This window comes from Xenopus laevis, chromosome 1S (assembly GCF_017654675.1).
Source record: "Xenopus laevis strain J_2021 chromosome 1S, Xenopus_laevis_v10.1, whole genome shotgun sequence".
NCBI classification, from domain to species: domain Eukaryota; kingdom Metazoa; phylum Chordata; class Amphibia; order Anura; family Pipidae; genus Xenopus; species Xenopus laevis.
Genome location: NC_054372.1, coordinates 3330239 through 3474417, shown reverse-complemented (window position 1 = coordinate 3474417; position 144179 = coordinate 3330239). Strand labels below are relative to the sequence as shown.

At 43.2% G+C, this 144179-nt stretch overlaps 1 protein-coding gene across 2 annotated transcripts; it reads left to right on the top strand.

The window, feature by feature from the left end:
* The first annotated feature begins 52727 nt into the window (after positions 1-52727).
* On the top strand, positions 52728-120314 carry coe3l.S (COE3-like S homeolog). 2 transcript variants are annotated; one of them, XM_041579342.1, is made up of 16 exons: positions 52728-53081; positions 72489-72645; positions 72816-72879; positions 76540-76595; positions 79100-79173; positions 82742-82810; positions 93858-93939; positions 96533-96650; positions 96756-96886; positions 97810-97936; positions 104514-104602; positions 108670-108735; positions 108988-109165; positions 111047-111232; positions 116830-117033; positions 117818-120314. In XM_041579342.1, exons 1-16 carry the CDS (start codon positions 52948-52950, stop codon positions 117847-117849), a joined length of 1767 nt encoding a protein of 588 aa, XP_041435276.1. In that variant the 5' UTR covers positions 52728-52947; the 3' UTR covers positions 117850-120314. The 2 variants fall into 2 exon arrangements, with proteins under 2 accessions (XP_041435276.1, XP_041435275.1); XM_041579341.1 differs by having other exon boundaries at positions 96753-96886.
* The last annotated feature ends 23865 nt before the right edge of the window (positions 120315-144179 follow it).

Genomic DNA, 144179 nt, shown 5'->3' with positions numbered 1-144179 from the left:
GTGACTGTGGGATAGCAGGTATAGTAGGGAGAGATGTGTCCTATAGTAACAGTGGATAATAGTCTCTGGGAAGGGAGTGTGACTGTGGGATAGCAGGTATAGTAGGGAGAGATGGTGCCTATAGTAACAGTGGATAATAGTCTCTGGGAAGGGAGTGTGACTGTGGCGATAGCAGGTATAGTAGGGAGAGATGGTGCATTATAGTAACAGTGGATAATAGTCTCTGGGAAGGGAGTGTGACTGTGGGATAGCAGGTATAGTAGGGAGAGATGGTGCCTATAGTAACAGTGGATAATAGTCTCTGGGAAGGGAGTGTGACTGTGGGATAGCAGGTATAGTAGGGAGATGTGTCCTATAGTAACAGTGGATAATAATCTCTGGGAAGGGAGTGTGACTGTGGGATAGCAGGTATAGTAGGGAGAGATGGTGCCTATAGTAACAGTGGGTAATAGTCTCTGGGAAGGGAGTGTGACTGTGGGATAGCAGGTATAGTAGGGAGAGATGGTGCCTATAGTAACAGTGGGTAATAGTCTCTGGGAAGGGAGTGTGACTGTGGGATAGCAGGTATAGTAGGGAGAGATGGTGCCTATAGTAACAGTGGATAATAGTCTCTGGGAAGGGAGTGTGACTGTGGGATAGCAGGTATAGTAGGGAGAGATGGTGTCTATAGTAACAGTGGATAATAGTCTCTGGGAGGGGAGTGTGACTTTTGGAATTGTTACAAATGTATCTAATTGCAGGTGCTGAGTAATATAATTTAATTTTCTGGCATCAGTGCAGAAGATCAAAGAGAAACTCGGGACTAAAAATCAGAGAACTGCTGAGTTGTCAAAATTAGGACTCTCCCAGTCCCACAGATAACAGTTGGGAGGTATAATATATGCACTGCTGGTTGTACAAGTTTTTATACCGCTATAAAGTGAAATGAATTACTAATCAGCACCAACTATTACTTATAGACATCTATTCACTCTATATTTGATATTTTCTAATGTGCCACTTGCGCTAAAGTCATAACATCTTAATAAGATACAGTTTTGTCTCATTTTTGGTTTCATCTGAATTAAGACCGTTACATTATTTTCTACAGTCAAACTCTCCTAATTATTCAAGTTTGCAGGCGTCAGACTCCCAGGTCTGATCCAGGGGCAGCAGAGACAGAGATGTTACATTTCATAATGACTCAGAGGAAGACAATTTTCTGTTCATTAGTAGCCGGGAATTCTCCGAGTTGTGTGACCCCGGGGCCCCGCTTAGATTCTTTACTGATCAGCCGAGCTCCGGCCACTGAGAGATCAGGAATAAATTGGCGAGATGTGCGGCACCAAATTGCACAATGTTTGTCTCCTTGGTCACGTTTCAGCTCTTGTCTGATAACTGGGGGGTCTGGGAAATATTGGGGTCACTCGAAAGACAGTGGGAGAGAGTGTTAGTTGCACTACTCTATGTAATCCAGCATTGGAGAGGTTTGTGGCTCGTCTATAGAAATAACATGTATAAGCGCAGCAGAAACAGCTGGAGCCTCTGGCCATGACTTTAAGCCCCCGCCAAGGAATTGCAAGTCATTTGCCCTAATGCCCAGAGATCTGAGAAGCTTTGGCTCAGAGAGAATTAAACACGTCTGGGCTCCTAATCCTCTTTGCTCTAATAAAGCCATTTGTATGGAACGTGCCACTCCAGGGATGATACAGCCCAGCACTTCCACTTATTCTTATATCCATGGGCCCAGACACGGCAGCAATTCTCAGCCACAGAACTGACACTTCGCAGCTTCAATTCTCAATCTGGTTTGTTAATGTTGCACATCCAGCTGGTGATTTACACCAAGGAGCCCGAGTTGCTCATTGGATCAATAGAGGGAAAGAAGTACCTGGGCCCCCCGGCTCCGACTGACAATTTGTGGAGATTTTTGTGGACCAGACCCTTCAGTGATTTTAAACTTCAACTCCCTTGCACTTGCATACCTCCCAACTGTCCCGTTTTGAGCGGGACAGTCCCGCTTTTGACAGCTCATCCCGGGTTTCTCTTTGATCTGCTGCACTGAACAGCCAGAAACAGACACACAGTTTCTAACTTAATTATGTCTTGGCAGAGAGCCCAGAATAGATACTTGACATTCTTTTGTGACAGTTTGATAAAATAAGAAGGAAGACTCACAGCTTTAGGGTAAGGGCACACTGGGCGTTTTGGGGAGATTTGGTCGCCTGGCGACTAATCGCCTCGTCTTTGCGCGCGACCAATCTCCCCAAACGCCTTCCCTCACTCTGCGCTGGCTAAAATTAAAAAACGCCGGCGCGAATCACACGCGGCGATTCGTTTTCTGAAGTTGCCCGAAGTGGCAACTTTGTGTGGCCTTACCCTAAAGGGCAATTTACCTTCATTAGCAAAACTGTAATAACACATAAAAACCACAGAAATGTGTTCAAACTTCAAACCACAGAAATGTGTTCATAACCTGCCAAATTATGCAAAATGAACATGGTAATTAGGGGGTGTGTCCAGAAAAAGAATGTGGTCAAAAAAATTTTGGCGCTCTACATGCTCCAAATCTTTTTGTCCCTCTTTCTGTTTCCTAAATGTTGGGAGGTGTGTACTTGTAACTTGTAACGGGAGCGGACGTTTAAATACACTGCAGGCAAGGTCAGACTGGGGGGCCCGGGGTCCACCATGGCTGCTTTTTCAGGGGCCCCCGTCCCTGCCGCAACACCCCTTCAGTAAATTCTTTTGCTGCTTTTGGGGCAGCAAGGGCAGGTAGTCAGTCCAACTCTGACTGGACGGTCTGGTCCATTGTTTGGCTTCAATATATAACCGCACCCTTGCACAGAGGTGGTATGGACCTAATTCATCCCTAATATCTGTGATTCAATGTCCCACAGCTGTAAATTGCACTGCTAACTACCCAGGGTCTTTTTTTAACTTTACCCGAGGCTCCGCCAATTATACATTATCCTCCTCCATGAATGGCTGCCTATTTGGCTTTGTTCACCAATAGGGAAAAACCACCCCTTCTGCGAGAATATCATTATTATCCCTTATTTATATAGATTAAGAATCCACTTCTTAATCGATATAAGAATATCTGTGAGATCTACTTTCTTGCACTGATCAAATCAAAGGAATACCTGGAACCTTGTGATGAACTAGGGGGTTCGAACTTCAAGGGTGGCCTCAGCCAAAAAAAAGTCTGACAACCATTGCCTTAAGGTGGCCATACACGGGCCCATAAAAGCTACCGACAGACCGAGTCAGCAGCTTATTGGCCCGTGTATGGGGCCCCCCGATGGGCTTCCCCGATCTCGATCGGATGGGACTAAAAATCCCGTCGGATCGTGGCCACATCTGTTCGCTGATGCGGTCCCGCGATCCGACCGCCCGTTCCCATTCGTTAGGATCCGATCATTGGGCCCTAGGGCCCATGATAGGATCAGCCCGATATTGACCATCTCAAGGTGGGCATATCGGAGAGAGATCCCCTCGTTTGGCGACTTCGTGTATGGCCACCTTTAGACAGTGTCATACGGAAGAAGCCAAAATAAACAGGAATAAAAACTCACAGAGCTGGTGATCCCTGTTATCAAGGAAATCAGCCTTGTAATAAATGGAGAAATAGTTATAGGTAAGTGCCAGCTTCCCAGGAATGACATTTAGAATCAGCAGGCAGAGCTTACAATCAAGAGGAAAGCAGGTTCCCTGAATCGTGCAATCAGCAGAGGAACAGTATGTTTCAGTATAGGAATAGATTCACCAGGAAGGACAGTTATACACAATTTGTATAAGGTTCATGGGAGAAATATCACAGCTCTCGGCCTGGCCAAAGACAATAGGATCCGTTAGCTGATGAATTTATATCTGCTCAAACATATGCCCCTGTGTAAGGTCCTTAATGTTCAATCTCTGGGGTAGTGCCCTAAAACTGCTACTGAGTATGTAATAGTAACACTGGCAGATTCCTTCCATTCCTCTATTGAGCGCTGGTCTTCCAGTCATTCCCTATTCTCATTATACAGGGGACTCTACTAACTGTCAGCTCCATTAATGGGGGATGATGGGACATTACCAAGCAATTAGCACCCACTTACCTTCCCTGCCTGATTCCACCTCATTTGCTTTATCCTCATCTCCTGTAATTACTCTCTTCTCTTCCCTTGTTCTAATGATTGATTTATAGTGATAATGTGTCCTTGCTCATCTCTATCAGCGGCTCAAGCAACTAGGGGTGATTTTTTAGGGTTGCCTTCATATCCCTTCTAGAAGCGTCTGCTCAAATTCCTAATCAAACACTGCACAGATTTAATTATAAACCTGCCAAGCAATGGAAGATTAAGGATTGGGGTGAGCAGGGGGCTGTGCAGTGCGATTGGCCAGGGCCATGTTGATCAGCCATCCACCCCAATCTGTATCTAAACATTCACATCAGATATTGATCAGGAAAGTGGTGAGTTTAAATGCTTGGGGAAGCTTTTGTGCCAAAATTTGGGCCCTCATTTTTGCCTCTGGGAAGGCTCACCAAGATAGGGAGCACTGCCAGCTTTTATGAAATAGTCCAGACTCTGAGGGAGTTAGCAGAGCAGTCAGAGCCCCCCAACATGAAGAGAAAAGGGGTTAGAGCCCCAGGCAAAACACTATAAGTGGTCTCCCACCTACGACCCTTTGTACATTGTCATCCATTTGGATCTAAAAGATCCCTGAAGTCCCTATATTTCATTACAAAATGGCACCAACTGCAAACATTTGTCCATATTATACACTCTTTGGACTGCAAGGGGGTAGACCAGTCAACATTACCTTCTCCCTGCCATGCTAGTGTCAGACTGGGCCACCATAGAACCAACCTGATATGAAACATCTACATTGCAACAATATCATGTAAACAGTGTTACATGTAATATATGGGCCCATGGTGGAATAATTGTCCTTGGCTGGAGCCTACCAGAAGATCCAAGCCTACTGTGTGCCATTCCATATAACACGATGAACCATTAGATTATAATGAACACTAAACCAATTAAAACATAACATGTAATTTAATCAAAATCTGCACCAGCAGTGTCTCACTGGGATGTCAGGGACTCGCCAGAAAACCTGAAACCAGAGGCCCATCCTTCAAACTAGTTTTCCTCCTCTCTTCATCGAGCTTCTCCATTCTCCTGGTCTCTCTTCTTTACATACAATAATCTATTCTTCCAACTGTTTTTCCTCTTGGAGCCCATGCAGAAATAGGGTAAAGCTCTGACATAGGCCCAGAAGTTAGAAGTAGAACCTCTGACAAATGGAATCCTACCTGCTGATTGGTTGCACTACAAGTGATCCCCAACCAGTAACATGTTTCTCTCCAACCCCTTGGATGTTGCTCCCAGTGGCCTCAAAGCAGGTGATTATTTTCAATTCTTTGCTTGGAGGCAAATTTTGGTTCCATAAAAAACAGTTGTACTGCCAAACAGTCCTGTAGGCTGCCAGTCCCTACAGAGGCCACCAAATAGCCAATCACAGCCCTTATTCTGCACCCCAAGAACTTTTTTATGCTTGTGTTACTCCCCAATTCTTTTTACATTTGAATGTGGCTCACAGGTCAAAAAGGTTGGGGATCCAACAAGACCGTTGAGACTTTTATTCTAATAACGAGGAAGCAGATAATCATGTGGAAAGACCAGGGGACAATTGATTTGAGAGACAGAAAATGTGGCTGTGGCTGTGGGGGAGATGCTGGAAATTGTACTTTATCACCAATTCATGTTTTTAATCTTCAGACTGTCCCAAATAATCTCAAATCAGTGCCCCCTATGCCAGGCTGTAGTGATATTACACTCGGGGTTTAGCACGGATCAGAAACATTTCAGAAGATGGTTAAAAGTCTGAATTTAGCCGCACGTTAGCAGCTGCTCCTTATTATGTCCCGGATTAACATGGAGATTTTATAAGACTTTATACCAATGTATTTTATGCCCCCGCTCGGAGGGCAGGGGACTCATTGCTGGATCTTATTCCAATACAAACACTTTCTATCAAACAGATGTGACGAGACTCCTCATCCTCATTATAGAGGCACATTATGCAGCCGCCAATATAATTCCACTCTAAGGGCTCTTACTCACTGGCGTTTTGACCTGCGCTCCCCTGCGTTCCGTTTTTTGGCGTTCAGCCGCAGGGGAGCGCAGGAATAGACGCAAGTCATTATTTCCAATGGGGCTGTACTCACTCAGGCGCATGTAGGCGCCGAACGCAGGAAAAATGCAGCATGTTGCGTCTGAACCTGCGTTCAGTACAGCCCCATTTGAAATAATGACTTGTGTCTATTCCTGCGCTCCCCTGCAGCTGAACGCAGAAAAACGGAACGCAGGGGAGCACAGGTAAAAACGCCAGTGAGTAAGAGCCCTAATGAATAGAATGCCCGCCCTTCTCCCCAAGTCCGTGTATCCGAAAACTCGTTATCTGTTGTATCAGGGAGGATTAAAGGGAAACAGAAACTTTGTCTGGCACAAATATACTGTATATACTGATAGGAAGGCAAAATACAGCATTCCCTGTTACACATAGAAAAGCCCTTGAGAAGAGCAATATGTCTAATATCCCAATATAAACCATGGGCTCTATTCTGCTTCTTGTGCAGAGAAAAGGGACCCTGGGAAACGAATCCGAAGGGTTAAGTGGGAGGGTCATCACTGGGGGACAAATAGAGCCCTGTACAAACGGTGTTGGATTATGGGGGTTGTAGTAAGAAACAGGAGCCAGGTACTTAACCCCTTCCTCCTCTGAAACTTGTATCCTTAAAGGAAAACTAAACCCTAAAAGTGAATGTGGCTTAAATGGCCTATTTTCTATAGTGAACTTATTGCACGAGGCTAAAGTTTGAGCTTGTCAATAGCAGCAATGATCCAGGACTTCAAACTTGACACAGGGGGTCACCATCTTGGAAAGTGTCTGTGACACTCACATGCTCAGTGGGCTCTGATTGGCTGTTGAGAAGCTAAGCTTAGGGCTCGTCACTAATTATCCAGCAGAAAATGAGCTTCCCTGTCTGTAATATAAGCTGATGCTACAGGTTTGCTGATTATTCAATTCTGATGCTAATTGCACTGGTTTCTGTGCTGCCATGTAGTAATTATGTGTATTAATTACTAATCAGCCTTATATTGTGACATTTCTATTCTATGTGTACTGTATATTGTGAGTGGCTCCCTAAGCTCAGTAAGTGACAGCAGCACAGAGCATGTGAATCAGTGAATCAGCAGAAAAGAAGATGGGGAGCTACTGGGGCATCTTTGGCGACACAGATCTTTACTGCTAAAGGGCTGTGGTTGCCTTGGGCTGTTACAGAAGCACAAAACATCATGTGCAACATTTCTACCTACTTCTTCAGTTAGGCTTTAGTTCTCCTTTAAAGGGGTGGTTCACCATTACGATAACATCCGATATGTTATAGAATGGCCAGTTCCAAGCAACTTTTCAAATGCCCTTCATTATTTATTTTTTATAGTTTTTTAATTACTTGTCTTCTTTTTCTGACTCTTTCCAGCGTTCAAATGGGGGTCACTGACCCCATCCATGTAAAAAACAAATGCAATTTTTTGTTATTGCTACATTTTATTACTCTTCTTTCTATTCAGTTCCTCCCCTATTCATATTCCAGTCTCATCTTCAAATCAACGTATGGTTGCCAGGGTAGTTTGGACCCTAGCAACCAGATGACTGAAACTGCAAGCTGCTGAATAAAAAATCGAAATAACTCAAAAAACACAAATAATAAAAAATGGAAACCAATTGCAAATTTTCTCAGAATATCACTCTGTACTTAAAAGTTACTTATTACCAGGGCCGAAACTAGGGGTAGGCAGAGTAGGCACGTGCCTAGGGCGCAAAGCTGAGGAGGGGCCAGGCACGTACCTGCTCTGTCGCCTACCCCGTGTCTGTTCCTGTCTCTCCCCGACTTCTTGCACATAATGGTCTTGCGCATGCGCGGTGGAGCCAAATTTCGCGCATGCGCAGTCGAGTGCGCACAGAGCCGACGCCATGGCCTGCCAGGTTGCCTAGGGCGCCTGGCCGGGTTGGCCCGGCTCTGCTTATTACTCTAAAAAAAGTTAATTATTTAAAGGGAAACAGCCCCTTTAATGATGATCCAGGTAGTCGGCCAGGGCACAGCTAGATCCCACTCGAACCTGTCCATATTTATTCTGCTGTCACTATATACAGAAACCAGCCCAACTCATTGTGCTTTATGTAGTTAATACCCTAGGATTAAAAGGGTTCTCCACATTTAAATTAACTTTTGGTATGGGGTAGACAGTGATATTTTGAAAACATTTCCAATTGGTCTTAATTTTTTTTTTTTTGTTTGCTTTTTTATTATTTAGCATTTTAGTTCAGCACCTCTCCAGTTTGCAATTTCAGCAATGTGGTTGCCAGGGTCCAAATGACCCTAGCAACATGTATTGATTTGAATAAGAGACTGGAATATGAATAGGAGAGGCCTTACAGAGCATTTGTTTTCTTCAGATGGGGTCAGTGACCCCCATTTGAAAGCTGGAAAGAGTCAGAAGAAGAAGGCAAATAATTCAAAAAGGATAAAAAAAGAAAAAATAGTCAATTGAGAAGTTGTTTCAAATTAGCGATTCTATAACATTATAAAAATGAGGTGAACTACCCTAAGTGCCATTGATGAGGGGTCATGACTCCGCCCATTAATTTTAATATTTTTCTAATTCAACTGAATTATATTAACATATATAAATAATTAGCTATTCTGGTGTATGGAGCCTATATAGGAGTGTGGCTATGGCTGGCTGCGGGGGTCAAACTCAGGAACCAAACCAAACCAAAGAGGCGTTTAAACTTCATTATGGGGTTTGGATTCTTATTGATATATTTGAGGCCCCTGCTGCTACGCCATGTATAAATAATGGTTCATATATGCCCTGTTGTACTGTATTCTCTGCGCTTCTCATTCTCTTCTCCATTAGTCCAAAAGCCGGTGTAAGAGACTCAGCTCTTGGGACAAAGGTTCCCTATGCTGCGTATGAAACACACACGGAGGAATCTCCTGGGAGTTATATGTGACTAATGCACCCACACAGGCAGCGGCGCAGCCACAACAAAGCAGGGAGAGACGGGGCCTGCGTGGGTTAAGACTGACTAGTCCTTCAATGAAATCGCCTCTCTAAATGTCAGGTGAGAGGGTTGTACAACTAGTGGGTAATGGGACAGGTGAGAGGGTTGTACAACTAGTGGGTAATGGGACAGGTGAGAGGGTTGTACAACTAGTGGGTAATGGGACAGGTGAGAGGGTTGTACAACTAGTGGGTAGGAAGTGAGAGGTTGCACTAGTGGTATGGACAGGTGAGGGTTGTACAACTAGTGGGTAATGGACAGGTGAGAGAGTTGTACAACTAGTGGGTAATGGGACAGGTGAGAGGTTGTACAACTAGTGGGTAATGGGACAGGTGAGAGGGTTGTACAACTAGTGGGTAATGGGACAGGTGAGAGGGTTGTACAACTAGTGGGTAATGGGACAGGTGAGAGGGTTGAACAACAAGTGGGTAATGGGACAGGTGAGCGGGTTGTACAACTAGTGGGTAATGGGACAGGTGAGAGAGTTGTACAACTAGTGGGTAATGGGACAGGTGAGAGAGTTGTACAACTAGTGGGTAATGGGACAGGTGAGAGGGTTGCACAACTAGTGGGTAATGGGACAGGTGAGAGGGTTGTACAACTAGTGGGTAATGGGACAGGTGAGAGGGTTGTACAACTAGTGGGTAATGGGACAGGTGAGAGGGTTGTACAACTAGTGGATAATGGGACAGGTGAGCGGGTTGTACAACTAGTGGGTAATGGGACAGGTGAGCGGGTTGTACAACTAGTGGGTAATGGGACAGGTGAGAGGGTTGCACAACTAGTGGGTTATGGGACAGGTGAGAGGGTTGTAAAACTAGTGGGTAATGGGACAGGTGAGAGAGTTGTACAACTAGTGGGTAATGGGACAGGTGAGAGAGTTGCACAACTAGTGGGTAATGGGACAGGTGAGAGGGTTGCACAACTAGTGGGTAATGGGACAGGTGAGAGGGTTGTACAACTAGTGGATAATGGGACAGGTGAGCGGGTTGTACAACTAGTGGGTAATGGGACAGGTGAGAGGGTTGACAACTAGTGGGTAATGGGACAGGTGAGAGGGTTGTACAACTAGTGGGTAATGGGACAGGTGAGCGGGTTGTACAACTAGTGGGTAATGGGACAGGTGAGAGGGTTCTACAACTAGTGGGTAATGGGACAGGTGAGAGGGTTGTACAACTAGTGGGTAATGGGACAGGTGAGAGGGTTGTACAACTAGTGGGTAATGGGACAGGTGAGCGGGTTGTACAACTAGTGGGTAATAGGACAGGTGAGAGGGTTGTACAACTAGAGGGTAATGGGACAGGTGAGAGGGTTGTACAGGTGACTTCATACAGTATCATTCTAATTCACTTTCATTTCAATTCATGGCCCCTCCCGGCCTGTAGAAATCCTAATATCCCCCCGGTTAGAATGTCTGTTGGTCGCTGGTGAGATTCCCACACACATAAAAAGGACAAGATGGAACAGGTAACGCAGGAAGCAGGTGGCTGAGACTGTTCTGTTTCTATGGAAACTGTCTGACTGCCACCAGTTGTTGTTGACAGATTAATGACATGTTTTCTCTCTTAAAATATGAAATTTTACTCAGCAGGTGAGGACCCCCCCCCCCAACAAACATGTTCAGTTCCTGCTGCCTCCTCACCCACCTGTGCCCATGGCAGGTTGCCCACCTCTTATCTAACAACCTGCAACTTATCCAGAAATACCTATTTGCACTGCTTATATCCGGCTATATACTGACTCTATGCTGGATATACTCAATCTATACCCCAACTATACATTGTATATACCCCACCTGTACCCTGACTATACATTGTAGATACCCAACCTGTATCCTGACTATACATTGTATATACCCCACCTATACCCTGACTAGGCTCCTGGTACTACAGAGAGATGTACAATAGGGTATTTATGGCTGAGCCCATCCTGGCGCTTGTAGTAAAGCCACAGCTGCTCTGAACTTCCATGGTGGGAGAACAAGTATAAAATGGTTCATTAGCAGTTTCCATGGAGAGCAATTAATTACCCCCTTAGATGATATTTGGCTAAGTGATATTCATCCCCAGGCCTCTAGACCAAATCTCCTGCAGGCATGAAAGGGTTATAACACAATAGTAGGGCTATGGGAGGTGATACGGTTGAGCCCAGACAGCCTGAAACAATGGCAGCCCAGGCAAAACAGAAACTATTAGCTAAAGGGACAACAAACAGTCCAAAAATGCTCCATTGGGCTGAAATAAACGGCAGTGATTATGGCAGGACAAAAAGAGACATCACCCACCAACCGAGTCTGTTCTACAATCTCAGCAGCATTGGTTCTTCTAGATTACATGTTAATGTGAGGCCAGGATTGTTATGATAAAAGAGTTTTATAAAGAGTGCCGTGCAACAGGTCTCCAGTGAAGGCTTGATCATGTGCAATAAGCCTGGGCCTTGTCTGGGAAACCCTCCCTTACAAATGGCACCTGTATTAATGAGACGTCTGATTAAACTAATTAACCAGGAATAGAAGTGCATATCAGCAGCTCTGGGAGGCCTGGTCCTTAATAGCATTTAAATTACAGTCGGCTCCTGATAGAGACACATTGTTTGGGGACAGGAGTGGCCCCTCAGCAAAGAATAAATCACTTCACTGATGTCCATTTACAGAGGTGTGGGGCCCTTAGGTGTCGATGCCAGTCGAGATCCCAAGATACACCCCTACTGGGCACATTTTTAGCCCCAATTTGTAACCCAGAATTAGGACATTGGATTAGCTGTACCTAGGATTTCAGGCTGCTCTCTTCCCCATGGAAAGGCAGAGGGCGGAGCCTGCACAACTGAAACAGCTAACTGGGCCTTTATCGCCTTTACTCTGAGGATCAGCCTTCTTTGCAGATACAACAGGAATATATATTGATTCTTAGTTGGGCCAGAAAGGATCATGGGATGGAGAGCAGCTCAGGAGCAGAAGGAGTAGAGAATTGGGACCTGGGGAGTGTTAATATCACTTACCCAATGGTAGATTCCTAAAGGGTGTCAGGATTAAAGGGCAGGTTTATCAAGGGTCATATTGAAAAATCTATTTTTTAAATTTGAATTTCGAGCTAATTTTAGGGAATAGTCCAGAATTTGAAAAAAATTCGGAATTCGAATATCGAAATTTATCATGTACTGTCTCTTTAAAAATGTGACGTCGCCTATTCGCCATCTAAAACTTGCCGAATTGCTGTTTTAGCCTATGGGGGACCTCCTAGAACCTATTTGCAGTCATTTGGTGGACTTTCAAAAATCAAAGTTTATTTTTAAATACTTTGAATCGAATTCGATCGAATACAGCCTATTCAGTTAAAATTTCAGTTGGTCTTTTTTTATTCGAATTTCGAGATGATGGGAGTTTAAAAAAAACTCCTATCACCTCAAAATTCAACCCTTGATTTCATATCAGGCTGATTTACTCATTATTTGCCCACTGACACCCACAGGCATTCTGGGAGTTGTAGTTCATAATTGGTGTGTTGCGTTGGGCACATTTTGGAATGACGTTGGGCTGCTGGATGACTGGCATCCAATAAATAACTATAATAATGTTCTCTCCTGTGTGCCAAGCCTTAGGTGATGCCCACATGTGAACTCCTATGCCTTCTGCAGAGAGACAGACGAGTCAAGCAGGAGCCGACCAGCTTCCCTCATTTTCCATTTAATCAAAAACCTGGGGTCTTGATTAAATGGAGATTGCTGCTGTCTGGCTTGGCACGAGGTGAGGCGCAGCATCTGTTTCCAAATCTCACAACTCATTCCATTGAATCCAACGCTGAATCCAACGCTTAATGCCCAATCAGGAGGGGCAGTCACCCCTGCAGTTGCCCCTCGGCACAGACCCAATCATTAATCAATCAGTAATAGATCACAGCTGCTGGGAACCTTAGTAGATGTTGGATCAATGGGGTATTGGATGAGTAATGACAGGCGTGTAATATGGCGCCATAAAGCAAACATGCTGTGCATTCCAATGGGGTTTCAAGGTTCATAAAAACGCCCTAAGCAGCATAATAGTGTCCTGTTCTCTATCTGTAACTGAATGTATACAATGTACCCTCGCCAGGGGAATCTACATAGTGGCACCAGCCTGATGTGCCAACCTACAGCAACACAAAGGATCCTTCATACATGTTGTTGCAGCTCCTGTTTGCCACTGACATTGGGTTGGTCTAACCATGAGAACATTTGTCTAGAGCAGTGATCCCCAACCAGTGACTCATGAGAAACATGTTCCAACCCCTTGGATGTTGCTCCCAGTGGCCTCAAAACAGATGCTTATTTTTGAATTCCAGACTTGGAGGCAAGTTTTGGTGCATAAAAAACAAGTTTACTGGCAATCAGAACTTACCCTACTGTCACCATCTTGCCCTACTGTCCCAGTCTTGCCCTACTCTATATTATTCTAATGTCTCTATCTTGCCCCACTTTCTCATTCATGTTGTATAGCCTTCATCTACCCTACTGTTGCCATCTAGCCCTACTATTTCCATGTTGCCTACAGTTGTCATCTTTCACTACTGTCTTTATAAAACCATCTCTTACTGTTTCCATCATGACCTGCTGCCTTAGTCTTGCTCTTTCATACTATCTTGCCCTACTGTCTCCAACTTGCCCTACTGTTGCCATCTTGTCTGTCTGTTGGTATCCTGGTCTGCCTTTGGCATTTCCTTTTGTCATTCCTTTGCCATCTTGTCCTACTGTCTCCATATTTCACTAGTATTCCCATCTTGTCCTACTGTCTCCATATTTTCCCAGTATCTCCATTGTGTCCTACTGTCTCTATCTTCCAATAGTATTTTCATCTTGTCCTACTCTCGCCATATTTCCCTAGTATTTCCATCTTGTCCTACTGTCTCCATATTTTTCCAGTATCTCCATTTTGTCCTACTGTCTCCATATTTCCCTAGTATCTCCATCATGTCCTACTGTCTCCATATTTCCATAGTATCTCCATCTTGCCCTACTGTCTCCATATTTCCCTAGTATCTCCATCTTGTCCTACTGACTGCATATTCCCTAGTACATCCATTGTGTCCTACTGTCTCCATATTTTCCCAGTATCTCCATCTTGTCCTAATGTCTCCATCTTTCCATAGCATCTCCATCTTGTCCTACTGTCTCCATATTTCCATAGTATCTCCATCTGGTCCTACTGTCTCCATATTTCCCTAGTATCTCCATCTTGTCCTACTGTCTCCATATTTCCCTAGTATCTCCATCTTGTCCTACTGTCTCCATATTTCCCTAGTATCTCCATCTTGTCCTACTGTCTCCATATTTCCCAAGTATCTCCATCTTGTCCTACTGTCTCCAAATGTCCCTAGTATCTCCATCTTTTCCTACTGTCTCCATATTTTCCTAGTATCTCAATCTTGTCCTACTGATGCCATATTTCCATAGTATCTCCATATTGCCCTACGGTCTTCATATTTCCCTAGTACATCCATCTTGTCCTACTGTCTCCATATTTTCCCATTATCTACATCTTGTCCTACTGTCTCCATATTTTCCCACTATCTTGTTGTACTGTCTTCATATTTCCCTTGCATCTCCATTTTATCCTGCTGTCTCCGTCTTCCCCTAACATCTCCAACTTTACCTACTGTCTCCATATATCCCTAGCATCCTATCTTGTCCTACTGTCTCACTCTTTCCCTAGTACATCCACTGTGTCCCACTATCTCCATCTTTCCCTAGTGCATCCATCTTGTCCTACTGTCTCCATATTTCCCAAGAATCTCCTTCTAGCCCTACTGTCTCCATCTTACCCTAGCACATACATTTTCCTATTATCTAGCTGTTGTCTCCATCTTTGTCTACTGTCTCCATCTTTATCTAGCATCTCCATCTTGGCCTACTGTCTTCACCTTTTCCTAGAATATCCACCTTTTTGTACTATACTTGATACCCCCCTTCCTATCTCCATCTTGTCCTACTGACTGCATATTCCCTAGTACATCCATTGTGTCCTACTGTCTCCATATTTTCCCAGTATCTCCATCTTGTCCTAATGTCTCCATCTTTCCATAGCATCTCCATCTTGTCCTACTGTCTCCATATTTCCATAGTATCTCCATCTGGTCCTACTGTCTCCATATTTCCCTAGTATCTCCATCTTGTCCTACTGTCTCCATATTTCCCTAGTATCTCCATCTTGTCCTACTGTCTCCATATTTCCCTAGTATCTCCATCTTGTCCTACTGTCTCCATATTTCCCAAGTATCTCCAACTTGTCCTACTGTCTCCAAATGTCCCTAGTATCTCCATCTTTTCCTACTGTCTCCATATTTTCCTAGTATCTCAATCTTGTCCTACTGATGCCATATTTCCATAGTATCTCCATATTGCCCTACGGTCTTCATATTTCCCTAGTACATCCATCTTGTCCTACTGTCTCCATATTTTCCCATTATCTACATCTTGTCCTACTGTCTCCATATTTTCCCACTATCTTGTTGTACTGTCTTCATATTTCCCTTGCATCTCCATTTTATCCTGCTGTCTCCGTCTTCCCCTAACATCTCCAACTTTACCTACTGTCTCCATATATCCCTAGAATCCTATCTTGTCCTACTGTCTCACTCTTTCCCTAGTACATCCACTGTGTCCCACTATCTCCATCTTTCCCTAGTGCATCCATCTTGTCCTACTGTCTCCATATTTCCCAAGAATCTCCTTCTAGCCCTACTGTCTCCATCTTACCCTAGCACATACATTTTCCTATTATCTAGCTGTTGTCTCCATCTTTGTCTACTGTCTCCATCTTTATCTAGCATCTCCATCTTGGCCTACTGTCTTCACCTTTTCCTAGTATATCCACCTTTTTGTACTATACTTGATACCCCCCCTTCCTATCTACAGCTTCTGCTACAAAGGACCTTACTATGTGCAGTGTCAAGCTTAGCTCTACCTATTAGCTCAGCACTATGGATCCTAGATCTATCCATCTCAAGCTGTTTGAATGGACTGGAAAGAAAAAGTCAAAACAGTATTGTAACTATTACACCAAAGACTGGAGTCTGAAGAAACCGATGCCCAATCCCACTGCATAACAATTCCTAGGGGTATTTAAAGTGGAAATCCACCTGTAAACTTTTAGCATTTTGTGGCGGGGTCTATAATAAGCATCTTTTTGGCTGGTCTTCATTTTTTATTTCTTCTGTTTGTCTAATTTGGGACCTGAGAACAGCAATTACTTCACAGAGGTTGACATATATAATTTCTTTTGAGTTTATCCTAGAGCAAGCTCATGTATAACGAGTCTCCTGAATAAAACACAATGTTGCAGCAGGTGACACTGCCTTCTACCCACGCCGGGCTCATTTGTTACAAAGGTGATTAAATATGGGGAATGTCCTGCCCCTGTGCATGGTTTGTGCCACTGGCCATTATTATGTGCTGCCAGCTGGCAAAGGTGTTTAAAGGGCATATAAAGTCTAAAATAGAATAAGGCTAGAAATTCTGTATTTTGTATACTAAATATAAACATGAACTTACTGCACCACAAGCCTAAACAAACAAATGATTTATGCTTTGGCCACAGGGGGTCACCATCTTGTAACTTTGTTATCTTTGCAAGACCAAGACTGTGCACATGCTCAGTGTGGACTGGGCTGCTTAGGGATTGTCATAAACAAAGCTGCTTGAGTTCTGCATGGCTCCCCCTGCTGTACATAAGTATGATTGTTTCCCTGCAGAGCAGTTAGGGACCGTCTGACAATTCCTATCCACAGCAGTAAATGAAGGGAGAATTTAACTGCATACAGGCAAGTTTCTTATAAAAATGGTACACATTTTTTAATTAAAGTATATTGGAGATAGGTTTCTTTTTCATTAAAGAAAATAAAAATGGGATTTTATTTTTTTGCCTTAACGTGCCCTTTAAATCACATTAGCTTTCCTTTTTTTTCCTTTTGAATGCCATGCCAGGGGCTAATTCCACACAACAAATGTGCCTCTGAGCATTTTTGCCAATTCCCTTCACTTTTGAGGATTGTATTGCAGTGCAAATCCTTGAGGTTCAACACTAATCACACAAAGCTCCGTGCCGCAATCATCATGCGCCCAGCAGTAGAGTCCTGCATTGGGTCGGGAACCTGCAAAGTGGTCGGGTTTCGGGCAAAAAGTCCCCTATTCCTTGGCCGTGCGTGCAGTCCGCGGGTAACCCAACCGGGTACCCAACAAAGGTGCAGGCTTGATGGCTTCCACCCACCCTTGTGGATCTTACAGTTTTTAAATTTTTACGGAAAAATTTGACGGCAAATTTGACGTCACTTGCAGGTTTCGCTTGCCCCCCGGGTAAGACGGTCAGTTGTCCTCTTGCGGTCGGGTAGTGGGAACATGAGGGTAAAATTAGGGGTTGTAGGTTTGTGTTGCTGGTACAGGTCGGGTAAAGGTTTCAAAAAATGGACCCGGGCAAGACTCTACCCAGCAGGTTGTTGAGCGTTAGTAGCAGGTGTTGGCCGACCCATTGCGCTTTATTGTCTGGGGGTGAGTAGCGGAATTCTGATCTCTGGTACCGGTATTGACAAACAGACTGTGCCGTAGCCCCTGAAGTGTTTCCGTAATGAGAATTCTAATATTGCTCAGTTGGCTGCGCTAGTGAATTTCTCTCGTAGCTAAAATTAACTTTATCTTGCGGATGAAAGAGCAGACCCCTGAAGTAATGATTTGCCATAAATAAATCAGCAGCACAGCAATTAGTTTGCTCACTCAGGTATGTGTCATGGAAGATTTCCACCAGGCCGGCACGATAAAGACGCGGCTCACAGACAGGGGTATCCATTTACTATTTCCCTGGACGAAAGAAGGATCTGCATGAGGGTGGGACATGGGCACTTACTTCAACCCCCTTTAAGTGCATGTGATTCAACTGCTGCTAAACACAAATGGAACTTACTGACTTGCACCTAATGCTCTTACCACTGTACAATCAAGTAGGTGCAACCAATCAGTGCTGATATACATGGGTGCAAGTAGGTGCAACTAGTCAGTGCTGATATAAATGGGTGCAAGTAGGTGCATCCAATCAGTGCTAATATACATGGGTGCAAGTAGGTGCAACCAATCAGTGCTAATATACATAGGTGCAAGTAGGTGCAACCAGCCAGTGGGTGCAAGTAGGTGAAACCAGTCAGTGCTAATATACATGGGTGTAAGTAGTTGCAACTAGTCAGTGCTGATATACATGGGTGCAAGTAGGTGCAACCAGTCAGTGCTAATATAAATGGGTGCAAGTAGGTGCAACCAGTCGGTGCTAGAATTCATAGGCAAAAGTAAGTGCCGTATACATGGGCACACATAGGTGCAAGCAACGAGTGCTAGTATAGATGGGTGCAAGTAGGTGCACCTTCAGTCAGGGCACTGACTCCTAGTAGTTTTACATGTTCCCCTATGTCTGTGCTATTTACCCCAGGGCCGGGAGCTATTAGAGGTGTAATTTCTTGTTTACAGATGTTCCATCTCCTGCAGGTTGGACCGGGGGAACGAGACTCCTCGGATTCCTTCAGCCCCCTGCTGCAAAGACTCTTGTTCTCATGGAAGCAGCAAAAGTAGATTTAATTAGAATTCAGGTTTTTCCACCCCCGGCTGTTTCCTTTCTCCTGTACTTTCCCCTGTTTCCTTGGCAGCCTCTCAGTCAGAACACAAGGTAAGTGCTGGGGCTGCTGCTTCCCAAGGCCTCCGGGTGCAGAGGGGGTCACAGCCACGTGAGAAATCCTCGTCTCAACATTTATGTTATTTCTATAAATAGGAACAAACCATCAATAACCCCCCCTCTTGTACCGCAGCACAATGAATGGAAGTCGTAATGGTCACACTGTCTATAGTGGCAGAGGGATAGAAACACTATCAGGTTGTTTGGTTGCCACACACACTGTCAGATCTGGCTGCCACATCCACAGATTTGAATTTCCAGGCTATTTAATTCAAGACATGCCGCAGTGGGGCAACACCAAATGCACCGGGCAGCAAAAGGGTTAAATTAAATATAGCAAATATAATAGAAAATAATGGCTTAAGAAGCATTTCCTGAATAAACAACCCAAAGTGTACCAATATGCACACACACAGCCCCACCCTGTGGTCTTTGAAAGTGTTGCCATGTAAAAATATATTCTACCTTTACATATATGCAGCTAGGGAAAAAAAACAAGTTGTTTAATAGGAACGAAGAGAAAGGTGTTAAATAACTACAGGCCTGTGGGGACAGAAGCTGAATTTAAAGAATATAAACACTATAATAAATATAGTATATAATAAATGTTGTAAAACTGCAATACGGAAAGCAAAGATAGGAAATGAGGAGCACATTGTGGCAGAGGCTAAGACTAACTCCAAAAAGTTTTTTAAGTATATTAATAGTAAAAAGATGCAGGTTGAGAGTGTTGTTCTTTTAACTAATTGTACCAGTATGGTTGTAATAGATATAGAAAAGGCAAATGTGCTAAATAAATTCTTTTCTTCAGTGTATACAATAGAGAAATCTGAATTCCCAGGCTCACTTCATAGCTGCACTGATGGCTCAGCTCAATATAGTCAGTGTCTGACTCAGGATATGATTCATAAAGCTTTAATAAAAATTAATTGAAACAAGGCTCCAGGGCCTGATGGCATACACCCCTGGGTTCTAAGAGAGCTTAGTTTAAGACCAACCTCTATTTCTGATTTTTAAAGACTTTCATCTGTTATGGTACCTGAGGATTGTAGGAAAGCTGATGTCATTCCAATATTTAAAAAGGGATTACAATCTCAGACAGGCGATTATAGGCCAGTAATTTGACATCTGTGGAGGGCAAATTATTTGAAGGCTTGTTAAGGGATTCAAAATGTTGTCCTAGTGAATGTCCTGTGGCAGATTATGGCACACACAGGAATAGGACAGGGAACATAAGGAAGGAAGAGTATGACACACAGAGAGTATAGGACAGGAAGAAAATGACACACACAGGGAGCATAGGGCAGGCTGAATACAGCAGGAGACAGGGAAACCTATCAGGTCTCTAAGATGAACAGTTCATACTCTTCTACATACAGTGACACAGCGCTGGTGCCCCATTAGCATTTTGTATAAAGTGTGAACAGGTTTACCAATGTGGCAGTTTCAGTCTGGGTCTTAGGTGTGAACTGTACAGGAGCTGACAGTCTGAATTTCAGATGTAAACAATGCAGGAGCTCAGTACTGATACCAGGCAGACTTTTATGTGGGGGCCACACAAGGGGCCGTCAGTTGGACAGCACTGCCCTTATACCAACCCATGAGCTCTTGGGACCCAACCAATAGGACATGACCTACCCATCCATATAACTGGGCCGCTCCATCAATCATCCCTGGAATAATAACTGAACTGAAGGTTCTATCCTTATCCCTGACAATAAAGGGCTGAGCTATTGGGCTGGGTCTGACTCCCGGCAGCTCTGAGCTCCATTTAGCAGCACAGAATGAGAGCCCCTAATAAATGTCTCAATACTCTATTGCTGCCTTTTTTGGAAAGTCATTAATTCTTATTTATACAGGAAAATGCATCTTACCTTCCCAACTGTGAAACAAAAATATACATTTCTTTAAGTATCGGTAAGGCAACAGCAACTCACTTAAAGGGGAACCTGATTTAGTGATAAAGAACATACACCCCATGGAGTTATATATACAGATATAGCCTCACAGTGATGTACACCTATTCTTATGTGACACAAACATCATAATAATAATCACAGAAACTATGATAGACCTATCAATGAAGGAGGCTGTTCCTGCTGAATTGTGCTTAGTACAGGGAATACCTATGCTGCCATCGTTTTATGGGATCTCTCTCTGTACAGACTATAAGCAAACATATGGGACTGTTCCTGCTGAATTGTGCTTAGTACAGGGAATACCTATGCTGTCATAGTTTTATGGGATCTCTCTGTACAGACTATGAGCAAACTTAGGGACTGTTCCTGCTGAATTGTGCTTAGTACAGGGAATACCTATGCTGCCACAGTTTATGGGATCTCTCTGTACAGACTATGAGCAAATTTAGGGACTGTTCCTGCTGAATTGTGCTTAGTACAGGGAATACCTATGTGCCATAGTTTTATGGGATCTCTCTGTACAGACTATGAGCAAACTTAGGGGACTGTTCCTGCTGAATTGTGCTTAGTACAGAGGAATACCTATGTACCATAGTTTTATGGGATCTCTCTGTACAGACTATGAGCAAACTTAGGGGACTGTTCCTGCTGAATTGTGCTTAGTACAGGGAATACCTATGCTGCCATAGTTTTATGGGATCTCTCTGTACAGACTATGAGCAAACTTAGGGGACTGTTCCTGCTGAATTGTGCTTAGTACAGGGGAATACCTATGCTGCCATAGTATTATGGGATCTCTCTGTACAGACTATGAGCAAACGTAGGGACTGTTCCTGCTGAATTGTGCTTAGTACAGGGAATACCTATGTACCATAGTTTTATGGGATCTCTCTGTACAGACTATGAGCAAACTTAGGGGACTGTTCCTGCTGAATTGTGCTTAGTACAGGGAATACCTATGCTGCCATAGTTTTATGGGATCTCTCTGTACAGACTATGAGTGAAAATGCGGTTTAGGGGTTTGTGTTTCTAAAATTTGACTTTGCCTTGGGGCATCTAAAAGAAGAAGAAGGGGCAGCCGGTGTTTGTAGACTAATGGATCTTGCCGGGGAAAAGTCAATCTAGTTGCATAAAGCCAAGTACAGAATTGGGTAGAAATGATCCCAAACTCAGACAATCAGGGCTCCTCCATAATAATTGCTTTTTGGAATGAGATTCTGATATGAATTTCGGAGCATTTTAGCAGCTGATGGGAACAAGCTGGAAACACGAGGATCCACCACATGGCTCATTTATATTCCTCTCTTGTTGGACTGGGGTGACGATTCGCTAATTAATAGTCATGAACCAATGGAATGGAAATAACCCTGTAACGAGCTGATCTCCACATAACAAATAATTGGAGCTGCTGTTACAGGCTAAACTATGAACACTGTACCTTTACCAATAAAGAAATCCATAGGTTCTACAACTGAGGTGCCCAATATTACTGCAACTCACATTTTTGGTTTTTATGTGTTATTATAGTTTTGCTAATAAAGCTGAAATTGCCCTTTAAGCTGCAAGTCCCAGTTTCCGCAAGAGAATGGCTTATCATAAATAGTTACAGTTGTTTCTTTACTTATCTTAAATCATTACAAACGTATGCAAGTGCAGCTGTTGAGTGTTCTGGGCTCTCTGACAAAAAGCCTCTTATTTTAATTAAGTTTCAGAGACTTCGTATCGAGTCAGTGCAGGAGATCAAAGAGAAAGTCGGGACATTTCAGTAAGTAACCTGGGGCTGCAGGATGAGCTGTGGAAATCAGGACTGTCCAGCAGAAAACAGCACAGTTGGGAGGTATATAGATGATATATAGATTATACACCATATAGACTCCTAAATAGATTAAGGCAACAGTTTGATGGAACATGAGTTGTAATAGACACAGGAATGTTGATGCTGGAGGGTGTCAGGAAGGAAAGGCCTGTATATCCCTGAGTTACAGGGAGTGGGCCATGGGTTATAACTCAATAGAGCATACAAGCATGGGAACATGAGGTTAGTTCCCCTTTAACAGAAGTATGGGCTCAGGCTTCTACTTAGACTCCCTGCTCACCAAAGTGGGCATTTAATTAGGGGCTAGTGATCTCCCAAGGGGCCACAGGAAAAATGACCAATTTCACCAGTGAGCACTGTATCCATGGGGCTCTGGCAGCTGCTGATTCTAAACTGTCACCCCATGGGTGCTGCTAAATTGACACTATAAATTGTTCTGTATCTGCATAGCCCTGAGATATTGTAATCACTGACCAAGGGGAGCTTACAATCTAATTTCAGCCAATTATGTGTAGGAACAGACCAGAACCCAAAGGAACAAAGAATAAACTCAACAAAGACGATGGTCTGGCCAAAATCCATCTGAAGATCCAGGTGCCCCAGGCCCTATATAAAAGCAGCTGGAAATTATAGGGAATGTTTCATGTTATGGCACCAGTCTGTCCCCCCAGTACCACTGATTGGGGTCCATTTAACCAAACTGGAATTAAAGGCAACTTCATCTTTTTACTTTCATTGTGATGTAGAACATTTTATTTCTGTCACTTATCCATCCATTCAGCTTGTCTCTCATTCATCCTGCAACCCTAGTTGCTAAGGTAAGTGGGACCCTAACAACCAGGTAATTTAAAACTCCACACTGAAGCTACTGGAAAATATGAGTACTCTCTGTACAGAAGGTTGGCTCGAGCCCCCCTGATACTCTGAAAAGATTACACAGTGTTTTACATTCACGAGTCGCTGAAATATAAATGTCAGAGAACTCCCACAGCCCCCTGACACTGTCTGATCCTCCCGACCCCCCAGAGCTACAGCTTTAATCTTATATCCAAGTCTACAGATATGCTGCTTACAATGGGGAATGCTCTGTTATACAGATAGCTAGAACGTCAATACTGTATATAGATGTTTACTCCAGTGGAACACACGTGAATTGATTGAAGGCAGTTGGATGTATAGAGAAGAAGAGAAGAGAGAATGTTCGGCAGAATGACAAGCGTTTTTGTGCCTTGACATGAAAGTGGAAAGTGACAAGAAGACAAAGCTCTCGCCTGGAGGGAACTGCGGGTGCGATTATTTCTGCAGGGAAGAAGCTGCGCCGCATGTCAGGGAAATTGTAGAAAAGTAACTTTGAGGCGACGTCTCTCCTTCCCTGGCACATGGGCTTTGTATATAAATATATATATATATATAGCAGCTCAGTACCAGCAATGATAATACCTGAACTCATATTCTCTCCATAATTATCACTGGCCAATAAGCCTCATATAACCCAAGAGAAGTCATTAAACCATCATGTTACTCTCCTGCCACCAGCCTTATACTCTAAGGACTTATACACGTGCATTGCTCCAGTCATTTCATACAGCTCCCAGCATGCTCCACCAGCCCATGCTCAGTATTAAATACAGGGTCTCTGGCACCCCCAGTGCTGTACAAGGTGCAGACAGATCCAGCAGAAGGTGCCGAGTGTAGTCTGGTGCTCTGCTCATGAGATCTAGGGGTGCAGTTTGCTCAAGCCCTTGTGTCAAGGAAAATGTTAAATGATATCCCTGAATAAGTCAGATAAATTATTTTGAATCAAAACTAAGAATTTTACTCTGGTACACACTCCCCTGTCCTATTTCCCCAACTCCTCTATTCACTCCCCTGTTCTACTTACGATTCTCCTCTACTCACTCCTGTGTCCTATTTCCCCATCTCCTCTACTCACTCCCATGTCCGATTTCCCCAACTCCTCTACTCACTCCCTGTCCCATTTCCCCAGCTCCTCTACTCACTCTCCTGTCCCGTTTTCCCAAATCCTCTACTCAAGCTCCTGTCCTACTTACCCAACTATTCTACTCACTGTCCTGTCCTACTTACCCAACTCCTCTACTCATTTCTCTGTCCCATTTCCCCAACTCCTCTACTCACTCTCCTGTCCTATTTACCCAACTATTCTACTCACTGTCCTGTCCTACTTACCCAACTCCTCTACTCATTTCTCTGTCCCATTTCCCCAACTCCTCTACTCACTCACCTGTACTATTTACCCAACTCCTCTACTCACTCCCCTGTCCTATTTCGCCAACTCCTCTACTTCACTCCCCTGTCCCTTTCCCAACTCCTCTACTCAATCCCCTGTCCTATTTCCCAACTCCTCTACTCACTTCCCTGTCCTATTTCCCCAAATCATCTACTTACTCCCCTGTCCCGTTTCCCAACTCCTCTACTCACTCCCCTGTCCTTTTTCCCCAACTCCTCTACTCACTCCCCTGTCCTATTTCCCCAACTCCTCTACTCAATCCCCTGTCCTATTTCCCCATTTCCTCTACACACTCCCCTGTCCTATTTCCCCAGCTCCTCTACTCACTCTCCTGTCCTTTTTCCCCAACTCCTCTACTCAAACTCCTGTCCTATTTACCCAACTCTCTACTCACTTCCCTGTCCATTTCCCACTCCTCTACTCACTCTCCTGTCCTATTTCCCAATCCTCTACTCAACTCCTGTCCTACTTACCCCAACATCTATCACTCGTCACTTACATCCCACTATCCCTGTTATTTCCCAACTCCTCTACTCACTTCCCTGTCCTATTTCCCCAAATCTCTACTTACTCCCTGTCCTGATTTCCCAACTCCTCTACTCAATCCCCTGTCATATTTCCCCATTTCCTCTACTCACTCCCCTGTCCTATTTCCCCAACTCCTCTACTCACTCCCCTGTCCTTTTTCCCCAACTCCTCTACTCACTCCCGTGTCCTATTTCCCCAACTCCTCTACTCACTCCCCTGTCCCATTTCCCCAGCTCCTCTACTCACTCCCTGTCCCTATTTTCCCAAATCCTCTACTCAAACTCCTGTCCATTTACCCAGCTACTCTACTCACTACCTGTCCATTACCAATCCTCTACTCAAACTCCTGTCCTACTTACCCAACTATTCTACTCACTGAACTGTCCTACTTAACCAACTCCTCTACTCATTTCTCTGTCCCATTTCCACAACTCCTCTACTCACTCTCCTGTCCTACTTAACCAACTCCTCTACTCATTTCTCTGTCCCATTTCCCCAACTCCTCTACTCACTCCCCTGTCCTATTTCCCCAACTCCTCTATTCACTCCCCTGTTCTTTTTCCCCAACTCCTCTACTCACTCCCGTGTCCTATTTCCCCAATCCTCTACTCAACTCCCTGTCCTATTCCCAAGCTCTCTACTCACTTCCTGTCCTTTTACCCAATCCTCTACTCAATCTCCTGTCCTACTTACCCAACTATTCTACTCACTGTCCTGTCCTACTTACCCAACTCCTCTACTCATTTCTCTGTCCCATTTCCCCAACTCCTCTACTCACTCCCCTGTCCTATTTCGCCAACTCCTCTACTCACTCCCCTGTCCTATTTCCCCAACTCCTCTACTCAATCCCCTGTCCTATTTCCCAACTCCTCTACTCACTTCCCTGTCCTATTTCCCCAACTCCTCTACTTACTCCCCTGTCCCGTTTCCCAACTCCTCTACTCACTCCCCTGTCCTTTTTCCCCAACTCCTCTACTGACTCCCCTGTCCTATTTCCCCAACTCCTCTACTCACTCCCCTGTCCTATTTCCCCAACTCCTCTACTCACTCCCCTTTCCATTTCCCCAACTCCTCTACTCACTCCCCTGTCCTATTTCCCCAACTCCTCTACTCACTCCCCTGTCCTATTTCCCCAACTTCTCTACTCACTCCCCTGTTCCATTTCCCCAAATCCTCTACTCACTCCCCTGTCCTATTTCCCCAACTCCTCTACTCACTCCCCTGTCCTATTTCCCCAACTCCTCTATTCACTCCCCTGTCCTATTTCCCATTCCTCTACTCACTCCCCTGTCCTATTTCCCCAACTCCTCTATTCATCCCTGCCTACTTAATTCCCTATCATTTCTATTCCCAACTTCTCTACTCTCTACTATTCCCAACTTCTCTTACTCCTCCATCCCAGTCTTACTCACTTCTCTGTCCCATTTCCCCAACTCCTCAACTCACTCTCCTGTCCTACTTACCAAACTCCTCTACTCACTCTTCTGTCCTACTTACCCAACTCCTCTACTTACTTCTCTGTCCCATTTCCCCAACTCCTCTACTCACTCTCCTGTCCTACTTACCCAACTCCTCTACTCACTCTCCTTTCCTACTTACCCAACTCCTATACTCACTCTCCTGTCCTACTTAACCAACTCATCTACTTACTCTCCTGTCCTACTCACCCAACTCCTATACTCACTGTCCTGTCCTTTTCCCAACTCCTCTACTCTCTCTCCTTCTGAACTGAATGTGACGCCTCTCCTTACTCTCCTAATTTAGTTGAACCTGACCACTCTACTCACTCTCCTGCTCTACTGAATATGAGCCACATAACACCTTTTAGAAGGCAGTGTTGGAGCACATAACAGTGTTAAAGCAATTAAGTTGTGTTCATGGATACTGTCAACAGCTAATTGTTATTATTAATTATCTCATTTGGTATGCATGAAAAAACGTTTCTTTTCATCTCAAAGCCGATGATTTCAAGGCGATTATCTAATGAGATTTCCATCTTATCTCTCACTCGGGAGGCTTCTCCATTCAGCAGGAACAAATGAGCCTTTATTAGGGGTCAATGAGATTTGTATAACTTTCAAACCTCTCCTTGTGTAGCACAACTTTACTAACTGTGATTCCAGTGATAGCTTAAAGCTGGCCATAGATCCGATCATAAGAATCATTGTACAATCGGATTTCCCCATCTCCCGACCTGCCACTAACCATCCGATCAAATAAAGTAGTAAAAGAACAGATGAGCCGATATTCTGCCCCTTTAGCATTCAATACAACTGCAGTAATTGGGCAAGTGTTTGGTTCTTCTCACGATACCAATGATCTGACCAGGGAGGAGTAAGGGAATGTGCTCAGGATATACACAATGTTCTTCAGTGAATCCAATAAATACAAATGTAAAGTAAAAGTGCTCCCTCCTAAGAACAGCACTGGGTGTTCTAGATTCATGGGCTAAGACTTTCCCCCTATAATTACACTCTAGGCAACAACCAGACCAGATGCTTTGCACCAATAAACATCCCTATGTTGTTCACTATGAAGACGGCTCAGTTGTGGGAAAAATAATAATTTTTACAAATCTTGATACAAAGTGATGTGAAGCGAATGTTTCCTTATAAGGAATAGCAATGTATCTGCACCTCCTTCTTCCAAACATATTTCTCTCTTTCTATTAATTACAAATCTGCATCATGAGTAGTGATGAGTGACAATTTTTGCCAGGTTTCACTGAAAAAAAATCACTGAAGCCCATAGATTGCAATGGATAAAAAAAATTGTTGCGTAAAAAAAAAATTAGTCGCCCATTGACTTCACTACAGTAATGATTTCAGCAATTTTCGGCTGAAATCAGATCAGATTTGCCCATCACTAATCCTCAGCTCTCTATCCCCCCTTCTCTTCCTCCTACACAGCCCATTATCAAATTCACTTGTTTATGACATTGGTACATTGGAGCTGCTCAATTTGGCTCAAACTGGAAAATGTACTGGCGTCAAAACAAGAGAAACTTAACTTCTTAAAGGGATACTGTCATGGGAAAAATTTTTTTTTTCAAAATGAATCAGTTAATAGTGCTGCTCCAGCAGAATTCTGCACTGAAATCCATTTCTCAAAAGAGCAAACAGATTTTTTTATATTCAATTTTGAAATCTGACATGGGGCTAGACATATTGTCAATTTCCCAGCTGCCCCAAGTCATGTGACTTGTGCTCTGATAAACTTCAATCACTCTTTACTGCTGTACTGCAAGTTGGAGTGATTTCACCCCCTCCCTTCCCCCCCAGCAGCCTAACAAAAGAACAATGAGAAGGTAACCAGATAGCAGCTCCCTAACACAAGATAACAGCTGCCTGGTAGATCTAAGAACAACACTCAATAGTAAAATCCAGGTCCCACTGAGACACATTCAGTTACATTGAGAAGGAAAAACAACAGCCTGCCAGAAAGCATTTCTCTCCTAAAGTGCAGGTACAAGTCACATGACCAGGGGCAGCTGGGAAATTGACAAAATATCTAGCCCCATGTCAGATTTCAAAATTGAATATAAAAAAATCTGTTTGCTCTTTTGAGAAATGGATTTCAGTGCAGAATTCTGCTGGAGCAGCACTATTAACTGATTCTTTTTAGAATTTTTTTTTTCCCCATGACAGTATCCCTTTAATATGCAGGAAAAATCCCATAAAAAACCCCAAACACCCATTTGTTTTGTCTGATTTCTGTATAGTCTGGGGAATAAAGGGACCTGCAAGGAGCTGGATATTTTATTAAGTAGAAGAACCAAATGTGTGTGCCCTGTGCCACCCTGTATTGATACGACTATTCCAACAACACAAGCTTCTCCTTACTCACGGCTGAGTTTTATAACCAGGATCACACTGCCCCCTTCTGTGACTGACGTTAATAAAAGTGCCTTGTAGGAAGTCTCATTTAAAGGGAGATTCATTCACAGCCCTGCACAGTACGTTTCCCAAAAGTCCCTACATAAAGGGGGATGCTGAGGTGGGATATGCCTAATGTTGGAAATTTGGGGATGCCGCATTATTTATTATCTGGGATATCTCTGGAACAACAGGAGGACAACTGTCACAGCCATGCTTTCTCATTACCATAAGGCTGTTGGAAAACAGGAATGGCCATTGGTTTGTGCAATGTGAAAAGTCAGTAAAGGGCACCATGTAGAATGGGCTGTTGGATTATTAATCACTGCAAAGAGAAGTGTAGGAGTTAGGTACTTATTACACTTCATACAGTACTATTATGGCTGATGGGGGTGCCAAGTGGAGGGTAGAGATGTCGCGAACTGTTCGCCGGCGAACTTGTTCGCGCGAACATCGGGTGTTCGCGCTCGCCGGAAGTTCGCGAACGTCGCGCGACGTTCGCCATTTTGGGTTCGCCATTGTTGGCGCTTTTTTTTGCCCTCTCACCCCAGACCAGCAGGTACATGGCAGCCAATCAGGAAGCTCTCCCCTGGACCACTCCCCTTCCCTATAAAAACCGAAGCCCTGCAGCGTTTTTTCACTCTGCCTGTGTGTGCTGAAGAGATAGTGTAGGGAGAGAGCTGCTGCCTGTTAGTGATTTCAGGGACAGTTGAAAGTTTGCTGGCTAGTAATCGTTTTGATACTGCTCTGTTATTGGAGGGACAGAAGTCTGCAGGGGTTTGAGGGACATTTAAGCTTAGGTAGCTTTGCTGGCTAGTAATCTACCTTCTACTGCAGTGCTCTGTATGTAGCTGCTGTGGGCAGCTGTCCTGCTTCTGATCTCATCTGCTGACTGCTGCAATAACAGTAGTCCTTGTAAGGACTGCTTTTATTTATTTTTTTGTTGTTTTACTACTACTACTACTACTACTACTATAAGAGCCCAGTGCTATTAGTCTAGCAGTGTTGGGGAGTGGGACTGGTGTGCTAATCTGCTGCTCCTAGTAGTTCAGCAGCACCAACTTTAATTTTTTTTTTTTAATATTCATTTTTTTTTATTTTACTTTTTTTTATTTTACTACCGCTGTAGTAGTGTATAAGTTGACCTTTTAGGCATTATTTGCCCTGTAGGCATTATTTGCACACTGTTTTCTTCAACCCGCCATCGAGCTGTGTGACCTTGTTCCCATTCTGTCTAAATATCCATAATATTACCGTCTCCAGAAAAAACACCGGAGTCACTTTTTTCAAGCAGCATTCATATATTTTACGTAATCCGTATCCACCGCTGTAGTAGTGTATACGTTGGCCTTGTAGGCATTATTGCACACTGTTTCTTCAACCCGCCATCGAGCTGTGTGACCTTGTTCCCATTCTGTCTAAATATCCATAATATTACGTCTCAGAAAAAACACGGAGTCACTTTTTTCAAGCAGCCATATATTTTTACGTAATCCGTATCCACCGCTGTAGTAGTGTATACGTTGGCCTTGTAGGCATTATTTGCCACTGTTTTCTTCAACCCGCCATCGAGCTGTGTGACCTTGTTCCCATTCTGTCTAAATATCCATAATATTACCGTCTCCAGAAAAAACACCGGAGTCACTTTTTTTCAAGCAGCCATAATATATTTTACGTAATCCGTATCCACCGCTGTAGTAGTGTATACGTTGGCCTTGTAGGCATTATTTGCACACTGTTTTCTTCAACCCGCCATCGAGCTGTGTGACCTTGTTCCCATTCTGTCTAAATATCCATAATATTACCGTCTCCAGAAAAAACACCGGAGTCACTTTTTTCAAGCAGCCATAATATATTTTACGTAATCCGTATCCACCGCTGTAGTAGTGTATACGTTGGCCTTGTAGGCATTATTTGCACACTGTTTTCTTCAACCCGCCATCGAGCTGTGTGACCTTGTTCACATTTCTGTCTAAATATTATAATATTATCGTCTCTAGAAAAACACTTGAGTTACTTTTTTCAAGCAGCATTCATATATTTTACGTAATCCGTATCCACCGCTGTAGTAGTGTATACGTTGACCTTGTAGGCATTATTTGCACACTGTTTTCTTCAACCCGCCATCGAGCTGTGTGACTTGTTCACATTTTGTCTAAATATTGATAATATTATCGTCTCTAGAAAAAACCACTTGAGTTACTTTTTTTCAAGCAGCATTCATATATTTTACGTAATCCGTATCCACCGCTGTAGTAGTGTATACGTTGACCTTGTAGGCATTATTTGCACACTGTTTTCTTCAACCCGCCATCGAGCTGTGTGACCTTGTTCACATTTTGTCTAAATATTGATAATATTATCGTCTCTAGAAAAACCACTTGAGTTACTTTTTTCAAGCAGCATTCATATATTTTACGTAATCCGTATCCACCGCTGTAGTAGTGTATACGTTGACCTTGTAGGCATTATTTGCACAGTGTTTTCTTCAACCCGCCATCGAGCTGTGTGACCTTGTTCACATTTTGTCTAAATATTGATAATATTATCGTCTCTAGAAAAACCACTTGAGTTACTTTTTTTCAAGCAGCATTCATATATTTTACGTAATCCGTATCCACCGCTGTAGTAGTGTATACGTTGACTTTGTAGGCATTATTTGCACATGTTTTCTTCAACCCGCCATCGAGCTGTGTGACTTGTTCACTTCGTCTAATATTGATAAATACTCTAGAAAACTGAGTTACTTTTTTTAGCAGCATTTTTTTTTACTAATCGTATCACGTGTGTAATACGTTGCCTTAGGCATATTGCACAGTGCTTTCTGCCCGCAGAGGCCGTGCTAGGCCGTGCTGCTATGCAATCCTGTGTTGCAAATTGCCTGTTTAAAATAGCCAATGACCGTGCTCCAGAAAAACCACTTGAGTTACTTTTTTCAAGCAGCATTCATATATTTTACGTAATCCGTATCCACCGCTGTAGTAGTGTATACGTTGACCTTGTAGGCATTATTTGCACAGTTTTTCTTCAACCCGCCATCGAGCTGTGTGACTTGTTCACATTTGTCTAAATATTGATAATATTATCGTCTCTAGAAAAACCACTTGAGTTACTTTTTTTCAAGCAGCATTCATATATTTTACGTAATCCGTATCCACCGCTGTAGTAGTGTATACGTTGACTTGTAGCATTATTTGCACATGTTTTCTTCAACCCGCCATCTAGCTGTGTGTATTATCGTTTCCAGAAAAACCAACTGAGTTTTTGTTGTTGTTGTTGTTTTTTTAAAAATAATGCCAGGCAAAGGCAGGCCGCCACGCAGAGGCCGTGCTAGGGGCCGTGCTGCTATGGCAATCCTGTGGCCCTAGCAAATTGCCCAGTTTTAAAAAGCCAATGACCCTGAACTCCCAAAATGCTGAAGAGGTAGTTGACTGGCTTACACAGCAACCCCATCCTCTACCGTTTCTAACTTTACCACAACATCCTCCTCATCCTCCACTGCTATGGCCACCCCACGTAACACTTCCTCCACCACCGGTGCCCCTTCTTCACTGGGGTCAGAGGAGTTATTTTCCAATGAGTTTCTTGAACTGAGTAATGCGCAACCATTATTGCCAGAAGAAGATGAAGGAGATGAGGACCTTACACCAGATTTAATTCTGGCAGAGAACACGATAGAGATGGACATAATGAGTGATGAGGAGGAGGTCCCCGCTGCTGCTTCCTTCTGTGATGTGTCAGAAGAAATTGATGCATCTGAGGAGAATGATGATGAGGAGATTGATGTTTTATGGGTGCCTAGTAGAAGAGAGCAAGAGGAGGGTAGTTCAGATGGAGAGACGGAGAGTCAGAGAGGCAGTAGGAGAATAAGACTTAGAAGAAGCAGGGAGGACAGCCCGCAGGGATCAGTAGGGCAACAACATGTATCGGCACCTGTGTTCAGCCGGCCAACGCACCCGCCATTGCCGCCAATACCGCAAACTCCGCCAACTTCTACTGTTACCCGCCAGATCGCACACTTCCAAAAAGTCAGCAGTGTGGGATTTTTTTAATGTGTGTGCCTCTGACAAAAGCATTGTAATTTGCAATGAGTGCAGTCAGAAACTGAGCCTTGGTAAGCCCAACAGCCACATAGGTACAACTTCTATGCGAAGGCACATGAGCGGCAAGCACAAAGCACTTTGGGAGCAACACCTCAAAGGCAACAGGCAAACTAAAAGCCACACTCCTTCTGGTCCAGCATCTTACTGCTCTACCTCTGCTCTCCTTGACCCGTCTGAACCACCCTCCACTCCGCCTTCCACCTTGACCACCTGTTCCCATTCCCAGTCATCTGCCACCAGCCAAGTTTCTGTGAAGGCCATGTTTGAGCGTAAGAAGCCAATGTCTGACTGTCACCCCCTTGCCCGGCGTCTGACAGCTGGCTTGTCTGCACTCTTAGCCCGCCAGCTTTTACCATACCAGCTGGTGGACTCTGAGGCCTTCCGCAAATTTGTAGCAATTGGGACACCGCAGTGGAAGGTACCCAGCCGCAATTTTTTTTCTAAAAAGGGAATACCACACCTGTACCAACATGTGCAGAGCCAAGTTACCGCATCTCTGTCACTTAGTGTTGGGCCAAAGGTCCATATGACTACTGACGCATGGTCCTCCAAGCATGGTCAGGGCAGGTATGTCACCTACACTGCCCACTGGGTGAACTTGGTAATGGCTGGGAAGCAGGGAATGGGTAGCTCAAAACAACAGTGGAGTTGGTGTCACCGCCACGGATTGCACGCGGTTCTGCCACCACCTCTACTCCTCCATCGCTCTCTACCTCGTCTTCTTCTTCTTCTTACTCTGCTGCTGGGTCCTCCTTCTCCTCCTCCACACCTGTGCACCCCAGCTCCCCCTAGGCTATTCGACGTGCCAGGTACGCCGTTGTCACGCTGTCTTGGGGATGACGTGCCTGGAAAGCAAAAACCATACCGGATCTGTACTCCTGTCATCTCTGCAGTCACAGGCGGATCGGTGGCTGACCCCACACCAACTGCAGATCGGAAAAGTGGTGTGTGACAATGGAAGCAATCTGTTGGCAGCGTTGAGACTAGGCAATTTAACACATGTGCCCTGCATGGCACATGTGTTAAATTTAATAGTCCAACGTTTTGTCTCCAAGTACCCAGGATTCCAGGACGTTCTCACCCAGTCCAGAAAGGTGTCGGCCCATTTCAGACGTTCCTACACAGCCATGGCACGCCTTGCTGACATTCAGCAGCGCTACAACATGCCAGTCAGGCGTTTGATTTCTGACAGCCAGACTCGCTGGAATTCAACGCTCCTTATGTTGGAACGTCTGCTGCAACAACAAAGGGCCGTCAACGAGTACCTTTTTGAACTGGGTGGTAGGACTGGATCTGCACAGCTGGGGATTTTTTTCCCCCGTTACTGGGTGCTTATGCGCGATGCCTGCAGGCTCATGCGACCTTTTGAAGAGGTGACAAATATGGTCAGTCGCACCGAAGGCACCATCAGCGACCTAATACCCTTCGCTTTATTCCTGGAGCGTGCCGTGCGACGAGTGACAGATGAGGCTGTAGACCAGCGTGACGAGGAGCTGGAAGCGCACGATTTCTGGTCGGAATCACCAGAACGAACCCAGGCACATGCTGCAACGCAGGGAGAGGTGCCAGAAGTGGAGTCAGAGGAGGAAGGTGGCTTTGTGGAGGAGGAGGAGGAGGACCAACAGGAGCAGGCTTCCCAGGGGGCTAGTGGTGACCTTTTGGGGACCCCTGGTCTTGTACGTGGCTGGGGGAGGAGACCATGGATGATGCAGTCCTTGATAATGAGGAAGCGGAGATGGATAGCTCTGCATCCAACCTTGTGAGAATGGGGTCTTTCATGCTGTCATGCCTGTTGAAGGACCCCCGTATCAAGAGGCTTAAGGAGAAGGACCTGTACTGGGTCGCAACGCTACTAGACCCTCGGTACAAGCATAAAGTGTCAGAAATGTTACCAACATACCACAAGTCCGAAAAGATGCGGCATTTACAAACCAGCCTGCAAAACATGTTGTACAATGCTTTTAAGGGTGATGTCACTTCAGGAACTCATCAACATTCCAGGGGCAGAGGTGCCAGTAATCCTGCCACGAGCACACCTGCAAGGACAAAGCCCTTTGGCCAGTCTGTAACGTCAGACATGCAAATGTTTTTCTGTCCAAGGCAGCGCCACAACCCTTCTGGATCCACCCTCAAAGAACGCCTCGACCGGCAGGTAGCGGACTACCTGGCATTAACTGCAGATATCGACACTCTGAGGAGCGATGAACCCCTGGACTACTGGGTGCGCAGGCTTGATCTGTGGCCAGAGCTGTCACAATTTGCCATGAACCTCTTGTCTTGCCCAGCCTCAAGTGTGCTCTCAGAAAGGACCTTCAGTGCAGCAGGAGGGATTGTAACTGAGAAGAGAACTCGCCTAGGTCACAAAAGTGTCGATTACCTGACCTTTATTAAAATGAATGAGGGGTGGATCTCGGAGGGTTACTGCACGCCGGAAGACTTGTTCTGACTTCTATGCAGCTGTCCTTCTCTTCAAGCCTCATGACTCCACACACAGCTGTCCTTTAGCGTCCTCCTCCTCCCTCCGCCACCGTTACAAACTAGGGTGCAAACCCTACTGGTTTAATTTTTTCTGGCCTCTGTGCTTCAGTGGCTGCGACCAAAAAAATGCCTATTTTCTGCATTTATATGACATAATTTTTCTGGCCTCTGTGCTTCAGTGGCTGCAACCAAAAAAATTATATTTTCAGCACTTATATGGCATAATTTTTCTGTCAACTGTGCTTCAGTGGCTGCGACCAAACAAATGCATATTTTCTGCATTTATATGGCATAATTTTTCTGGCCTCTGTGCTTCAGTGGCTGCAACCAAAAAAATTACTATTTTCAGCATTTATATGGCATATTTTTTCTGGCAACTGTGCTTCAGTGGCTGCGACCAAAAAAATGCATATTTTCTGCATTTATATGGCATCATTTTTCTGGCCTCTGTGCTTCAGTGGCTGCAACCAAAAAAAATTTATATTTTCAGCATTTATATGGCAATATATTTTTCTGTCAACTGTGCTTCAGTGGCTGCGACCAAAAAAATGCATATTTTCTGCATTTATATGGCATAATTTTTCTGGCAACTGTGCTTCAGTGGCTGCGACCAAAAAAATGACATATTTTCAGCATTTATATGGCATATTTTTTCTGGCCTCTGTGCTTCAGTGGCTGTGGCCAAAAAAACTGGGCTAACAATGCCTACAAGGTCAACGACGTTGACCTTGTAGGCATTGTTTGCCCAGTTTTTTTGGCCACAGCCACTGAAGCACAGAGGCCAGAAAAAATATGCCATATAAATGCTGAAAATAGTCATTTTTTGCCATACGTTGACTCAACGTATATGGCAAAAAATGACTATTTTCAGCATTTATGTGGCATATTTTTTCTGGCAACTGTGCTTCAGTGGCTGCAACCAAAAAAACTGGGCAAACAATGTCTACAAGGTCAACGTATGGCGAAAAATTACTATTTTCAGCATTTATATGGCATATTTTTTCTGGCAACTGTGCTTCAGTGGCTGCGTCCAAAAAAACTGGGCAAACAATGTCTACAAGGTCAACGTATGGCGAAAAATGACTATTTTCAGCATTTATATGGCATATTTTTTCTGGCAACTGTGCTTCAGTGGCTGCGTCCAAAAAAACTGGGCAAACAATGCCTACAAGGTCAACGTATGGCAGTTGTTTAAAGAGAACAGTAGATTACTAGCCAGCAAAGCTACCTAAGCTAAAATGTCCCTCAAATCCCTGCAGACTTCTGTCCCTCCAATACAGAGCAGTATCAAGCAGATTACTAGCCAGCAAACTTACTATCATCTGTCCTGAAATCACTAACAGCTCTCCCCCTACACTATCTCTTCCAAGCACACACAGGCAGATTTTTCAGATACATTTTTGCCCTTGATCCCCTCTGGCATGCCACTGTCCAGGTCGTTGCACCCTTTAAACAACTTTAAAATCATTTTTCTGGCCAGAAATGTCTTTTCTAGATGTTAAAGTTCGCCTTCCCATTGAAGTCTATGGGGTTCGCGAACCGTTTGCGAACCGCTCGCATTTTTGCGCAAGTTCGCGAATATGTTCGCGAACTTTTTTTCCGACGTTCGCTACATCCCTAGTGGAGGGTCTCTTACCCCATAGCAGCTAACGCCTAAAGGTACCAGATATTCAGTTACCAGCATACTGACCTGATCTGTTGGCCCCTAGGCTAATGGTTGAATCATAATGCTGGCCTATAGAGACCCAACTGGAGAGAAGCGCAACAAGCCAATGTAGTCCTTATCTGACAGGATTCCCTAACCCAGGGATCCCCAACCTTTTGCACCCATGAGCAACATTCAGAAGTAAAAGGAGTTGGGGAGCAACACTAGCATGAAAAATGTTCTTGGGGTACCATAAAAGTGCTGTGATTGGCCATTCAGTAGCCCCTATGTGGATTGTCAACCTACATTGAGACCCTATTTGGCAGTGCACCTGGTTTTTTCACAACCATAACTTGCCTCCAAGCCTGGAATTCAAAGATAAGCTCCTGCTTTGGGAGCACATCAGTGACGTCATTGACACGTATACGCACGTCGCACCGCCGCACCGCACAGAAGGAGCTATTACTTGCCGGCAAGAGGAGAAGGTGGAGGAGGGGGATTCCACCCGACTGAGTGACCATGATTACTGAAACAAATTATCAAATAAACGTTTGACAAAAAAAAATTAAAATAAATAAAAACCCCATTAAATGATGGCTTCCTAGACAGCCGCTTACTCTGCCTATGAATTGTAGCACCAACCATCTGTTTTTTTGGTGTGCTATTAATGTGGACATGGTCTTGCGGTAACATGGGTGTGGTTTAAAGTGGGTGTGGTCTAAAAACAGGGAGTGGCTAACACTGGCTTCCATTATCGGCCCTCCACCATGTAGATTAGAAAAATTCCGGCCCTCTGTACCATATAAATTGGACAGCACTGACCTAGAGGAAAAATGTTCATTGTTCATTCAACTTGTAACTCTTTATCTGGGAGCGGTCCTCCATCCCTTCTGCTGTATCTGATGTGTGCCCTCCTCCATCAATTCTGCTCTTTCACCGTGTAATGGGGTACAAGGTCTCTATCATCTGCTCCTAGTTGTTAATGGAATGCCGTACCTCTGCAAATATGGAAATAGACATAATTAAATAGTTAAGCTTTATTCTAGTTCTGGAAGTAAACCAGCCAATATAGTGAAGCCGGTAGAGATCCCAGTGCTCAGAGGGATTTCTCTAATATTCAGTGAGTAAATCCTAGAGGAGAAACAGGCACTTGTAACACTCAGGAGTAACTGCCAGTCACAAACACATGGTCACAGTGAGGTGGGAGTTGTAACCATAGGGCGGCAGGAGTTTGAGGGCAGTCACACACAGTCATGCCGGAATATGTCCTAGAATGGACACCGTACCTCCAAGAAACACACGCTGCAGCACTCTGAATCCTGTAAAAGTGGTTTATTGTGCCAACAAACTAGGCAAAGTTTCGGCTATATTTGCCCATAATGAAAATACATTAGTACATTTTAAATGCATGTTACTTACAAATTGATACTAATTGCTCAAATCTTGAGTTTCATCCCAAGACCAGGAGCTGTCAAAAGAAACAAAAGAGAATGTATAATTATTACACAAAAAGGCACAACTCCAGCAGAACAACTTCTACTATTAGATCTTGCCATGAAATGCCATTAGAATATACTCCTGGTTCAGTACTATCAGTGAGCTCCGGCTGTGCTTCTTGTTACATGTGACTACAAACCTTGGACTCTGACCAATCAGCAACTCAGGTAAAGACAGGTAAGTGCAAACTTCTATGTGACTGCACCAATGGTCAGTAGGTAGAGCCCTAGAATATTGATCCTGGCCTCTGATCTGACTGACGGTAAAGACAACTAGTCCAGCTGATTGATTTCACACTCCCATACAGGTAACTGTAATAGCAAAGCCACAAGCCATTTCAGTGGCCCCAATCTCAATTCTGAGGTCTCTCCGGCTCCGTCAATGCCTGGAAGTCCCATCGGTATAACAGATCCAAAGCAACAATATTGGGAAGTCTGAGCACCACGTTGGCAATGTCTTCCAATCTGGACAAGTATTCCCATATATGACACAGCTCCATTCAAGATGATAATTTAAAAAAGCCTTTATTAGCATATGGCTTTTAGATCTGCAACAAACACAAAGTTTTGGAAGTATAGATAAACTCTATACTTCTGTAATAGTCTAATGACAAAATATTATTATTAATTAGGTTGTATTTTAATATTTGTATATTTGTATATTTTTCAGAATATGGACTGATCTGTAAGTAGAAGCAGCTGTATGAAGAAATTGAGTCACAGAGATAAACCTAAAAGTAACAGAGAAAGATAAGTGATACTATGTTGATATTGTAATTTTTTGTTGGAGCAATGAGTCAATGTAGCCAAGAGATGGCGCTGTGATAATGAGTATAAATTGTAACGTCACAGATGTATCAGTAATTATAAAAGGGGCTGCAGGTGAGCCCGAAACGTCATGTTTGTTGCAGATCTAAAATGCTAATAAAGGCTTTTTAAATTATCATCTTGAATGGAGTTGTGTCATATATGGGAATACTTGTGAAATTGGCTGGACTGTGGGCCACTGGACACGTGCACCGCCTAAATAATTAAGAGGTGGATATGTGGGTGCTGACTACAAAAAGTTTATTTTCAGTCTGGACATGTCAGAAAGGAGACGGGGGGGGGGGGTTGAGGAATGAGGCGTAAGGCACAGGGTCCCCTTTATAGATATAGAAAGTCACAAGTCATCCCCAGTCCTGCAGTAACGGCACAGATCTGATATTGGTGCAGAATCTCCTAGATACTGTCAATGGTTGATTCCCAGAATGCAGTGCCACCTGCCCCTTACAAAGATGGAGTCCCATGAAATAGATCCAGGTGGGGTCAGACAAGAGTGTAAGATTGGCACAAAGCTTGGAGCTTTCAAGGCACCGGTAAAAGAATGAAAATAACCTGTAAGTGCCATAGACATAACTTGCTTTTGAATCTGAGCTGAATGCGGAGGATCAATTACAAACTGAACATTTATGTCCCATGTCCCAATTTCCCTCCAGCTCTTATCCTTAAGTTTTTTGTTCGGATAATTCTACACTTTAGCACCATGACGTGTTGGATTCTGACTTATCTCTTTTCTTCTGCTCTGCGGGTTCTGGGGATGCTGTTTATTTACGATTGTTCATGGCGGAGCTTTTCCATGGCAACCAGGTGGAAAAAATAGATGAAGTAATTTACTATGTGAATGTGGCGAGTCGTGTCCTGGAGTTCCTCGTGGCCATTTGCATTGTGGCCCTCAGCACGTGGGAGTCTCTTTTTGGCGAGTGGAGCTGGATGGGGGTCTCTGTTATTATAATTCAGTCCTATTTCAATGTCTGGCTCAGAGCTCAGTCTGGGTGGAAGAGCTTTCTGCTGAGGAGGGTAGTGGCCAAGAAAATCAACTCTTTGCCCAGGGCTACTGAGGAGCAGCTGAGGGCACATAATGATGTGTGTCCCATTTGTTTCCAGGTAAGTAACAGGTAAAATAAATTGCTGGACCAAAGCAAGAAAATCACTGCTTTACTGCACATCGGTAGTAACTCAGACTTTTAACCTAGACCCATAGCAACCAGACAGTTGTTAGATTTTAATTAATCTTGTTGTACTAGACTAGTTAACTGTTGACTGGCAGCTATGAATTGTTTGTTGCTGGGGCAAACAGTAGCCATACCCTTATTATATAACTTGTACTCGCTCAACGCTGAATTTGAAGCAGGATCAAAGGTGTGAACTGGAATACTAAGCCTGCCGGTTTCCCAGCATGCTCAGCGCTCCTCAAGAGTGTGATTGGCTGCTGGCTAATTCTGAAAACTTGCAGTATTGCCCCAGGGTAGCCCCAGAATCCAGTAAATCAGAGGCAAATCCATGCAGAAGGGTTGGGAAGTTGGTTGGCATCCTGAGGGCAAAGCAATGTCTGGGGCACCCGATCGCTGGAGACTGGTACATTTACAAGGAGTATTTCTCTGCTTCAGACACTTCAAACACTGACCAGTGGCCTTAATTTCTACTGTCTGCAGCCAGAGCGATGGGAATGAAAGGGTTCCTGTGAGAGTTGTCTGTTCTCATATGGTGCCATCATTGTTATGCCCATGTACTAAATAAATGTATGGAAAATACCAACTCTGCTGTGTCTCTGTACCCCACATACCCACTGTACATATTTCCTCCTATTACATTTCTACAACCCTTCCCTTCCAGTATATGTGTGTATGTGTGTGTATATGTGTTTGTATGTGTGTGTGTGAAAGTGTGTGTGTGTGTGTGTGTGTGTGTATATGTGTGTGTGTGTGTATATGTGTGTGTGTGAAAGTGTGTGTGTGTATGTGTATATGTGTGTGTGTGTGTATATGTGTGTGTGTGTATTTGCTCCTCTCTCACTGTCAAACAACTGGATTTGGAGCAGTTTATACACTGAGAGGGAAGAAGCAGACACAGTGCAAAGTACATTGACTCCACCTTGTACTTCCTGCTCCTGGGCTGTTCTCTTCCCCATGCTCAGACAGAGATCTTTATTATAAAAATACACTTACATTAATTCATCAAAACATAACATAATATTAGCAAATGCAAAAGCCACAAACCCACCCATACACCCTCCTGCCCGCAGAGTCCATCCTTCTGTCCATAGGCAACAGTCCAAAGAAAAACCCTCCAACCCACCAATTCACAAGGCCAAACTTGCAAAGTCTTGTTTTTGTCCATATGGCCTTTATATCACCCCAAAACACATAAACAATAGCCAGTCCTCGTCCTCCAGGCTGAGCAATGTTACCACCATCACTCCTAGAAGAAAAGGAGAGCAGTATCAGAGTACTGGAGAGTATTAATACAAGTACAACAGTTCCCCCCATACAGCACATAACAAGAGGACATGTTCATGAAAGAGAAAGGTAAAACCCTCGCCATTGCTTTCATGCTCAGACAGAGGATGGAGTTTGTTACTTATAAATAAAAGTCTCCAGCTAGAGGCAATGCGGATGTACAAAATCAGGCTGTGTCCCTTTAAGGAGGCTTAATCAATTAATAGTTGGGAGACTACTGAACCTCAGTAATCATATGGAGATGGGTGTAAAAGGGGTTGTTCACCTTTAAAATAATTTTTTTTTAAAGTTTTTATTTTGCATTTGTAAACAATATAACAGTAAACACTACAATAAAGACTTTCAAGTTTCCTTCATCAATCATTTAAATTTCAGTATCATGTGTATATATTTAACGAATCAATTATTAACCTTTTTATACTGGACTCCCAAGCCATTGCTTAGTTCTCCCTGTTGATTTAAACTGAGGTATAGCTGGGTATTATTGGGCTGGACTCGCCACACCACTTCGTATTTTTGGGGGCATCCTCTTGCCGTATAGGTAAGTTGTATCAGGGGGAGTGTTGTCTTAATTAGGTTAAGCCAGCCTTTGAGTGTAGGGGCCTGGGAGATTAAGATAACTGTTAGTATGATGTAGAGAGGGATATTCTGAGACAATTTGTAATTGCTTTTCATTTTTTATTATTTGTGGTTTTTGAGTTATTTAGCTTTTATTCAGCAGCTCTCCGGTTTGCAATTTTAGAAATCTGGTTGCTATGGTCCAAATTCCCCTAGCAACCATGCACTGATTTGAATAAGAGACTGGAATATGAATAGGAGAGGCCTGAATAGAAAGATGAGTAATAAAAAGTAACAATAACAATACATTTGCAGCCTTACAGGGCATTTGTTTTTAGATGGGGTCAGTGACCCCCATTCGAAAGCTGGACAGAGTCAGAAATAAAGGCAAATAATACCAGTCGAAAAGTTGCTTAGAATTGGCCATTCTGTAAGATATTAAATGTTAACTTAAAGGTGAACCACCCCTTTAAGTTGCAGTTCTAGCGACTAATGTTACTGAACATCACAGCAGTGTCAGTTAGCAAGTTGAACTCTAGATGGCGCAGTGTGTCCATACTATGAATGGCGCCATCCTTTTGTATGCCGGATAATGCTGTGCACTGGTTCACCTTTAATCCTATTCCAGGCAACTTTTCAATTGGTTTTAATAATTTTTTTTAGAAACCTGACTCTACCGATAATCTCATTCTCTTTGTCTTGGAATTCAGCGGGTGCATTTCATTGAATCCTGTTGCATTCAATACCCACCGCCTTTACAGTGTCGGACTGGCCCACAGGGATACCAGGAAAACTCCCGGTGGTCCCACGTGTCAGTGGTCCCTCCTGCTACTAAACATTTGTTTTATTTCATGGAAATTCCTTATTTCCTTAACAAAGAGGCTAAATAGATGTAATAACAGATTATAGAAAAGAATGGAGGTTGAGTGAGGAGAGGCAGAAAATAGAACTGAGAGTGGGCTCCTGATCTAAGGTTTTTTGGTGGCCCCTGGTGTCCCAGTCCGACACTGCGCCTTTATATTGTGCCCAGTGACAAGAAATCCAACATCTCACTTTACAGCAGGAGAGGGAGGAATGTTCTGTGCGGCCAATGGAATGTCACCACTAGGGGGCACTAGCCATAGAGTTAACGTCTCATGGTTCTCAGCAATAGGAATGCGGACTCTGTAAATGGGAGAAGGAAATCTGTACTTGGGGGTTCACGTTTCATTTAAAGGTTTTAAGTTAACTTCCCAGTTGAACTGCTCATTTACTAACCCTCGAGATGCTGATAAATAAACAGATTTTTATGATTTCTCGCCCCATAGTCTGCTCGCTGTGAGCACATCAGAGTCCATTGGATATCTCTTATTTAATAAAATCATAAAATCGCTCTATGTGGGCAGTGACCCAGGGTGTGACCAATCATTTCATTGATAGTAGGATTGGAACATAGAAGGACCTAGACCTTCCTGTAGCCAGTCAAAGCACTGACCATCCTATAGCCAATCAAAACATACAAAGACCCAGGCCTTCCTGTAGCCAATGAAAGATTAGAACATACAAAGAGCAGGCTGCCCTGTAGCCAATCAAAGCATTAGATCATCATGTAGCCAATCAGAGCATTGGTCATACAAAGACCCAGGCCTTCCTGTAGCCAATCAAAGCATAGACCATCCTTTAGCCAATCCAAGCATTAGACAATCATGTAGCCAATCAGAACATTACAACATACAAAGACCCAGTCTGCCCTGTAGCCATTCAAAGCATTAGACCATCCTGTAGGCAATCAACACATTATAAAATCATGTAGCCAATCAGAGCATTGGACAATCATGTAGCCAATCAGAACATTACAACATACAAAGACCCAGGCATTCCTGTAGCCAAACAAATTATTTGACCATCCTGTAGCCAATCAGAGCATTGGACATACAAAGACATATACTGTCTTGAAGACAATCAGAGCATCGAAACATACAGAGACCTAGACTGTCTTGTAACCAATCAGAGCTTTAGAGCAAACAAAGACCTAGACCGTCCTGTAGCCAATCCAAGCAATAGACCATACTGTATCCAATCAGAACTCTGGCACACGCCAAGCTTTACACCATCTTATAGCCAATCACAGCACTAGAACCTTCTCAGAATGAGCCCCTCCTGTAGCCAATCAGAACTTTAGAACACTCCTAGGCCTGTAGAAAATGATACTGGAACAGGCCAATGGCTAGAGGAAGGAGCCAATCAGAGAATCAGGCTTTTATAAGAGACAAGTGGATAGCTAAAGGGTTAATATATATTATCACATCTCCACTGAGTAACCCTGTGTCGGTTGAATCAGCAGAACTTGCCTATACTCAGTATACTCTCCAGTGTTGTGGGGTAGCGTTTTGGTTGGCTGGATCAGATGCTTAGGGATTTGTAGTGAGGATATTACATATGTATGTGATGCTTCCCCTGCTGGACAGAGAGGGAAAAACAAGCGCAGCTCCAAGGAGCAAGAAACATGGCAGCTTTATAAAGAATAAAACCTGCAGCTAGGGAGTCAATGCAACACACACAGACTTAGAGCAGATATCTGTACAATGTAATAGTAATTCAAGTAACCATAGATAATTACTTGCCCCTTTAACTTGCATGGAACCCCCCTCGCTGTCAGTATAACAAGGCCTAACTGTCAGTTGCATGAACCTGCCGCTCTGATGTGATTATGGCTCAGTGAGAGTCACAGCTGGATTCCTCCGGAGCTCAGCAGCTCACACTCGGGCTGGGGTCGGGAAGCAATCAATATGGGATGCAATGGAACTAACAAGGTAATCACACTGCAGAATCACTTAGCAAATCACTGAGCTCCAAGTGTGGACTCATTCCAGCACTGCAAGAGGGGCCCAGTCAAGCCTAATCCACAGCAGGATCACAGAACAGATAATTAGCGCTTCCTGAATTAACTCCAGATATTAATAACATATCACATTACTGCTTGTTCTGCTCTTCCTACGGCTCGGGGCAAATTACCCTGATCAACTGCAGCCTCCCTGGATCTCCCTGAATCACTGAAATAAGCAGAGATTTTAATATGACTATTTGTTTCCCTTTGCCTGTACCAGACTCTGCTGGAATTTAAGACAGGGACCTTTGGGTTTCTGGCTCAATGTCTTAACCACTGGGTCAGATCAGCAGCCTGCAGGATTGCTCATTATATATTAACTGGCCTCTGCAGCCCCAGCCCAGCTTGGTTGATTGGTAGCCCTTTTCCCTTGCCCTGATCTGCCTTGTCTTTCCCTGCATTGTCTTGCTTTACCCTACCTTGACCTGACCTTGCCTTGCCTGTTTCTGATTCCTGCTTCCTGTTCTGCCTTGTACCTAACCTATCTTATATCCAGTCCTCCCGCTATCCTGCCCTTCTGCTCCCGTACTCTCCTGTCCTCCTGCTTTCCAACCCCTCTGCTCCAGTTCACCTGCTACTCTATCCCCAGTCTGATCTGATCTATGCCTGCAAATTAAGTAGCATATTAAAGAATCTCACCAAACTGGAATATATATTTAAGTAACTATTGCCCCTTTACATCTCTTGCCATGAACCACCATTTCATGAAGGTCTGTGTGCTGCCTCAGAGATCACCTGACCAGAAATACTGCAGCTCTAACTGTAACAGGAAGAGATCACCTGACCAGAAATACTGCAGCTCTAACTGTAACAGGAAGAGATCACCTGACCAGAAATACTGCAGCTCTAACTGTAACAGGAAGAGATCACCTGACCAGAAATACAGCAGCTCTAACTGTAACAGGAAGAGATCACCTGACCAGAAATACTGCAGCTCTATCTGTAACAGGAAGAGATCACCTGACCAGAAATACTGCAGCTCTAACCGTAACAGGAAGAGATCACCTGACCAGAATTACTGCAGCTCTAACTGTAACAGGAAGAGATCACCTGACCAGAAATACTGCAGCTCTAACTGTAACAGGAAGAGATCACCTGACCAGAAATTCTGCAGCTCTAACTGTAACAGGAAGAGATCACCTGACCAGAAATTCTGCAGCTCTAACTGTAACAGGAAGAGATCACCTGACCAGAAATACTGCAGCTCTAACTGTAACAGGAAGAGATCACCTGACCAGAAATACTGCAGCTCTAACTGTAACAGGAAGAAATGTTGAAGCAAAAGACGGAACTCTGTCTGTTAATTGGCTCATGTGACCTAACCAGTATAGTTTGTTTGGCTTGTTTGTGTGCACCGTGAATCACACAATCCCAGGAGGCGGCCCTTATATTTTAAAATGGAAGTTTTCTATTTATGATTACCCAAATGGCACATATTACTAAAAAACATATTATTATGAAAATGGTTTATTTACATGAAGCAGGGTTTTACACATGAGCTGTTTTATGCAATATCTTTTTACAGAGACTCGCATTGTTTGGGGGGTATAGTTTTCCTTTAATAGAGTCTACAGGGAACCTCCTAACTCCAGAAGTTTCTCTGTCTACATGGGGAATCATCTCCACCCACATCTAATTGGCACAGTCCCCTAGTTAGGAACCCCATCATGGAAGGAAATAATTTTTGTTACTTACTCTCCACCCTTTGTGATATAGAGGAAAGCCTTAATACTACTTGACAGGGGCCAACAGGGACCTTCTACCTTTAGCAATTACCTTTATGGGGCACTCTCTCCACACCCACCTAAGTGACCCTGTGCACTACCCCCTTATAGCACACCTCTCTTGAGGTGGAAATCTTTTTTGTTACTTACTACTTGATAGGTCTACAGAGATCCCTACCTCTAGAACTTTCCATGTCTAGGTGTGGCACCATCTTGGTAGGAATATCTACTGATTTGACTAACAGGAGCTGTATAACCACTACCACACGAACTGTGTGCTTCAAACAAAGGTTTAATTAACAAAAACAGAAAAAAACACACAGACCTCCACATAAATGTAGGAGCAGCACAAACAGATCCCAGAAACAGGCCAAGGGTCAGGGGTTGGCTGCATGAACCAAAGTCTGTATAACAGGCGGAAGGTCAAGGGCAGACAGAAGGCAAGTGGAGTCAGACTGAGGTCCAACTGGCAAGTCAGAACCAGAGGGAACAGGGACAACTCACAGAGTAAGGAAACAGGCAAAGATCAAAGCATGGAGTCAGGACAAAAGGGAACAGGACAGGGGCAGAACTTACTAGGCAGGAACAATGTTGCAGGAACAGGGTCAGGAATAAGAACACAGTCACAGAATCAGGTTGGAAAAGGCAGGTTGGCCAATGATCCAGCATTGGGGAGATGGGGAAGCAGGCTTAAATAGCCCTTTCACACGTTATTGACCACAACTGGACAAGGCGTGTGACTGAGGGGAAGATATTCTGTCAGACTACCACTACACTGCCTTCTTTGGTTCAAGTGGGAGGAGCAGTGGCTGGACTACAACAGGCCCATGGTTCAACAAGGGATTTACTGACATCTCAACTCAAGCCTAATTGTCCCTGTGCTCTATTATTCTCCCCAAATGAGCATTCCTCTAGAGGAGGTAGAAACACAAATGACAAAACAACATAAAAAAATATGTTGGTTGAACTTTACTTACTATACCTTGCTTACTGTAGTATTTTTCAGCCCAACATATTTATGAACCCACACTAGGAACAAGCCTTTCCAAATGCAGAATTACACAATTCTCTGGGTGAAGGTTACCTTTTATATAGAGATATGCCTCAATACTACTTGACAGGGGCTGAGAGGGACCTCCTACCTCTAGAACTTGCCTCAATGGGGCACCATTGCCTCCCACCCTCACCTAAGTGACCCTGTTCCTTTCTGAGGGTATCTTTCAGCCCAACATATTTATGAAACCCCAATAGGAACAACATTTTCTGGGTGAGGGTTAACAGACCCATTCCGAGGGCACTATCACACCATCATTCACCTGGAAGGACAATGCATGACTACAGACCAGGTTCTAAGAGAAATTGAGGAAGGACAGAAGAACTGGAATACAATGTTTGTCTTGAGAAGGGGAGGATTCATGGAAACGTATTCAGGCACAAACCCCCAACATGCCATCATCTGATGAGACTACAGTCTGGTATCTGTGAAGCCAAGATGTGAGCAGTGCTAAGTTCCCACCAGACTTACACCGAACTCTACTGTTGGACAATGGGGAATTTTAATCATATTCACATGTGTTTTTTACTCTACATGGAAGAGAATGATGAATCAGGAGAGCAGTTAATGGCAAAGCGCATTAACAAAACACTTGACTTGGGCTGGGACTCTGATTTCATAGTTTTTTTTTGTTTTGTCAGAGAAATAATTTAACGAGCAAAGTGAAAGCCCTGTGGGAAGGATGAACAGATGAAGAGTAAACTGTGGGCCTTTAAAGATAGAAAGAAACCAAGTTTATGGAAATAGGAATCCAGTGCCTGGAGGAAACTCAATAATAATTTAGTTCCAGGATTCCCCATCCAGGATTCTGTCTTCCCATAGAGACATGGAAGGGAAGAGCCATGAGTCTTCCAAACCCAAAAGTCCTTTAGGTATTGGAAGCTGCACGTTGTTTAGAGGGCAAGGCCACAAGTCTCCACCCACCCACATCTAAGTCACCCTGTCCAAAATGGCACCTTTGTTACTTCCCATCCACCTTTTATACCATAGGGGAGAGACTCGTGAGTCAACTGGATCCTTCTACCTCCAGAACTTTCTCCTGCCTAGATGGGGAACCATCTCCACTCACACCTAATTGGCCCCTAGCTAGGTAACCCCTTCAAGGGAGGAAATCATTTTTCTTACTTCCCCTCCACCCTTTATGCTATAGAAGAAAGTCTCAATACTAATTGGTGGGGTTAGCATGGACCTCTTACCAAGAACTCCACTCGCCCTGACCTAAGTGACTCGGATTTAATAGTTTTTTTGTAGAACTATTTTAACCAGCAAACTGAAAGACCCATGGGAAGGATGAAAAATACATTGTGGGCCTTCAAAGTTAGAAGATACCAAGTTTATTGAGGAAAAGGGAATCCAGTTCATGGAGAAAACTCAATAAATTCTTTCCAGGATCTCCCCTTTTTACCCAGGATTCTACCTTCCCATGGAGATCTGGAAAGGAAGAACCATGACTCTTCCAGCACTAAAAGCCTTTTAGGTATTGGAAGCTGCATTGGGTTAAGTGGGCAAGACAACAAGTCAACTTGGTGAACAATTTCCCTCCCCAAACCTTGGTTATAAAGTATATAGACGGCAAACCGTGAAATCAGTCAACGTGTCCATAACACTGTGGGTCTGTGGGTACCCAACCCTTTTCAGGGCTCTAGTATGGATCTCTGATAGCTTCCTACAGTTGCCTTAGACCCTTAGCAACACCCATACACCTATGTGACCTTCACCCAAAGAATAGCACAGGCTGGGGCAAAGCGAGGAAGGACATGTTTTGTATGGAGAAGAAGCCCTGCCATTTACTGCAAAAATGCTCATGTGATCAGCCATAATTTCTTTCTCTGCCCTGCCCAGTATGTTCTGTTCTATGGAGATTATACATATTCATGAGCCGCCCTAAGCGATCTGCCAAGAAAAACCACAGGTACTTTCTAATGGAAATATCCCACTCTCTATACACTGTGTCACAGTGAACATTATGTCTAAATGCTCTTAGAGATGTTTCATTCCATGGTCTTACTGCCCCTTTAATTCCAACTGCCTCCCACAGTTGCTGTAGATTTTTTAATTTTTGCCCAGTATTGGTCTACCCGTCCTACTTGCTTCCTCCTGCCCACTCCCACTCTTTCTTCCTCATCCTGCCTACTCCCACTCTTTCTTCCTCATACTGCCCACTCCCACTCTGTCTGCCTTTTCCACTTTTTCTTCCTCTTCCTGCTCACTACCACTCTGTCTGCCTCTTTCTGCTCACTTCCACTATCTTCCTTTTCCAGCGACTCCCACTCTGTCTGCCTCTTCCGGGCCCACTTCCACTCTGTCTGTCTCTTCCTCAGAGGGGCAGGGCAGTGAGTGAGAGGGGTAGGAAAGTGAGTGAGAGGAGTAGGACAGTGAGTGAGAGGGGTAGGACAGTGAGTGAGAGGGTAGGACAGTGAGTGAGAGGGTAGGACAGTGAGTGAGAGGGGTAGGATAGTGAGTGAGAGGGTAGGACAGTGGTGAGGGGTAGGACAGTGAGTGAGAGGTAGGACAGTGAGTGAGGGGTAGGACAGCGAGTGAGAGGGTAGGACAGTGAGTGAGAGGGGTAGGACAGTGAGTGAGAGGAGTAGGACAGTGAGTGAGAGGGGTAGGACAGTGAGTGAGAGGGTAGGACAGTGAGTGAGAGGGGTAGGACAGCGAGTGAGAGGGGTAGGACAGTGAGTGAGAGGGTAGGACAGTGAGTGAGAGGAGTAAGACAGTGAGTGAGAGGGTAGGACAGTGAGTGAGAGGGTAGGACAGTGAGTGAGAGGGGTAGGACAGTGAGTGAGAGGGGTAAGACAGTGAGTGAGAGGCTAGGACAGTGAGTGAGAGGGGTAGGACAGTGAGTGAGAGGGTAGGAAAGTGAGTGAGAGGGTAGGACAGTGAGTGAGAGGGGTAGGGCAGTGAGTGAGAGGGATAGGACAGTGAGTGAGAGGGTAGGACAGTGAGTGAGAGGGGTAGGGCAGTGAGTGAGAGGGTAGGACAGTGAGTGAGAGGGTGGGACAGTGAGTGAGAGGAGTAGGACAGTGAGTGAGAGGGGTAGGACAGTGAGTGAGAGGACAGGCCAGTGAGTGAGAGGGGTAGGACAGTGAGTGAGAGGGTAGGACAGTGAGTGAGAGGGTAGGACAGTGAGTGAGAGGGTGGGACAGTGAGTGAGAGGAGTAGGACAGTGAGTGAGAGAGGTAGGACAGTGAGTGAGAGGGGTAAGTGAGTGAGAGGTAGGACAGTGAGTGAGAGGACAGGACAGTGAGTGAGAGGGGTAGGACAGTGAGTGAGAGGGTAGGACAGTGAGTGAGAGGGTGGGACAGCGAGTGAGAGGAGTAGAACAGTGAGTGAGAGGGTGGGACAGTGAGTGAGAGGGTGGGACAGTGAGTGAGAGGAGTAGGACAGTGAGTGAGAGAGGTAGGACAGTGAGTGACAGGGGTAAGTGAGTGAGAGGTAGGACAGTGAGTGAGAGGACAGGACAGTGAGTGAGAGGGGTAGGACAGTGAGTGAGAGGGTAGGACAGTGAGTGAGAGGGTGGGACAGCGAGTGAGAGGAGTAGGACAGTGAGTGAGAGGAGTAGGACAGTGAGTGAGAGGTAGGACAGTGAGTGAGAGGACAGGACAGTGAGTGAGAGGGGTAGGACAGTGAGTGAAAGGGTTGGACAGTGAGTGAGAGAGCAGGACAGTGAGTGAGAGGGGTAGGACAGTGAGTGAGAGGGGTAGGACAGTGAGTGAGAGGGGTAGGACAGTGAGTGAGAGGGGTAGGACAGTGAGTGAGAGGGCAGGAGAGTGAGTGAGAGGGTAGGACAGTGAGTGAAAGGGTTGGACAGTGAGTGAGAGAGCAGGACAGTGAGTGAGAGGAGTAGGACAGTGAGTGAGAGGGGTAGGACAGTGAGTGAGAGGGCAGGAGAGTGAGTGAGAGAGGTAGGACAGTGAGTGAAAGGGTTGGACAGTGAGTGAGAGAGCAGGACAGTGAGTGAGAGGGGTAGGACAGTGAGTGAGAGGGTAGGACAGTGAGTGAGAGGGGTAGGACAGTGAGTGAGAGGGTAGGACAGTGAGTGAGAGAGCAGGACAGTGAGTGAAAGGGTTGGACAGTGAGTGAGAGAGCAGGACAGTGAGTGAGAGGGGTAGGACAGTGAGTGAGAGAGGTAGGACAGTGAGTGAGAGGGCAGGAGAGTGAGTGAGAGGGGTAGGACAGTGAGTGAGAGGGTAGGACAGTGAGTGAGAGGGTAGGAAAGTGAGTGAGAGGTAGGACAGTGAGTGAGAGGGGTAAGTAAGTGAGAGGGTAGGACAGTGAGTGAGAGGGGTAAGTGAGTGAGTGAAGAGACAGAGGAGGAGGAGTGAGAGGACAAGGAGAGAGTAAGAGACAGTCGAATAACTAGAGGGAGGGATTCGGCTCTTTCTTACTCTTCTCTGACTCCCCGGGGTCGCGGGTCGGTCTCTCAGTTTCTCGCTCTTCTCGGAGCTCCGCGTCCCACTAGGATTGGCCGAATACAGACACGAGTAGCGCTGGGGGGAGGGAGCCGAGGAGCGGCCGGAGATTCCGCGTGGATTTGGCTCTTTATCTCTCTGGGATTATTCAGGGGACACATTCATGTTCTCTCTCCCGGATTCGCTGTCCCGGGGCGGCCTGAGTCTGAAGGAGGAGCCGTTACCTGCCGCCCTGTCCTCCGTCCGCTCCTGGATCCAGAGCCCGGGGATTGTGGCCTCCAGCTCCGCCGCGCACAGGTCAGTCCGACTGAGGAGCCTCCGGGGAACCAATCACAGTGACGGGAGTGAGGGACACAGGGCGGGGCCACAACACTTACAGGGGCCACAGTCTGACACCCGCGGAGACACCGGGACAATAAATCACTGACTGGGGATAAAACTAACGGGACCGACCGACACTGGGACTGAGAATAGAGACTAGAGTGTCAGCTCTTCTGCCAACAGCTTCAGGAGACATAAACTGGGGTTATTAGTTATTATATACAGGACAGTGCTGGTATTACTGAGTTTTTATATACAGGACAGTGCTGGTATTACTGGGTTATTATATACAGGACAGTGCTGGTATTACTGAGTTTTTATATACAGGACAGTGCTGGTATAACTGGGGTTATTATATACAGGACAGTGCTGGTATTACTGGGGGTTATTATATACAGGACAGTGCTGGTATTACTGGGGGTTATTATATACAGGACAGTGCTGGTATTACTGGGGGTTATTATATACAGGACAGTGCTGGTATTACTGGGGTTATTATATACAGGACAGTGCTGGTATTACTGGGTTATTATATACAGGACAGTGCTGGTATTACTGGGGGTTATTACATACAGGACAGTGCTGGTATTACTGGGGGTTATTATATACAGGACAGTGCTGGTATTACTGGGGTTATTATATACAGGACAGTGCTGGTATAACTGGGGGTTATTATATACAGGACAGTGCTGGTATTACTGGGGGTTATTATATACAGGACAGTGCTGGTATTACTGGGTTATTATATACAGGACAGTGCTGGTATTACTGGGTTATTATATACAGGACAGTGCTGGTATTACTGGGTTATTATATACAGGACAGTGCTGGTATTACTGGGTTATTATACAGGACAGTGCTGGTATTACTGGGTTATTATATACAGGACAGTGCTGGTATTACTGGGGGTTATTATATACAGGACAGTGCTGGTATTACTGGGGTTATTATATACAGGACAGTGCTGGTATTACTGGGTTATTATATACAGGACAGTGCTGGTATTACTGGGTTATTATATACAGGACAGTGCTGGTATTACTGGGGGTTATTATATACAGGACAGTGCTGGTATTACTGGGGTTATTATATACAGGACAGTGCTGGTATTACTGGGGGTTATTATATACAGGACAGTGCTGGTATTAGGTGGGATAATTTCATATATAAGGTTGTCGGGGGTAGTGATTGTCGAAATTCTCCCGTTTCGCTTCACAAAAAATTCGCAAATTTCCCGCAAAATTCTTGAAACTGCGAAAAATTCACAAAAAAATAGTGAAAATTGGAGAGTTTCATGAAAAAACTTGAAAATCGGAAAGTTTCAGGTAAAAATCATGAAAATTTTAAATTTTCACAAAATCGTGAAAATCGGAAATTGACGAAAAAGTCGCTCGTGTCAATTTTGATGCTGGCGTTAAAGTCAATGGGCATCCGAATAGTGTTGACGTAAAGAATTTTACGCGGGAGATTCGCAAATTTATTCGCCGGCGCCAAAACGTGGAAATTCACCGCAAATTTGTGCCAGGTGAATTTATTAGCCTATCATCAGTCGGGGGTTTTATAAACAGGATTAGGTTGTATGTCAGTGATAGACTGTGTTAGATATTACTTGGAGTCGATAAATACAAGTTTGTGTTGAATATTAATAGAGGTTGTTATATACAGAGCAGAGCTTATTACTGGAGGGTGTTACAGACATGCTAGTGCTACATGTTATGGAGTTTCACGTCAGGTAGTGATGGATATTACTGTGTCATAGTGTAGCCCCATAGTAACATATTCTCTGTTTACACAGTGTTGTCCCATAGGGACTCTTATCCTAAGTTCATACAGTGCAGCTTCAGGTCTTGTAAGTCACAACAGCCAATCAGAAGCTTATTTACAAACAGCAGCCTCCTAATTGGTTGGTGTGGCTACTCCACCTGAAGATGTTGTTGCTATTCAATTTCACGCTAAAGACCATCCTTACGGAAGTCTAGCTGGAGCAGTCAACATGATACTAAGGTTCTAGACTGGCTGATCCAAGCCCAGTAGGTGCACCTTGGTTTCCGCTTTAGAATAAATTATGTTGGGTGACAGCCCTCAGAAAATTCCATTCACTTTCTCCCCTTCTGTCTTCTAAATGTTGTGCCATGTTAAATTCTAATTGATTTAAATTTTCCTGTTCCCCTTCCCTTCTTCCTCCTGCTTGAAATAGGTGTTAGTGATCAGGCCAAAAAGAACATGGACTTAAAGGGAATGCAAACCCCAAAATATAATTTTACACAATGACAGAAAATGTCATTCTTAGCAACTTCCTAATATACAGTCATCAGAAAATATTGTATGTTTTTAAGTTATGTGTAAATGTAATTGCTCAATCAGCCTCTTCCATCTTTTTCTGAAACAATGTAGCAGGGTGACTCTTGTTACATTCTTTGCAAAGAAATGGCAGCAACACATAATGCTTTTAACAGCAATTACATTTACAAATAACTTAAAAACCAACAACATTTTCTGATGAATGTTTATTGGGAAGTTGCTTAGAATGATATGTTCTCTGAGTAGACATCATTTTATTTTAAGGTTTGCATCCCCTTTAATAATTTATATCTGTAGCAAATCTAGAAATCTTGGCTTTTTTAGATACTCGAGGTTAGGGTGTCGGGTCATGTCTTCTAAGCTGGAAGTCCAGTGGTGCAAGTGATTTCTCTGTGGTCTCTGCTCACTGATTTTTCTGGTTGTCTCACAACTACAACTCCCTGCACCCTTGTCTTGCTGTGACTGTCTTGACTCACGTTACAGACCCCCCAGACTCCTTGAACAGCCTGATAATTATCACCACTAATCCACAACAATTTAACGTTGGGGGGGAGGGGTTGTTGCCCTAATTCTAAACAGACCCACTGATTCTTAAGGAATACTCCTAAATTTCCCATAGAATTCTAGCTGTTTTGCTCTGGGAATTCCGGCAGAGGCACAGTATGAAATAATTGGAGTTTATCATACAGCGCCGTTAGCTGGGAATTCATTAGCGCCAGTGCTAAATAGCTCCGTGCATCTGTTGGGGGTCTCCTTAAATATAACCCATTATAAGGCTTTATACTGACAATTCAGCATTTTAATGATCAGAAACACATTCTTCTGCTGCGGCTGCTGAAATAACTGGAATTATTGAAAAGCCAAATGGAAAAAACGAAATATTGTGTTCAGATGCTTTTTCAATTAATTATTTGGAGTGTAAGCTCTTGTGCTGTATTTTATTTCTTGGAGAAAATTATACCAAATGTTTTAAGAAATTATTAAATTGAAATTTAATAGAAATTTTAGATAATAAATATTGTTTTTATTTGAAGCCGGGCGTTTGGTACTCGCATGTCTTGTGTTTCGGAGGCGAATTTAATAGGAAACACTGGCGCAGCGCAAATTACGCGCAGATGGATCCACTGCAGAAAATAGGGGGGAATTTAGAATTTACACATCTCTGCAGCTGCGACCCCACAAGCAATGAGCCCCCTGCGCACCCACAGTTTTATAGGGAGACCCCGTGTTACACAAATACTCAAGGAATCAGTGATGTCAAAAATGAAGAAAGTTTTGTTGGAGGAAGGGTTAAATATACAAACCCCAATTTTACTTTTTCCAGGGACTGGGGGGAAAAATATGTAAAATCCGGTAAAAGGTAAAAAAAAGGGGGTACAGAAAATCTGGATTTAACGGTAAAAATTATGTTAAATTTAAAGGAAAATGTAAAGGGGGGGTTAAATAGGGGTTGGACTGTATAAATGATGAGGCAGAGATGTAAAGTGATGTGTGTTCCCCACTGCAAAAACATCTCCTCTATTTAGGGAAAATTACCTTATTTAAAGACGACCAATGGTACTGGGTGCAGAAGGCGCAGTGTTAATAAATGCCCCCCCCCCTCGGAATATTAAATCATCATCTGTTTCTCGTGTATTATTTATTATTATGGATTATGTGAAAACCACCGGCATTCTGGGTAGGATGGGACAGCGAATGAGAGAGAGAGAATTTGAGATCAGCGGGGGTTGTTCCCTTGAGCTTACACTCTACAATGAAGTAAAGGCAGACAAGAAATCCACATTAGTGACTCTACAGTGTTTGTAATTACTTTACAGATATCGTCTTTTTAGTGAATGATTAACCCTTGCTGTAGGCGCCTCGCTCATGCTGTGAGTCCCGGACAGACAGTGGGACAGTTTGGTTGTTGAATTGAGGAATCCTGTGTCCCTGGTGTCCCCTACATTGGAACCGGTTAAAGTTGGGCTCTAAGACTCCATTCATCTAAGGCTCTTGGGCCTTAATTCCGGGGGGGGGGGGTAAGCAAACCAGAGACGGTTGCCAAATGACAACTGCCATAATCAGCTGGGACTGACAGCTGGGAGTTAAAGGCCACACATCCCTGAATAATATGAATAATAATAATAATGTCAGGCAAAGGTCACACGGCGTCACCAATGACATTTTCTGGTGAAGGGTGCCCCCATCTTATATTAGGGACCCAGGGAAAACCCCTTTCTGTATCACCGTCCTGAATGTATAAGAAGATTCCTATGAGTCTTTCATTCAGAGGGGTCAGTGTACAGGTTGCCGGGTAGAACAGCCGGGGAGTCAGTACAAGAGCTGGGGGTGCAGGTCAGTGAGTGGGGGATAGTATAGGGGTAAGGGGGGATAGTATAGGGGTAAGGGGGGATAGTATAGGGGTAAGGGGGGATAGTATAGGGGTAAGTGGGGGATAGTATAGGGGTAAGTGGGGGATAGTATAGGGGTAAGTGGGGGATAGTATAGGGGTAAGTTCTGATAGTTTAGGGGTAAGTGGGGGAGAGGGAAGCTCTAGGGTGAGACACATACAGGGAATAATGAGACAGGTAATGATACGGCACCAAGAGGTGACACTACTGAACCCCAACAAACTCCTCGCTGCTCTGCTGGAAACAAACTCCAGAGTTTTGTTTTTTTGTAAAATATATGTATTTATTCCGTATGTTTTTACTTTTTGTTGTACGATATGTAAAAATGGCGTAATATTTTTATACAGTAAATATATTACAATATATATATACTGTATAAAAAGTTTCCTTCTTTTAATTTTAGGCAGAACTGTGGGGATTTCTGTTAAAAAAAAAAAAAAAGTCATAGAAAATTGAAATATTTAGTTTTTCCAACCTTCAGTCTGTCTGTATATGCAGATAAACAGTTATCTATAATGCTCTGCATCTGCGGCTTTCCGGATAACAGATCATACCGTAATTTAGCTCTACATACCTTAAGTCTACTAGAAAATCATATAAACATGAAATAAAGCCAATAGGCTGGTTTTGCCTCCAATAAGGATTAATTATATCTTAGTTGGGATCAAGTACAAATGACTGTTTTATTATTACACAGAAAAAGGAAATAATTTTTAAACATTTGGATTATTTAAAAAATTGAGTCTATGGGAGGCAGCTTTCCCGTAATTTGGAGCTTTCTGGATAATAGACCTCATACCTGTATATATAAATAAAAGTGTATGTTTTTGAATGTGTATGGCTAGGTAATGTGTGTATATAAAATATATATATATATATATATATATATATATATATATATATATATATATATATATATATATATATATATATATATATATATATATATAAAAAAAATACACAAAAGCCATGAATATCTTGTAAATCATATCCTTATAAACAGTGAGTTCTGATGTCATCAGTTATTTCAGTCACATGACTGACTGAAACTTGTGTATTATAATAAATAAAGTTCCCCAGTTGTAAAATATGAGGATATTAGAAGTTACCTCGGAGTTCCATGACCTGTATAAAAACACTCGGCCTTCGGCCTCGTACTTTTATATGGTCATGAAACTCCTCGGTAACTTATAATATCCTTATATTTTACAAGAGGGGCTACTTTATTCACTATATATATATATATATATATATATATATATATATATATATATATATGTGTGTGTGTTTATGTATATACAGTATGTGTGTGTGTATGGGTATATTTGTATATATCATCATCATCATTATTTATTTCTATAGCACGACAAGATACGCAGTGCTTTACCTTAGTTATAACAAACAGGGAATAAATGATGGATAACAAACAAGGGGGCCCTACAAATTAGAGTTTACAAATTAAAGGTTAGGGTACAATTGAGACATTAGAATTTTAGAAACAATTTTGTGATTCATGATACAGCAATGATTGATTAATTAAGGCACATTGAATAAGCTTCTTTAAACAGGTGTGTGCCGGGGGTCCCGTAACTATAATATATATATATGTGTGCGTGTATATACAGTATGTGTGTGTATGTATAGGTATCGTTATATATTTGTATATATATATATGTGTGTGTGTGTGTGTATACAGTATGTGTATATAAATATATATATATAGGACACTAATACACAGGAAGGAAACCATCAGCAGGAACAATTACAGGGATTATTCCCATGGAATGATAGATTTCCGGGGAGTTATGAAAACAACTTGTTTTTCCCAAAAAGTTTTGGTGTAATACTCCGCTGTGCAGACAGGGGGCTGTGATTGGCCAGTGATCTACAACTGCAAAAGTCTCATTTTGGTATTAAATCAACATGATTATTTTATTCACTCCAGCTGTGAGCAGTGACTATACAGTGAAACATGACTTTAACATATTCTGATATTTTCCCACATTTTACTTATTTTTTTTTGTGTCCCACTATTTTATCCTGCTTTACTTGAATGCCCCCCCCCCCATAGTGTAAACTTACTGCTGCACTTAAATACTTTCAGGACTAGAAGAATAAGTTACTTTAAAACATTTACTTGATTTTACTCTAATTCTCTACTGGTTCCCTGATAAATGTAAATTGTCAGTTCTACTGGATCAGTTTTATTGTCTGATACATGCGCATATACACACGCAATCTCACACGCAAATCATTTGTGCAATAAAAATGCCTCTAGCAGTAGAGGATTCTGGGTAGTGGTTGCACATTACAAGAGAGGATTCTGGGAAGTATTATCCACTGTTACTATAGGCACCATCTCTCCCTACTATACCTGCTATCCCACAGTCACACTCCCTTCCCAGAGACTATTATCCACTGTTACTATAGACACATCTCTCCCTACTATACCTGCTATCCCACAGTCACACTCCCTTCCCAGAGACTATTATCCCACTGTTACTATAGACACCATCTCTCCCTACTATACCTGCTATCCCACAGTCACACTCCCTTCCCAGAGACTATTATCCACTGTTACTATAGGCACCATCTCTCCCTACTATACCTGCTATCCCACAGTCACACTCCCTTCCCAGAGACTATTATCCACTGTTACTATAGGCACCATCTCTCCCTACTATACCTGCTATCCCACAGTCACACTCCCTTCCCAGAGACTATTATCCCACTGTTACTATAGGCACCATCTCTCCCTACTATACCTGCTATCCCACAGTCACACTCCCTTCCCAGAGACTATTATCCCACTGTTACTATAGACACATCTCTCCCTACTATACCTGCTATCCCACAGTCACACTCCCTTCCCAGAGACTATTATCCGCTGTTACTATAGGCACCATCTCTCCCTACTATACCTGCTATCCCACAGTCACACTCCCTTCCCAGAGACTATTATCCACTGTTACTATAGACACATCTCTCCCTACTATACCTGCTATCCCACAGTCACACTCCCTTCCCAGAGACTATTATCCACTGTTACTATAGACACATCTCTCCCTACTATACCTGCTATCCCACAGTCACACTCCCTTCCCAGAGACTATTATCCACTGTTACTATAGACACATCTCTCCCTACTATACCTGCTATCCCACAGTCACACTCCCTTCCCAGAGACTATTTTCCACTGTTACTATAGACACCATCTCTCCCTACTATACCTGCTATCCCACAGTCACACTCCCTTCCCAGAGACTATTATCCACTGTTACTATAGGCACCATCTCTCCCTACTATACCTGCTATCCCACAGTCACACTCCCTTCCCAGAGACTATTATCCACTGTTACTATAGGCACCATCTCTCCCTACTATACCTGCTATCCCACAGTCACACTCCCTTCCCAGAGACTATTATCCGCTGTTACTATAGGCACCATCTCTCCCTACTATACCTGCTATCCCACAGTCACACTCCCTTCCCAGAGACTATTATCCCACTGTTACTATAGGCACCATCTCTCCCTACTATACCTGCTATCCCACAGTCACACTCCCTTCCCAGAGACTATTATCCACTGTTACTATAGACACCATCTCTCCCTACTATACCTGCTATCCCACAGTCACACTCCCTTCCCAGAGACTATTATCCACTGTTACTATAGGCACCATTTCTCCCTACTATACCTGCTATCCCACAGTCACACTCCCTTCCCAGAGACTATTATCCGCTGTTACTATAGGCACCATCTCTCCCTACTATACCTGCTATCCCACAGTCACACTCCCTTCCCAGAGACTATTATCCACTGTTACTATAGGCACCATCTCTCCCTACTATACCTGCTATCCCACAGTCACACTCCCTTCCCAGAGACTATTATCCACTGTTACTATAGACACCATCTCTCCCCACTATACCTGCTATCCCACAGTCACACTCCCTTCCCAGAGACTATTATCCACTGTTACTATAGGCACCATCTCTCCCTACTATACCTACTATCCCACAGTCACACTCCCTTCCCAGAGACTATTATCCACTGTTACTATAGGCACCATCTCTCCCTACTATACCTGCTATCCCACAGTCACACTCCCTTCCCAGAGACTATTATCCACTGTTACTATAGACACCATCTCTCCCTACTATACCTGCTATCCCACAGTCACACTCCCTTCCCAGAGACTATTATCCACTGTTACTATAGACACCATCTCTCCCTACTATACCTGCTATCCCACAGTCACACTCCCTTCCCAGAGACTATTATCCACTGTTACTATAGACACCATCTCTCCCTACTATACCTGCTATCCCACAGTCACACTCCCTTCCCAGAGACTATTATCCACTGTTACTATAGGCACCATCTCTCCCTACTATACCTGCTATCCCACAGTCACACTCCCTTCCCAGAGACTATTATCCACTGTTACTATAGACACCATCTCTCCCTACTATACCTGCTATCCCACAGTCACACTCCCTTCCCAGAGACTATTATCCACTGTTACTATAGACACCATCTCTCCCTACTATACCTGCTATCCCACAGTCACACTCCCTTCCCAGAGACTATTATCCACTGTTACTATAGACACCATCTCTCCCTACTATACCTTCTATCCCACAGTCACACTCCCTTCCCAGAGACTATTATCCACTGTTACTATAGGCACCATCTCTCCCTACTATACCTGCTATCCCACAGTCACACTCCCTTCCCAGAGACTATTATCCACTGTTACTATAGGCACCATTTCTCTCTAATGTACCCCTTTTACACTAGGTACAGTATTTTGAGTGGATAGTAAGTGGTGATCATCTGTCTTATTGGGTCAAATTTGCCCCATATTACTAGTATTTACCTGTTACAAAGCAGATCTGGTTGCTCTGGGTTACTAGACCTGGAGCAAACTCTACTGCGGCCAAGTCTACTCATAGTAAACTTACAGTAACTATAAGTGAGGATTCTGCACTTTGTATTTAGACTTTGTATTCATACAATACGGTTATCAATTTAAGTCCACACAATCGGGTCCTCACAGACATATCCCTACAGTCAATTGTGTAAATAATCTCATTTTTTTAAACATACTTGTGTCAAAGGCTACTCGTCACAGGGCACAGTAGTGCTGAAATGGGGTGCACGTGTCAATTGCAAAATGCTGGAAATAACGTCAACCAGACTTAGAAAATATTCAGTGAAATTGTGTCCAATTCACAATGAAGAGTCAGGGCAGTTGTGCTGATTGTAACATATCGGGAGCAGTTGTGTCACGCAGCTTCCGGGGATTAAGGGATTAAGAGCATAAAACACAATGAGAAGTACAGAGAGAGAGAGAGAGGGAGACAGTGAGGAGACAGAGAGAGTGTGAGAGACAAAGAGAGTAAAGGTGGCTACACAAGGGCAGATATAAAACTGCTGATTGGTGTTCTTTAGACCAAAAACCAGTCAGCTATCGATTGGGCAGGATTGATATTCTCCAAGATAGAGGGACGCATCAGTTAGTTGATGAGGTCCTTGTCCCCTTGGCGCCCACTGCCATCATTGTGATCTGCTCATTTGGCCCTAGGCGCAAAAGATTTAATTAGCTTGATATTGTCCCTGATGGGAATATTGGGAGAAAGATAAGCCAAACGAGCAGATCTTATAGTGTAGGGCCACCTTAAAAATAGAGATCTGCAAAGTTGTCACATTACCTGTATCTTAGTGATTGTGCAGCCCAAAGGGAGTTCTTCTACTTCTTCTACTTCTTCTACTTTGTGACATTCACTGAAAGGAGAATAAAAATAAAGAAAATGGGACCTGCTACTCAATGGACAGGGTTCAGGCTGTTATGTAGCTATGTATGTCCTCTGTAATAGGATGGACATGGTATATAGAAGGTCTAGTAGATAGAGGCCGCAGGTCAAGATTTATTATTATTATTATTATTATTATTATTAATAAACTGTATTTATAAAGTACCAACAAACATAAATGGGTGTATACATTGAACATTCAACTTACATACAAAACACAATAACCAATAGAAGAGAAAAAGAGGGATCTGCCCAGAAGAGCTTACTATCGTTGGTGTAACTATAGAGGAAGCAGAGCCTGCCGCAGTGTGCGGATGGGGCCTGGAGCATGGGGCCCATTCCTCTATAGATCTGATGAATCACAGTCGCTCACCTACCTTTGAGCAGGGACTCCAGGGAGGAAGGACACAAGGGAGGCAAGAGAATGAACTGGATGGGTTGGGTAGTTTGTGGGTGGGGAGGTGGGTAGGGATTGCTGTGGATTTTCTTGTGGGAGCAGAGCAAACTAGTTAAGTCACTGCTTACTTTCTAAAAATGACCATAGGGTAATAGGGTGACAGTGATGAAATTGACAGTAGGACAGAAACAGTAGGGGAGTTGGTGAGAGTAGACAATGGAGATAGTAGGGCAGGATACGAAACATATAAAGGCTAATATATCTCTCATGGGAAGCTGGGAATTATTCTGCATCAACACGGGACAGGGGTTGCTCTTATGTTGTCTAACCCGAGTCTGGGCATCATGATTGGCTTCTGGCTTTGTGCCATGTGCAGAATTGCTTGGAATTAGGAGACAGAAATGTTACTTCTATTGAGGCCAAATGGCTGGGCAGCTCTCAGAAGCTCATATGATCTCTCTCGTTGGCCATTTAGCAGCCTTTAAGAGCGCTGGGTCTGGATGAGCTGTCTAATTGCATTATGCCGTCTTCTGGCCGCCTGCTTCTCTGGGAGGCACATGAGCTCAGGATGCCGCTTACTGTAACAGCCTCATTTACTAGAAAACACAGCGATTTGCTTGAATAATTAATGGCAGCCGGTCACAACCATAAGACATGAGATGGAATTATGATGGATGGTCTGAGATGGGAGCACCAATCCCCCTGCCGTGTTGGCAAAAGTAACAGACCAGACACATTTCTTACTGGGCCAAAGCCTTGGGTCAATACCTGCCCTTCCTTCAGCAGCTTTGTTTGTAATATTTGTGTGACGACTGTTCCACACTCCAAATATGAATAAAAAAGTGTCCCAAAGCAAGTAAATATACAAGTAAAATAAATTATTTTGACATAGAAAAAGGACCTAACGGGTTTCGTGCCAGATGGCCATCTTTCTATTCTGCTCAGTCCCCTCTTCTGAGTTCTATAGGTGGGTTCTCCTCCACCCACCAGGTGGGTTCCTAACCTTCAAGCATTGGCTGCTGGTCAGATGGTAGCAGGGTGCAAAAGTCTTGACGTCTCTTCCTCCATAGCAGTAATGACGTGCTGTGTGGTTGGTGCCCAACTTACAGATGCATCACAGAGAGTGGCTACGTAACATGGAAGTTGTTCCTGCGTATTCTGTGTGTGGATAAATACGTGCTGTGCGCCTGGCGTGTGGGCGAATATCTGCTCTGTGGGGAAATATTTATAGTCGGAAGGGAAATACCTGTACGGTGCCAAGGTCTATTGCTTGATATGGATCCATTGCTGTTTGGCCTGAAGGCTTCCCAGGGCAGGGCAATATAACTGAAGTTTACTAGGTATATGGGACGTTATCCAAAATGCTCAAGACCCGGGGCTTTCTAACTTGCTTTAGTTTCTGAAGAAGACTAGGGGTTAATCATTTATTTGCCCCTCTGTTCCAGAGTAATGACTAAAGCAGCTGGGAGGGTTCTGCTACAATAGGGAAAGTAGATCCTACTATTGTTGGGGACAGCAGAGAGAAGAGGACCTGGCGGGATCATAACTGATGCGCAGTTTCAATAAATGTAATATTTAATGTACTGGATAGGGTCTCTCTGCCTGAGGCTGGATTACAGGGATGTTCAGTCTCTTTGGCCCCCACTGTTATCAAACTGCAACTCCCAGCAGCCCTCATAAGTCTTTGGCAGAAGGCTGTTCAATATTGTGATCTACTGAAAAGTACAGAGAAGAGCAACTAAGCTAATAAGACGTGACAAATCTCTGATATAACGAAAGACTGGATATGATCACTATGTATAATACAGAAATCTGCCCCCACCCTGCTCCCCCCAGATCACTATTGGGCCAGTACTTGTGCAAATGACAGTGAGCCACTGACGCCACTTGCTTCATCCGCAGCCACTTCCAGATCCTCCCGGCGGATTTCCCAGCAATAAATCAAATTTAAGCAAATATTCATGAATTCACTCCGCTGCTGTTTGCTGTAGCAAGCACTCTGCCTATAAGTGCCATAATGGAAACATTATAATAAAGATAATGTTACTGTATATTAACATTGGACAGAGCAGAACGTACCATCATTCCCAGCTCACCGGAACACGGGGGTAATGAGCTCAGCTTCAAACATAAAGGTCTGTTTGCACCAAAAGAAGTTCTCTATGTAGTTGTGTCGCCGGTGCTCACTTGGTGTCACTGTTTTATTCTCTTCCCTGACTTGTGTTTTGTCATTTTCACACACACAATCCTGCCGCACACCAGACAACACTTATTTACACATCTAAGTTCTGTGACAGTTGAAACATAGTAATATAATAACATAGTAACATAGTAAGTAAGGTTGAAAAACGACACACGTCCATCAAGTTCAACCTTTTAGTTTTTTGTGTTTTTTTTTTTTTAAATCTGCCTAACTGCCAGTTGATCCAGAGGAAGGCAAAAAACCATCTGAAGCCTCTCCAATTTGCCTCAGAGGGGGAAAAAATTCCTTCCTGACTCCAAAATGCAATGGGACCACTCCCTGGATCAACTTGTACTATGAGCTATCTCCCATATCCCTGTATTCCCTCACTTGCTAAACACCATCCAACCTCTTCTTATACCTATCTAATGTATCAGCCTGTACCCCTGATTCACTTCCAAGCTCTCCCTGTAACACCCCTTTCCTTCCTCTAATCTCATTGGCTCCCTCCTGTCTGCTGGGAGGAGCTACTGGTGAATAAAGCATCCGACCCTTCCTTATACCTATCTAATGTATCAGCCTGTACCACTGATTCACTTCCCAGCTCTCCCTGTAACACCCCTTTCCCTCCTCTAATGTCATTGGCTCCCTCCTGTCTGCTGGGAGGAGCTACTGGTGAATAAAGCATCCGACCCTTCCTTGTACCTATCTAATGTATCAGCCTGTACCCCTGATTCACTTCCCAGCTCTCCCTGTAACACCCCTTTCCCTCCTCTAATGTCATTGGCTCCCTCCTGTCTGCTGGGAGAAGCTACTGGTGAATAAAGCATCTGACCCTTCCTTATACCTATCTAATGTATCAGCCTGTACCACTGATTCACTTCCCAGCTCTCCCTGTAACACCCCTTTCCCTCCTCTAATCTCATTGGCTCCCTCCTGTCTGCTGGGAGGAGCTACTGGTGAATAAAGCATCCGACCCTTCCTTGTACCTATCTAATGTATCAGCCTGTACCCCTGATTCACTTCCCAGCTCTCCCTGTAACACCCCTTTCCCTCCTCTAATGTCATTGGCTCCCTCCTGTCTGCTGGGAGAAGCTACTGGTGAATAAAGCATCTGACCCTTCCTTGTACCTATCTAATGTATCAGCCTGTACCACTGATTCACTTCCCAGCTCTCCCTGTAACACCCCTTTCCCTCCTCTAATCTCATTGGCTCCCTCCTGTCTGCTGGGAGGAGCTACTGGTGAATAAAGCATCCGACCCTTCCTTGTACCTATCTAATGTATCAGCCTGTACCACTGATTCAGGGAGACAATTCCACATCTTCACAGCTCTCACTGTAACAAACCCCTTCCCAATATTTAGCTGGAACGTCTTTTCTTCTAATCGGAATGGGTGACCTTGTGTCAGCTGGAAAGACCTACTGGTAAATAAATCATTAGAGAGATTATTATATGATCCCCTTATATATTTATACATAGTTATCATATCTCCCCTTAAGCGCCTCTTCTCCAGCGTGAACATCCCCAATTTGGCCAGTCTTTCCTCATAGCTAAGATTTTCCCTTTACCAGCTTAGTTGCCCTTCTCTGTACCCTCTCTAATACAATAATGTCCTGTTTGAGTGATGGAGACCAAAACTGTACGGCATATTCTAGATGGGGCCTTACCAGTGCTCTATACAGTGGGACCCCCTCCTCCCGTGACTCTCTGCCCCATTTAATACAAGTCAAGACCTTATTTGCCCTTGATGCTGCTGACTGGCATTACTTGCTACAGACAAGTTAATTATCTACAAGGACTCCAAGCTCCGTCTCCATTATGAATTTGCCTAGTGCAGTCCCATTAAGGGTATAAGTGGATATTGTTACATCCCAGGTGCAGGACTTTACATTTATCAACATTGAATCTCATTTGCCACTTAGCTGCCCAGATTGCCAGTTAGTCAAGATCCTGTTGCAAGTGCCACATCCTGGATGGAATTAATTGGGCTGATAGTTTTGTGTCATCTGCAAACACTGATACATTACTTACAACACCCTCCCCTAAGTCATTAATGAACAAGTTAAATAAAAGTGGCCCCAATACTGAGCCCTGGGGGACCCCACTAAGAACCTTACTCCAAGTAGAGAATGTCCCATTAACAACCACCCTCTGTACCCGATCCTGTAGCCAGTTTCCTATCCATGTGCAAATGACTTCATTAAGTCCAACAGACCTTAGTTTAGAAAGCAGTCGTTTGTGGGGCACAGTATCAAACGCTTTGGCAAAATCCAAATAGATCTACTGCCCCCCCACTGTCCAGCATCTTACTTACCTCATCATAAAATGCAATCAAATTCGTCTGACATGACCTATCCTTCATAAAGCCATGCTGATTGCTGCTCATAATGACATTCATTAGGACAAAATTTTGAATGTGATCCCTTAACAAGCCTACAAATAATTTGCCCACCACAGATGTCAGACTTACTGGCCTATAATTGCCAGGCTGAGATCGTAATCCCTTTTTAAATATTGGAATAACATCAGCTTTTCTCCAATCCATAGGCACCATACCAGATGACAGTGAATCTGAGAAAATCAGAAATAAGGGCTGGTCTAAAACTGAACTAAGCTCTCTTAGAACCCGGGGGTGTATGCCATCAAGCCCTGGAGCCTTGTTTACATTAATTTGTATTAAAGCTTTTTGAATCATATCCTGAGTCAGCCACTGACTAGATTGAGCTGAGCCATTAGTGCAGTTATTAAGTGAGCCTGGGAACTCAGACTCCTCTATTGTATACACTGAAGAAAAGAACTGATTTAGCACATTTGCCTTTTCTGTATCTGTTACAACCAGACTGGTACCATTATTTAATGGAGCAACACTCTCAACCTACAAATCATTAATGAACAAGTTAAATAAAAGTGGACCCAATACCTGAGGGACCCCACTAAGAACCTTACTCCAAGTAATGTCCCATTAACAACCACCCTCTGTACCCGATCCTGTAGCCAGTTTCCTATCCATGTGCAAACGACTTCATTAAGCCCAACAGACCTTAGTTTAGAAAGCAGTCGTTTGTGGGGCACAGTATCAAATGCTTTGGCAAAATTCAAATAGATCACATCTACTCCCCCCCCCACTGTCCAGCATCTTACTTACCTTATCATAAAAAGCAATCAAATCTCCAATCCATAGGCACCATACCAGATGAAAGTGAATCTGAGAAAATCAGAAATAGGGGCTGGTCTAAAACTGAACTAAGCTCTCTGAGAACCCGGGGGTGTATGCCATCAGGCCCTGGAGCCTTGTTTACATTAATTTGTATTAAAGCTTTATGGATCATAACCTGAGTCAGCCACTGACTAGATTGAGCTGAGCCATTAGTGCAGTTATAAAGTGAGCCTGGGAACGCAGACTCCTCTATTGTATACACTGAAGAAAAGAACTGATTTAGCACATTTGCCTTTTCTGTATCTGTTACAGCCATACTGGTACCATTATTTAATGGAGCAACACTCTCAACCTGCATCTTTTTACTATTAATATATTTAAAAAACAAGATGAGGATATTTGTCAGGAACTGAATCCTTTATTGCTGAGCTTCCTAGGCCCACCTAATAAATACACGTCAGTATATCATACCTACCAACTATGCCATTTTCTGCAGGACAGTCACAATTTTGACAGCTCAGCCTGCAGTCCAGGATTGTTACTAAAATAATCTCCTGCATTGACACCAGAAAAAGTTACAAGGTTTCTAACTTAATTGTTTTTTGGCAGAGAGCCCAGACTACATGGCAGGTGCACTTGGATACTTTTGTGACAATTTAAGATAAGCAAAGAAACAATTGTAATTTTTTATATTAGCTGGTTTCTTGGGGAAACTGTGAGTTGCAGCTTAAAGGACAATTCCACTTCATTAGCAAAACTGTAATAACACATAAAAACCAAAGAAATGTGTTCAAACTTTCATAACCTGCCAAATTAAAATGGTAATTAGGGGGTGTTGCCACAAAAATTGACCTGGTCAAAAAATTGTCACAGCACGCCAAATCTTTTTGTCCCTTTTCTATTTCCAAAATGTTGGGAGGTACTGTATGGTAAATTAACCTTGTAAGCAAAGAACGTCATCACAAAGCAAAACTTTTGTGGCTCAACAGAAGTGTTGGTGTTGAGTTTGGTAAGAAAAGAAGTGTTTTTAAGGCTTTCAAGTTAGCTGGGACAGCCAGCACCTTTATCAGGTACAAAGAGGCTAATAAAGAAGATTTAAAAAAGCTATATGTGAAAAGTAAAAAAGGGGTGTGACCCATAATGTTGGGGGGGGGCAGTTGGGTGATGAGAACAGGGAAAAAGCAGAGATTCTGAACTGTTATTTTTCAACTGTCTACACAAATGAGGAACCAGCTAATGAAGGTTTCCTTCTTAATAGTCCCAATTCTAGTAATACAACTAATGATGCATGGTTCACACATGAGGAAATTCAAAAGAGACTAGAACATGTTAAGATTAACAAATGTTCAGGACTGGATGGTATTCATCACAGGACACTAAACAAGCTTAGCTTTGTGATTGTGAGAACTTTTTTACTTGTTTTTTCTTAATTCTTTGAGGTCTGGCATTGTGGCGAGAGACTGGCCAATTGCTAATGTGATGCAGCTATTAAAAAAGGCATCCCATTCTCAGCCTGAAAACTATAGGCCAGTTAGTCTGATGTCAGTGGTAGGAAAGGGCTATTTAGAAGGGGTAATAAGGGATAAGATATTTTACAACACTGCAGATCACAATGATATTGCCTAACAGATTTAATTACCTTTTATGAGAAGGTGAGCAGGAACCTTGACTCTGGGATGGCAGTGGATGTGATCTACTTAGACTTTGCTAAAGCATTTGATACAGTGCCACACAAAAGGTTACTGGTTAAATGAAGGAATGTTGGCCTGGAACATAGTATTTGTACCTGGATAGAGAACTGGCTAAAAGATAGACTACAAAGAGTGGTGGTAAATGGAACATTTTCTAATTGGACCAGTGTTGTTAGTGGAGTACCGCAGGGCTCTGTACTAGGTCCCTTGCTTGAACGATTCGAAGGATTTTTTTAAAAAAAACGTTGACTTCTCAAAAGCCTCAGATAGGTACAGTACTTCGATTTTCGTGTGGTCGAATTTTCGAAGGTTTTTCAATTCAAGTCGAAGTCGAATTTGCCCTATTCGATGGTTGAATTTTTTTAATTCGAAAATTCACTTCAACCTTTGATAAATCTGCCCCATCGTGTATGTGAGTGTATGGAGGGTCAGTGTGTATATACAGTATGTGAACTGGGGTTCATTTGGAGGGGTTGAACTTGATGGACTTTGGTCATATTGCAACTTAACTGTAATAATCTGTTGTGGTTACAAACAATGTTCCCTCTAAGGTGTTCGCTCACATAGGAATTTGGAAGGCCAGCGCCTACAACTAATTGTGATGCGCACAATGAAGTTTGTGTGAAAACAAAATTTTGTATCAAATCTGACACGAGGACACTCGGCACACAAGTTTAAAATCTGCACACAAAAGAATATTTTTGTGGACATAACCGAGAAGGAATTAGAGGGAACACTGGCTGCAAACACGTCATTCATGCAGTGAGTCTCTGGCAGACAGCTGAAGCAATTGGTTAAAGGATAAGTAAACCTTAAAAATAAGCAAATGTAAAATTGATGAGGGGGCTATTCTAAGCACTTTGCCATGTACATTCATTATTTATTTATGTTAATTTGCAAGATATTTAAGGATTCATGTACTGTTAACATCAATGAATTTTGTTACAGCAGCGCCACCTGCTGGTCATTTTCTGACCAGTCTGACCAGCAAGTAGTCAAGGAAGTTGTCAGGAGAAAGAAAGAGGCTGATGTTCTTCTGCTTAGGAATAAAATTAGAAACCTTTCTCACATATTTTCTAAACAGAAAGACATCAGAGCAGCCTCTTTCTTTCTCCTGACAACTTCCTTGACTACTTGCTGGTCAGACTGGTCAGAAAATGTCCAGCAGGTGACGCTGTTGTAACAAAATTCATTCATATTAACAGCACATGTATCCCTTAATATCTTGGAATTAAAAATAAATAAATAATGAATGTACATGGCAAAAGTGCTTAGAATACAACCCTCATCAATTTTACATTCACTTATTTTTAAGGTTTACTTATCCTTTAAAGAAAACCAGTGATCTTCCTGCAAGCAGTACTGGGTTGGTAGACAAAGCACCAAGTGTTTCCGTCCATCTGTCTGTCTGCTTAACGTGTCTCCTCTCATTCCTCCTGCAGTGGGATAGGCCTGGCCCGAGCTCATTTTGAGAAGCAGCCTCCTTCCAACCTGCGCAAGTCCAATTTCTTCCACTTTGTCCTGGCGCTTTATGACCGACAGGGACAGCCGGTGGAGATCGAGAGAACGTCCTTCATTGACTTTGTGGAAAAAGATAAAGTAAGGGGAACGGCTCTGCACCAACACATTTATATCATTGTGTGACACTGGGAGAGTCTGGAGGAATTCACAAGTGGGTTTAGCAGAAACCCATTACAGCCAATCAACAATTAGCTCAAAAATAAAGGCTGATTCCTAGATGTCTGATTGGCACTTTTTTGTGTTGTCAGGAGCACAGTGGGGAAAAGACCAACAATGGAATCCATTACAGGCTGCAGCTTCTCTACAGCAACGGTAAGAGGTTCACAGGCTTTATGGGTAATCTATTGCTGCATGAGGATCAGTAATCAGAAAGTGCTCAGACCACCGTGATAATCTATAGCTTCACAGGCATCAGTAATCAGTAAACTCTCAGACATTGATAATCTATTGCTAAACAAGCATCAGCAAACTTTCAGACCATGTTAATCTATAACTGCACCGACATCAGTAATCAGTAAACTCTCAAGACCCTGATAATCTATGGCTGCACAGGCATCAGTAAACTCTCAGACACTGATAATCTGTTGCGTCACAGGCATCAGTAATCAGTCAGACATTGCTAATCGATTGCTGCACATGCATCAGTAATTAGTAAACTCTCAGACACTGATAATCTATAGCTGCACAGACATCAGTAAGTAGTCAGACATTACTAATATTTTGCTGCACAGGCATTAGTAACCAGTAAACTCTTACACTGATAATCTATTGCTGCACAGGCATCAGTAATCAGTAAGTGCTCAGACACTTATAATCTATTGCTGCACAGGCAGCAGCAAGCAGTCAGACATTGTTAATCAATTGCTGCACAGGCATCAGTAATCAGTAAGTGCTCAGACATTGTTAATCTATTGCTGCACAGGAGTAATACTTCCCAGAAGCAGAGGTGCAAAGAGAGAAATGCAGGCCATGTGGTAAATATTGTGCATTATATATCATATATATATATATCAGATCACGGGCATGTTATACCATGTTCTTGTCCTGGCAAGTTCATCTGTCCATGGGCCCCAGATTTTCTTAAATTTGTCACCCTCTGCTCAGATAGATCAGTTTCTAAACATGGAGGGCCTCATTTCTAAAAGATTTCCAACATTTTAAAGTAGGTGCTGTAGGTAATTTCCAGGGTAGTAGAAATGCTTTTCTCTTTATTGACATGTGAATGGCTGCATGTAATTCACTTTACACCTGGTGATCTGTTCTTATCGCTGAAAAATACACAAGAGGTTTTCCAGAAATAATGTCACATCAATGAATGTAAAGTGTTTAACAGGCAGTGCATTTTTGGGAGAGGAATTATTCCAGTACAAGTATTTTCTTATAAATTAGGAATGTCAAACTCCCATTGTCGTCATAATCTGTAGTCCAGAGCAGTGGTGCCAAAGGTTGATTATTATTATATACATGCTGGACTGTATAAGGCTCTGCAGATCATCAATACTTGCCAATTTAGAACCCGGGCAGGGGATATTGGCGTTAATTGGTTACAGACTTCTAACACTAATAGACTGCAGATGCCATTTCCCATGGAGATGACGTGGTCTTACTGAGTAATTTCACTTTCTGCTTCCTGATCTATTTCTGGACACAAAATATTCATATATAGGTATAAAGTAATTCAGAATACATGCAGTTTCTCTGAGAATATGTCTATTGTAGCTGTGGCAAAGCAGGTAGGGGTAGACAAGAAGTGACAGTGGAACAAAATGAAGACAATACAAATAGATGGAGACAGTAGGTAAAGATGGAGAGAGTAGGGTAAGATAGGGACAGTTGGCCAAGTTGTAGACAATAGGCTAAGATGGATAGAGTAGACTAAGATGGATACAGTAGGCCAAGATGGAGAGAGTGGGCCAGGATGCAGACAGTGAGACAAGATGGAGACTGTAGAACAAGATGGAGACAGTAGACCAAGATGGAGAGAGTGAGATAGTTTCTGTGCAGGGATTTAACTGAGTACAAGCAATTACTGGGCTCCTAAACATAAATAGAAACATCCCTATGGTTTCAGAATATTACTCAATGTGGTAGGCTACCCTATACTGTATGTCTCCTAATTATCTTTGATAACATGGGAAAAATATTTATTCACGATAGGATATACAAATGTCTCATCAGAGTTCTATTGTTACACTGTCATTATGTAAAGTCTATATACATATGTGAAGTTAAAAGATATTGATTTGGAATCAAACGCCATGGACTACTATCTTTCCCCTTCCCTACCCTCCCCTTTTCTTCTTTCTTTACCCCTTCCCTATACTTCACTGAAGCCAATAAAAATTATTGTACAAAAAAAACATAGTGAGAGGGGGCCAAGATAGAGACAGTAGACCAAGATAGAGACAGTAGACTAAGATGGAGACAGCAGGGCCAAATGAAAACAGCAGGGCAAGATGGAGACAGTAGACCAAGATGGAGACAGTAGACCAAGATGGGAAAAGCAGGGGAAGATAAAAACAGCAGGGCAAGATGGACACAGGTTGGAAAGATGGAGACAAAAGGGCAAAACAGAAACAACAGAGTACGATGGAGACTACAGGGCAAGATGGAGACAGTAGAGTAAGATGGAGACAGTAGAGTAAGATGGAGACAGTAGACCAAGATCGAGACAGTAGGTCAAGATCGAGACAGTAGGCCAAGATGGGAACATTAGGGCAATATGCAGACAGTAGACCAAGATGGAGAAAGTAGGCTAAGATGCAGACAGTAAAGCAAGATGGAGACAGCAGGGCAAGATGGAGACAATAGGGCAAGATGGAGACAGTAGGGCAAGATGCAGACAGTAGACCAAGATGGAGACTACAGGGCAAAATGGAGACAGTAGAGCAAGATGGAGGCAGTAGGGCAAGATGGAGACAGTAGGGCAAGATAGAGACAGTAGGCAAGATGGAGACAGCAGGGCAAGATGGAGACAATAGGGCAAGATTCAGACAGTAGACCAAGATGGAGACTACAGGGCAAATGGAGACAGTAGAGCAAGATGGAGGCAGTAGGGCAAGATGGAGACAGTAGGGCAAGATAGAGACAGCAGGACAAGATGCAGACAGTAGACCAAGATGAAGAAAGTAGGGCAAGATGCAGATAGCAGGGTAAGATGGAGACAACAGGTCAAAGTGGAGACAGCAGAGCAATATGGAGACAGTAGGGCAATAATGTGATGGTATTACTGTGGTGACAGCAGGATAGTAGATACTTGTATACTAGTGATGCTAGTAAGGCAGTGAGATGACCATCTGTTGTAGAGTTATACATTTTTCTGTGCTGGTAAATTTCAAGTGGCCTCTGTAGCCAAAATCAACAAACCAGTTAAATTGTTGTGAGTCAGGTTTAATCACTGTTGAAAATAAATCAGAGATATATATTGGGAAGCATTTCTGCATACACTGCTTACTTAGTAACACATTGTCTAAAGTTAATGGTGATTTTCCCTTCAGCTTTGCCTTCTCTGTGTTCTCCATTGCCTCTGGCAGAGAATGGGGTGGAGCATTGCATGGTCGCTGTCTGTGACAAGGCTCAGTTCTAATGGACACAAAGTTATTCCTGAAATAGCAGTGTCCTAAGTTTGTCACAGGAGTGCCGAGCACAGTCCCACAAGCAGTTCACAAGAGGACCACTCTGGAGAACACAGAGAAGGCAGCTGCAAACAGGTTGGGGCTGAAATCAGTGAACTGAGACATTATTCTGTAGGACATTTATAAAGTCTGTGAGGATTACATTTACACTCTGCAGCCTGAGGTTCCCCAGGTAAATCTTGACAGGCATAACTGTTACAGTCCAATGATATTGTGAGGCTTGCCCTTTAATTGTATGAGCGTTTCTGCTAGTGATGACATGGAGCACAAGGGATCTCTACAGTATTACACATGGCGGAAATTTCTTATTCTAATTTTTTTGTTTTATTTGCCCCAGGGCTCAGGACAGAGCAGGACCTGTACGTCCGTCTCATTGACTCCATGTCCAAACAGGTATGTACTGCCCCATTACTCTCCTCCTCTTCATTCAGTACAGAGATGTGGGTCCTGCACGTTGTCACTCACTGCGCCCGAAAGTTCGCCAATGGCTGATGTTGTGACAGCACCTCTACAGGCCACTCACCATGTCACACCAACAACGTCCAAAATGTCATGTGAATTTCACTTGCACCCGACCTCATTGGAACTTGCCCCTGGCACTAAGTGGTGCAACTCATAAAGTGGTCGTTTGAGGAGACCACTCAGAAGCAATTCTGCTGTGAACATTATTTATTCAGAGACTACTCAACATGTTTCAGGCCTTATGTGCCCTTTCTCAAGTGTAACCCTAGTCAGAAACGTGAAACCTTTTTAACACGCGCCCATTCCATCCCCCACCAAGTGGGTAATTAATGTCCTCAGGTGTGTCCATGTCTTCCCAATCCATAAAGACCCAATTCTGGGTAGGACTACACGGACGTTTTCTGAAATGCTGCGACAAAAAGCCGGTGTCAAATCGCATGCAACGGAAATGAGGTAATTGAATGCATTGTCAAATGAAGTTGCAGCGTTGATCCACGACTGTCAGATGCAGATGCTGCACACTGTTTCTGCATCCGACAGTCGTGTTGCGCCGGATCAACGCTTCACCCGACATTTCTATCTCTTACCGTATTTCCATTGCATGCGATTTGGCGCCGGTGTTTGTCGCAGCGCATCAGAACGCGCCGAAAACGTTGTGTAGTCCTACCCTCTTTTCCAAAGTCACAGGGGGAAATTCACTAACCTGCGGAAATTTGTCAGCGCCGGCTTCGCTCACATCGCAACACTTCGCCAGGTGTAGATTTGACCATGACAACGCTAATTCTCTAAAATCCAATGTTGCGTCCAGGGCACCAAACTCTGGCGAATTTGCGTTAGCGTTACTGCGCCGAGCGAAGCGAAGTTGCACTAGCATTGGCTAATTTGCATATGGCGGGAAGTTAAAGTTGAATGGATGTATATGTTGCAGCAAATACATTACACTGAACAAGCCCAGGAAACCTTAATAAATAAAATAGAGTTGTTATATTGCCCTACACATGAGCCCAGTGTATAGTTTATGTGCCATATGTTAGGAAATGTAGGGGTGAGCCCGGGTACCCAAAAAAATTTGACGGACTTTTGCAGCCTATCACCCTGAAAAAGTAAAAGACATCAGCGTTTTTTGGGACTTAGAAAAATTTTCAACTAAAAATTGAAGAAGCCCTATACATTCCATTGCATTTTGCCTGGTCTGAGCTGGAGGAGGCGAGTCTGGCGGAACAGGTAACGTTGAGTAAAAGGCGCCTGGCGTAAGAGTGCAAAGTAGCGAGATCTCCTTCGCTAGCGAAGTTACACCTGCGCCTGTTAGTAAATCGCCGAAGTCTGGAAATGTAGTGTATTAAGACGTTTAATCCATTTCCCTTCTGCTTGTAATAATTTCTTATGTGTATCACCACCTCTTCTATCTATTTCAATTTCTTCCAGTACACACCACCTCAAATGCATCGGATTGTGTTTAAACTCATTTAAGTGTCTGGAAACCTGTGTGTCTGTTGGTGTGTGTACTTTAAAATTTCTTATGTATCCTCTCTGTTCCTGGACTCTTTTTTGACCTCTGTTTTTGTCTGGCCTACGTAGCCCATACCACATGGGTATTTTAACAGATAAACAACATAAGTTGAGTTACATGTAGCGTGACATTTAAGGTTAATTTCATACTTTGTCGGGTGGTTTATCTTGGGGCCTTTCATTATTGAGGAACAACAGTTGCATCCCAAGCAGGGATATGTGCCGTGTTTGGTTTTACCTTTAAATTTATTACGCTTGCGTCTAGTGTCTGGTGGACTGAGCGAATCCTTTAATGTGTGGCCACGTTTATAGCAAATAAATTGCCGATCTAACTGTATTAGAGGCCAATATTTCTTTAGCACATTTTCCACCTTGCCCCTGAGTTGGTTAAATGTGGATACAAAGGTTATTCTGTCATTTGCTGTGTTTTTCGGTTTTTTGACCAAAAGACTATCACGTGGGAGTATTTCTACTTCCTTAATGGCCTTATTTATAAGTTCTGGTCTGTGGCCTTTTCCTAAAAACCGATTTGTAAGGGTAAACTTGGCCTCAGTGTAACTCTGTGATCTGGAGGTTATCCTTTTTGGCCCTTGGTTCCAATTTAAGTGGTGCGACTCCTTCTGCTTCAAGATGGCAAAAGGCTGCACCTTGTGGTAGTGTTACTTATAGAGTAGTGATAGTAGCCAGAGTAGGAAGAAATAAGGAGCTCTGTACTTACTATAGGATAACAAGTATAGTAGGAAGTGCTGGACTCCCCTGTCCCCAGCTCAGTACACAGATCCCATTCCTGTTCATTCTACATGAGGATCTAAGAGTCGCCATTCAACTTCATGTTCTCTGACTATTTGTGATACTTAACTGGAGATAATATGTCTGTTAGACTGGCTTTATTACTGTGACTGACGTCATTTATTGTTTCTGTCCAGCCAATCATCTATGAGGGACAGGACAAGAACCCAGAGATGTGCCGAGTGCTGCTCACCCATGAGATCATGTGCAGGTGAGGAGTGAAGTCAGTGTTCTCTGTTATACCCACTTCAGCCATAAAGCAGGACAGGACTGTTGCTTCTAATGGATCAGAGTTTCCAATAGATATGAAACATTTTACAAGGTCTTCCTCACCTTCTGTACCGGTATTGATTGTGATGTATGTAACTCCATATGTTCTATGTATGTAATTCATGTAACTTAGTTGTATAATCACATTTAGTTTACAGGGATCTGGGTGGATTTCTCATTTCCCATCATTCCCTTCCCTTTATACAAAGCATGATGATGTAGGGGGGCCAATGAAATCCAGTTAACTCCCCTATAAATATGCCCTCAGCCCAATGTGAAGAATAATAAGCATTTCCTCACTGCCCCCCGCACCCCCCGACAGCTTTAATATCCTGCAGCTGAATTTATAGTCACAGGGGCATAATGTTTGTAGGCCCCAGTAAAGTCTACTTCTGCGCACCCACCTCCCTGCATGTGGCCCATGATCACCTTGGTAGTCCCTGTGCCTTAAAGGATTGTGGGGGGCACACACTCTCCCCCTATGCCATTCATTCTCTACTATGCCATTCATTCTCTACTATGCCATTCATTCTCTACTATGCCATTCATACCCTACTATGCCATTCATACCCTACTATGCCATTCATTCTCTACTATGCCATTCATTCTCTACTATGCCATTCATACCCTACTATGCCATGCATTCCCTACTATGCCATTCATACCATACTATGTCATTCATACCATACTATGCCATTCATTCCCTACTATGCCATTCATACCCTACTAAGCCATGCATTCCCTACTATGCCATTCATACCATACTATGTCATTCATACCATACTATGCCATTCATTCCCTAATATGCCATTCATACCATACTATGCCATTCATTCTCTACTATGCCATTCATTCCCTACTATGCCATTCATACCATACTATGCCATTCATTCTCTACTATTCCATTCATACCCTACTATGCCATTCATTCTCTACTATGCCATTCATTCTCTACTATGCCATTCATTCTTTACTATGCCAATTATACCCTACTATGCCATGCATTCCCTACTATGCCATTCATACCATACTATGTCATTCATACCATACTATGCCATTCATTCTCTACTATGCCATTCATACCCTACTATGCCATTCATTCTCTACTATGCCATTCATACCCTACTATGCCATGCATTCCCTACTATGCCATCCATACCATACTATGCCATTCATTCCATACTATGTCATTCATACCCTACTAAGCCATGCATTCCCTACTATGCCATTCATACCATACTATGCCATTCATACCCTACTATGCAATTCATTCCCTACTATGCCATTCATACCATACTATGCCATTCATTCCCTACTATGCCATTCATTCTCTACTATGCCATTCATTCTCTATGCCATTCATACCCTACTATGCCATGCATTCCCTACTATGCCATTCATACCATACTATGTCATTCATACCATACAATGCCATTCATACCCTACTATGCCATTCATACCTACTATACCATTCATTCTCTACTATCGCATTCATACCCTACTAAGCCATGCATTCCCTGCTATGCCATCCATACCATACTATGCCATTCATTCCATACTATGTCATTCATACCCTACTAAGCCATGCATTCCCTACTATGCCATTCATACCCTACTATGCCATTCATTCTCTACTATGCCATTCATACCCTACTATGCCATTCATACCCTACTATGACATTCATACCATACTATGCCATTCATTCCATACTATGTCATTCATACCCTACTATGCCATTCATTCTCTACTATGCCCTTCATACCCTACTATGGCCATTCATTCTCTACTATGCCATTCATACCCTACTATGCCATTCATACCCTACTATGCCATTCATACCATATTATGCCATTCATTCTCAACTATGCCCATGTATTCTCTACTATCCCATTCATTCTCTACTATGCCATGCATTCCCTACTATGCCATGTATTCTCTACTATGCCATTCAATCCCTGCTATGCTATTCATAAACTACTGTATCATTCATACCCTAGTATACAATTCACACCCTTACTATGTCATTTATGTGGTACTATGCCATTAAAGTTATGCCATGCTATAATATTTATACCAATTATGTAATTCATTCCTTGTTATGCTTTAAAGGGGCTGTTCATCCTTGAGTTAATGTTTAGTATGATGTAGAGCAATACATGTGTAGCCTTACAGAGCATTTATTTTCAGACGAGGTCAGTGACCCCCATTTGAAAGCTGGAAAGAGTCAGAAGAAGAAGGCAAATCATTCAAAAACTATTCAATATAAATAATAAAGACTAAGAATGTGCTAAGAATTGACCATTCTATAACATACTAAAAGTTAACTTGAAGGTGAACCAACCCTTTAACCTTATTATACCATTCACACCACACAGTGCTACCATATTGTACTATACTGTACACATACTGTAGTATGTTACTCATACTCTAGTGTACCTACCATGTCACTGATAATTGACTATGCACATTCATACCCATTTTTTGCCCATATCAGCAATTATAACCTACTGTGCCATTCATACCCCTTTACATGTTATTCACCCCTACTATGCCTTTAGTACTGCACTATTCTATTCATACCCTGCTATGGCATTTAAACCTCACAGTCACAACCTCCTGTTCATAGCTGATTATTTCTATTCCTACCCCTGCTATAACCTTACATTATTGAATTACTGGGACAGGACATAGTAGTACCTTCCTTCCTATACAAAAACATAGTCGCCGCTTTGTTTGTGCTCATTCTAGTTGGCTTGGTACATGTGTGCCCCCCAAGGAGACAAAAGTTACAATTCAATCTCTGTTTTATCCATGGTGATATGTGTGAGGAACTCCCCCCAGGGCTCTTCTTGCTCCCAACCTTCTCTATTGTTGCTAACACACGGGGAGCAATTACAATATTTACTCATTATAGTAACGAATTGAGGCTAATGAACCATGGAAGAGCTAAAGACACTTTCTAGAACAGGGGTCCCCAAACTTTTTTTTACTTGGGAGCCACATTTAAATGTAAAAAGAGTTGGAGAGCAACACAAGCATGAGAAAGTCCATGGGAATGTCAAATAAGGGCTGTGATTGGCTGTTTGGTGGCTCCTCTGTGGCAGCCTACATGAGGATCTGTTGGGCAGTACACCTAGTTTTTATGAAACCAAAACTTGCCTCTAAGCCTGGAATTCAAAACTAAGCACCTGCTTTGAGACCACTGGGAGCAACATCTAAGGGGTTGGTTAGCAACATGTTACTCACAAGCTACTGGTTGGGGATCACTGTTCTAGAAGCTTCCAGACCCCTAGAGAAGACTAGACTAGAAAATTATGTTTGTCTTTGGGGTTACTTTGTAGACCTTGGAGGAGACGATGCCCCCAAATGGGCACCAATAGCATCCTTGGAGCCTCCATCCAGTTCCTTCTACCAGGAAAGCTTTAATTCTAAATCAAAAAAATGGCATTGCAACATAAGAGTTTCAAGGTTGAGGATTTCAATGATCATTTATATTATTCCGTTGCAGTCGGTGTTGTGACAAGAAGAGCTGCGGGAACCGAAATGAGACACCCTCGGATCCAGTGATCATAGACAGGTAAAGAGACCTTTACTGTTGTGCAATTGGTCCTACATGATCATGTGACCTCAACAGAAAAGCACAATGATATAGTGAGCCTACTCGCACTTCAAGTTGCCCGACATGTCAATAACTGGTCTGGTTTTCGGGGGTGATAAATCAAGGGAACAAATACTTTTATTACACATTATATAGAGTATATACAATATATATAAAGTTATAAACTTGTAACCAATGATTTCGGTTTGTCCGACGTTAATTGTTTGTTCACTTTTTTGCCTTTCTGCGGCCTCCCTGGTGTGACTGTAATACTTCAACATTTATAACTCATCCCCCAGGGATTTTTGGTTTAGTTTCTAATTTGTACTTTCCCTTTATAGAAATCAATTATGTAGTATTTGTCTCAGGGATACGAGTCATTCCCATCCCTTCTCTCACTTACAATGGATTTGTACTACTCATACTGTAGCTGCCAACAACTCCAGGATAGCTAGCTCTAGTAGCAAACTGCCATTCTCTTTAGAGAGGTGCTGGGATTCCTGTGTGAGCTACAGTTCAGTTTCTATGGAACAGCACTGTAACAGTCCTTTTGCCTTAAAGCAGGGATCCCCAACCTTTTGAACCCGTGAGCAACATTCAGAAGTAAAAGGAGATTGGGAGCAACACAAGCATAAAAAAATGTTCTCAGGTGCCAAATAAGGGCTGTGATTGGCCATCTGGTAGCCCCTATGTGGATTGTCAACCTACATTGAGGCTCTGTTTGGCAGTGCACCTGGTTTTTATACAACCAAAACTTGCCTCCAAGCCTGGAATTCAAAAACAAGCTCCTGCTTTGAGGCCACTGGGAGCAACATCCAAGGGGTTGGAGAGCAACATGTTGCTCACGAGCTACTGGTTGGGGATCACTGCCTTAAAGGAACAGTAACACTAAAAAATGAAAGTGTTTTAAACTAATGAAAATATAATGTAGTGTTGCCCTGCACTGGTACACTGGTGTGTTTGCTTCATAAAAACTACTATAGTTCATATAAACAAACTGCTGTGTAGCCATGGGGGCAGCCATTCAAGCACAGGATACACAGTAGATAACAGATAAGTACTACTATAGTTTATAAAAACAAGCTGCTGTGTAGCCATGGGGACAGCCATTCAAGCACAGGATACACAGTAGATAACAGATAAGTACTACTATAGTTTATATAAACAAGCTGCTGTGTAGCCATGGGGGCAGCCATTCAAGCACAGGATACACAGTAGATAACAGATAAGTACTATTATAGTTTATAAAAACAAGCTGCTGTGTAGCCATGGGGACAGCCATTCAAGCACAGGATACACAGTAGATAACAGATAAGTACTACTATAGTTTATATAAACAAGCTGCTGTGTAGCCATGGGGGCAGCCATTCAAGCACAGGATACACAGTAGATAACAGATAAGTACTACTATAGTTTATATAAACAAGCTGCTGTGTAGCCATGGGGGCAGACATTCAAGCACAGGATACACAGTAGATAACAGATAAGTACTACTATAGTTTATATAAACAAGCTGCTGTGTAGCCATGGGGGCAGCCATTCAAGCACAGGATACACAGTAGATAACGGATAAGTACTACTATAGTTTATATAAACAATCTGCTGTGTAGCCATGGGGGCAGCCATTCAAGCACAGGATACACAGTAGATAACAGATAAGTACTACTATAGTTTATATAAACAAGCTGCTGTGTAGCCATGGGGGCAGACATTCAAGCACAGGATACACAGTAGATAACAGATAAGTACTACTATAGTTTATATAAACAAGCTGCTGTGTAGCCATGGGGGCAGCCATTCAAGCACAGGATACACAGTAGATAACAGATAAGTACTACTATAATTTATATAAACAAGCTGCTGTGTAGCCATGGGGGCAGCCATTCAAGCACAGGATACACAGTAGATAACAGATAAGTACTACTATAGTTTATATAAACAAGCTGCTGTGTAGCTATGGGGGCAGACATTCAAGCACAGGATACACAGTAGATAACAGATAAGCTCTGTAGAATTCCATTGTATTCTTTTACAGAGCTTATCTGTTATCTTCTAAGTAGCCTGTGCTTTTTCTCCTTTTTTTTAGCTTGAATGGCTGTAGCTTGTAATATGTTTACTTTAGTTGTCTTTCTAAAACAAACACTTTTACCAATACAAAGTAACGGTACATTATATTTTAGTTACTCTAAATTACTTTCATTAGGGTCTTGTTTTTTTTAGACATTTCATGTAAAAAGCAAGAATGTAGCAGTGCATTTTAATTTTTTAACTATAGAAGGAATGTGCTTAAAAAGTGTACCTTTAAAACAGTCATTTAATTGATTGGTGAAGGGAGCAGAATCAATCTGATTGGCTCATCAATCTATAAATAATACAATGCTTTGTGTCTATATATGGGTTGTCCTTGCTAAATGGAGCTAAAGTCCAGTAATGGTTAAACAGGCCTTGCCCAGGCTCCAATTCATTAAATACTAATTTGTTTCATTTTCTACAAACTGACCCATGAATCAGCGGCCGCCGGGTGCCTCGTTAGTGTCATGTTTAGGCTCCAGTCCCATCAGTTGTAGGTGCTGAACCAATGATCCGGACATAATCTGCTGCTATAAACTACAATTGGGTTTATTATGGGGGACAGGGCCTGGCTATTTGTAACGGGAAGGCTATTGATTCCCATATATAATGCCATTGATTTCCTGGGGCAGCTATTGATCTGCTGATGAGATACTATCAGTTGTGAAATGCGAGGCCTTCGGGGATAATGAGCAGTTAATTGAGCCAGCCCTGAGATGCTGCTCCTTGTAATTATTCTGCACTGACATTGGATCACTTGTGTGTGTGGGTTGGGGGCCCTCCAGCTCGAGGCGTAGGATGTTGTATCATTGCTGGAGACGATTGTACTTACTGAGGGCCATATAAATATCTATTAAGTAGATACAGGAATAAATTTGACCCAAAACAGGCAACATCATTGGTGATGGGTATGTACCATTTTCACTGGTGTTGACTGGATACCATGTTGGGCTTCATCTTACATAGTTACATAGTTACATAGTTAAATTGGGTTGAAAAAAGACAAAGTCCATCAAGTTCAACCCCTCCAAATGAAAACCCAGCCCCATACACACACCCCTCCCTACTTTTAATTAAAATTCTATATACCCATATCTATACTAACTATAGAGTTTAGTATCACAATAGCCTTTGTATTATGTCTGTCCAAGAAATCATCCAAGTCCCTCTTATAGTCATTAACTGAATCATCACCCGGCAGTGCATTCCCCCAACCTCACTGTCCTCACTGTGATGAACCCCCTACTCTGTTTCCTTTAAATGAAACTTCTTTTCCTCTAGTCTGAAGGGGAGGCCTCTGGTACGTGATTCTCTTTATGGGTAAAAAGGTCCCCTGCTATTTGTCTATAATGTCCTCTAATGTACTTGTAAAGTCTAATCATGTCCCCTCACAAGCGCCTTTTTTCCCCCAGAGAAAACAACCCCAACCTTGTCAGTCTCCCCTCATAATTTAACTCTTCCCTCCCTCTAACCAGTTTAGTTGCACTTAGTCTCTGCACTCTCTCCAGCTCATTTATATCCCTCTTAAGGACTGGAGTCCAAAACTGCCCCCATACTAGGGATGTAGCGAACGGCGGAAAAAATGTTCGCGAACATATTCGCGAACTTGCGACAAAACATGCGAATAGTTCGCGAACGTCGCGAACCCCATAGACTTCAATGGGAAGGCGAATTTTAAAAGCTAGAAAAGACATTTCTGGCCAGAAAAATGATTTTAAAGTTTTTTAAAGGGTGCAACGACCTGGACAGTGGCATGCCAGAGGGGGATCAAGGGCAAAAATGTATCTGAAAAATCCATTGTTGACACAGCGCTGCGTTTTGTGCTGTAAAGGGCAGAAATCACACTACGTCACTCAGGTGATGTTTCTGGACACGGAATGTGAAAAAGCTCACACAGCTAGGTGGCACTTGGTTAAAGACTGGGCAAATAATGCCTGCAAGGGCAACTTATACACTACAGCCGTTGGATACGGAATATATTATTGCTGCTTGAAAAACGTCACTCGGGTGGTGTTTCTGGAGACGGTATTATTATTGATATTTAGACAGCTAGGTGGCAGTTGTTTGAAGAACAGATGCAGATGAGAGATCAGCAGCAGGACAGACAGCTGCCCACAGCAGCTACATACAGAGCACTGCAGTAGAAGGTAGATTACTAGCCAGCAAAGCTACCTAACCTAAAATGTCCCTCAAATCCCTGCAGAGTTCTGTCCCTACAATACAGAGCAGTATCAAGTAGATTACTAGCCAGCAAAGTTACTATCAACTGTCCCTCAAATCACTAACAGCTCTCTCCCTACACTAGCTCTTCCAAGCACACACAGGCAGAATGAAAAAACGCTGCAGGGCTTCAGTTTATATATGGAAGGGGAGTGGTCCAGGGGGTGTGGGGGTGGTCCAGGAGGGAGAGCTTCCTGATTGGCTGCCATGTATCTGCTGGTCTGGGGTGAGAGGGCAAAAATAAGCGCCAGCTAAGGCGAACCCAAATTGGCGAACGTCGCGCGACGTTCGCGAACATTCGCCGAACGCGAATAGTCGATGTTCGCGCGAATTAGTTCGCGGGCGAACAGTCCGCGACATCCCTACCCCATACTCCAGATGAGGCCTCACCAGGGACCTATAAAGAGGCAGAATTATGTTTCATCCCTTGAGTTAATGCCCTTTTTTATACAAGAACTTTATTTGCTTTAGTAGCCACAGAATGACACTGCCCAGAATTAGACAACGTGTTATCTACAAAGACCCCAAGATCCTTCTCATTTAAGGAAACTCCCAACACACTGCCATTTAGTGTATAACTTGCATTTATATTATTTTTGCCAAAGTGCATAACCTGCATTTATCAACATTGAACCTCATTTTCCAGTTTGCTGCCCAGTTTTCCAGTTTAGACAAATCACTGTGCAAAGTGGCAGCATCCTGCATGGAACCTATAGTTCTGCACAATTTAGTATCATCTGCAAAAATAGAAACAGTACTTTCAATGGCCACCTCCAGGTCATTAATAAACAAGTTGAAAAGCAAGGGACCTAGTACAGAGCCCTGCGGTACTCCACTAACAACACTGGTCCAATTAGAAAATGTTCCATTTACCACCACTCTTTGTAGTCTATCTTTTAGCCAGTTCTCTATCCAGGTACAAATACTATGTTCCAGGCCAACATTCCTTCATTTAACCAGTAACCTTTTGTGTGGCACTGTATCAAATGCTTTTGACTGGTATTGAATGGGTAACATTTCATATGTGAAAGATGTGTACCATTTCCAGTGGTGTTGGCTGGGTACCATTTTCACTGACCATGATTGAGTGCTCTTTTGAATGGTATTGGCTATGTAAAATTTTAATTGTCAATGGGTGGGTGCAGTTTTGATTGATGATGGGTGGGTGCCATTTTGACAAATACCATCACGTCTAAGTTCCATTTTGACCTATGATGGGTGAGTGCCATTGTCGCTGGTGATGGGTTAATACCATTTTCACTGGTGTTGGCTGGGTTCTATTTTTACTGGTGTTGGCTGGGTGTCATTGAGGCTGGTAATAAGTGGATTCCATTTTGATTGGTGTTGGCTGGGTAGCATTTTGACTGGTGATGAGTGTGTACCCTTTTGATGGGTGATGGTTGGATACCATTTAAAACTGGCGATGGGTGAGTGCCATCTTCATCATGGGAAAGAGGAAAAAGTCAAGGAAATCCTTAGCAAAAGTGACTTTATTTGTCAAGTTGCATATCACAGACCTCCTAATATTCTTATCCTGTTGTGCCCAGTCATAAGTATGAACGATCTTTTTCTGATATCCCTCCCCCATTATCCAAATGATCCCTAAATCAGATCCACACAGCGGAACCCCTATAAGTATATACCATTCGTTCTGAACATGCATTTACAGGTCACCCTGATGTCATGCTCTAAAACATAGTTGCTCATTCCCATCTCCTCTTTTGCTCATCTCAAGGAATGTAGGGTTGGGAATTAGCCCTTTAACACTACACTAGGTATCCATCTCTGCACTCGTTGATATGACCATTAAACATTCCATCATATATTAGAAATGTTTTCAATTGACATGTCTAAAGAAGAAGAAAGGGTGGTCCTTATATTGGTGCCAGGTTTGTCTTGTCAAAATCCTGAGAGAAACAGAGATGTCGAGCAAGTTGATTAAACTCGGGCAAGGTGGCAGCTGTAAAGCAGGATGGTATCAATAGGGCATGATAGCAACTGTGAAGCAAGATGCCAACAGAAGGGCAAAATGGCAACAATAGAATGATGTCAACTTTAGGGCAACATGGCATCAGTAGGACAAGATGCTCCTAATAATGCAAGATGGTGGCAATAGGGTCAGACTGTGACAGTAGGGCAAGTTAGCAAATGTAGAGGTACATGGTGATTATATGACCAGATAACAACTGTAGAGTGAAATGCCAACAGCAGGACAATATGGCAGAAGTATGGAGTGATGTCAACTTTAGGCCAACTTTGAAGGGATATGGGGATCTGTACTTGTTATAAAAGCATGGTGTGGGGTCAACTAAAGCACCATTGGTGGCCAGACCTACGTTAACGAAATAACTTACAAAGTGTGTCTTTCCTCGTGCCTTGTAAAATACAGTCATCTGCTTGATGTGGGATCCTTTGGGATTGGCTGCATGTTCTGCTCTTATCATGAATGACCACTCTTGGCAAATATGCTCTTGAATTCTGCATGAGCCCAGATAGCAGCAGAGTATTCTCACTTGTCTATACAATAGAATGTTGTGGTATCTGCTGTTTGGTACAAGCCCATCTTACATCAGCCCAACCCCAGTGGTTTAGAGAGCTTCATAAGTGCCCTATCAACATGTTAATCAAATTACTTAGGAGCCAAAATTGACGCTTTTCATTAATTATACAAGATTATTCTAATTGCAAATTCAAATTTATTCACTCTGAACAGAAGGTGTTCTGCAATATTTCTGGGAATTTGCATATTAAATGGGGAGAGCGGTGCATGATATATGCTAATTTATGCATATTGTCTTTATTTTTAACTTGCAGACTATTTGCACGGCTGCTGTCTAAGTGGGCGAAAAAGTCGCAAAGGAGTTTTAGTTTGGTACTGGAAGTGTTGGGTTGAGGCAATGCTGAGTGAGGAACCACCTCGCCTGTAGGTGGCGATGTAGAGCGATTCCCATCGTATTCTTTAGGGATTAAATCTGAGGCAGAGAAGATGGAAAGTAAAAGGAGTTCTGGAACACTGAGTGGTAAAGTGTAAACTATGACTTGTGGCACAGGGGATGTAGTCGACATGAACTTCAGGTGATATTTTGATTGTGTCATTTATTTAGTTTCCATGGTGCGCATGGACTCATCAAACTTAGTTACAATATATCAAGGCCAGAATAAATAACCACTGTCCTTTAGATATAGGCATGGCTGGTGGTAAAGTATTGAACCCAACCTTTTTCCATTTAGTATACATTAGGGTGGAAGGCAGACTGAATACACTTACTATATAGACTTGAGGGACCCCTTCAACCGCACTGGGAATAATAGTCTCTGGGAAGGGAGTGTGACTGTGGGATAGCAGGTATAGTAGGGAGAGATGGTGTCTATAGTAACAGTGGATAATAGTCTCTGGGAAGGGAGTGTGACTGTGGGATAGCAGGTATAGTAGGGAGAGATGGTGTCTATAGTAACAGTGGATAATAGTCTCTGGGAAGGGAGTGTGACTGTGGGATAGCAGGTATAGTAGGGAGAGATGGTGTCTATAGTAACAGTGGATAATAGTCTCTGGGAAGGGAGTGTGACTGTGGGATAGCAGGTATAGTAGGGAGAGATGGTGTCTATAGTAACAATGGATAATAGTCTCTGGGAAGGGAGTGTGACTGTGGGATAGCAGGTATAGTAGGGAGAGATGGTGTCTATAGTAACAGTGGATAATAGTCTCTGGGAAGGGAGTGTGACTGTGGGATAGCAGGTATAGTAGGGAGAGATGGTGCCTATAGTAACAGTGGGATAATAGTCTCTGGGAAGGGAGTGTGACTGTGGGATAGCAGGTATAGTAGGGAGAGATGGTGCCTATAGTAACAGTGGATAATAGTCTCTGGGAAGGGAGTGTGACTGTGGGATAGCAGGTATAGTAGGGAGAGATGGTGTCTATAGTAACAGTGGGATAATAGTCTCTGGGAAGGGAGTGTGACTGTGGGATAGCAGGTATAGTAGGGAGAGATGGTGCCTATAGTAACAGTGGGATAATAGTCTCTGGAAGGGAGTGTGACTGTGGGATAGCAGGTATAGTAGGGAGAGATGGTGTCTATAGTAACAGTGGATAATAGTCTCTGGGAAGGGAGTGTGACTGTGGGATAGCAGGTATAGTAGGGAGAGATGGTGTCTATAGTAACAGTGGGATAATAGTCTCTGGGAAGGGAGTGTGACTGTGGGATAGCAGGTATAGTAGGGAGAGATGGTGTCTATAGTAACAGTGGATAATAGTCTCTGGGATTGGAGTGTGACTGTGGGATAGCAGGTATAGTAGGGAGAGATGGTGCCTATAGTAACAGTGGATAATAGTCTCTGGGAAGGGAGTGTGACTGTGGGATAGCAGGTATAGTAGGGAGAGATGTGTCTATAGTAACAGTGGATAATAGTCTCTGGGAAGGGAGTGTGACTGTGGGATAGCAGGTATAGTAGGGAGAGATGTGTCTATAGTAACAGTGGATAATAGTCTCTGGGAAGGGAGTGTGACTGTGGGATAGCAGGTATAGTAGGGAACATGTTTATAGTAACAGTGTGAGATCACAGCAGGTATAGAGGAGTTAGGATGTGTTTATGTACTCACTTTAATACCCGGTGAGAGCCATAGAACACATGTGGTTACATACAAGTTGTGTAGGATACATTTACACACAGTAGAAGGCTATGAGAGTTATATTTTGAGTAGCAACACTTGCAGTTTGTATAACACAGTTTGTGTGTGTGTCTGTTTCTAAGTTGATGTCACAACGAGCTGCTAATAAGGATTTGTGCCTCTTTGTGATGGTGCCCGGCCGCCATGTATAATTCACAATGTGCTGCCCGTTCTCGGATGTGTCCCAGCAGTATAAATATTTTATGATGATGAGAAGCTTTTGGGAGCGACTGTCTCTGGCTCTTCTCTCTGTCTGGCTCCCACTTGCTACTTGTCTCTCTTCTACATTTGTCTTTGTGCAACACAATTGTACTTCTGGGCCCACTGACCTGATAAAGTTTTATTTCCCCAGATATAATGTTGGAAAATTGCTCAGCGAATTGTCTCGAGAGCAGAAAATAATATTCCACGTCCACTGGTGCAGATACTACTTGTCTCTATGTTCAAGAGTCAACTGAGATCACAATGACTTAGACACAATGAATCTGCAGTCTTACCTGGAATTTAACAAGAACTTCATCTGTGTTTTGTGGTTCTGGATGACTTCAAACCTGTCACATTATTATCTGCATATTTATATTTATCCAACTATAAATACATAATAACATCTCCCAGTTCATTTGTGATTTGTATAGGGGGAAACCTGCACTGCCCTCGTTTTATCTTATTTCTCTGTACATCTTATTAGCAAACATATACGTCTGTTTCTGCCGAAGTGTGCTTAGCTCAAGGATTTCTGAGTATCACTCATGTATTATAAAGGATAATGTACCCCCTACTGTAAATGATAAGGATATTAGAAGTCACTGAGGGGTTGTTCTGTGACCATATAAAGGCACAAGGCTGCAGGCTGAGTTATACAGGGAACTCTGAGTATCACTCATGTATTATAAGGGATAATGTACCCCCTACTGTAAATGATAAGGATATTAGAAGTCACTGAGGGGTTGTTCTGTGACCATATAAAGGCACAAGGCTGCAGGCTGAGTTATACAGGGAACTCTGAGTATCACTCATGTATTATAAGGGATAATGTACCCCCTACTGTAAATGATAAGGATATTAGAAGTCACTGAGGGGTTGTTCTGTGACCATATAAAGACACAAGGCTGCAGGCTGAGTTATACAGGGAACTCTGAGTATCACTCATGTATTATAAGGGATAATGTACCCCCTACTGTAAATGATAAGGATATTAGAAGTCACTGAGGGGTTGTTCTGTGACCATATAAAGGCACAAGGCTGCAGGCTGAGTTATATAGGGAACTCTGAGTATCACTCATGTATTATAATGGATAATGTACCCCCTACTGTAAATGATAAGGATATTAGAAGTCACTGAGGGGTTGTTCTGTGTCCATATAAAGGCACAAGGCTGCAGGCTGTTATACAGGGAACTCTGAGTACCACTCATGTATTATAAGGGATAATGTACCCCCTACTGTAAATGATAAGGATATTAGAAGTCACTGAGGGGTTGTTCTGTGACCATATAAAGACACAAGGCTGCAGGCTGAGTTATACAGGGAACTCTGAGTATCACTCATGTATTATAAGGGATAATGTACCCCCTACTGTAAATGATAAGGATATTAGAAGTCACTGAGGGGTTGTTCTGTGACCATATAAGGACACAAGGCTGCAGATTGGGTTCTTTTATGTAGGTCACAGTAACTCTGTAGTGGTTATAATCCCTATTTTTATGTAGAAATTACTTATTTGCATTTTTTGACAAAAATGTCATATGACAAATGGCACATCAAAAAACCACAGAATTTACCCAGTGGTATAACTAATAAACAATTGTGAAGACATACTTTACAGGTTACTCACTTTACTTGTATATTAAAGCAGTATAAAATATTTGTATTTTATCTTTATATTCTAATAAAGGGAATACATTTCACTTCATACACAGAGTATGTGGAACCAATAATTTTCAAATTCTCAAAACATGACAATGTAAATGAACAGTCCATATTCCAAAAGCACTTTAGATTTAGAGAAGTGAGAAACCTTTGTAGCACTTAATAGTTTTGTCACAGTGTCCCAAATCCCTGTGTCTTGCAGATTCTTTCTTAAGTTCTTCTTGAAATGCAACCAGAACTGTCTGAAGAATGCAGGGAATCCTCGGGATATGAGAAGGTTTCAGGTGAGTGTCATTATACCTGCCGTGGGATGGTGGTGCAAGTAGAGCAACAGCTTTAGGTAGGATGGAAATATTAGGTCAAGATGGAGACAGTTGGGTGAAATGAAGACTGTAGGACAAGATGGAGACAGTAGGGCAAGTTGGAGACAGTAGGACAAGAAGGAGACATTAGGGCAAGATGAAGACAGTAGGGCACAATGGAGAATGTAGGGCAAGATGGAGACTGTAGGGTAAGTTGAATATAGTAGGGCAATATAGAGACAGAAGGACAAAATGGATACAGTTGAATGAGGTATCAACAGCAGGGCAAGATGAAGACAGTCTTGTGAAATAGAGACAGAGGGGGGAAGATTGAGAATCAAGAATTATACAGCAAAACAAGATGTAGATAGCAGAGGAAGACGGAGACCGTACGGCAAGATGGAGTCAGTAGGGCAAAATGGAGACAACAGGGTAAGATTTAAACAGTAGAGCAAGATGGAGATGACATGTCAAGATGGGCCTTAGGGCAAGATGGAGACAGCAGGGCAAGATAGAAATGGCAGAGTGGAAGATAGGGCAAGAAGGAGAAAGTAGGGCAAGATGGAAAAAGTAAGTCAAGATAGAGACAGTAGGGGAAAATGGAGACTGTCGAGCAAGATGAAGTCAGCGGGGGTGTACATTGAGAAAATGTAGCAATAGGACAAGAAACAGACTGGAGACAGCAAGGGAAGATGGAGATCGTAGGGCAGTAACATTTGGTTATGCCCATGTCTAGGTGTGCAATGTTTGTAGAGACCTGCCCCTACAGTCTTAATGGATTTTGACTCCATGTATCCACCTGTTATATTTCTGTTTTGTGCTCCAAGTGTAGCATTATTAGACCAAAATGTGTCTATAAAAACTCTTTAAATACATTAACACTAACATAAGAAACTGTGAAAAGTGCCTGTAGACGTTCTCTAGACGCCACACATACTTCTTAATCACCCAAGTATTTCCCGCAGATGGTCTTTCCCTATTGCTGAATAAAATGTTAATGCTCCATTCCCCCCAACTTGCTGGTGCTGGAAGTGTTAAGACCCCAGGGGGCAGATCCTGGATAGAACTGAGAAACTCACCAGATATTTTCTCACAGCAGGGCTTGTCTGCTCATTAGGGGGCTTCTTAAAGAGCTGATAATTAGAACATTCTTATGTGATTAGAATCCTACTTCATTTACATAGCTTGTCACAACTCTCACAAAGTCTCTCTCCTTAATGAAAACAGTAACTAAATATTTTGAATAACCTTGGTAGTATAGACAGGTGTAGCAATCTATCCAGCTTAATTGGTATATATCAAGAGTAATTCATGGACCCCTGGCACGGAGACATATCCCCAATCTTTTAATAATGTTCTTCTATCATTCTGTTCACAATAATCAACCAACTCCTTTTGTGTCTCTTCACCTCCTCCTTGCTAAGCTGTTATTGGTTACTCTTTACTGTCTCCTCTTCATGGTGGTAGTAAGGGTGCTAGAATGGTAACAGGCAAGATGGTGACAGCTGGGCAACATGATGTCTGTAGGGCATTATGGTGAAAGTGGAGTAAGGTGAAGGAAGTAAGATATGATGAAGAGATCAGGGCAAGATTGATAGAGTAAGGCAAAGTGGTTAAAACTGGGCAAGGTGGCAACAGTAGAACAAGGTGGAGACAGTAGGACAAGATAGAGACCGTAGGGTAAGATGGAGACAGTAGGGTAAGAAGAACATAGTAGCCAAGATGATTACAGATGGTATGGTAGGGAAATATGGAGAGGGTAGAGCAAGGTGATAACAAAAGGGTGGGATTGAGATAGCAGGGCAAGGTGAAGACCCTAAGGCAAGGTGATGACAGTAAGACAACATGGTATCTGTAGGGCAATATGGTGACCGTGGAGCAAGATGGAGAGAGTAGGTCAAGATGGAGGCATGAGGACAAGATAAAGATAGTATGGTAAGATGGAGACAGTATAGTAAGACAGAAGGGAGATATATAGAGTAGAGAAAAGTGGTGACAGTAGGGTAAAATGGACATACTGTAGTAGGAGATGGAGAAACTAAAGCAGGATGGAGACGGGATAAAAACATTGTGATAGTAGGGCATGATGGAAATAGAAGGACAAGATGGAGACATTAGGGTAAGATGGAGAGAGTAGGGCAAGATGGAAATAGGACAAAATGGTTACAATTAGGCAACATGTTTACAGCAGGACAAGATGATTAAAGCTGGGCAAGATACCATCTTCTCTTCATGTTGTTTTGATGGAATGACAGAACTGAGCCATAATTTCATGGAATTTGGCATTGTGCACAAAGCTTAAGTTCCATTACCTGGCTTGCTTATCATTACTTTCTTCTCTTTCATCTCTTCTAAGTTCTAAATTCTTTTCACCTCCATCTCTCTTAATACGTTTTTTTAACATCACCTGTTTAACCTCATAATGGGTTTTACCATCACATCTCCAAGCTCTTCTAGAGTTCCTGCTTAATGGATATCACCTCTTTTTGCCCCAGAATAGTAGGCCCTTACTCTTTCCTCTTGAGCCTTGAGGTTACTGCCTTTGGTGGCAACTCTGTGTCTTCTATTTCCTCAGGTCGTGCTTTCTACAACAATTACTGTTGATGGGCATATACTTGCAGTATCAGACAATATGTTTGTTCATAACAACTCTAAACACGGCAGAAGAGCTCGCAGACTGGATCCCACTGAAGGTAATTCTTTGGTCTACTGGTTGAAGGTTGAAAAACAATATGTTTGCGTTTATATGTGGCTCTAACAGTGTCACTTTTTCTTCCCCACGCCACTCTATGAAGCAGCTACTCCCTGCATTAAAGCTGTCAGCCCAAGTGAAGGCTGGACCAGCGGAGGTGCAACTGTCATTCTTATAGGAGATAATTTCTTTGATGGGCTGCAGGTTGTGTTTGGCACAATGCTGGTATGGAGTGAGGTACGTTGACTCTTTCTTTCCAGGTTTGTTTGGAGGCACAAGATCAAGCATCCCTAGGTCCTCTTGCTCAGTATATTTTTGTGCCCCACCAATCCCAGGTGCACAACCTGTGTCACCCCGCCTGACTAAAGGGTTCAGAGGTGGATCTCCTTCTAATGACAACTTGCAGAAATAGTTATCTGTGATAGTCTGATATATTATACAGATATAACTCTGTCTACATCTATCCTCTGCCAAACATTGATTAAGATAGGCAGTCTATGCTGGTGCAGTAACCCATAGCAACACACAAGCAGTTAGTTATCACTTTATTAGAGCAGTTAAAGTAATGAATATGAGCAGCACATCTGTTGTTATGGTCTATGCATTACCATGAATTAATGAATGATGAAATACTACTGTCTATACACAGTTATCAACCTGCAGACACCTTTATTGTGTGGGTCACAATATGTTTCAGGCTTCCTCTCTTTATCAAGTTCAAGGGAAGTACACAAAACATTTTGAGACCCACAAGAAAAGTTAAAGGGGCAATTTTTGAATACAGTATAACCATTTATACATCAGCCATTCCCAACGTGAAGCTTGCCCAATGGGGGTGGCACTGCATTAGCGTTAGATGGGCACAGCCTGAAGGCCAGTTAGGGTGAGTTAGGGAGAACTATGCTGTTCTACAGTAGATACTTCTGAAGTCCAGGTAGAAGGTTGAGATTTGGGGTGAACACATTAGCTGCCCCAGAGTTATTCATAGTGAATGATTGATGCAGGATCCTTCAGTGGAGCTAGAACCAAAAAAGTCCAACAATCACTGATATATAAATTTTTTATTACTTCACATATGCATTTGTTGTAGTTTTGCAAAGATTCCCTGAACTTTGTGTTTGTGGTCCATATAATGAGGTGTCCTGATCTCGTTACTACAGCTGATCACACCGTATGCCATACGAGTCCAGACGCCCCCAAGGCACATACCAGGAGTGGTGGAAGTCACTTTATCCTACAAGTCTAAGCACTTTTGTAAAGGTGTCCCGGGACGGTTTGTCTATACAGGTAATTATCCACCAACACAAGAGCGTAGATGTGCGTGATGAGAACGACAAAGACACACTGTATTGTAGAAAGAAATGTATCAAATAATCATGGTGCACTATTTGTAAACTAGGCATTTTGCCCATTTAACCAATGTTAGGAGCTACGGGGGGGGCCCTGGAACTGTACCCCCAAATGTTTCTATATATCTGTAACCTTGTTATGAGCTAAGGGGGCCCAGTCTGAAGGCCAGTTAGGGGGAGATTTCGGGTGAGTGTTTATTTGTACCCTGGGTACCCCTGGAACTATAGCAGGGCGACACCCCAATGTTTCTATATATCTGTAACCTTGTTATGAGCTAAGGGGGCCCAGTCTGAAGGTCAGTTAGGGGGAGATTTGGGGTGAGTGCTTATTTGTACCCTGGGTACCCCTGGAACTATAGCAGGGTGACACCCCAATGTTTCTATATATCTGTAACCTTGTTATGAGCTAAGGGGGCCCAGTCTGAAGGCCAGTTAGGGGGAGATTTCGGGTGAGTGTTTATTTGTACCCTGGGTACCCCTGGAACTATAGCAGGGCGACACCCCAATGTTTCTATATATCTGTAACCTTGTTATGAGCTAAGGGGGCCCAGTCTGAAGGTCAGTTAGGGGGAGATTTGGGGTGAGTGCTTATTTGTACCCTGGGTACCCCTGGAACTATAGCAGGGTGACACCCCAATGTTTCTATATATCTGTAACCTTGTTATGAGCTAAGGGGGCCCAGTCTGAAGGTCAGTTAGGGGGAGATTTGGGGTGAGTATTTATTTGTACCCTGGGTACCCCTGGAACTATAGCAGGGTGACACCCCAATGTTTCTATTTATCTGTAACCTTGTTATGAGCTAAGGGGGCCCAGTCTGAAGGTCAGTTAGGGGGAGATTTGGGGTGAGTGCTTATTTGTACCCTGGGTACCCCTGGAACTATAGCAGAGTGACTGTTATCTCAATGTTTCTATATATCTGTAACCTTGTTATGAGCTAAGGGGGCCCAGTCTGAAGGTCAGTTAGGGGGAGATTTGGGGTGAGTGCTTATTTGTACCCTGGGTACCCCTGGAACTATAGCAGGGTGACTGTTACCCCAATATTTCTATATATCTGTAACCTTGTTATGAGCTAAGGGGACCCAGTCTGAAGGCCAGTTAGGGGGAGATTTGGGGTGAGTGATTATTTGTACCCTGGGTACCCCTGGAACTATAGCAGGGTGACACCCCAATGTTTCTATATATCTGTAACCTTGTTATGAGCTAAGGGGGCCCAGCCTGAAGGTCAGTTAGGGGGAGACTTGGGGTGAGTGTTTATTTGTACCCTGGGTACCCCTGGAACTATAGCAGGGGGACTTTTACACCATGTTTCTCTATATCTGATCTAAGGGGCACCTTGAATGAAAAAAGCCTGACAAGCACTGGCTTATAAAATAAAACAGAGATCCAGAACACTTCGATCTTGACATGAATTAATTATGTGCAGAGCTTTATGATTGCAGATAGATTGGTCTGAATCTCAGGATGTGGCTAAGGGAACCATCTACTGGCTGGACCTGTAAGTCAAGGTTCTAGAAGGAGGGAAGTGGAAGCGCATTATTAAAGCTTCTTTTGTCCTCCCCACTCACAACTTGCCCCCTTGACCCTATGCCTTCTTCTCTGCTCAAACACTGTGTTGCAGAGCTTACCCTACTACTTACTCACATCTTCAATTCTTCTCTAGCTTCTGGAACCTTCCCTTCTCCTTTCAAACAGGCCTGTGTAAAGCCTATTCTTAAAAAGGCCACACTTGACCCAGCCTGTCTATCAAATTACCGTCCTGTCTCCCTTCTACCACTTGCCTCTAAACTCCTAGAGCGTATTGTGTTCTCCCGTATTACTAACTTTCTACACACCCATGATCTGTTGGACCCTCTGCAATCTGGTTTCCGGCCTGGTCACTCTACTGAGACTGCTTTGTGCAGAGTTACAAATGATCTTCAGGTTGCCAAAGCCAAAGGTCACTTCTCCATCCTTCTCCTCCTTGACCTATTATCTGCATTTGATACAGTTGATCACTCTCTCCTGATGCAGATTCTCTATTCGCTTGGCATCCGTAACCAGGCTGCATCTTGGCTCTCTTCTTACCTCTCTAACCGATCATTCACTGTCTCCTATGATAACAAAACCTCATCTCCAGTTCCAATTAATGTGGGGGTGCCGCAAGGCTCCGTACTTTGTCCGCTGTTGTTCTCCCTGTACACTCTGTCTTTGGGAGATCTCATCCATTTATTTGGCTTTAATTATCATCTGTATGCTGATGATACCCAAATATATTTATCCACCCCTTCATTAACAGCCGAAACAGAGGCTCAAATCTCTAACTGCCTCCTGGCTATCTCAAATTGGATGAACCAGCGCCACCTCAAACTCAACCTAACACTGAACTTATCATCTTTCCACCTAAGCCTGGTCCTACTCCCCTATTTACTATCTCTATTGATGGCTCATTAATCCTGTCAACTCAGCTCACTGTCTGGGGGGAATCTTTGACTCCTCTCTCCTTCTCTGATCATATTAACACCACTGTCAAAACCTGTCACTTCTTCTTGCGCAATATTGCCAAAATCCGTCCCTTCCTTTCACCTGATACATCCAAGCAGGGGCGCTCCACCAATGAGGCGAGTTGAGACACTCGCCTCAGGCGGCAGCGCCCCCCTGGTTACCAGGGGCGGCAAAAATGCTGCTCCTGGTAACTAAGAGCCGAATTTCCGGTTTTCAACCCAGAAATTCGGCTCTTCTAGTGCAGAGAGCGCAATTGCGCTCTCTGCACTAGCGTCGTGCAGCGCCCCGACCCCCTCCTGCGCAGAAAATGTGAGCGCCGTGAGGAGGGGTCGGGGCGGCAACGGAAGGCCGCCTCAGGCGGCATAAAGGCGCGGATCGGTGCTGCATCCAAGACGCTCATGCATGCTCTCATCCTATCCCGACTAGATTACTGTAACCTTCTACTAACTGGCCTCCCTAACTCCCATCTCTCCCCTCTACAGTCTGTATTAAACACTGCTGCCAGAATTCTCCTCCTCTCATCCAAAAGGGTACAGGCCCCTCCGCTGCTGAAGTCCTTATCATGGCTTCCTATAAAACAAAGAATAACGTATAAACTCCTCCTCATAACCTTCAAAGCCCTTCATTCATCTGCACCTCACTACATCTCATCTCTTGTCTCTCTCTATATGTTCCTGCCCGAAACCTCTGCTCCTCTCAGAGCAACCGCTTGGTTGTACCCCCCACTACTACTGCTGTTTCCCGTATCAAACCCTTCTCTCTTGGGACTCCTTATATTTGGAATGTCATTCCTGAATCTCTCAGGAGAGAATCCTCCTTCAGTGTTTTTATAACAAAACTCAAAGACTCCCTCTGGGAGCACCTGGATAACAGCTGAACTGGCACTTATATATCAGTGTAACAAACTGTAACCCACAGCACCTTAATACCCCTCTGAATTGTGTCTGTATGTTACCCTCCCATTTAGACTGTAAGCTCTATGGGGTAGGGTCCTCTAGCCTTTTGTTTCCTTGACACTGAGCACTTAATCTGTATTGTAATTATATTTTATATTTATGTGAATTGTATTTCTAATAATGCACTTATTGTTACTTTTTATTCCAATGACCCCTTGTTTGTTACTACTAATTTATTGTTTTGCTGTACAGTGCTTTGTCCTCGAGGAGCGCTATACAAATAAAAATATACATACATACATACAAATGTGTTAATATCAGCTGCTCCGAGGAAATGAATTGTCTGTTTGGAAAACTCCCTTTTGAGGCAAAGGTCCAAGTAACATTTGTTTTCTGGAATCGACCCACTGAATTTTCTCAGCGCCCTGCCCTTGACAGCTGCTTAGAGGGACAAACTGCTTTGGGCCGTGCCCTGGACATGAGCCGACACAGTCAAACGTCTTGGCCTGTCGTTCTTTCTCCCCTTCCCACTTTTTTGGGGTGAATTACTGCCAACGAGACCTGAGTTGCACTACAATCTTATTCTTTTCTACATTTTTTTGTGATATCAGCATATGTTTTTCATTATTAATAAATTATTTTTTTAGCCTGCCAAATATTTTGTAGTAAACTAATGGCAGATGAAGTATAAACCCCGTGTAATAACCTAACTAATAACTTAAATCACAATCATTGAGGCCTGGGGAAAATGGCCCATCTCCAGTTCATTTTGCATTAACTGCATCACATCAGGTCTCAGGGAAACTTCTGTCCTCTCTACAGTTCTCTGTTCTGCACTTCTGAATTAAGGATTTGTTTTACTTTCCATTAAGCCATAATTATTAGGTCTGAATGTGGGGGTAATGTTGGAAAAAACCATTATGATGAATGTGGAGCAAGGTGGAGACAGTTGGGTAAGATGAAGAAAGTAGGGCAAAATAGTTAAAATTGGGCAAGGTGGCAACATTATGACAAGGTAGAGACAGTAGGACAAAATAGAAACATTAGGACAAGATGGCAAGAGTAGGGAACTATGGAGATGGTGGCACACGGTCATGAAAGTAGGGTAGAATGGTGATAGAAGGACAAGATAAAGAGGCTACGGCAAGATGATCGCAGCAGGACAAGAAGGTGAATTTAGGGCAATATGGTGACAGTGGAGTAAATGGAGACAGTAGGGCCAGATGGAGGCAGAAGGACAAGATGGAGATAGTGTGCTAAGATGTTGTCAGAAGGGTGATATGGAGAGAGCAGGGCTAGGTGGAGACAGTAGGGTAAGACGTACATACTGTAGAAGGAAATGGAGACAGTAGTACAACATTGTAACATTGGGAGAGCTGGAGAAAGTAAGAAAAGTTGGAGATAGAAGGACAAGATGGACATAGAAGGACAAGCTGGAGAAAATAAGATAAGATGGAGACAGTAGGGCAATGTGGTTACAATTAGGCAAAGTGGCAACAGTAGTTCAAGATGATTACAGTTGGGCAAGCACAAGGCCATTACAGTAGGGTAGGATGAAGCTAGAAGGGCGAGATGGAGAAACTAAGTCAAGAAAGTGGCATTAGGACAAGATGGAGATGGTATGGTAAGTTGGACAGAAGGGAGAGAGTAGGACATGGTGGTGACAGTAGGGTGAGATAGACCTGATGTAGAAGGATATGAAGAAACTGAAGCAAGATGATGACAGTAGGATGAGATCTTGACAGTAGGACAATATGGAGATAGTAGGGCAAGATGGCTACATGCACTAGGACAATATGGTTACAGTAAGGGTGTTGGTGGCAAAACCATTCCTTTAGGTAGTTTGCATATTCAGTGGTGTAGTTATACAAGAAGAAGATTCTCTTCTGAGGGGGGCTGCAAGTTTCCAGCACCCCCTTTTACTGACTACAGCTGTGGACCCAGGGTGCAATGTTATACCCAACAAAGACTACTGGTGTGGGATGAGGGAAAATCCTGGACCTTCTGCTCCGACTGGCTCCCAGGCCCAAATGCAGCAGGACTTTTCTTTGAATTACTTCAGCTAATGCAGCAGGAGTGAGGGTCGTTAAGTGGTGACTGTTGAGTAATGCTCATCTCAGTATACTGAGCCTCCATTAATGTGGAGTGAGAAGAGCTGACGCTCCAATCAATACAAATTACTGGGGAGAAAAGCTGGAGGTTCGGCGTTTGCAACATATGTTTTATCTAAATCAGGCAATCGATCTCGGTGGCAGTGAGTAGTGGAGTCAGATGACACTTTGAGGAGGAGGAGGAGGAGGGTGCGTGGGGTGCAAAGGGGCGGAGGTCATGTAAACCGCCTCTCATTTCCATCCCCCCCCCCAATCCGGATCTCATCAGATCATTACTCACAGGGCTGCTGAGAAGGAAAAGGGTTTATTGATCATGTGCTGAGAAATAGATACCACTAATTGTATCAGGGGGAGAGATGAAAGCTGGGGGGGGGCAAAATATGTTTAACCCCTTATTTAGCAGCCCATTAGTGAAATGTTGGTTCCTAAAACCAGAGCGTTTAACCCTTCCCTGTACATCTGGTACGGCAAGCTTGCTTATTACACAAAGTGCATGCTGCAGACCACACAGTTTCTATGGAGCCATGCAATATGGCCTTGACTGGGTTACTAAAGACCTATGTAGCATGAGGAGTTATTATGCAGGCTGGTGAGGTGGCACCATTAAAGGAGAACTAAGCCCCCAATAAAGATGGTGATCTCCAATGCGGTTACTATGCACCTATTTGTGATTGATGAATTAGGGGCACTTTCAGGGTCATTACCTGTGTGGGGGGAGAAGCAGGGAGGGGGGACTCTGTAGGGTAGGGGGTTTTATTATTGGGGGGGGTTTAGTTCTCGCATGGGTGTTGGTTTAACTCCCATGCCACCTCCCTGTTACCCTGGGACAGTCACCTAATCGCCATGTTCCTCAGGTTTGGAAAATGAACTGTAAGCTCCGCAGCTTCAGCAGAAACAGCTCATGTAGTTGTGGTTTTACAATATCTACTTCTGCCTCTGAACAAGACCCCTCTGCACTGTGATTTCTCCCTGTGTAGTCCCAGCACCCACCTTTCACTAGACCCCTATTCATTATCTCTCTCCTCAGCGCTGAACGAGCCAACTATTGACTATGGATTCCAGAGGCTACAGAAGGTGGTTCCCAGGCACCCGGGAGACCCAGAGCGATTACCCAAGGTGAGTGCAAGCTCACTGCCCAACAGTATTTTGCCTTGTTTCAGACTCTAGCGCTGCTCCCAGACATTCTGTATGAGCAAGTGATGGGATTGAACTGTCCTTACATTGAGATGTCTGTGTGGCTTTCAGGTTCCATTCAGTAGAATGCTGGGAGTGCTAGTTCTGCAGTAGCTTCATTCTGCCCCCTCCTGGTCACACAGAGAGACCCTTTAGCCCCTGGGCTCTCCCCTCCCTTCATATCACACTCCCCAGCCTGTAATCTGACAGTAATATCTATGGGCAGAAGTGAAATCCGTAGGGGTAGGAGGGAGGTTTGATCAGGAGCGATGGCTCAAAGCAGCTGATAAATTGAAATCATTCATCTTACAGTGACAGGGCCACAAATCTGTTATTCATTCATTTCTCTCCGTTGGGGAGACGCTTGTCCACTTGGCCACCTACCTCCCTGTGTAACATGGGCCGGGAGTTACAGTCAGTGCGTGTGTCACTTATTATGTGCAGGACAGGGTGTAATATGTACTTTGTGCTCTGCACTTGGATTAATTGCCCCAGGTCTCCACTCCAAAATGAAGTGTTCCCTTAATGAGTACAGGGCTGACTGTTGGCAGGGCTCTTATCATGAGCAGCAGTTGGGCACACAGAGTCCACCCTTTTCTCTTGGTCATGTTTTTTTCTGTTTTATAATTTTTGGATTATTTGCCCTCTCCTTCTGACTCTTTCCAGCTTTCAAATGGGGGTCACTGACCCCTTCTAAAAACAAATACTCTGTAAGGCTACAAATATATTGTTATCACTACTTTTTATTACTTATCTTTCTATTCAGGCCTCTCCTATTCATATTGCTAGAATCATTTGGACCCTAGCAACCAGACTGCTGAAATTGCAAACTGGAGAGCTGCTGAATAAAAAGCCAAATAACCCACAACAACCCCTTTAATGTTTTTCCAGATGTTTATTAAATGTGTGGGAAGGGAACCAGAGAATATCAGGATTCTGGCTTTGGGATTGATGGGTTTCTGAATAAAGAGAGCTCATTGGTGGGGAGTGGGTGACGGACATAAATAGATGGCAGTTCCAAGCAAGGGACCACTATATGGTGTGAGCTGGAGACAGAGGAATTGTGAGTGATGCGCAAACATGTGTCCAATTGGTTGACATGAAGATTTCATTAAGGGGAGAATTTGCTCTTCACACGTTCAGCATGGAAGAGAAATCACATAGCAATGAAAAGACAATTTATCAGACTGAAGATGGAGAAACCTCAGCCATGCAGTCTCTATTGGGCTGGCGGGGAAAGCAAGAGGGAAAGTATTAGACGAAGTCCAGGAGTACATGAGCTGGCCGATGAGTGAATTGAGAAAGAAGTTCCGGCAAACAAAGCAAAGACAGGTCTTCTAATGATAATAAATGGCCTGGAAGAGTGTGACAAGCCCAGTGTCCTGCAAGAGCAAAAAACAGCTTTAACTCATTAACAGCCAACCACACTCATTCCCATAGAATCATCATTATGTGAATTCTAACAACATTTCTTCATCAGTGGAGCCCTTGAGCCAACTGGGACCCATAATAATCCTTTGGAGGACAAGATCTGACCTGTGGGCCTCCAGTGACTGCCCTACTCTTGGTGATTACATTTAGCAAACCTGGTAGCTGTTGGCACATGATTTGTATTTGGTTCTCTTGCAGATGGTGGATAGGAGCTTCTTTGTTTCCAGTAGAACTTACTTTTGTTGGTGGAGGAGAAGGTTCTGTGTCTGCAGTAGAAGTAATCAGCTGAGAAATTTATTTTTGTCTGGTAGATGTTGATGGGTTCTCTGACTTTGTAGCTGCATTCTGGATGTTGATGTGTTTGTCTGAAGAGTTGAGTGTTTCTCTGCAGATGTTGGTAGATGAGAGTTCTTTACGTTTTTGGCAGTAAAAATTCACAGTTTTCACTTGGTAATAATTGTGGGTGAGGATTCTATGACACAGATATTGGTTGTTGAACATTTACTTACCAGCTTGGATCAACTACTTGACTGTAAAACTGATCTTGAGAAGCTTGCATTTGGTTTGATGGTTGAAGGAAGAAGGTTAGAAAGGTCTAGGTAAATCTGTTTAAGGCTTTTTAAGCTTTGTACACCTGTGCAAGACCAACAGTTGACCCTGCCCCCTTATATAATAAGAGGGAAGGCCCTTGTAGTTATGGAACCAGAAAGTGAAAGTGTGATGGTGGATAGCATCTACTATGAAGTGATTATTAAATGACTCAGCCATAGAGCAGAGTAAAGTGTTTACTGTTACTCGTAGTGTCAGACAGGAGTTAATGGATTAAAATAGATGGATTTATGTGAGTTAGTCAGTAGGGAGGAGTACAATTACTGTTGTCTCGTACCAGAAAAGAATTAATGCTAAATATATATATGTTTGTCATTGTCACAGAGCGACCTGAAAGTTGACATTACAAACCTCCTACTGATTCTATTAGAGACATCATCTGGTACAATAGGCCTGGTGGGACTGGCTGTTTCCTGATAGTAATGTGTCCAAGCCTGGCCTGACCACAGATAAGGACTAGTTTATATAGTGCAACTATAGTAACCCTTAGTGCTAGCTGTGCTGAGCAGGGACCCTGGATGTTGTAGTGCTGCTACAGTTGGACCATCCTTTTGACCGGTTCCTACAGTCTTCCACCAGTTCCCTTGTGTTTCCATGAAGAAAACAATGTTGCAACCAGAGCATATTTGAATTTCAATCACAATAGTTTTTTTCTTCATCTCAACCAAGATTTCCAAAGGGATTTAAGGAAAGGCTGAATTTGAAGGCTTGTTTTTTTTTTCCGAAACCTTAATATCGGTGTAAGTTGACACACCTGAACAGTAAAGAAACCAAGTCCCAAATGTATTCCCTAATTTATCCTTCTGCTATTGGCACCATCTAGACCCTGGGGGCACAGGCTGAGCCATGCTAAACATATCTGACTGTTTGGCTACTGACTAAAACATAAAGAGGAGCCGGAATAGTTTACACCGTGCACTTGATGTAATATTAGAGACTCCCAGGGGGAAGCAGATTTCAGCAGGACAGACTGTAGCGAGTGGCCCAGGGAACATCAGACAAGAGCTGCCTCATTCCACAATGAATTTCGGATGTTCCAATAAGCTGTTCAAAGCTTCTCTATGGAAAGAGGTCGTTATTTCTTTGCTTCACTGAACCTGCCGTCCATAGAGAGACCTTTATTGGTCCTCTTGTGTTTCCTTTCAATAAACTGCCCTTCTCTTCTTCTTTCTATACTCGTCCTTTGGGTTAGTTACTGTACTCATTGACTCCTTGATGTTAAAGTAGAGAGACCCACCACTCATATAGGATTTGCCTCTCTGTCTTTAATAGTATTAATGATCTCCTGTGTTGAATGCAACATGTCTTTGCCTGAAATAGAGGCAAAATTGTATAGAGACGGATTTGCCAGCACTGGAAGAAACATTAATAATACAAATTATTTTGTAGGAGACACTAGTAGAATATGCATATAAACCCTTACTAAAATTACAGATATCAGAGAAAAAGCTAATTGCTGATTTCTTTTTTTTTTGTTTTTGTTTTAAATCTTGATTTATTGTCAGTAACTCTAGTAAAGCAGGGAAATCTTAAAGTGTATATCCATCTATCTGTCTGTATATAGAGATTTATATTTATACACTGTATATATAAAATTCTGTCTGAATTCTGTCTTTTGCTAAAATATTCTTATCTGGGCTACTGCACTGATATATTTCTGATATATTTCTCCCCTTTAAGTTTTAAGTGCTCCAGTTCAGCCTGTTACTTGACTTATACAGTATACTGTTAGCTGCCAAAATACCCACCCAGTGCTTCTGGCCACCCCCTCTAAACTGCTTCAGAGTCCCACCCACTGCTTGAGTCACAGACTCCTTTCCCCTCCCCCTGTAAACTGCCACCAGAGCGTTCTAGTCCCACCCACTGCTTGAGTCACAGACTGTCTATGTCCCTATATAGGAAAATGAGCTCCATCATTTGCCTTTTTTTCTCTGTATCCTGAGCACAATTATCTTCCCATCCATCCACAGGAGGTGTTATTGAAGAGAGCAGCAGATATGGTGGAGGCTCTGTATGGAATGCCGCACAATAACCAGGTAACGAGTTATCCTGTTTAGTACGTTGCTTTCTATTGTGCACATTCCTACTGAAACACCTTCTTGGCACGTGGGACAACCCTGTTAAAGTAGCCATCCTACAGGCCCTAGTGCCCATTCTTTCTGTTATATGACACAATACTTACCCCAGCGTACATTCTAATGTGCAAAACCTTCTCTATGGTGCAGGAGGGATAAAACAAAGTTTAGGGAAAAAAGGGCAAAAAACTTTTCTGTTTTTCAACTTGATAGGATATTATCCTGAAACAAGCTGCGGACATGGCTGAAGCCTTGTATAGCGTTCCCCGTAACTCCAATCAGCTTTCCTCGCTGACACTCAATCACCCCCACTCAGGCAGGATGGGAGTCAACTCCTTTGGTAGCCAACTGGCCATCAACATTGCTGAAGCCTCCCAGGCATCTGAACAAGGTAAGTTTATCATGGCAGGACACAAAGCATAAATCCCTACGACCCAGTATCCAATCAAAAAAATACAAAAAAAAAGGCAACAATAATAGAAAATAACCTAAAATGTACAGTATGTATTATCCCAGGCTCGATCTTTGTTTCAACAATGTATAAAAGGGTTTATAATGCAGATGCAGGCTGGCTAAGCATGCTGGGAGATTTAATGGGGTTATTTTCTGATGAGCTATAGGTTAAATTCCTCTGCTATGAAAGTTGCAGCAAGTAAAAGACATTAAAGGGCATGTAAAGTCTAAACTAGAATAAGGCTAGAAATGCTGTATTTTGTATACTAAATATAAACATGAACTCAATGCACCACAAGCCTAATCAAACAAATGATTTATGCTTTCAAAGTTGGCCACAGGGGGTCACCATCTTGTAACTTTGTTATACATCTTTGCAAGACCAAGACTGTGCACATGCTCAGTGTGGAATCGTCACAAACAAAGCTGCTTGAGTTCTGCATGGCTGGGAAGTAAGGCGGGGGTTCCCCCTGCTGTACATAAGTATGATTGTTTCCCTGCAGAGCAGTTAGGGACCGTCTGACAATTCCTATCCACAGCAGTAAATGAAGGTGGAATTTCACTGCATACAGTCAGGTTTCTTATAAAAACGGTACACATTTTTTAATTAAAGTATATTGGAGATAGGTTTCTTTTTCATTAAAGAAAGTAAAAATTGGATTTTATATTTTTGCCTTTACACAACACTGGGATCTGGTGATGTCACAGAAATGTCTCTGGCTTCTGTTTCGATATCAGTTTGGCAACATTCAAATCGCATTAAACACTTCCAAATAATTATAGTAAATGTGTGAAAACTACAAAAAAACATCCAGTTGTACAATATTATACAGGGAGAGTTGGACAGTGTTAGATAGGAGCAGAATTATATAGGGCAAGTTCTAGGGTATTTTGTAAGGACGGTTGTGCAGTATGACAGTGTATAGAGGGACAATTAGAGTATAGGGAAAACTGTACAATATTATGTAGGAAGAGATGTACAATATGATGTCGTGACAGTTGTACAATATTAAACAGGGAGAGTTGTATGATATTATGTAGGGGAATGTGCACAATATTATGCAGTGAGAGTTGTACAGTATTATATAGGAACAGATATACCATTATATCAGGGAAATTCTATCTAGAGTATTATGTAGGGATTGTTGTACAATGTTGTGCAGATACAGTTGTCAAATATTTTGTAGGGAGAGTTGTAAAATATGCAGAGAGAGTGTAAAATATTTAGCAGTTATACAATAATTTGTATGGAGAGTACTAGAATATTATGCAAGGAGAGTTGCACAGTATTGTGCAGGGAGAAGAGTTGTACAATATTATGCAAGAAGAGGTTTAAAATATTATGGGCAGTTGCAAAATATTATGTAGGGAGATTTGTACAATATTATGTAGGGACAGTTGTGTATTATTATGCAGGGCAGGTTACTCATCATCACAGCAATCCAATGGTCTATCTCTCATAGGAATTCTATCATGAAACAGTAGAGGGCATGTATATAAAAACATATTTATTACTCCTGTTAATGCTCCCGCTATTTCAGGAGATCCCAAATGACAGATTGTGATCTTCTAGTAGATCTTGAGCTTGTGACTTGTCCTCACTGGAGGCTTTTATCTGATCAACCTTGCACTAAATCAGTCATAACTCCATAAAATCACATGCACTGTGACTCCATTACCAGTTTTGTACTATGTTCTTATAATACCAGAAAGTTAACTTCCATTACCTGTCTCATTGGTTGGGCTAAACCAAAGTTACACCTTGATACCTTTAAATGATTGAAGAATAATATGGTTTTGGTTGCACTCTTTTTGTCAGGTTACACCCGGAACACAAATAGCGTCTCCCCACGTGGTTATGTACCCAGCTCAACCCCACAACATTCTAATTACAACACCATCACCTCCACCATGAATGGATATGGAGGGACAGCCATGACCAGTCTCGGAGTACCTGGATCTCCGAGCTTCCTTAATGTCTCCACGGCTAATTCTCCATATGCAAGTGAGTACACTCTCTATGATTGTAATCATGTTTTTGCCTATAAGAGGTGCCAGTTTGCTGTAGCATTCAATTGCTTGAAAAGCAAATCCGAAAAACAAGGTCATCTGCCTCAAACCCTATTTCGACTTCTATAAGATTTGGAAAATGATTCTTCTGCCTGAGATTTCTGAGAAACGAGGAACATTATCCCTTTGGCTTATGGTGTACTTACTACTTTTTTGTAATGCATGTTAAAGGGTAGGGATGTAGCGAACGTCGGAAAAAAAGTTCGCGGTCATATTCGCGAACTTGCGTCAAAAATGCGAACGGTTCGCGAACGTCGCGAACCCCATAGACTTCAATGGGAAGGCGAATTTTAAAAGCTAGAAAAGACATTTCTGGCCAGAAAAATGATTTTAAAGTTGTTTAAAGGGTGCAACGACCTGGACAGTGGCATGCCAGAGGGGGATCAAGGGCAAAAATGTATCGGAAAAATCCATTGTTGACACAGCGCTGCGTTTTGTGCTGTAAAGGGCAGAAATCACACTACATTTCTAAACCTGTGTAATAAACTGCTTTAAAACGTCCGGCGTCTACATGTAAAGGTTACAGCCTGTTCACACGCAAAGACGAAACGCGGCGCTTACTGCAACGCAAAAAAACGCAAAGAGCTTTAATGAATGATACCGTCAAGTGAGCAAATAATAGTTTTTAATTACTAGTTGCTTCTCACCTCCAGGATGTTCGTCCTGTTGGTGGCAATATTTCTGTAGTGGTGTGTTTAGCAGTCACCGTGCTTGTGCGCACGTGCACGGTCAGGCAGAGGTAATTCAATGTACAGTGAAGTCAACCAAAAAACACTGATTCTGCAGTGTGGGCCCAGTTTTGGTCTACTTTATTGATCACCTGCGGTGACTATAAAAGATGCAATTTTGCCACTGTTACAGAACCCTGAAAAATTAGGCATGTGTACTTTCCTGAAAAATTATGTTTTTTTTGTCGCAGCCACTGAACCAGAAGGCCAGAAACAATATGCCATATAAATGCTGAAAATATTCATTTTTTTTTGTCGCAGCCACTGCAGCACAGAGGCCAGAAAAAATATGCCATATAAATGCTGAAAATATTCATTTATTTTTGTCGCAGCCACTGAAGCACAGAGGCCAGAAACAATATGCCATATAAATGCTGAAAATATTCATTTTTTTGTCACAGCCACTGAAGCACAGAGGCCAGAAACAATATGCCATATAAATGCTGAAAATATTCATTTATTTTTGTCGCAGCCACTGAAGCACAGAGGCCAGAAAAAATATGCCATATAAATGCTGAAAATATTCATTTTTTTTTGTCGCAGCCACTGAAGCACAGAGGCCAGAAAAACTCAGGATTTACCTAGATTCAAATTAAACCAGTAGGGTTTGCACCCTAGTTTGTAACGGTGGTGGAGGGAGGAGGACGCTAAAGGACAGCTGTGTGTGGAGTCATGAGGCGTGCAGAGAAGGACAGCTGCATGGGGAGTCAGAAACTCAGAACAAGTCTTCCGGCGTGCAGTAACCCTCCGAGATCCACCCCTCATTCATTTTAATAAAGGTCAGGTAATCGACACTTTTGTGACCTAGGCGAGTTCTCTTCTCAGTTACAATCCCTCCTGCTGCACTGAAGGTCCTTTCTGAGAGGACACTTGAGGCGGGGCAAGACAAGAGGTTCATGGCAAATTGTGACAGCTCTGGCCACAGATCAAGCCTGCGCACCCAGTAGTCCAGGGGTTCATCGCTCCTCAGAGTGTCGATATCTGCAGTTAATGCCAGGTAGTCCGCTACCTGCCGGTCGAGGCGTTCTTTGAGGGTGGATCCCGAAGGTTTCTGCCGCTGCCTTGGGCTGAAAAACATTTGCATGTCTGACGTTACAGAGTGGCCAAAGTGCTTTGTCCTTGCAGGTGTGCTCGTGGCAGGATTACTGGCACCTCTGCCCCTGGAATGTTGATGAGTTCCTGAAGTGACATCACCCTTAAAAGCATTGTACAACATGTTTTGCAGGCTGGTTTGTAAATGCCGCATCTTTTCGGACTTGTGGTATGTTGGTAACATTTCTGCCACTTTATGCTTGTACCGAGGGTCTAGTAGAGTCGCGACCCAGTACAGGTCCTTCTCCTTAAGCCTCTTGATACGGGGGTCCTTCAACAGGCATGACAGCATGAAAGACCCCATTCTCACAAGGTTGGATGCAGAGCTATCCATCTCCGCTTCCTCGTTATCAAGGACTGCATCATCCACGGTCTCCTCCCCCCAGCCACGTACAAGACCAGGGGTCCCCAAAAGGTCACCACCAGCCCCCTGGGAAGCCTGCTCCTGTTGGTCCTCCTCCTCCACAAAGCCACCTTCCTCCTCTGACTCCACTTCTGACACCTCTCCCTGCGTTGCAGCAGGTGCCTGGGTTCGTTCTGGTGATTCCGACCAGAAATCGTGCGCTTCCTGCTCCTCGTCACGCTGGTCTACAGCCTCATCTGTCACTCGTCGCACGGCACGCTCCAGGAAGAAAGCGAAGGGTATTAGGTCGCTGATGGTGCCTTCGGTGCGACTGACCATATTTGTAACCTCTTCAAAAGGGCGCATGAGCCTGCAGGCATCGCGCATAAGCACCCAGTAACGGGGGAAAAAAATCCCCAGCTCTGCAGATCCAGTCCTACCACCCAGTTCAAACAGGTATTCATTGACGGCTCTTTGTTGTTGCAGCAGACGGAGGAAGAAGAGGAAGAAGACGAGGTAGAGAGCGAAGGAGGAGTAGAGGTGGTGGCAGAACCGCGTGCAATCCGTGGCGGTGACACCAACTCCACTGTCGTTGTTGAGCCACACATTTCCTGCTTCCCAGCCATGACCAAGTTCACCCAGTGGGCAGTGTAGGTGACATACCTGCCCTGACCATGCTTGGAGGACCATGCGTCAGTAGTCATATGGACCTTTGGCCCAACACTAAGTGACAGAGATGCGGTGACTTGGCTCTGCACATGGTGGTACAGGTGTGGTATTCCCTTTTTTGAAAAAAAATTGCGGCTGGGTACCTTCCACTGCGGTGTCCCAATTGCTACAAATTTGCGGAAGGCCTCAGAGTCCACCAGCTGGTATGGTAAAAGCTGGCGGGCTAAGAGTGCAGACAAGCCAGCTGTCAGACGCCGGGCAAGGGGGTGACTCGCAGACATTGGCTTCTTACGCTCAAACATGGCCCTCACAGAAACTTGGCTGGGGGCAGATGACTGGGAATGGGAACTGGTGGTCAAGGTGGAAGGCGGAGTGGAGGGTGGTTCAGACGGGTCAAGGACAGCAGAGGTAGAGCAGTAAGATGCTGGACCAGAAGGAGGGTGGCTTTTAGTTTGCCTGTTGCCTTTGAGGTGTTGCTCCCAAAGTGCTTTGTGCTTGCCGTTCATGTGCCTTCGCATAGAAGTTGTACCTATGTGGCTGTTGGGCTTCCCAAGACTCAGTTTCTGACTGCACTCATTGCAAATTACAACGCTTTTGTCAGAGGCACACACATTAAAAAAATCCCACACTGCTGACCTTTTTGAAGCTAGCAATCTGGGGGTAACAGTAGAAGTTGGCGGCGTTGCCGGCAATGGCAGGTGCGTTGGCCGGCTGACCACAGGTGCCGATACATGTTGTTGCCCTACTGTTCCCTGCGAGCTGTCCTCCCTGCTTCTTCCAAGTCTTATTCTCCTCCTGCTTCTCTGACTCTCCGTCTCTCCATCTGAACTATCCTCCTCTTGCTCTCTTCTACTGGGCACCCACAAAACATCAATCTCCTCATCATCATTCTCCTCAGATGCATCAATTTCTTCTGACAGCTCACAGAAGGAAGCAGCAGCGGGGACCTCCTCATCACTCATGTCCATCTCTGTTGTGTTCTCTGCCAGAATTAAATCTGGTGGAACGTCCTCATCTCCTTCATCTTCTTCTGCCAATAATGGTTGCGCATCACTCAGTTCAGGAAACTCATGTGAAAATAACTCCAGTGAAGAAGGGGCGCCGGTGGTGGAGGAAGTGTTACGTGGGGTGCCCATAGCAGTGGAGGATGAGGATGTTGTGGTAAAGTTAGAAACGGTAGAGGATGGGGTGTGCTGTGTAAGCCAGTCAACTACCTCTTCAGCATTTTGGGAGTTCAGGGTCATTGCCTTTTTAAAACTGGGCAATTTCCTAGGGCCACAGGATAGCATAGCAGCACGGCCCCTAGTGCCTCTGCGTGGCGGCCTGCCTTTGCCTGGCATTATTTTTAAAACAAAAACAACAACAACTCAGGTGGTGTTTCTGGAGACGGTATTATTATTGATATTTAGACAGAATGTAAACAAGCTCACACAGCTAGGTGGCAGTGGTTTGAAGAACACACTGGGCAAATAATGCCTGCAAGGTCAACGTATACACTACAGCAGTGGTGGATACGGAATATATTATTGCTGCTTGAAAAACGTCACTCAGGTGCTGTTTCTGGAGACGGTATTATTATTGATATTTAGACAGAATGTGAACAAGCTCACACAGCTAGATGGCAGTTGTTTGAAAATGAAGAACACACTGGGCAAATAATGCCTACAAGTGCACTACTATTGGTGCACTACTATGAAGAACAGCAAACAGCACTGTACACGTTAAAGAACAGTAAGATAAGTAAAATAAAAAAAAATTATATGTATATTAAAAAAAAAAAAATTCTCTGGTTGGTGCTGCTGAACTACTAGGAGCAGCACAGTAGCACACCAGTCCCACTCCCCAACACTGCTAGACTAATAGCACTGGGCTCTTATAGTAGCAACTAGCAAAGTAAAAAAACAAAAAAGAAAATAAAAGCAGTCCTTACAAGGACTATTGGGTTATTACAGCAGTCAGCAGATGAGAGATCAGAAGAGATCAGTGCCCACAGCAGCTACATACAGAGCACTGCAGTAGAAGGTAGATTACTAGCCAGCAAAGCTAACTAACCTAAAATGTCCCTCAAATCCCTGCAGAGTTCTGTCCCTACAATACAGAGCAGTATCAAGTAGATTACTAGCCAGCAAAGTTACTATCAACTGTCCCTCAAATCACTAACAGCTCTCTCCCTACACTAGCTCTTCCAAGCACACACAGGCAGAATGAAAAAACGCTGCAGGGCTTCAGTTTATATATGGAAGGGGAGTGGTCCAGGGGGTGTGGGGGTGGTCCAGGAGGGAGAGCTTCCTGATTGGCTGCCATGTATCTGCTGGTCTGGGGTGAGAGGGCAAAAAAAAGCGCCAGGTAAGGCGAACCCAAAATGGCGAACGTCGCGCGACGTTCGCGAACATTCGGCGAGCGCGAACAGTCGATGTTCGCGCGAACAAGTTCGCCGGCGAACAGTCCGCGACATCCCTATTAAAGGGAACTTAAAGCATTTTTTAAAATCACACATATCATGGCAATGATCAATAATATATTAAATGGTTCCTGATTTCAGTCTGGTATTCAGGAATCTTTAATTGACACTTTAAAATGACACTTTAATGGACCTTTCTTCCTGGTCTGTGAGTAACATTTCTTCTTCAGTTAGATGTATACCATGCCATAGCAAATAATTGTCTTTAACAAGGTATGCCCTTTTGATATTGCCAACAGTTATGCCAGCGAGTCCCCCACTTGGAGTATCTTCCATCACCCTCCCATCTAGCGCCAACTCTGCTACACCTGCAGGAGTCTTTTCCTTCTCTCCAGTCAACATGATCTCCGCGGTCAAACAAAAGAGTGCCTTTGCGCCTGTAGTGAGGCCGCAGCCTTCCCCTCCACCAACCTGCACAAGCTCCAGTGCAAACAACCTCCAAGGTGAGCCCTTAGTTGCCCTCACAGTGCTAATATGTATTTACTATAGGGCATCTTCTTGTTATGTTTATCATTATGGTTAGGCTTGATCTTTGAGTAAAGGTAGCCTGTGCAGGCCATTGGGAATTGGTTAGAACAGTGATCCCCAACCAGTAGCTCGTGAGCAACATGTTGCTCCCCAACTCCTTGGATGTTGCTCTCAGTGGCCTCAAATTAGGAGCTTATTTTTAAATTCCTGGCTTGGAGGCAAGTTTTGGTTGCATAAAAACCAGATGTACTGCCAAACAGAGCTTCCTGTAGGCTGCTAGTCCACATAGGGGCCATCAATAGCCAATCACAACCCTTATTTGGCACTACACAGGAACTTGTTTCATGCTAACATCTGAATGTTGCTCAGGGATGAGAATATTTGGGGACCCCTGAGTTAGACTATCCAAGCCGTTATGGATTCTCCTGTTGCACTTTAGGAATAGCCTTCCACACTTCCACAGATGTCAGCAATTGTCCCTGCAATTCCCACTCCTGCTATCCAGCACATCAAATTAGTAGGGGGCAGAGTAGTCTTCTCAGCACAGTACTTAAGGGTTGGGACTCTATGAGAGGCAGGAGTATTTCTAAGTACCACCCACTGCTGCTGTCTCTACAGAGAGCAGGCAAGTGGACACCAGGGGTTCTATGTATAAAGTATTAAGTAAATAATTTAGTTATGGAAAATTAATCTCTTAGGCAGAAGAATATTCTAGAAAGAAATTCATGTGCTAAATTTTTCTTTTGATGTCTTTTCCAGCCATGTCTGGCCTTATTGTGCCACCAATGTAGATGAAGACACCTAAAACCCAAGGAAGAGTAACCACACAAAGGAAAATCATTTCCCCTTCTGCCACAGTAGGTAAGGTGGACCCTGGCACTAGTGTAACATCTTCATGTTGGGCTGCAGATCCTGGAGATGAAGAAACTGGAAAGCCAGGATCTGCCACATTGTGGTTTGTGGAACCAACTGAGATGGATCATTCCACCTTCCTTGAAACCCATAATTTGCCTATAAGAGAAGGGGCTGAAATCCATGGAAAAGGTCATATTGTGCCTTTTCATTTCTGCCTTTGATAAAGGACATTTACACTTTGAGGACCAAACAACTTTCTTTCTTTCTTTTTCTCAAGTCAAGTCTGTTGCAGACCATTTTTTCCTATTACGGTGAATTAACTGGAACTTGTAATTTCTGATAATGGCTAAAGACATGTAATCATCCTTAAGACCAATCACTTTCCTCCACTGTCCTTTCATTGTTCATTGAAACTGGATCCTATGAAGAACTTACACGCATGAGACAGGGCTATCACATGGTAACTTCAAACAAAGAGATAGAAAGAGAGAGATGTGGGAAGAACGAGCCCTTAAAAGCTTTCCTGGTGTGTATGAAGGATGGATTCTGAAGAACCATTTTTGAGGTCCATCATCACTGATGGACCATTTTCTCTTGTGTGTCATCCTCATTTTCAACTGCACTGTGACATTGCCTTTGTAGTACTTACCCATACAAAGTACAGAATGCTGAAATGATTTACTGGTCATGGGGGCAAAACAAGTCTTATCTACTGTGCTTTCCTTCTGACCCTCTTTGAAACTGCTCTAACTTGTAATGCAAAAGTAAATGAGCACAAAATGTACATGGACCAGACAAAAATTCAGGTTATAGATAAATCTTTTTGGACGGTCAATGGTAATACCGAAGCTTATTTCATTGTTATTGAGCCCAAGAACACAGCAACACAGACATCAAAGGCATAACTGTGATTTGTTTTTACACAAACTCCACAATAGAACCTTGTTGACTACTTTTATACATTCAACCCCAAACCCAACACAAAGCACATGGGAAAGAGCTGAGCCCTCCTACCGACAAGAACCTTGTAGACATTAATGGTTAGTTACTTCCAATACACCTTCCTTTAGGCTCCTTACTCTTGCAATTGGTAGTGGAGACATATTTGTGTAATGCTGTTTCTAATCCAATGGCTTTAGGCATGAAAATAAAGGGCTAGGTTAGAGACACAGAAGGTTTCCAGTGCTCAGACAACACTTTCCTTATTTATAATGACTTGTATTTATTCACCCTCTCCTATCCCCTAGTTCAGAGGCATTGCTGTAGCCTGTTTGTATATTTGTGTGCAATAAATTCCTACTGCAACAGGCCTCTGAAGAGCAACCATTCCCCCTTGTTGTATCAATAAAGAATCTTCTTCCTCACTCTTTAAGCACCTCCACTAGACTCACTAAAATAAGATGGGGGAGGGTGGGGGATGTAAGAAAAAATCCACACAATCCTTATAAGTGATAAGTGTAGATTCTATGTGTAAAATATATGCATATCTTGTTGTGAAAGTAAGACGACCAATTAGTGGTAAGCTGTGCCTGCATTCTCACAATTCCCACTGGCTTCCATCTTGTTTCTCTTCTGTACAAAAGAACAAGAAACAAGTCTCCATATCTCTATGGCCAACGTAGAATGTGCAGGAATATCCTCTACAGCTCCTACCCATGGAAGAGATTCAATGACTGTACAATAGGTACATGTGTCATAGGTTAGGAACCAATTCAATTGCCAATCAGTTTTCGTCGGCCAAGGTTTTTTTTTTTAAATCTAGTTTAATTAATTCTTCATCTTCCAGTCTTTCCATCAACTGACTGCATTTCTCCAGTATGACAGCTATCTGGCTACTTAACTGTGGATGGGCCTGGATGTTGGATTTTCTGGTGGTCCCTAGGAGGCCCAGTCTGACACCAACATCTACAATGGTTTGAGGGACAGACTGCAAGTTGATCAGGAGAGGACCTGAAAAAAAAAAAGGAAAGTAGTAAAATAGACCTTGCTTCCTATGCTGTGACGTTGGTGTATTTTCTGGGACATATATCACTTACCCATATTGGTGGGACATAATGAAAAGTAGGAAGTCCTTTGGTGAATCAGGGTCATAACTAGGGATGGTTGTGGTGAATTGAGAGTTTGACCAGAATTGTCCTGCTTTAATATTTAAATGTTGAGCGGTATGCATATGATATATGTCCTTGTGACTTCACATGGTGGTGGAGAGATATTAAGAAAATGGATATAAGAAAGAGCTGTGTTTACCTTGATGATGACTAAGTTCCTTCCACCAGTAATTGCAGAAGTAAAAGCCTCCAACTGTTTAGATTGACTCTTCAAACTGCTCCAAAATTCCTTTCAGAACAAAAGGTCATTCCTACCTGTCAGCTTACTCATGAAATAAAAATATAAAAATATGACTTTGATGTGCCTTCACTTCTCTAAATAAAGTGTTTCAGCACTCCTGGACAAGTAAGTAGAATTGTGAGAGAAACCATACAGTACAGTAGGTCCCTAGAGAAGGTGTCAGGCTCTGCTGGGATTTGAGCTGGGTTTCCACTGGGACAGGTGAGTAGCCTGAAGCATTGCTCACTATCTGTTACCTGGCCTTTGTAGCCTCACCTTCCTCCTCTGCCTCCACAGTGCCCCCTACCTAATCCTTGACAGAAGGTAAACATAGGAGTACATAGGCGAGGAAACCTGAGGTACGGGGAGCTTAAAAAGAGAGAGAGAACTTGAGATGTGGCCTGAAAGAAGACTATATGAGTGACAAAGAAGATCAAAAATAGATGTGGTTTAAGGAACAGAATGTAGGGATGTTGCCGGGAGATGGGAGGGGTCAGGATGAAATATAGAGGAGACTGGTGAAAAAGGAAAATGTAGGAGCAATCGGGCACACGTGTGGTAATGGCTAGAAAGGAAACTGGGCTAAGAGATATTGGAAGGCTGTTATCTGGGACACAATGATATTCACTAGGAAATGAAAAGAAGAATTTTTAAAGGTGGGTCTTGCTGGAGTCAGGTATATATAAGGGATAACAATGGAAAGGATTCAAGTGGGAGTAGTCAAAGATACTGTAAATAGGTTCTGTAAAAAAAAGTGGTATGATTATTATTAATTGGAGTAAGTATCTGGACCCCTCTCTTTCCAAAACCAAGGCTATTGATATGAAGTTGCCCCTCCCTATTGCTTTTCTAACAGCCTTGACTCTTCTGGGAAAGTTCGTACTAGATGTTAGAACATTAGTGGGGGGGCTCTTTTATTCAGCCACAAGAGCATTAGTGAGGTTGGACAGTAATGTTGTGGATCAGGCCTGGCTCACAAACACGTTTGAGTTTATCCCACAGAGTAATCAATGTAAGGCTTTGTACAGGGCAGTCAACTTCTTCCACTACTCAGCAAATCCATTCTGTACAGAACTGACTTTGTGCATTGGGGCATCATTGGGCTGAAACAGGAAAGAGACTTATTCCATCTTCTTCCATTCCCATCACATATCATTTGTGGGCATCCACCACTCTTCTTGGCTATTTGAAATAATATGAACTTCAAGACGTAAATGCCTACCCAGATAAAATGTATCCTATTAAAGCATCAAGGTGGAGCTGCAAAAGTTTGCTAACTTTCTCCAAATGTGACCAATGAAGGGAACCAGTGACATATAGATGGTCTTTGGCCAAGGCCTGTCATTAGATATTCAATCTGTTTTTGATATAAGCATTCTCCATTAATGTCAGACCTCTTAGTCTAATCAACTGGAAGAGCTCTGCAATGAAAACTTTTTTTCCAAAAATGTGAAATAAGTACAAAGCTGGTATATTTATTAGAGATGTTCTTCTTGTGGTGTCCCCATTTTTTTGAGTATGGCAGTTCCACTCCTGTGGTTGGCTATAGTGGTGCACATGGGCATCATGCTTTATTCATTAAAGACTGACTACTTCTTTATTCAAGTTCACCAGCTGCATCAAAAATGTCATGGGGCTCTGAGGAACCACCTAAAGGAGGCCCTGGCAGTGGCACTGCATTAAACTCCTTTAATATGTATTATTATATGTTTAAAAACCACAAGAGAACATGTAGGAACAACAACAGTTGTGCAACCCTCAATATGTGGTAGGATCCATCCTGAATGTAAGAGTCAACAGTGTAACACTGGCTCTAGGTGTTATTAGAGGCTAAATGGGGCATTTATGGGCCAAACTAACCTCACAGTATTATATACATGAATGGAGTGATCCCCCCCCCCCACTTGGGATTTGAGTGGATCGGAGGATCATGTTCTACTCAATAAATTACACGGATACTTGGAAAACAAGAGATTTCTAAACAATCATTTATCCTGATGTGGGAGTTGACCGCAGAATGGTTTTAATTGTAATTGTGCATTCTTTCCCACAATTTAGCAGTGAGGAGCTTCAGAATAGAGTCCAACAGGCAATAAAACTGGTAACAAGTCCAAGACCCGTGGGAAACAAGAAGACTTATTGAATCCCATGCCCCCCCCTAATGTTTATAGGTGGATATCAGCCCCGTTCTCTGCATCAGTTCAGGCCACACTGTGTAAAACCGCCAGAATGTTCTGTAAAATTTCTGAAACTGAAGCCAAAATAACCAGGAAAAGTCTTGTGTTGTGTCACTGCAGTTACTCTACTCACATTGCCTTGGTCATAGTACAGCACTGTGTCATTATCAGTTGGGGGGAGATTCTAACAAGTACCAGTTACTGACAAACCCTGGTGGCAAAGTGAACGTTTTTCCTTACTGGAAGTCTGGAGTTTATATTGTTATCATTGTTATAATACTCCAACAACACAAATGGCTCTTGTCTATTAGACTTCCACTGAGGAGACAATTGCCTAAATCAACACTAACATCTCTTCTTTTATTAACCTTCACTTATATGGTGCCAACATTGTTAATTTACATCATTCCCTGCCCTAGTAGAGCTTACAATCTAAGGTCCCTATCACTTTTGCACACACTATCAAATCCTACTACACATCCTGTCCCACAACCCCAGTCCCTTCCCAGAGACTATTATCCACTGTTACTATAGGCACCATCTCTCCCTACTATACCTGCTATCCCACAGTCACACTCCCTTCCCAGAGACTATTATCCCACTGTTACTATAGGCACCATCTCTCCCTACTATACCTGCTATCCCACAGTCACACTCCCTTCCCAGAGACTATTATCCCACTGTTACTATAGGCACCATCTCTCCCTACTATACCTGCTATCCCACAGTCACACTCCCTTCCCAGAGACTATTATCTCACTGTTACTATAGGCACCATCTCTCCCTACTATACCTGCTATCCCACAGTCACACTCCCTTCCCAGAGACTATTATCTCACTGTTACTATAGGCACCATCTCTCCCTACTATACCTGCTATCCCACAGTCACACTCCCTTCCCAGAGACTATTATCTCACTGTTACTATAGGCACCATCTCTCCCTACTATACCTGCTATCCCACAGTCACACTCCCTTCCCAGAGACTATTATCCACTGTTACTATAGGCACCATCTCTCCCTACTATACCTGCTATCCCACAGTCACACTGCCTTCCCAGAGACTATTATCCACTGTTACTATAGACACCCTCTCTCCCTACTATACCTGTTATCCCACAGTCACACTCCCTTCCCAGAGACTATTATCCCACTGTTACTATAGGCACCATCTCTCCATACTATACCTGCTATCCCACAACCCCAGTCCCTTCCCAGAGACTATTATCCACTGTTACTATAGACACCATCTCTCCCTACTATACCTGCTATCCCACAGTCACACTCCCTTCCCAGAGACTATTATCCACTGTTACTATAGACACCATCTCTCCCTACTATACCTGCTATCCCACAGTCACACTCCCTTCCCATAGACTATTATCCACTGTTACTATAGGCACCATCTCTCCCTACTATACTTGCTATCCCACAGTCACACTCCCTTCCCAGAGACTATTATCCCACTGTTACTATAGGCACCATCTCTCCCTACTATACCTGCTATCCCACAGTCACACTAACTTCCCAGAGACTATTATCCAATGTTACTATAGGCACTGTCTCTCCCTACTATACCTGCTATCCCACAGTCACACTCCCTTCCCAGAGACTATTATCCACTGTTATTATAGACACCATCTCTCCCTACTATACCTGCTATCCCACAGTCACACTGCCTTCCCAGAGACTATTATCCACTGTTACTATAGACACCATCTCTCCCTACTATACCTGCTATCCCACAGTCACACTCCCTTCCCAGAGACTATTATCCAATGTTACTATAGGCACTGTCTCTCCCTACTATACCTGCTATCCCACAGTCACACTCCCTTCCCAGAGACTATTATCCACTGTTACTATAGACACCATCTCTCCCTACTATACCTGCTATTCCACAGTCACACTCCCTTCCCAGAGACTATTATCCACTGTTACTATAGACACATCTCTCCCTACTATACCTGCTATCCCACAGTCACACTCCCTTCCCATAGACTATTATCCACTGTTACTATAGGCACCATCTCTCCCTACTATACTTGCTATCCCACAGTCACACTCCCTTCCCAGAGACTATTATCCCACTGTTACTATAGGCACCATCTCTCCCTACTATACCTGCTATCCCACAGTCACACTAACTTCCCAGAGACTATTATCCAATGTTACTATAGGCACTGTCTCTCCCTACTATACCTGCTATCCCACAGTCACACTCCCTTCCCAGAGACTATTATCCACTGTTATTATAGGCACCATCTCTCCCTACTATACCTGCTATCCCACAGTCACACTCCCTTCCCAGAGACTATTATCCACTGTTACTATAGACACATCTCTCCCTACTATACCTGCTATCCCACAGTCACACTCCCTTCCCAGAGACTATTATCTCACTGTTACTATAGACACCATCTCTTCCTACTATACCTGCTATCCCACAGTCACACTCCCTTCCCAGAGACTATTATCCACTGTTACTATAGACACCATCTCTCCCTACTATACCTACTATCCCACAGTCACACTCCCTTCCCAGAGACTATTATCCACTGTTACTATAGACACCATCTCTCCCTACTATACCTACTATCCCACAGTCACACTCCCTTCCCAGAGACTATTATCCACTGTTACTATAGGCACCATCTCTCCCTACTATACCTGCTATCCCACAGTCACACTCCCTTCCCAGAGACTATTATCCCACTGTTACTATAGGCACTGTCTCTCCCTAGAAAAAACGTGTAAATGTAATACCCAACTTTTATTCTTTGTTAACTTTGCATTTTAAATTAACACTAGAAGGCATTGAAGATTTTCTTGTAAGTAATGGTTGTAATGTTTAATTTAACGAAGAAGATCAGGTACATGGATTTTAGGGAGTGTTTATGTCCCCTTTAAAATTGTCTTGATATGAAACACTGCCAATTAGAATGAAATTGTTATCCAAAGAGAGATTAGTCTTTTCCTCTTTGCTGTGAGATGAAGCAGAACTACGCAGAGAGACTGTGGATTTGTGGCTCTGCTGGAGATGCCGTAATGCTGGGGTATCAGTAGTAAAACACAGCCAGGAACCAACATCCCCATCAACTGCTGAGAACAGGCCAGAATCAAAGGGAAGAGACAGAAATCAGAGAAAGAGCAGGTCTCTGTGTCCTCCCAGGGCCAAATGCCACTAGAGCTTTTATTTGAAATCATTAAGACTTGGCCGGAATATCGCCAATGACATCACAGAATGGATTAGTTTGAGCTTCTTCAGGCTTCCTCTGTTGGATTCTAGGCCAGGAAAGCAGAAAAGATTTTATATATATTTATTTATATGGAAAAGCAGAAATTATCAGAAAGTTTGGCATAGAGTAAAACACAATCCCAAGCAACACAGTCATATTACGATAATTTAATTAAACACCATGACATCACACCATTACGATATCTGAAACATTTCCCTAGAGATGGGAGATTTGGAGAAATTGATCATATTTGATTTATTTAAGCAGTTTGGAAACAATATAAATAGGGTCCCCTCAGTGACTTCTAATATCCTTATCATTTACAGTAGGGGGTACATTATCCCATATTATACATGAGTGATACTCAGAGTTCCCTGTAAAACTCAGCCTGTAGCCTTGTGCCTTTATATGGTCACAGAACAACCCCTCAGTGACTTCTAATATCCTTATCATTTACAGTAGGGGGTACATTATACCTTATAATACATGAGTGATACTCAGAGTTCCCTGTATAACTCAGCCTGTAGCCTTGTGTCTTTATATGGTCACAGAACAACTCCTCAGTGACTTCTAATATCCTTATCATTTACAGTAGGGGGTACATTATCCCTTATAATACATGAGTGATACTCAGAGTTCCCTGTATAACTCAGCCTGCAGCCTTCATTGTCTGCAAAGTAACACAATGACCAGTGAATGGGCTGAGGATAAACTGATTTTTCTTGTCATCTGATATCAGTGAGCAGCTCACAGCAGAAGGTTAATGGATGACTTTCCAATTCTTGGCTTCTGTACAAGGAGAATTACTGACTAAGACATTCCCAGCCTCCACCCCCCAGCTGCTATGAACAGTTATCAGTGCCGTGTATCTCAGCCAAGTGTTACCTGGGACAAGATGTACTCACATGTCTTGTGTGTCCTCAGCTCCAGCTCTTATGTACTATTAATAACTTACTCTACTGACTTCATTTTACCCAACTCTTTCCATATTGTCCTACTGTCTCCGTCTTACCATACTGTGTCTCCATCCCAATCTACTAGTGCTTTATGGTCAGTATCTTGCTTTAGTGACACCATCTTGCCCTGCTGTCACCATCTTGCCCTACTGCTTCCATATTATCCTGCTGATTCCATTTTGCCCTACTACTGCTTTACTATCAGTATAATGTTTTAGTGACACCAACTTGCCCTACTGACTCCATCTTTCCTACTGTCCCAGTCAGCCCTACTGTCTCCATCTTACTCTTCTGACTTCACCTTACCCAACTGTAGCCATGTTGTTCTACTGTTTCCATTTTGCCCTACTGTCTCCATCTTACCCTACTGTCTCCTTTTTGTCCTATTGCCATGATTTTTCTATTGTCATCACATTTCTCTGTGTCACCATCTTGTTCCCCTTTAACATCTTGCCCTACCTTCTCCATCTTGCCCTACAGTTGCCATATTGTCCTACCATATCTATCTTGCCCTACTGGGCCCTACTGTGTCTATCTTGCCCTACTGTTTCCATCTTGCCCTGCTGTCTCCAATCCATCTTGCCCTACTGTCTACATCTTGCCCTACTCTCTCTATCTTGTCCTACTGCGCCCAACTGTCTCCATCTTGCCCTACTGTCTCCATCTTGCCCTGCTGTCTCCAATCCATCTTGCCCTACTGTCTCCATCTTGCCCTACTGTCTCCATCTTGCCCTACTGTCTGCACCTTGCCCTACTGTCTTCAATCCATCTTGCCCTACTGTTGCCATTTTGCCCTAGTGTCTCTGCCTTGCCCTAGCATACCTGCAAACATTCTCAAAACATACTACTGCTGTGCTGTAATGGGAGAGGGGGGGGGAGGGAAAGCGATTGGAATTTATGTTCTGGCTTCAGTAGTTTTGATGGACCTTTTCCAACTGAGTAATTAGAAACAGCTTCCCTGTCACTCACCATTGCCAGACTCTTGGCTTGTGCTGTGAGAGAATGGAGGTTCCCCCAGGGAAACATCGGGAGAGATGGAGGGTTCACTTTTGGAAATTGGGAAGATGTGCAGTAGGAATGGACAGAAAGGAAGAGGCTTCTTGGGCAAGTCAGGAATGTGAGAGCTTGGCTCCTGCAGGTGACTCTGTTGGGCCATGTGGCTAATAGTAACCCCACCAACAACCACACAGATGTGTATTTCCCCAGGGGGGGTAGGGGTTATTACCTCCCTTTATCCCTGTATTGTTACAAGCTAAGGAGGTGAGAGGCAAGATATGGTGAGTGTCAATGTTCCATTCAAGCCCCGACCAGGAGAGATAATGTAACAGTAAATCAAGATAATGAGGCAAAGGTTTATAAACTGAGACACAGGGCTGTTCAGCCTCCGGCAGTAGGTGAGGGATTCGGTTTATCAGATGGTTCCTGCTGACTTGTGCCCTATGCTTCCATTAAGGGGCAGATTTATCAAAGGTCGAGGTGTTTCGAAGAGAAAAATTTCAAATTTCGAGCTATTTTTGTGTACTTTGAATAGGGAATAGTCATACTTTGATTCGAAGTTGGAAAAAAACTTTAAAATTCAAAGGTCAAATTTTTTTGTAATACTGTCTCTTTAAAACTTCGATCATTCGTTGCCTAAAAGCTGCCGTAGTGCTGTTTTAGCCTATGGGGGACCTCCTACAACCTGTATGGAGGCAATTGGGGGAGTTTGGGAGATCGAAGGTCAAAGTTAAAAAAAACGTTGATCGAAGTACGATCGTACGATTCGACCCCATTCGATTGTTTTTTTTAACTTCGAACTTCGACCTTTGATAAATCTGCCCCTAGGTGTATTAGTTATGGGGAATACCTCCTAATGGAGAGCCTCTGGCAGTCAGCTAGGGAGGAAGGAGGCTGGGAATTGTAGTTTATCAACATATACTGTAGAAGGTTGCAGTTTGCCTACATGGAATATAATGGGAACGACTGGGATGACAGCAGCTCATTAAGTTACAATGTGGAATGAATTAGATATAAACAGATGTATTTGCTAGTGCACTGGAAGATTCCAAACAAAACCTCAGTGAGTGCTCCATTCCCAGGGGGCTGATAATTACAACCCAGGGGTCAGTGTCAGAATAGAAGGAACTGATGTAATGTGGGTTGGGGAAGTGTAGAAAAGCTTATGAATCCAACATGATGGGAGCATTCTGGTTCCCAAGTGCAGAGAGATGGGGAAGGAAAACACATGACCTCAGGGAAGGAGCCGGCCAACCACAGAACCCTAATGAGGCAAACAAATCACCGGGTCACTAAGAAACAGCAACCATCTATGCTGGAAGCTCAACAGTCCATCTATGGTGGAAGCTCAACAGTCCATCTATGGTGGAAGCTCAACAGTCCATCTATGGTGGAAGCTCAACAGCCCATTAATGCTGGAAGCTCAACAGTCCATCTATGCTGGAAGCTCAACAGCCCCAATTCATGGGGAACTGAATGTGCTCCTTAAGGGGAACCATATATAGAGATGGGGGGAGATATATAGAGAACTCTGTTCTCTGCACCTCAGACTCTCTATCCGGGGCATGGGTACAGACAGATAGAAGGGACACACTTTTCCACTTCTGTCCAGCGTCTCTGTAAATGACCCCTTTGGTTGTTAGTGCTAAAAGGGGACTTTACTGAAAAAGTACAATAACGAGCAACTAAACTCATTAAGGGAATGAAAGGTCTCAGTTCCAGCCCTAAATACGCTTCAAACAATTCTTTCCCCAGTTCATTTCTTTTGAAATATACAATAGACAAAGAACTCTGAGGACTCATGAATGGGCTGACGCGATAATCTCATTCCCAATAATAATTCACAGGGGCCAATAGAAGTATCTCTGTGCTTCTTCGATCTCTCCACAGTCTTTACTGTCTGTCTGAAGACAAGAACTTCCCATTCCTCTCTCAGCCTGGGCAACGTCACTCGCTCCTGGCACTGGATTTATAAAATGGACTTATCCACATATCAACATTGTACTTGATGGCTCCGATTGCTTCCCTCTGGGCATCTGTTCTATTGGAAGGAATATCAGCCGTTGTTTCCTTGGGAGAGGGGAAAGGCTTTGTAGCTAGTGAGAGGGGCTGCTATGTTGTGTGTAAGCACTATGGTACAGTGAGTGTAACACAATCCCCCTGATAAGCTGAAAGCGCAGAGCTACAGGCACCCAATTGAAAACACCATTATTACATATTATGGGATGACCTGGAGAGGAAAAAGGAGAGGAAATTGGGCATCATGTTATAATATTAATATGAATTAAACTGGAGCAAGGTGTAAAGTACAGCATAGGGTCTTACTTTTGCCTTCCTCGGCACTCCATAACTTGCACCTATAGCAGGCCAGAAAGTAACATTGCTGGTTGTTATTAAACCATATGCTCTAAAGTGGCCAAACTTATGCTGCCATATTGCCTAGCCACACAGAACCCCCAAATATTGTGATGGGTTCAGACTGTCGAGGAGCAGGGGCAAAGTGGCCTCTCTAATGTTGCATTATTAATAGCCAGTCCTTGGTCTGATGGACCAGGAGGAATAATGGAGAGTTGCCCTTTATTGGATATAACTTCTCCAGGAGGTGCCCGAGCATGGGAAATAGCCTCTATGCATGTCATGGGTGGCTGGAAGTTGATGGTTTGCTCTGAAAAATTTAAGGAAAAATTATTAATTTAACAGGAATTTCTTCGTAGGTTGAGGTTAAATTTGTTTCTGCATCAACGCAATGGAAACAAGTGTACAATGTAATGTGGGGCGACTGGGTGGAACACTTAATCAAGATTCAGCTTTTTAGCCCAAAGGTCATAAAGCCCGGCTTTGTTCTCTTACTTAAGAACGGAGATGTGAAACCTCAATTAAACAGAGGATTTTATTCTGTAACGCTTCCGAGTCCCATTAATTATAATCCAACTTCAGCTGTAAGGGTGTTGGAAAAAGAGGAATGGACCGATATCAGTCATTTGTCAGGTGCACATCAACTGGGTTTCCAGGCAGTGATTGGATGGATGGTGAATGGTGGTGGGTACATGCTTGCCTGGGTGATGTTGTGGAGGTAGATGGTATTGGCATGGAGTAACAGTTTGGAAGATGGCATGTTGTGGGCAAGCAGTTGTGGATCTACTTGTGTAAAGACCTAAGAGATGTCAATTTGTGGACCATAAGACACTGATAGGTAAGGGTCTTCTAAAATGGTATGTTATGAGTGAGAAGGTTAAATAGCCATGATCCTGGGACACAACATTTTATAGGTTGGTTGAGTTGGATCTCCGTGGGTAAAGGTCTTGAAGATTGCAAGTAATGGGTGGGCAGTTGTGAGTTTTCTTGGCAAACAATGTGTTACATCTGCCTAATATGTACTTGTACATTCGGATTTGCATTCAGGAGGGAAGTTGACATGACTTCCTAACTATTGACTGAACCAAACTGTATTTTCCCTGTTGTACCGAGTAGAACTTGAAATTTAAGAGTCTTTTTCAGCTTGCCCTGAAACTTGACTTGACAAGAGCATCTGTAGCCGCGTGCTCAGGCTGATGCCACATTGGGTCATAAGTAGAGAACACGCTAAATTAAAGCTCCCCAAGGAGCACGCTTCCACATTGTTTGGATAACACCAGGAAACATTCGCTTTGTTTAACATGCCCATATTGTTTCAGTTACACATATTTACTGCTCTCAGGCCCCCTGTAGAGATGACATCAATCCGAATGCATTTAGGTGCTGGGAATGTCTTGCTTCCCATGTAGAGAAATCAGGACAGTCTCTTCATTAGAGGAAGTACACGTGATCCCCACATGCGAGGGTCACCCCATCAGCCGATGGTACAAAGGGCACAGGTCAGTTATTCACGTGTGCATAGCCCATGATAAATTATTTGCAATATGTACAAACCCCTCTATGTTTTAAATTCCCTCCCCCCAACCCATGTAAATAGGGTGATAGTTTCATGGGCCCTTAGAACTACTCTGCCCTAGAAGAACCCTGGAAAGCTGGACAACAAGTAGATATTCTTCTTCAATTTACTCTCCATAGGCTCCCAGTGCTCCTCTATGTGGGCTCAACCCAGTGGTGCTCTTCCAACCCCCTCCTCTCCTCATTCCTGGAGAAACCATTGAGATGAAGTCTACACTGAGAAGTCCATGGAATCACCCAGGCTCTATCTTCCCTTCCATATACTCAGCAAACCCCTGGCTACCATCATTCCTAATTCCTACCAGGATTAATGGCACCACCCACTTGAGCTTTAGCTTGATTCTCAGTTCCCATGGGACATTTGCTGGTGACATTGAGGTTTTTGGCTGTAGCCGGTGAAGAAATGGGTAGAGAGGGGTAAGAGGCTGCAGGTGAGTACGGCCCATTGGCACATTGGCACATTGGCACATAGATCACATTGTCATTGATTGCAACAGAGGGGCAATAAACTAAGGGATGCAGCCAATTGGAATCCAAAGAGAGAGTTACTAGGCCAGTGTTTAGGCTGTTCTGTGTGTTAAAGCCATTAAACCGCACATTTTCTGACAGTAACACTCACTCTTACATTAGATCCTTTCAGAGTTACTCCCTTCTCGGGGCCCTTTTCAGCACAATCATGGAAGTCCCTGAGTGGAAAGATTAAACGCGTTATATTGAAGTCCATTGGGTTGAACATATCAGTAAATGCCACAGAGGGGAAGGTTTAATCACATGGAAACAAAGGACCCTCCTGCAGCCTCTCTGGGGGTCCGACTGGGGTGCAGAGAATGTATTCAGTTTATTTGGCTCCTTTTTCCACTGGCAGGAATGATAAATTGCCGCCTGTTGTCTCTCTGCCAACATTGGTAGCCCTGTGCCTAAATGACTCAAACTCACAATATCCAGTTTCACTGTACCCTGTTTGCATTAACTGATAATACCAAAGTCACTGGGCCAAACCCACACTTATTTGACATGGCACTGGCGCTGTATGCAGATTCCATGAGCTGCCAGTTAGTAACTCTACTCTGTCCATATTAAATCCATCCAGTGGGCCAATATCACCTACACAAGCAATAAATCGACCCCTACATCCAGCACAGGAGCTAAATCATGTACCCAGCTCACCTCTAGCTCCCGAGCAGGTGCCTAATATATAGGGACAGAGACACCAGGAAAATATTTATAATCCAATGAACTGAACTATCCTTTAGTTGTCAGGGGATGCTGGGAGACGTAGTGCAGCAGCAGGTGTTGCATAATAATGGTCGCTGCAGCCCTTCCCACTGTATAAAGCTGAAGACCCTCTCTCTTGCTTCTGGCCAGTGCCAGCACCCGTCCCTTCTGTATGTCCCATTGCTCTGTAGACCAGACAGACAGACACTATGGAGATCCAGGAGTTAAAGTAGAGTTATTTCCCCCTGTGACCTGTTCACTGGCCCCTCTTAGATTCCCATCTTCACACCAACACTCCACTGTCCAGTCAGGGGCTGCCCCAACACTAGCAGCAAGGCATGCTGGGAAAGGGGTGACAGAGAGGGGCTTAGATGGGACTCCCTCCAATGCCTTTTTGCACAGCTGCCTGGCTGCTCCCCTTTAGTTGTAATAAAACCCCCTCAGAGGAAACATTAGAAACATGAACTTCCTACATCATTCTTGGCAAGGGGTCCCGGCCCTGTAAACACCTCACTATTCACAATAAAAGTGTGGGTGAAGGAAAGGAGAGTATCAGCCGGCCCAGGGGAGCCATCAAATCCTGAGCCAACAAACTGTGTATTCCTACCCATCACTTACACCGTAATTCTGTTATGTCCTATGCAGCCTCTCTCCCCTGAATATATTCAATATATACCACTGGGAGCTACCACACAATAAGCAATAACTGCAAATAATAAGGCTTACCTAAGGAGTTGGTTCCTGCCTGACCATGGGAATGAGAACAGCCCAGAAGTAGCAAGTACAAAGGATCAAAGCTTTGTAACTGTTAGTAGCTAGGGGACGGCTGAATTTACTTACACAACCGAGGCTCCAGCCTGACCATAGGAAAGAGAGCAGCCCAGGAGCAGGACCTACAGAGGGTGGGGAAGAGATTTAATTCCCATACCTGGGGGCAGGTTACTGATGTTAATACGAATAGGTCCATGTTTTATCCCAAGTGGATAATAAAAGACTCACAGGAAATCCTCTGAGGTCAGTGGGGCCTGAAGAGCCCAATACCAACATTGCACCTAAAATAAGGATACCATTGTCATGGACCATAATGCACTGGTACTATTCCTTACACCTCAAGAGTCGGCTGCCGAGTAAATCAGAGAAGGAACCTGAAGGAGCAGGAGTGGCACCTTAATACTCACTAATGAATTCACTCACTTTAATAACATGAACTTCAGGAATGTACAAGGAATCTGCCAGTGCAAAGCAGAATGCGGGACTTAAAGGGCATGTAAAGGCAAAAAAAATAAAATCCCATTTTTACTTTCTTTAATGAAAAAGAAACCTATCTCCTATATACTTTAATTAAGAAATATGTACCGTTTTTATAAGAAACCTGACTGTATGCAGTGAAATTCTACCTTCATTTACTGTTGTGGATAGGAATTGTCAGACGGTCCCTAACTGCTCTGCAGGGAAACAATCATACTTATGAACAGCAGGGGGAGCCCCCGCCTTACTTCCCAGCCATGCAGAACTCAAGCAGCTTTGTTTGTTTCCCTGTAGAGCAGTCGGCGACTGTGTAGAGATTTGTATTGGATTTTATTTTTGCCTTTACATCCCCTTTACTGTTTCCAACTCCAGCTGGAGGGACAAAGATCATGGAGCCAGATTTAAACAGATAAACTGGGATTCTATTTGGAGGATTATTTTGCTGCAGCCACTGGTTCTTCAGAGTTGGAGAAAGTTTCCAGATTCCAAAGTTCCATCCCAACTCATCCAGTTCCAATACTTAGCAAACCCTCTCAAAGCTCTATACCACCGTTGTCAGGTCCCGATGCTCCATCATAACTTGCCTGGTCTCAAACGTCTTCCCAACCTTTCCAGGTCCCAAAGCTCATCACAACTTGCCTTGGCCCAATACTTTACCTCACCTTTTCTGGTCCTACAGCTCATTCGTACCTCTACAAGTCCCATAACTCCACCCCATATTGTCTAGTCACAAAGCTCCTTTTCATCTTTTCAGTGCCATATGTCCACCTTTCTTTTCTACTTTCCCAAAGCTCCGTGCCACCTTTCCAGTTTCCACAATTCCACCCAATTTGCCTGGTCTCAAAGCTTATTTTTCCAGGTTCCAAAGCTCCATCACAACTTGACTGGATCCCAAACTCAGCCCACCTTTCAAAAACTCTACCTCATCTTTCCAGGTCCCAAAGCTCCAATCCAACCTTTTCAGATCCTTAAACTCCACTTCATATTGCCTGGCCACAAAGCTTTTCCCCATCATTTTAGATGCCATAACTCCATCCCATATTGCCTGGTCACCAAGCTCCTCTCCATATCTCCCAGTCCTAAAGATTCAACACACCTTTCCAGGACCCAAAGCTCCTTTCCACTTCCCAACCTCCACTCCAATTTTCCAGGTCTCAAAGATCCATCATAACTATCCAAGTCCCTGCACGTTCCATCCCAGCATTACTAAGCCCCCCCTGCTCTCTTACATTAACGTCACACCCAGAAACCAGACCCAAATGTTAGCGAGAACGGAGGCGAGAAAGTGAACGCAGATTTTTTGCAGGGCGTACCTTGGAAGTGCAGGAAAAAAACCTAGAAAAAAAAGAAAGAAGAAGCAAAGAGCAGTTGCGTTCATGAATGTGCCCACTCTGGGAGAAAGTGTATCCAGATATGATTTATGGGCAGATAAAAACCATATGTATTTATGTTCCTGTGCGGGTCAGGGCGGACGGCTCATTTTTCAGCTCGTATTGTGTTTTAGTGTTTAAATGTCTTATTGCATTTCTCCTGGCCAAGTCTCCCTGCGTGATATAGAGCAGAGTCCTTTGTGTGGTGGGCTAGGAAGGGCACTTCCCTGGGGGTCTTGAAACCACAGGGGTTACGTGTATGTAAAACTATAGATCTCTGATATTCTCTCTGATATTCCTACCCCCCCTCATTTAAAGGGTTAGAGAAAAAGGGGCCCTAAATAGGGAAAAATGGCAATACCAAGTTTTTGAAAAATAAAATCTTCTGCTTTTTGTTCAGGGATGTGGGAACTGCATCTCCCAACATCTTCTTACTGGCCTATTGAGTGTATATATCACTGCAAAGGACTGGCCCGTTTGCTTTGCACAAAAACACTTTTAAATCTCATCATGTTTCCTCTCCCCGTGATGGCACAATAATGGGTGACTCCAGGGCCCGTGCTTTGCATACAAGCCCATTCTATCTGCAGCCCATAGTTCAATGTAATACAATCCAGGGTTGGACAGTTAACATTAACCATCGTTTAACCTCAGTGGAAACTTTGCAACCAACTCCCAGCTTTCCTTAAGTGGAAAAACATGTGTTGCGTGTAAATCACATGTGGAGGGTTCCGATGGCCTGACATAATTGGAGTTGAAGGGCTGTAGCCTCACGTTGTAGGAAGGGTGGGTGCTCGGCACTCATATACAGTGTGCGCCAAGAACTCATCGCACAGGTGTTCATGGTTGCCTAGTGTAACCGTTCCCTTCTGTTAGTGAACAAAAATGACAAAAAAAATCGTCAGCATTACGGGCAACCTTTCATCAGTTGAGTGCTGCTGTAGGACTGGAGAAGTTTTGATGTTGTCCATGTCTCCTAACAGAGCATAAGGCCTAATAATACTGGAAAAGAGTATCAGTGGCCTCTTATTATTACATGCATCCAACAGGTAGAGCCTTGTGGTAACTAGCCCAGGGGATCAATAGGTTCAGACGGGTTGGTTTTCTAACAGATGATGCCTTATGGCTATCCCAGAATATCAGTAGTTTCCCAATGGACTCTGCAACCAATCAATAGCGTCTTTATTATACTGGCATGGGATATCTGTAGCTTATGATTGGACCATGCATCCAACATATAATACCTTTTTATACTAGACCAGAGTATCAGTAGCTTCCAGTTGGTTGGTGTATGTAACACATTATGATACTGGCCTAGGGTTTTAGTAGCTTCCAGTTGGTTATACCTTATTATACCAGTCCAATATCAGCAGCTTCCTACTGGTCTATGTATCCAACAGGAAATGCCTTTAGGAAAGTGCCCCAGGTTATCAATAGCTTCCAGTTGGTTGCAGTACTATAACTAACAGATAATGCCTTATGACACTGGCCCAGGGTATAAGTGGCCTACTATTGGTTGGTGCATCTTCTAAATAGTGCCTTATGTTACTGACCCAGGGTATTAATAGCTTTTTATTGGTTGGTGCATGTGACAAAGCATTCCGTATAATACTGGACCTGGGTATGTGTAGCCTCCTGTTGGTTCATATTTTGTACAGTAAATGTATTATAACAGTGGCCCAGTCCATGAATAGCCTTATATTGGTCAGTGCAAAGATATAATGCCTTTTTGTGCTGACCTGGGTACCAGTGGCATTTATAAGCCAAGGCAGGACAAGTGAAATACACCACCCACCATCTGTTGTTGATGTAGATCTCTAGCTGACAGTTGCAGTGCAAGATCTTGAATATAACAAATAGAACAATCCTGCCTTAGGCATTGCCACTCTATCTCTAACTCTATTACTCACACTGAATGGACAGGCGTCTTTTCCTAGGGACAGATAAGAGTCTTCTGTTATAATTCAGTACCACTAAGAGCTGACGACTCTGAGTTCTTTGCCTCCAGCAGATTAGGGGGCTAATGAGGCCCATTTCTATAATACAAATCTCTCTTCCATTAGGGTAACTTACTGTAAATCAGGATCTTGTTTGAAACTGGAAATGGAAAATAAACTTTTTAGGGGATAGCGTGTGGGAGGTGGGTATTAGAGTGAAGAAAATACAATTTATTAAGACAAAACAGTCAGGGATGCCATGGGGATGCCTTTCCTGAAAGCTTGCACTTATAAACATCCATTTACTAATAAACAAACCTGTATTACGGATATATCCACTTTCCTCGAAGATTTCATTAACCTAAGGAGCCTGAGCTGCATTAACCTCCTCTGTGTTACAAGCAGCTCCAAGATCTTGGGTTTTATCACCAAATACCATTGATCAGACTCTTAATAATGACTTTCATTGACCTCCAGTCTCTTTCAGACTGACAAGGAATTGGGCAAGTAGAAAGGAACATGCTGGTTACAGTTTGACATCAGCTGGAGGGCTGCAAGTTGGACATCACTGTTGGATGGGATGGTCAAAATAGCCTTGATGACTTTCTATTGATCCAGGGAGTTATTTTGCTCCCCTTGTGAGACTGAATTGGAAGTTGTCTGGTTGATGGGTCTTTTTTGCCTTTCCTTTGATCTGTTTACAGAACAGGTCAGAAAGGATGAACTTCATGGACTTCTACAGTTTTTCAGCCAACTTTATGTTTATTTGTTACTCTAGCATGAAGCAGGTTGCAGAGAGGGTTACAGATTTCAAAATGGCACCTGGACCCTCAAAAAAAGAATTTGTCACAGTAGAAGGTGAAATGCTGAGCAAGGCCTCCCATGCTTCTGACTCAAGGGTTACTCTGGAGATTTGTTCATCTAGATTCTAGAACAATACACAGGTAGTTTGTCCTTCCAAGATCATTTAGTGCTTATGACTAGGTACAGAGCTGACACTAAGCAATAGCTCCTCACATGGCAGTTTGCGAGTAGGAGATACAGCATGTGATGGGAAGTATTGAAAATTCCAGTTAGTGTCCTGATTAATAAAGATTTGTTCAAAATGAATCATCTGCCCCAAAGGTTTGGGGTCGAGGAGATCATAAAAGGATTTTTTTTTTAACACTATACTATTCCCACACAAGTTCTACTGTTCTCTGTTTAGTGTTATGACAGATAGTTTGTAGTACAAGTTGATCCAGGGACTGGTCCCATTGCATCTTGGAGTCAGGAAGGAATTTTTCCCCTTCTGAGGCAAATTGGAGAGGCTTCAAATGGGGTTTTTTGCTTCCTCTGGATCAACTGGCAGTTAGGCAGGTTAAAATAGTTTAAAAGGTTGAACTTGATGGATGTGTGTCTTTTGTCAACTTATCTTACTATGTTACTATGTTCAGGGAAGAAACAATGTTGCTGAGTTGCAGAAGGCAGACGTCAACTCAATACTCCTAAACTCATAAGCCTCAGTAGCTTTTGGATCTGGTGTTTTGTTGCTTTTGACTTCATCATGACATTCATGACATGACCCTAGAATCATCTTAATGTTATATTTGGGGTGTTCTTGCTTGGTATATGCAATATGACAATTCTGCCATGCCAAGCTAAACTTGGACACTGAAAGACTTCGGATTTTCTATAAATCCAAGCCAAATGCAGAAGGAAAAGGTCAACTCATCAATCGCTATTGGGCTCAGTAAGTCTAGTTTTCTGCTCATCAAATGACACGTCTTTTCGGACATCGGGCCTATGAGCAGTTACCCAGAACTTACTTTTGACTGAGCACAGACTCCACAATGCCTTTGCATACTTTTTTCACAGGGCTGTACATCACCCGGCTTCTGCTGTGTTTTAGTAGTCAGAACCAGCAGTGCAGACAGAAAAAAAACAGGCAGATAGATAGCGCTTCCAGTAGCAATAATAGTTACAAATAGATTTTTAGCTTTTGCAACCCACTTTAACTCATTCCTGATGCAGTTATCTCTCCTTCATGATTTCCCGTGCTACATTGAGTCATTGGTGAATCTGATGGTGCCGCCAGCTGGGACATTGTAACCAATATAAGAAATACACAGATATCAATCTAATCTTACAGTAAAATACAGGTCTGTTTGGTTCATTATTTTTTCTCCAAGCCTTGCAAATGGCTCTGAATCTGATATTTGACCTGAATAATGGATAATGGATTGCTGGTTAGGAATTCTGACAGCCGCTGGTATTTCTGGCATTTTCTTCCCCCCCTCCCGCACCCCCCATCACACACTTTCTCTGCTCAAATTTTTTTTCCGAACAGTCAGACTAATAAACGCTTCCTAATGTTTCTCATTTACCCCCATAGAGAACAGCGAGTTATATAACCGCCCCAAAGAATGGGCTGCGCAGGTTCCACCGGGAATTCTGCTGTTTTCTGTTTAATGAAAGAAAGATCCACTTGGTGTATAAGGTTTATTCTTTGCTCTATGTTTAGACATCAATAAACTGGCACAGAATTTCCCAGGAGAAAAGGAAATGGTTTAAGTGATGAAATAGGAACAGAAAAGGGGCCCCATTCCAACTCTGTCCAATTGAAAGGAGGCCTAGGGAGCAACTCTCCTTTATAAATGGCTTTATTGATCTGCACAACAACTCCGCAAACTCCTCTGCCATGTTAGGAGGAAAGGGCCAAGGGACAGTTGAAAAGAGATTCTGCAACTGGCATGAAGGGGATTGTCAAATTAAAAAAAAAAGGATTAAAGGGGATATAAACCCAAAAATAAAATGTTGTCCAATGAAAGAAATCGTAAGTCTAAGCAACTTTCCCCATATACAAAGGGGCATATTCACTAAAGGGCGAATTTCCACCTGCGAAGGCCCCGCCATGCGCCAATTCACTGGCCGTTAATTCGCAGCACATTCTCTGAATCACTAATATGCAAAGTTGTATCTTGGCAGCCGAACGCTGGTGAAGTTTCGCTGGCGTTAATCCATCAGCGCAAGCATTTTATAGCAAACTTTTGCTTTCTGCCTAGTGAAACTTCATTAGTACACTTACACTTAGGTCAATTTGATTAGGGCGGGTACATATACCTCCCAACTGTCCCGTTTTCAGCGGGACAGTCCTGCTTTTGACAGCTCAATCCGCAGTCCCGCATTTGTACTAAAAAGTCCCGAAGCAGCCAGAAAAAGATACAAAGACTTTAACTTAATTGGCTTTTGGCAGAGAGCCCAGAACAGCCACCAAGTGCAACTAAGATACTTTTGTAATAATTTTGAGATAAGCAAATAAGTAATTGTAACAATTTAGATAAGGAGGTCCCTTGGGAGAAGTTAGACTTGCAGCTTAAAGGGCAATTCACCTTCATTAGCAAAACTGTAAGAAAAAAAAAACACAGAAATATGTTTAAACTTTCATAACCTGCCAAATTTTGTAAAATGAACATGGTAATTAGGGGTGTGGTCACAAAAATGGGCGTGGTCAAAAAATGTCCCTCTTTTTAATTCCAAAATGTTGGGAGGTATGGGTACATATAGGTCATATATATACGTCTTTATTAGAGATGTTGGTGCAAATGCTGAAAGTGGTCACTTATTATTACATATGTCCAAGGAAGCAAAATAAAGACAAAAGATCCTCTAATGTCCTAGACATGAGCCCACCTTGAAACACATGTGACATGTCCACCAAATGGTTAAAAATAGGTTAAACATTTTTTTTTAACAGTTACAAGTTTTAAAGACAATCCTGCTTTAAAATACAAAAAAACAAGTTGTGTCCGTGTGCCTCATTGTTCTGCTTTGATCTTTTGTTGAAATTCCTGCTTGTTTAACTTGGTAAACAATAAAAACATTTTCAATCCAAAAAACGCCAGGATTTTTATTATTGCTATGACTTTCTGCCATACAGGATATGATGTCACTGATTTAGGAAGATGAAGCTTCATCTTATTAGTCCGCCAAGTCTTAGCTGCTTGAAAGAAGCTCTGGTGAAAGAGTTAATGTTCTGTAAAATTTACACTTTAGTGAATTTGTGGAGTAGCGATTGTTCTCCTGAGCCCAAAATTCACCCAAAACTGCGCTACTGGCGGTCTCTTACACCATCGCATTATCCTCTATGGCTGTTGGTGAATTAGCGATGTCCCTGCGGCCACTAGTAGGAAAGGTTTCCCAGGGAAAAGGGAAATAATATACGACAAGGAAAGAAGGGATTTAGCCCAAGTTCTTGCAGTGAGGAATATTTTGGATTCCCAGGGAAGGATGAAAGTGTTGGAGGTTCTATTAGGCAGGCAGGAATGGGTTACTGAAACCCTATAAGGTAGCAGCATGGAATCATTTGGGCTCATTTCTTCTCAGTGGGGCTCCAATAAATAACGACCATAAAGCAGCCCTATTACATTTCACTTGACAAACCCACACGTTGTAACTCCGCAAATTGATTTCAGCCTCTCTCTCTCTCCCTCTCTCTCTCTCTGTCGCAGCTTTATTTGTTGGAAATCAGAGAACATTATCACAATTGCTGCGCTTGTTTGGGAATTAATTCCCTCGTTAACTTTAGGGCCAAGCTGTCTGATTTCAGCATTACTTTCATTAGGCCCTATAGTAAACTGGGGACTTGCTCTGCACCAATCACTCTTACCTCTGTATAATTGACCAATAGGTCAAGATGGAAACTAAAGGTCTAGGTGGAGACCATAAATCAAGATGGCGAATACAGGTCAAAGGGGAGACAATAGGTCAAGATTGAGACTATATGTCAAGGTTGAGACAATAGGTCAACATGGAGACTATAGGTCAAAGTGGAGACAATAGGTCAAGATGGAGACTATAGGTCAAGGTGGAGACTATAGCACAAGATGGAGAATCCAGGTCAAAGTGGAGACAATAGGTCAAGATGGAAACTATAGGTCAAAGTGGAGACATTAGGTCAAGATGGAGAATACAGGTGAAAGTGACAATAGGTCATGATGGAGACTATAGGTCTAGGTGGAGACAATAGGTAAATATGGAGACTATATGTCTAGGTGGAGACAATAGGTAAATATGGAGACTATAGGTCAAGATGGAGACTATAGGTATAGGTAGAGACAATAGGTAAATATGGAGACTATAGGTCAAGATGGAGACTATAGGTATAGGTGGAGACAATAGGTCAAGATGGAGACTATAGGTAAAAATGTAGTCTATAGGTGAAGATGTAGACTATACAACAAGAGACTATAGGCCATGGTGAAGAATACAGGTGAAAGTGGAGAAAATAAGTCAAGATGGAAACTATAGGTCAAAATGGAGACAATAGGTCAAGGTAGAGACAATAAAACATTGCTACAAAAAGAAACAATGTGGATAGATAAACTTAATACAGTGTCCCCCATGGGGTTGAATGAAGTTCAGAATTATGCATGTTTCTTTTAGGTTAGTGATACATTTCTCAATTGTAATACGGAAATGACCTGTTATGTGACTATGAAGATTTTCATTCATCCAGGTCATGGTATATCTAGTATAGGTAAATCTAAAAACAACTGGACTTGCTGAGTAATCAATGAAGACATTTCACTACTCATCCGAGCAGTTTCTTCAGTACAACTGACTGGTGTGGGAAATTCTCGGCATATAAACTCTTCCACTAATCCAATCACAATGGCACATTGTAACTCTTCAGAGAGGTGACATCTGAAGAAACTCACAGAGGTGTAGATTGTGTGTAGTTACTGTGATAGGATTATCCAATGTGTCGTGTGACTCCTAGATACAGGTGTTACTTGTGAGAGTTACATGAATGGGTGTGTGACGTGTTCTGAATCCGCCGGGGTACAGATGTTAGAACAGCATTGTATGTAGCAGACAGGTGGTGAGACTGAGAATGAGACTGAAGCACATAGCTGAAGGGCCAAATTTTGGACCACCCCATGTTATACAAATAACCACAAAGTCTAAATTTGTCATTAGGGATGCACCGAATCCACTTTTTTGGATTCGGCCGAACCTTCGCGAAAGATTCGGCCGAATACAGAACCGAATCCGAACCCTAATTTGCATATGCAAATTAGGGATGGGAAGGGGAAAACATTTTGTACTTCCTTGTTTTCTGACAAAAAGTCACGTGATTTCCCTCCCTGTCCATAATTTGCATATGCAAATTAGGATTCAGATTCTGTTCGGCCGGGCAGAATCCTGGCCGAATCCCGAACCAAATCCTGGATTCGGTGCATCCCTATTTGCCATACACATTGTCACTGGGTACTAATTTCCCATTATTACTGGGTGATATTGGGCGGATGTACTGCATCTGCCAAGACTCCTGGAGGGCATGAGCAAGGTAGATGTAGGTTATTTGCAGGAGATGTGGCAAAGCAGCTTATAACAGCTAAACCTATGACCCACTACTAATAATGATTAAATAAATCTGAGCTTTACTTCCCCTTTTACAGTTTAGTTCTGCAGTGCTTCCAAAAACAGGACTTGACCCTCCTCCCCTTCTTCAGCTTCCAGACTGGCCTCATGTCTCATGTGCTCTTTTCAGCAGGAATGTAAGTGTTGCAGTAGATAAGTATATAAGAGCTGTATTAGCAATAGCCTCCGAATAAACTCAGCACCCTGGTCTTGTATCATGTGCTTTAACTGTGTGACATCATTTTGAGGGACAACTTATTCCCCTCCCCCTTATGAATTGCAGCAAATTCTCTGCAGTCAGTTGGTCGCTTTAAAGGAACCATATACCCCATTTCCCAACATGAGCTCAATGAACAGGGCTTGTGCTGGACATACAATTTGTCTGTTTGGATTAAGAAATATCTAATTACACTAAGCAATACAATGAACCACTTTCACATTTTAACTTCCTGTTAAAAAATAAACC

What these genes read in the sequence shown, in the direction of transcription:
- coe3l.S (XM_041579341.1), top strand. Translation starts at nt 52,948, where the DNA reads ATGTTCTCTCTCCCGGATTCGCTGTCCCGGGGCGGCCTGAGTCTGAAG. An exon ending in GCAGCTTCTCTACAGCAACG is followed by an intron (nt 72,880 to 76,539) that starts GTAAGAGGTTCA and finishes TATTTGCCCCAG; the next exon opens with GGCTCAGGACAGAGCAGGAC. An exon ending in GATCCAGTGATCATAGACAG is followed by an intron (nt 82,811 to 93,857) that starts GTAAAGAGACCT and finishes TGTGTCTTGCAG; the next exon opens with ATTCTTTCTTAAGTTCTTCT.